The 144,179-nt window shown below is 39.4% G+C and overlaps 1 protein-coding gene across 3 annotated transcripts; it reads left to right on the top strand.

The window, feature by feature from the left end:
- The first annotated feature begins 23,035 nt into the window (after positions 1 to 23,035).
- Positions 23,036 to 133,354, top strand: UCH2 (Peptidase C12, ubiquitin carboxyl-terminal hydrolase 1). 3 transcript variants are annotated; one of them, XM_089435813.1, is made up of 7 exons: positions 23,036 to 23,194; positions 23,650 to 23,705; positions 25,445 to 25,491; positions 86,191 to 86,237; positions 86,327 to 86,429; positions 86,559 to 87,381; positions 132,971 to 133,354. In XM_089435813.1, exons 2-6 carry the CDS (start codon positions 23,675 to 23,677, stop codon positions 87,342 to 87,344), a joined length of 1,014 nt encoding a protein of 337 aa, XP_089291939.1. In that variant the 5' UTR covers positions 23,036 to 23,194; positions 23,650 to 23,674; the 3' UTR covers positions 87,345 to 87,381; positions 132,971 to 133,354. The 3 variants fall into 3 exon arrangements, with proteins under 3 accessions (XP_089291939.1, XP_089291941.1, XP_089291940.1); XM_089435815.1 differs by lacking the exon at positions 23,036 to 23,194 and adding an exon at positions 23,204 to 23,285; XM_089435814.1 differs by lacking the exon at positions 23,036 to 23,194 and adding an exon at positions 23,360 to 23,451.
- Positions 133,355 to 144,179: the final 10,825 nt, after the last annotated feature.

The raw sequence follows: 144,179 nt of genomic DNA, 5'->3' as shown, positions 1-144,179 counted from the left end.
TGCAGATCTAGATCTGAATGAAGGAGGAACCTGAGTGCAAGAAGGATAAGGTCTATTGATGGATCAAAATCTCAAGGCTTGAACATTGGTATTTCTGTATGATTTTGATCTGTTATATGTGGCGCACTCTTGATCTATAAATTTGGGTTAACTAATCACTGAATGTTTAAAAGAATGAATTATCCTTTATAGATCTGTACGCAGGTTCAGTGAAGTGCAGGTGCGTATACACGCTTTTTCTGTGAATGAAAGAAGCGTATACGCAGGTTGGTTGTGATACAGAAGCGTATACACGCAGGTTGCTGAATATTGAAGTAGCGTACAGTTCTAGCTGCTTCTGTTTTATTGTTGCAGTATTTTGGGTTCAGAATTGGTGTTTGATTACAGTTACTGTGTTCTGGGTACAGCGATTAGAGAAGTGTTTACTTGATTCAGCTTTTGCTTGGTGAAAATGAGTTTGGTTTATGCAAAATTATTGATATTTGATTGATGTTACTTGTGGATCCAGTCTGAAAATTAATGAAACGAGGTCCCTGAAAGAAAAGAGAAGGTTGCAGCCTTCTACAGGTAGGTGCCTGCGTACTAGTATCTCAAGCTAGTACAAGAACTCAGGGGGTTGGAGCTCCCTTCCAGGAAAGCTGGAGAATGAGAGAGAGTTGTAGCTCTTTGCAGGTTGCAGCCTGCGTACTGGTAAAGGCTGCACCAGTACAAAACATTGTAAAGAGAAGTTTCTAATTAAAGGAAAGATAGAGACGAATTGCAGCAGGGGGTTTTCACCCACATTGGGTTTCCTCCTTATATCTTGTGTTCTTGTGTGTGGTTGTCTTCTGCTCTGTTTCACTGTTTCTGGTACTGTTTATTTGCTTCTAATTCATAGATTAATAACTGACATCTGAAAGATAAATCAAATTATAAGTCTGCTTTATATACACGGGTTTCTTTATCTGTAGTTGCATATATACGCGGTTTTTATTAACTGAAGTAGCGTATATTATCTGGAGTTGAAAAAGGAAATATTTGACTTGATAATACTGATTCACCCCCCCTCTCAGTATTATTTCCAACATTTAAAGGTGTCGAACAACTTGAACTTCGAGTGGACCACGCTGCTCGACGCCCTCCATGGATTAGCACCCACGCGTTCGAGGAAGAGAGATGAGATGGGCTGGGGACCAAAAGGTAGAGGATATACAGTCGCACAGGGGTACGCTAAACTGGTTGAGAGACCTCATGTTCCTCTGAATCCAGCTCCTTGGCAAGGCGTCTGGCACCTGCCCTCATGGCCCAAGGTTGATTTCTTTGCCTGGGTTTACTGCCACGGAAAAATTTTAACTTATGATAACTTGCAAAAGAAAGGCTTCCACGGCCCATCCATCTGTCCTCTGTGCAATGAAAACGCTGAGACAGCAGTCCACCTAATTCTGGATTGCAGCTTCTCCAGGCAGATCTGGTCCTATTTTACTCATGATTTGGATCCTAACTTCACTGTTCCTTGCTCCACTTCTGAACTTTTCTCTGAATGGTCAAACAGATTTCCAGGTCCTCCTCCTAAAAATCTGATTATCAAAGCAACATGGGCTGTCCTCCCAAAAATTATCTGTTGGCAGTTATGGATAGAGCGTAATAAAAGAATTTTTAGAAACACAAAACAGAGTCACAAAGTCTTAGAAATCAAGATTAAAAGTCACATAAAGGAGTGCTTGATTGATATAAAAGACGACTCCAACCTCAGACAGCAGGATATAGCATGGGGATCAACGCTAGAACTTCAATTTCACCCAGCAGTCAAAAAAACCCCCACTATCAAAGAATGGCAAATAAGAAAACCCGAGAATGACTTCCAAGAGTGGCTTAAATCGCAAGCAAGGCACTTCCTTTTCTTTGATGGAGCAGCAAAGGGAAATCCGGGAAAAGTTGGTGCAGGAGGTGTTGTTCTAAATCAAACCGGGGAAAAAATTCACTCCTACGCCTGGGGACTAGGCTACACTACCAACATTCAAAGAACTGGACATAAATGAAGCATTTGTCATAGGAAACTCTCAAGTCATTATAAATGCAATGGTCTCCAACACACCAGTAGCGGACCTCAATCTAGCAAGGCTGATCACCAGGATCAAAGGTTTGGAAAACAACTTTCAGGATTTGAAGTACTACCACGTGTTGAGAATCCACAATAAAAAGGCAGACATCGAAGTCAATAAAGCTGTCCTTCTCTTTGCCAGGACCAAGCTGAAAGAGGAAGAAGAATCATGGGAACCCATTCCATAATTAGACTGCTGCCATGTTCTACTGTCTATTACTAAATCAATTTGTTTGTATTTTCAAGTGGGGGAAAATCTCTGAAATTAGCTCAGCGGGGGTCTATCCAAGGAAGAAACTTGTAAGCTTCAGCTACATTCTTAGCGAAGAAATGCATTAAGACAAAGAAGCTTATAATGTAATCAGATTTTGGCATTTTGCCCAAGATTAATATAAAAGCTCCATAACCGTTCCTGTAAAAAAAAAAAAAATAGTGGGTTTCTATGGGGCACAATAATAACAATATGGGGACTACATGGGCACAACAATATAATAAAGGGGTTATACTAATAACAATAAGGGGTTACATTAGTAGTATAGGGGCCTAACATGCCCCTCTCATTCAAAAAGTGTTTTCCTCAACGCTTGAGTAGTTCTTGATGCTTCTGTATAAAATGCTTATCCCCCCATGTGGAATCTTCAGCGGGTAAGCTGTTCCACTTGATGAGATACTTTGAAATTGATTGCTTTTGTAGCTGTCGGGTTCTTGTTTCTGTGACTGCTCCAGGCTCCAATATGATTTTTCATTCCTTGTCAAGTTCTGGAAATATTGTTTGAACTAGGATCTTCTGCAAGAATGAGTGGCCACACTTCTTCATCCTTCTTCCATTCATCCCTTTCTTCGTTTATCCAATCTGGTTGGATAATAGAAATAACACAAAACAATGCTTCCACATCCTCATCCTTTCTTGAGAGTGCATCTACAACAACATTTTTCTTCCCTTTTTTATAGATGATTTCAAAGTCATAACCCAACATGTTTGTGACCCATTTTTTCTATTCTTCCAAAGATAATATTTGTTCTAAAAAGTATTTAAGACTATTATTATCCATTTTTACCTTGAAGTGTCTTCCCATTAGGTAAGTTCGCCATTTCTTAAGTGCATGTAATATTGCCAACATTTCCTTCTCATAAATAGCTTGCTTGAGATGTAGTCATATAAATACCCAATCGCTTACATCAAAACTTCTTTCACTGCGATGTTAATCTGCTGTTGTTTCATTCGATTCTGCACCAAAGTGGCGTTATCCTTTAAAAGTTGGAGAACTTGTTGTTGATGCTCGATGTGATCTTCCACTGGTTGAATCTTTTTCTTCTTGATATGTCCTTCTATCTTGAGAGTTTGAGGAGTCGTAATTTATCCAATGCATTACAAGATATGATTGGATTCATTTCTTGATGCTCGATGTAATCTTTCACTTCTTGAACATTTTTCTTCTTCATATGTCCTTCTATCTTGATAATTTGAGGAGTGGTAATTCCAGCCAATGCATTACAAGATATGGTCAGATTCATTTCTTCTTTCTTGAGGGTTGGTTCTTGGTGTATATCCTCTTCTTTTGATGTTTCTTGATCCTTTTATTCCTCCTCTTCATAATCTATGTAAAATAATTTCTTCTTAGCACACTTATGACCTTTAGTGTATTTGCTATCACAATTGTAACAAAGCACTTTTTCTCTTTTTTCTTCCAATTGTTGTGGTGTCAACCTTGTAGGTTGTGGAAGGCTAGGAGAAACAACACTTCCATATTTATAGTTGTGAGGGGTAGACTTCCTTGTTGCCATAATTTGCTTTCCACTTTTCTTGCCAACCTGAATGCCTTCTCCAATGAATCAAGTTCCCAAAGACGAACCTCATGTTGAATGTTATCCTTTAAAGTCCCTATGAAGACATCAATCCTATGCTTCTCGGGAATATCGTTTTCCCTTATATTTAATTTTTGAAAGTCCTCAATGTGCTCTGCCATTAAACACTTTTGTTTGAAATTTATCAATTGGCTAAAGAAGGTGTTGCTCTTTTTATCCTCATAATGTGTTGTCATTTCCTCCGTGAAAATTGACCATGTAACATGTGGTTTACGAGGACAAAACCCTTTATACCATAAAAATTGATCCGGTTCTAAATATGAAGATGCAATATGTACCTTTTGTAATAGTTGCAACTCATGTAGATCAAAATATTGCTCCATCTGTAGTATCCAATTTATTGGATCCTTACCATCAAACTTCCTCATATCACCTTTTCTTGATTTTAGGAGCTCGATCTTGAAACGACTGTACCTCTATAATTTTAGATCTCCAAGTTCTTAAATTGCGTATTACAGTAACCCTATGGGTCCTCTTTCTAACCCCGCAAGTCTGATCAATATTGGATTCTACAAAAAAGAGTTAGGTAAAATCTCCCATGATGACCTGATTATAGACCTTTTCAGAAGAGCGAACTAATACGAAGTTCCACGTATCATTGTTTCAACCTTAGTACCTGAAACTGATATACATAAAACTACAGGTCGTCCTCTTTTTGAAACTTCTTACAAAATTTCAATCTGATGCTCAGAACAAAAGTTATGATGATTTTCCCAGGTCACCTATTTGGAATGTAATTTGAGAGTCTGCAAAAACCCTAACTTCCTCAGATCATATATCCGAAAATATAGCGAGACAACCTCTGAAATTTGGACTCGAAGTTCAGAACAATTGCAGCTCAAATGGGTTTTTTTAGCTTCTGCAACATCACAGAAACAACTTTATAACGAAAATGCCACGATGACCCGTTCGGAGCAGTGAAACCCTAGAATCCAAGGCTCTGATACCAAATGTTATGATACTAGCTCACAAAAAGATAGAAAATATAGATAAACACCTTAGAAATAAGCCTCTTCGAGGAGGCAACCTCCTTTACATTACACAAATGAACAATTCTTGGATGATACAAATGACAGGACCTCCTTGCTACATATAGGAGTCTAATGGGTCATAATATAATCAGAGCCGACATACCAATGATAATGTAAGGGCACAATAATAACAATAGTGGGCTTCTATGGGGCACAATAATAACAATATGGGGACTACATGGGCACAACAATATAATAAGGGGGTTGAACTAATAACAATAAGGGGTTACACTAGTAGTATAGGGACCTAACATTTACATTCATATATTTCAATGCTTTGTTGATCCATTAAATAGAGTAATTGGATAATGCTACACAGATGCTGTAGATCTTTGCCTTGTGTTAATTGTATGTGAAGATTCTAATTATAGCAATCAAAGCTACAATTGGAGCCTATAGGTCGAGAGGAGAGTAGAACTTGCGATGAATTCAAAGTAAGCCTCTTTCCATTCTTCAATTTCTCTAAGGGGAACTTTATATTCTTTGCTTTTTGTTGTTTTAGCCCAGTCCACTAGGTCTAGGGAAGATACTTCCGTCTGTAGTTGTAAATTCTGCATAACATATTCGTGACTCCATTGGGGATCATTTCATTCCCTTAGTGGTTTCCTTGTCCCTAGTACTTGTTTAACCTCTTAAACATACTTCCATTACCTCACTCAATCTAAATTAACCCTAGGAAGACCTTTCATTTAGCTTCATTTAATTTTTTTTTCAAAAATTAGCTTTACCTCGATCAACGCTCCCCCTGTCTATTGACAAAGTGTTGCAATGCTCCCTGGCCTTCTCTACACCTACGTTGTAGAGCACTGGTAGCATATCTGTAGCGTTGACCCCTGTTTCATGCAAAAAAAAATCCTTTTTATGATTTTTTCTCTAATTAACTTTGTTCCAATTGGTACTCCTTGTGTCCCTGAGTGTGTATTAGTCCCTTTGAAGCCTTCATCTTGTTTACTTTTTGTTTTGAGTTCCTTTGATAAGAATTTGTTTTGATTTTTCTTTGTTCTTTTCAATTAGGTCATTAACAAACTGATTGCTTGATCATTGATTGCTTGAAAGAATTGGTGTTCCAATCATCGTTCTGAATAGTTTCTTTTATCATTGATTAGACAAGCATCTTAGTTTTCATCTAAAAATTAAGTGGAATTGAAAAGAAAAATCGTATGCATCATGCATTGCATCTAGGGTTTTGTGTGTGAAATTGGAAATAGGAACAATTTCATTAGGGGGATTGATTAACAATATTGTTTGTTAGATCTTGTATGTTGCATATTCTTTGTTCTCTTCCCTCCCATACATAGATTTCATTGAAAAAATGTTTCATTTCATCATGCTAGATTGCAGTTTTAGGATATTCAGGTGAAATTCATGGTGAGCCTCGAAAACTAAAACTAACAAGATAATCTTTAAAATTTATTGAATCAATATTAAGGAGCATTTGAAACTTAATGACAAACATTTAGAGGTCTAGGCTAGAGACGTGTTCAACGTCTATAAACATGGGAGCTGCCATTTTTTTTTCCAGCGTTTCATTCTGGGGGTGATATCCCGTTCGACGTACGTAAGTGTATATGACCGTTCTCCACGTACCTCTGGGTATATTGGATGATGCTCCACGCATGAAAAGTATATGGGAATGCTCTCATCATGCGGTTACGAATTAGACAACACTAGCACAGATTGCACTTCCACATACCGTCGAGTATATTATGGAAGCCCACCTTAAGATGCTATCCTCACCATAGGTAACCGAGTTACTTGCCTTCTACATTGTGATACACCGAACACAACATTCGAGGAGATTGTCTACACGTACGTAAATCCTTGGTTCACCAACGTGGTATATTGGAGCTCACAGTGACTTGGCAAACCCTTTTGCCTAGCTACCCCTTTTTTATTTATTTTTGTTGTAAAATTATAAAATCAATTAATTGACTGTGAAACAACATCCTTACCGTGGAACAGATATTAGGTTGAGACTAATGGCAACAGTTCCTAACTCTACCAATCAAGTAAACCCCTCTGACGGGAATCCTAGTACTTTTCCTTCTTTTGGAAATATTGGTGCTCCTTATATGGAAATTTTGTCCCTCCCCCAATTTACTATTGGTTTTCCAGTTTGGTTGTTTTCAACCCCTATGGTTATGAATTTCCAATTTTCTCCTCAACCAAGTTCTCCTTCACCTGAACAATATCAACCTCAAGTTGATCCTAAAGTTGACCCTTTGCCTTCTTCACCTGTTGTTTCTTCATCCCTTTCTTCCTCCTCGCCTGGTGAAAGTCTTGATTCTAGTAACCAGGAAGCTAAGAAGAAGAAGAAAAGGATGAAAAATAAGAAGCAAAATAAGCAGGGGGGCAACCAAACAACCATTGCTACCAATGAACCTAGTATGGATAAATCAGTGTAAATTCAAACTGCTTATATAATTTTCTAAAACAAAAGACCTGAATCTACTCTACTCATCAACATAAACAATTAATCGATCGAGAAATAATGAAGCATACAAGAGAAAGAATTCAATCAACACATTACACAATGATTTCCTCAAGAAAGCCACAGCTAAAACCCCCTACTATCTATAGATTGCATTAGTCAGAAAATATGATAAGGTTACAATGCTTTGCTCAAGCATGAGAAACCTCTTCACTATCTCTATCTATCTCACATCTTCATAGACAAGCCAGGCCAATACGACCAAATTTCAGCTTGCCCAAGTCCCTATCTCCTTGCATTGTTTCCTTGGGAATTAGCCCCCTATTCATTAGGGAAATACCTCAATATGAATTGTGCAATCCTCATAGGCCTTCCTATGGTTGCATGCACCACCTATACAATTCATATGATTATACAACTAATAGTACATTGCCCCTAAACTCCAATCTTAATTGGGTAACTCTCAGATCTGACATGCATGAGTTATTTATGAGTGAATCATCAGTGAATTGGTTGAACACATGAAGCAACACCCCATTGTTTGACCTCCTACTAGTTCCTCCATAACTTTGAACTAGTTTAACTGACTTTGACTCAATTAAACTAAAGTAATTATTCACAACTCAAAATAAACTCAACGAGGGCTCCTATAATGTATGAGACACTCTACATGACTTTAGGTAGACCCTCAACTCGAATTAACTGAGCCAACTAAGTCAAATTAACTTAGTTAACTCGTGCAAGTTGTCTTGTGATGTGAAATTACAATTTTATTCCAAATTTAATTAAAAGACAAAATTAAATTAGGATTTTCTTATTGCATTTTCAACACTCCCTCGCAACAAGAAAGGGATTATAAGATACACCAATCCTACCTCTATGGAACTTGAATTTTCCTCTTGACAGTTCATTAGTCAAGATGTTTGCATCCTGATCCTTGATAGGAATGTACTCCAACAACATGATTCTCCTCTGCACACAATATCGTAGATGGTGATATTGGATGTCGATATGCTTGAACCGATCATGAAAAACTGGATTCTCAAAGAGTTTGATACAACTATGATTGTCAGAGTAAATCACTATAGGATCCATCTGATGACCAAATAACCCAACAAGGATCTTCCTCATCCAGATAGCTTCAAAATCTACTTGATTAGAAGCCATGTACTCTGCTTCTGCCAAACTGAGTGCAATTGATCTCTGCTTCTTGCTATACCAAGAAACTGTTGTTGATCCAATACTAAAGATACCCCCTAATGTGCTCTTCCAATCAGATGGACTCCCTGCCCAATCTGCATCTATGAAGCCTTGAAGATTCACTCCATTTGTTCGTATGTACCAAAGACCAAACTGAGTGGTGTCTCTGGGGTATCTCAACACATGTTTTAGCTTCCTTCCAATAGAGTTTGGTTGGATTAACCATTTCTTGACTAAGTTGGTTAATTTCAAAACATGTGTTCGGTCGTGTGTTCACCAAATACATAAGTGAACCCACAATCTGCCTATAAATAGTAGCCTCCACTACTTCACCTGCAGTAGCATCTTCCTTCCTCCAATTTCCTGCTAAAGGAGTCTCTAAGGGTTTGCTACTCTCCATGTGGAACTTCTTTAGTATCTCGTTGGAATACTTGCGGTGAGAGACAAATAGTTCCTCATCTCCTTACCATAATTCCATACCAAGGAAATAAATCATGAGCCCCAGGTCCTTCATCTTGAATTCTCTTGCAAGGTCCTATTTACAAGATTTTACTAGCTTCTCATCACCTGTTAGAATTAAATCATCGACATATAATACTATAATCAACAATTTACCTTCAACCACAATATAGTAAAGGTTCGCATCTGCTTCACTTTTGGTGAAGCCCAACCTAGTGAAATAGTTGTCAATCCTGGTATACCAAGCATGAGGTGCTTGTTTCAATCCATACAATGCTTGCTTGAGTTTACACACATGAGACTCTCTATTGAAGGTCTCAAATCCTTCCAATTGTTGAATGTACACCTCTTCCTTAATCACTCCAATGAGGAATGTTGTCTTCACATCCATCCGATGTATCTTCCATCCCATCTGCGCTGAAAGTGATACAACAGATCTAATTAAAGAGTACCTTGCTATTGGAGCAAAGGTATCCTTGTAATCGATTCCCTCCACCTAAGAGAACCCTCTGGCCACAAATCTAGCCTTATGTTTCTCCACACTCCCATATGTTGCTTTCTTTACCTTATAAAGTCATCTAGAACTCACCATTGACTTGTCTGCTGGTCTTGGTACCACTTCCCAAACATTTTTTCTGATAATGGAGTCATACTCCTCTACCATGGCATCAACCCATATTGGTTGCTACATTGCTTCCTCGAATGAGGATGGATAAATATCTACACTCTCGCTTAATGTAGCCAATGTACCGATATAGTGACCTCCTCTGCCTGTGTTGTGATGTGGGTGCTCCCACATTCTCTTTAGCATCATGTATCAATCTGTTAGCCTCTCTAGTGCGCTTCCTTCCATTTTTGGAAGTCTCTGCATGAGTGGATTCTTCCACTCTCTGCTCCTCTATATGTGTCTGCTCCACATTATCCTAAGGTTCTTCCTTTGGAGCTAAAAACTCCTCATTGCATGAAACCAAAGCTCCCTCTCAAGGGAACATCTCATGGCCTTCTCTTCATTGAACTTAACATCTCTATGAACCATTGTGATCCTGTGAGATGGTAGGTACACTCGATAGTTGTGAGGTGTATCAGTGTACCCCATAAATATGTCCAACTCAGTTGCTGGCTATAGCTTTTTCCTTGCTTCCTTGGTAACATGACAATAAACTAATGAACCAAAGATCCTAAAGTGTGCCACATTTGGTTTCTTACCTGAAAAAGCTTCTTCTAGTGTACTCATTCCGAGAATCCGATGAGGACTCTCGTTCTGCACATTTATAACTGTGTTGCATGCTTCAGCCCACAAGTGCAACGGTAGACCCTGATCATGTAACATTGCCTATATAGCTCCCACAATACTTATGTTCTTCCTTTTAGCCACCCCATTATGTTGTGGGTTATGGGGTGCTATTAATTCCTGTCAAATGCCTTCTAATGCACATAAGTTCTTGAATTCATTCGACACATATTCTCCATCATTATTGCTCCTAAGAGTCTTCACTTTCCTGCCAGTGTCTTTCTCAACAAGTGCTTTAAATTCACAAAATTTAGAGAACGTTTGATATTTCTTCTGCATGAAGAAAATCCAACACTTATGTGAGAAATCATCTACAAATATTACATAATACATGTGCTTGGTTGTGGAGGCTCGAGAATGGTCCACGCACATCTAACTGAACTCTTTCAAGTTTCTCTTGCGCTTGAATGTCCTTATCATGAAAGGTGGATTTGGTGTATTTCCCTAATGTACACCCTTTACATGTGTTTCTCTGCTCTAGTGCACCCTTGGGAAGTCTTGTAGAAATTTGTTGCATGATCTTCAAGGCTTTGTGGCACAAGTGACCCAATCTTCTATGCAACAATTCATCGATGTCTCGGCTCTACACCTTCTATGCTTTTGTGCTCAAAGCAACACAATCTTCTACATCCAATTTGTAGAGGTTCTTTGCCCAAACCCTGATCTGCTTCACTTGTCTTGAGGCTATGTGACGAAGTAAAGCCTTTCCTTTGCTAGATATCACATAGTAGCCATGGTCCTCTGACATAACAACTGGAACTAAATTCGTATTTAGACCTAGAACATACATGACATCTTTTAATGTGAGAGGATAACTAGACTTCCTCTAAAAAGTAACAGTACTGATGTCGGTCACGTTATACCTTCCATCATCTCCTATTTCGATGTGCATCTGGAGGTCCTTATCCTCCAAGTCACTAAAGAATTCTTTGTTTCCGGTCATATGGAATGAGGCTCCAATATCCAGACACCACACACTACCCATAATTAATGTCACCATGCAAGCAATGAGGATGAAATCCAACTCGAATTGTGAAGCAAGAGCTTCACCTTGCGCTCCTCTTGAGGGCCTCTTGTCAACCTTCTTGTGCGGACATTTCGTGGCATTGTGTCCCAACTCATGACAATGAAAACATTTAATCTCCGACAAGTGCTTATTCTTGCTGCCCTTACTGGAATCTGATTTGGAATGAGATGACTTCTCCTTTCCTTTCTTTGCCTTTCCAGCCAAGACACAGTTCTCCTCATCATCATGCTTGGATGAGGATCCATCTCCAGTGTTTCGCCGAATCTCTTCTTGGATGAAGTTCAACCACAAATGTTCGCACTCTTGTAGCTTCTCCCTCCCATTTATCAAATCTTAGTAGTTGTGCCAACTCTTGGGAAGGCCTAAAAGTGTTAGGTTGATGAGATCATCTTCAACATTTGTAACACCAACACTTTCAAGCTCATCCCAACATTGGGTGAACTTGGTCAAGTACTTTGGAATTGTGTCGCTCTTCTCCATCTTGATTTTCCTGAGCTTGTCCTTTAGTGCCAACTTCTTGTGGTCACTGTTGTTCTGAAATAGGTCTGTCAAGGCCTTCCACATTGCATATGGAGTCTCCTTCCCATGGAGGTTCAAGACAATATGATCTCAAACTCCTAGTATGATCCTTATTGCCTTTGCAAAACATCTCTTCCACTCTGCCAGATCTTGAGCATCTATTATTGGAGGCTTAGGAATATCAGTGTCTATGAATCCCTTCAGCTCGTTGTCTTCCAACACTGCCTCCATCCCATTCTTCCAACCAATATAATTCAAACTACCCTCAAGGGCATATTTGAGTCTCAATCCATAGAACAACATCTTGTTGGCTCTGAAGAATGATACTGCAAATTAGATTTCACCTACAAAAGAAAAACTCATATTCTCCTCTTCTAAAGTGACTTATGCTCTGGTACCATGTATAAATTCTTCGTAGATTCAAACTACTTATGTAATTCTCCAAAACAAAATACTTGAATCTACTCTACTCATTAGTGGAAACAATTAATCGATCGAGAAATCATGAAACATACAAGAGAAATAATTCAATCAACACATTACACAATGATTTCCTAGGGAAAGCCACACCTAAAAACCCCTGCTATCTATATATTGCATTATTCAGAAAAATATGAGAAGGTTACAACGCTTTGTTCAAGCTTGAGCAACCTCTGCACTATCTCTATCTGTCTCACAACTTCATAAACAAGCTCATGCCAACACTTAACCAAATTTATGCATGCCCAAGTCCCTATTTCCTTGCGTTGTTTCCTTAGGAAATAGCCCCCTATTAATTAGGGAAATTCCTCAATATGAATTGTGTAATCCTCACAGGCCTTCCTCTGACTGCATGCACGACCTGTACAATTTAGATGATTATACAATTGATAGTACATTGTTCCTGAAGTCCAATCTCAATTGGGTAACTCTCAGATCTGACATGCATGAGTTATTTATAAGTGAATCATCAGTTAACTGGTTGAACACATGAAGCAACACGCCATTGTCTGACCTCCTACTAGTTCCTCCATTAGTTGGAACTAGTTTAACTTACTTTAACTCAGTTAAAATAAATTAATTAATTACAACTCAAAATAAACTCAAATAGGGCTCCTATAATGTAGGAGACACTCTGCATGACTCTAGTTAGAACCTCAACTCGAATTAACTGAGCCAACTAAGTCAATTTAACTTGGTTAACTCGTACAAGTCTTGTGATGTGGAATTACAATCTTATTCCTAATTTAATTCAAGGAAAAAATTCAATTAGGATTTTCTTATTGCATTTTCAACAAAATCTTCCAATCAACCTCGCAAATTTAAATTCCCTTGCAATTTATGTAAGGGTGATCACCTTCTTAGAGATTTTCCTTGTATTCCCAATGTATTAGAAGTGTGGTCCACAGGCTCACATCAACCCTGGACATCAGCCTGTGGAGATCATGTTGGTGACAAACCTTCAACTAGTAATAGTAAGGTCCACATGAAGAAGGGTAAAGTTAAGTACCACCGTAAGTTATGTGAAGGGAATCATCCTATTAACCTTTGTCCTTATATGGACGAAGCATCAAAAGTAATGGAAAACCTTATAACTTCTCAACCTCATCTTATGGCTGGTTATTGAAAGCTTTCCCCTAATCCTCCAGTAGTTGTTGAAGTGATTGATCAAAATCCATCTCAAGTCAATCCCACTCTCTCTAAATGTGAATCCCATGAGTCCGTTGATGACCAACCATTGGTTGAGAAAATGGTTGACTCGATTCCACCTTCATTTGATCATACCTTTCCCTTAGAGAGTGAACTTCATACCACTCATAATCTCTTGGCTTTAAACTAAGGAACCAGTAAACTGTTAGGGATCCTTCCTCAGTTGCCTATTACTTTGGGAGGAAATGTTGTCTATATCAATGCGATGGTAGTCCAAGGACCTTTGGATTTTAATTTACTCCTTGGGCGTTACTATGTTTATGACATGGGAGCTCTTGTCCCTTCACTCTTTCGTGTGATGTGTTTCCCACATGAAGGAAGAATCGTGACCATTAACCAACTTTGATTCTTTGGTACTAATTTGACTCCCAATCAACCAGCTTCCCCAAATATTCCTTATATGCAAGTGGTATCTCCCCCACTACAGATTAATTATGTGGTAACCTGTTCCATGTCCGCATCTACTGATGATCTAGGAGGTGATGTAGTGCATCACTTATTGGGGGCATTGGAGTTTGATCTTTCCATTGGATCCTTTAATACCTTCCAAAGTGTTGTTCTCCCATCTAATGAGAACCTCTTGGAAGCCATGGCCTTTTGCAGGTCATGATTGAGAAACATGAGCAGAGTTCCTTTTCTTGTTTCAAAGCTCATTAAAAAATGAAACAAGGTCTTGGAGCACAATTCCTTTTCTTGTGTCAATCTCATTAAAAAATGAAACAAGTTCCCTTGAGCATAGTTCTTTTCCTATGTCAAGCTCGTTAAAAAATGAAACAAATATCCCTCCAATTCGATTCTTTGATTAGATCTCGTAAATTCCCAGTCGAGTCTTTCACTTGATCTCATAAATGAACCTTCATTCCATCCACCTGTTAGTAACCTATAGTTTACTTAGGTGAATGAAATGAAGCTTGGGGGGCATGTGCCTAAAATTGAGTCATTATGCTAGGGGCAAGAAAACTTATTTCAAGCATAGTTTTTCTCTGTTTTAATCTTGTGTAAAAATGAAACCACTCTCAAGCATAAATTTTCTCATGTTTCAAGCTTGTGAAAAAAATTAAACCATCTTCAAATATTTTCAAGCATAGTTCCACATGTTTCAAGCTTGTGTAAAAATGAAACCATTCCTATCCATTGTGATTGCCATTTTTATCAGCCTATTTATGGCAGATGAGCCTCTATTTTCTCTTTCCATCATCACCATCTGTTTGGCCGATCATACAATTTCACTTGGTTGTTTTACCCTTTCCTGAGGAACCGCTGCAATGAGTGGTATTATTAGCCAGTTTCTTAACTTCTACATGTTTTGAGCAGTCCCATCATTACCGAAACTAATTTTTTTTATTTTATTTTATTTTTTACCACTCGTTCCTCCCGGTGGAGTCCTCTTTTAGCTTTTTCAGACTCCCTAAATATGAAAAGATTGCTAAGCACTTGTCTTTTCGAACTCGTTCAAGTAAATTAAAAGACGTCTACTCAGTATAAGTTTAACCCTTTTTCTGCACTGAGCTAGACTATCTACGAAAAAGGAATACCTTAGTCGAACATGGCTAAGAGGTTCTCATGAGTATCATTTTCTGCCTTTTCGGACTCAAGAGACTATTTATGAAAATGAACCTTTGGGGTTTTTTCTTTTTGCCTCTTTTCAAACTCTCTAAACATGAAAAAGGAGTCGAGTTACATCTTTGTTGGACTCATAAAAACATCAAAAAATGATGGACTCGTCAAACATGATGGGACCAAACCACTCATTCTCAGGGTTCGTTAAAGATACTTAGATGGATTCATCTGAATGATGAACTTACATGTCAAGCATATGTTATCCTCCTCAAGCTTGTTAAAAAATAAAGAGGTACTGACCAGGAATGGTTGGGGAAATTGGGAGAACCGGATACTCCACCTATTAATGGCAGCAAGTCGCTCTTGAACACGACACTCTTCCACTTCATCTCCATGGTTGTTGGGGTGGGAAATTTGCCTGTCTTTTGGTTCATCACACCATTTCAAAGCCTCTGTTTTCAGTTTTGGGTCAATGTTGCCAACTCCATTCATTGTCGCTGATGTGTTCAAGAGAAGTCATTTAGTTGATATCTGCTACGATACTCTTAGGCCTTCATTCCATGACTATCATTCCTGAACTAGTTCCAAATCAACATCATTCTTCTCAAATCATGATACTTGTTTCATGTCGTTAATGGGGGATACATCAAGGCCCTTTTGCGACGAGTCGCTTCTTGTCAACATTAACTCACTATCCAGGAAGTTGACTTAGAATTTGTTTATTCAGTACCTTGGGGCTTACATACATCAATGACAAGTTTCCTCACTCTCAATGACATGTTTTCATCATTGGCCTTGGACTGACTGATTTTGTGTGGTGTTCGACTTCAACTCCTTCATCCACACCATACATATTGTATTGTTTTACTTTGAGAGCCATTAACATCATCAGTGGTTTCTCTTGCGTTTGTTAACGAATTACATCATTAGATGGTAATCAGATAGTGTCTACCATGTTCAACTCCAACTCCTTTATTTGCATGGTTAGATTCGTACATTTGGACAATCGAGTGAACGAGATAGAAGACCCCAGATTTAGTTCCATCCATCTGGGCTGCGCTTTCAGGATTAATGCAAGATTACAAAGCATGATGGCTATGATCATATAAACAGTCATCCAATCATGAATCCACACTTTGTCATTAGTGGACGTGACTTTTTGATCATTGTACATGTAATGTTAGCTTATGTGTTGAGCATGGGTATGCCTCCTTCAACAAAGGTATCATGATGAAATGTATTATAACAAATGATGATCTCAACCAATTGTTCTTGATCCAACCTTGTCACAAGGTAAAACACTTCAGTCATCGGACATTGTTTCTAACTTTGCGCTTTAGGGGGCAATCTGTTATAGGCCATTTTGTCGCAACTAGTCAACATGCCTACAAAATGGATCAATCCACATCCGTGAACACCTTGTCATCATCCCTACATAAATCCCTAAGCATGAATATTCCAAATCCCTGATTTTTTGGGCTTGACTACCTCAAATCAGTGCTTTTAAGGCCCGGCACACCCTGGCCCTTTAGGGACCCACGTTCAACAGTAGGTCCCTCAGTTCTGCACCAATGTTAATCAACAATAGGTTGTCCCTTGTTGGGGGTGCACTGATTCTAGAAATTCGGGAAAAAAATAAAAATTCCCAAAGCTTCCTCTTCCAGAAGCTTCCAGGAGTTGTTTCAACCATTTACCTTGGATAAGAACTTCGAATCCTATCTGATCCTACCTTGGAGATTTCACCTCTTATCCCTTGAGCTCATCCTCCCATCAAGAGTGGATCTCAAGCCTAGATTGGTAAATGGATAAGAATTCCTAAACTACCACACTCTCCTATAAATTTACAACCATCTACAACATTAAGGTTGGATTTTGGAGACTGATCATACCCTCATGTTGCTGCCTTGAATCTAAGAGAGTCATCATCTTCATGCATTAGGGTGACATTGAGGTGTGCTTTGTGATAAAGAAGGACAAGTCAACTTGGGGAGATCTCTACAAGATCAACTACTATTCTTGGTTGTAAACTCTCTCCTATTCATTTTAATACAAAGAGTATACCGTTTTCTTATATGTGTTATGTTATCTTTACATTCATATACTTCAATTCTCTGTTGATCCATTGAATAAAGTATTTGGATAATGTTACATAGATGTCGTAGATCTTTTCCTTGTGTTGATTGTATGTGCAGGTTCTAATTATAGCAATCAAAGCTACAATTGGAGCTTACAAGCCGAGAGGAGAGTAGAGCTTCCGACGAATTTCAAGTAAGCCTCTTTCCATTCTTCAATTTCTCTAAGGGGAACTTTATATTCTTTTCTTTTTGTTGTTCTAGACCAATCCACTAGGTCTAGGGAAGATACTTCTGTCCACAATTGTAAATTACGCATAACACATATGAAGGTCACTATGAGTTTTTGGTTATGATGTTTAGACTTACAAATGCACCTACAACATTTCAAAGTTTGATAAAAATTTGTCCTAGTATTTTTTAATGATATGATAATTTATAACGAATCTCGGGAGGCGCATGTACAACATGTTGATAAGGTCTTGACACTATTGGAAGAGCAACAACTATATGCAAAGTCTTCCAAGTATGATTTTGGGGTTCAAGAAGTGGAATACTTGGGCCCTATTGTATCACACGATGGTGTCAAGGTGGATCCTAAAAAAATCAAAGCTACGAGGGAATGGCCAATCCCAAATACCTTGAAGAAACTCAGAGGAATATTAGGATTAACAAGATATTACCAAAAATATTTCAAGAAATATGGTCAAGTAGCAGTACCTCTAACAAAATTATCAAAGAAGGAAGCATTTTCTTGGACCAAAGAAGTAACCAAACCATTTGAAGAACTTAAAGAGGCTATGTGTACAACTCTTGTCTTGGAAACACCTGACTTCACAAAAATATTTATTGTGGAGTGTAATGCCTTAAACCATGGTACTGGTACAGTTTTGATGCAAGAAGGAAGACCCCTTACCTTTGAAAGTTACAAACTTAAAGGAAAGAACTTACGAAGGCCAATATATGAAATATAAATGTTGGCCATACTACATGTAGTTAAGAAATCACATCCATACCTAATAGGAAGACACTTCAAAGCAAAAACATATCATGATATTCTGAAGTACTTCTTGGAACAAAGATTATCTTAACAAGAGCAACAAAACATGGTCACACATATATTAGGTTATGAATTTGAAATTATATACAAAAAAGGAAAACAAAATATTATGGCAAATGCATTCTCAAGGAAAGAGGAAGACACAAATGGTTTACTTTGTGCTATTCCCATTCCACAATCTGACAGGGTGGAAGAAGCAAGGATAAAATTGTAGCAATGTGTGAAGATATGCAAGATCATTCAACAACCCAAGGACCCTGATGTAGTAGACAAATTTACATGGAAAATTGTTTTGTTGTAGTATCAAGATTGCTTATACTTATATAAGAATTCTCAACTCAAACAAAGGGTCCTATTGGAATTGCACACTTCTCCTATAGGAGGACATTCAAGGCTCTTGAAGACATACCATATGATAAAGAAATGTATTTTTGGGAACGTATTAAAGCAAATGTGAGAAAATTTGTGGTGGAATGTATGGTATGCCAACAAAATAAAGGAGAGACTATCAAGACCCCATGGCCCCTTCAACCATTAGCCACACCAAGCTAGCATTGGGAAGAAGTTTCAATGGATTTTATTACAGTTTTATCCAAATATGAAGGAAAGAGTGTCATTATAGTAGTGGTAGATTGAATGACAAAGTATGCCCACTTTTGTTCTCTTTCTCATCCTCTTAAAGCAAATATTGTGGCAAAAGAATTCATGGAAACAGTCCAAAAGCTACATGGAATAAAAAATAATATTGTAAGTGATAGAGATCCTATTTTCATTCGGAAAATTTGGACGAAATTATTTTCTTCTTTGGGTACTCATTCGGTTCACAACTCATCTTACCATCCTCAATCTGACTGGAAAACTAAGATTGTGAATAAACATTTAGAAGGATATATACGTTGCTTTGCATCTGATAAACAAACAAAATGGGTCAAATCGTTTCCCTTGGTAGATGGTGGTACAACACATCCTTCCATACTTCATAAAGATGTCACCATTTATGGCACTTTATGGATATCATCTCCCATCCATCAAATCACCTTTGAAAGGGATTATAAAGGCAAAGCAGTAGAAGACCACATCCAACACGAACAAGAGGTTTTCAAATTATTGAAGGACAACTTGGCTATGACACAAAATATGATGAAACAACAAACATATCAACATCACAGGGAAATGGAATTTGAAGTGGGGGATTGCATATTTTTGAGACTACAACCATATAAACAGATGTTCCTCAAGTAGCAAAATAAGGACAATAAATTAGCTTCGAGATACTATGGCCCCTATAAGGTGTTGCAGAGGATTGGAAATATGGCCTACAAATTGAAGTTGCTTCCATATTCATGTGTAGATCCAGTCTTCCATGTTTCTTGCATAAAGAAGGTCATCAGTGATAAGATCTTAATCTAAAACTATTTTACTAGAGATCAACGAAGAAGGGGAAATAATACTTAAAGCAGAACAATTTTGGAAACAAGGACTAAGCAACAAAGAAATTGAGCAATTATTGAGTACCTCATCAAATGAAAGAACCTACCAATGGAAGAAGTAACATGGGAAGATGAATGTTTTAAGCATAAATACCTAGAAATAGTCAAGTGTTGAGGACACTACTTCTTTGAAGGAGAGGGGCATGTTAAGCCCCATATAAGCCTCATGTTAACCCAAAAACCCCTTATTAAGTCCCATATATTGAATGATTACATTTCTATTGTTATATTGTTATGTAGGATAGAAATCCCCATGGTCCCATTTTATTATAGTTGTATCCTTTGTTTTATATATATATATATATATATATATAGAGTCTTAGGATCATCAAATATTGCCTTGTTCATTATATTTATTTTATAAGAAGATTTCCCTCTCAAAGTTGACTATAATTATTTGTTTCTTATCATTTTTAAGGCACAAGGATCATAACATAATTCCCCTATAAAATGGTAAAAGTTGAATTAAGAAACATATCACTATCTTGAGTTTATGGAGAGACCAATTGTAGCTATACTCCCTTCTCTCCACAACTATGACAACTCAATGTTAAGGTAACCATGTAAACTCTAAGACTACTTTAAAAGTGACCTTATATAATTATTAAGGGTAAACCAACCTAGATCTATCTTAACCTCGGATCTATCAAGCACCGAGAGGGATCCAATCTCTCGAGGTGAAAACCTCTTTTTAGAGTGCAAAACTTGAGGAAAGGTTTGCACCTCGAGAGATTTGATCCCTCTCGAACCTTGATAGATCTAGGGTTAAGATGGATATAGGCTGGTTTTATAGTACTATATAGTATTTATATTTGTATCTATATGTCTCTTTCTTATTCCCTCTCTCTATGTCTCCCCCCAAACATACACACTCTCTCATCCTCCCTCTCTCTCTCTTCCCCCACCCCCCTCCCCCTCCCTCTCTCTCTTCCCCCACCCCCCTCCCTCTCTCTCTTGGTCCCCTCTATCCTCTCTCCCTCACTCTCTCTCTATCACTCCCTTGTCACTCCCTCTCTCTTGCCACCGTTCTCCCTTTATATCTTTTTTCTTCCTTCCCTCTCTCTCTCCCTCCAACTCCATCTCTCTCTCCTCCTCTCTCTCCCATTCTCTCCCACATTCCTCTATCTCTTCCCCCCATCTCTCTGTCTCTCTCTCTCTCTTCCCTCCAACTCTGTCATTATCTCTCTCCTTCTCCCTCTCCCCTTCTATCTCTTCCCTCCATCTCTCTCTCTCACCCTTCTCAACCTATCTCTCTCCCCTCCTCTCCTATCTCCATCACTCTCTCTCCATCTCTCCTTTGTTACTCCCCCCCTCTCTCTATGTATTTGTTCTTTCCTCTCTCTCTCTCTCTCTCTCCACCCTCTAGCTTTGTCACTATCTCCCTCCTCCCTCCCCCCACCGCCTTTAGATTTGATCCCATTGTATTGTGTTTAAGAAAGTATCTAAATTATAGAAACTCAATTGGTTGTAAAGTATCGAACCTATATTTTGGATCAATTAGGTCAAAGAAAATGAAATAATGAAAAACTTAAAAAAAACATGAACTATCTTTCCTATATCAATATTAGTTACTTTGCTTGCTCTTGTGGCCTGGATCCTTAGTTAAGAAGGATCTACGTTGGTTCTTAATAATACTATTTATATTATATACATTTCACAAGTTTAAATATAAAAAAGTACTCTTATTTTTTACTTTGTTAAAACCTTAATTTAATTTCTATAGGAATATTTTTTGTAGTCCTTAGAGGGTTTAGATATATCTCAAAAGTAATTATAACCATTAAAAAATTGTTATAAAATTAAATTAAAATAAAATATTTTTATTGTGAAATAAGTTAGGGGTTTTGGGCATGTGGTATTGATAGCCCATGGTATTGACCCATGGTATTGTAACAAAATCTATGTACAAGTTAATAATATCCATGGTAAAATGAGGTTGAATATCTATGGTTAAGAATCTTGTCATATTTTTATAAAATATTTTGATTCTGAAATAAGTTATGATTTTTTGGCATGTGGTATTGAAAAGCCATGGTATTGTAACAAAGTCTATTCACAAGTTCATAATATCGATGACAAAGTGGGGGTGAATATCCACGGTGTTGAATCTCTTTATATTGTTATAAAAGATTTTGATTGTGAAATAATTTACGTTTTTTTAGGCACATGTTATTGTAACAAAGCCTATTTATGAGTTAACAATATACATGGTAATGTGGGGGTGAATATCCATGGTTAAATATATTTTCATATTGTTATAAAAGTTTTGATTGTGAAACAAATTATGTTTTTTGGGCATGTGATATTGATAAGCCATCGTATTGGCCTATTGTATTGTGACAAAGCCTATTTTTTACAAGTTAATAAAATCCATAATAAAGTGGAGGTGAATATCCGTGGTTAAGAATCTTGTCATATTGTTATAAAATATTTTGGTTGTGAAATAAGTTATGGTTTTTGGGCACATGGTATTGGTCCATGGCATTTTAACAAAACCTATTCACAAGTTAATAACTAAATCAATGTAAGAAATTGAATTTTATATACTCATTCCTTTAACTTTTTTATTATTAATTGAGTCAACATTTAAAATTGGCGACATTTAAAATTGTGTATATACTTGCATTACACCTACATATCAACCCTATGCAGGGTATGCAGGGTTGTAAAGGGCCTCTTCCTCTTGACACAATAAAAAAAACTTATGATTCATTATAAAGATAAATATAAAAACTTATAATTTATTATAAGAAAAAATGAATTTCAATCCATAGTACCCAATAACATAGTTTAGTGTCTCACTATACAAATAAACCATCTAGAATAAAACTTTCTTTTGACATCCACTAAAACCAACTTAATTTTAAAATTAAAATTAAATTAAATTAATTTTTAAAAATTTAATTAAGAAAACCCTTATCTACAAAATAAACCATTTAACTATTTTTTTATAATAATACTTTACTTCGAAAATTTAAATTAAATTAAATATAAAAAAATTAATATATAAAACGAGTTTAGACCTACCAAAAAATTGACCATTAAATTAAAAATAGGAAAATCTTTATCTACAAATAAACCATTTGACTACTAATTTTTCTATAATAATTTAATTTGAAAATTTTAATCAAATTAAATATAAAAAAAATGAATATATAAAACCACGAGTTTAGATCACCCAAAAAAAAGTGAACATTAAATTAAAAAAAGCGGACATGCTTTACCTCTTTACACTTTACCCCTTCTACCTCCATTTATGCCTTGAATAAAGCGTTGGCCAAATATAAAAGCAAAAATTGTTGCTATAATAAAGCCAACGTCTGGCTATTGAGAGGAGTGAGGTTACAGAAGGATTCCAACCACGAGCATTGGGTAGTCAGTTAAATACAGCCTCCTGGTCCCGTGTTTATTCATTGCAGGTGATGTTTCCACTACCTTTCACTCCTATATACTATAAGGTTGTCAATTATTCATTCTATAAATCTCACAAGTCGTCTGGGAGTTACAGTGGTATTGTCTCTTATGTGCGAAACATCCTTGTGATTTTCTATAGGCTACTAGCTATTGAATTGGTTTTATATTTTTACACGCGACGGTTTTATTTCCAGCAATTTATTTCGAGTGTTTTTTGTGAGGGGCACACAGGGCTTCCTCTGCACCACTTTTAACCTACAAGGTCCTCTATTTCCCCTACCCATTACAGTCTCAGCCATATACATTGTTGTTTGTTCCAGTAGTTTCTCTGAATGTCAAGAACAGTGGTTATATCTCCTCTTCCATCGAAAATCCCCTCTTCCATTGAAATCTCTTTGCTTTTGATTAATTTTTAAATTTTTAATCGGTTTCTGATTGTTAATGTCCCTTTCTTTTGCAGGTTAGGACTCAAAACTAACGCCAGGATGTCTTGGTGTACTATTGAATCGGACCCTGGTAAGGTTTTACGTATTATTAATTGACTTTATTCATATAGGAGCCCTTCTGACCCCAATAGGAATCCTTGATATTTAACTTGGATACGAGTTTTTATTTATTTTTCACCACATTGAAGTCCAGAATGAATCTGCCCATGCTATTGGGGCCTCCTATGTTGTGTTGTACTTATTGATGTGATTTCATGTGATGTTGTCTCCTGCAAGTTTGACCGCAATGCGAATTAACTTATAAGCATAGAAAACTAAGCTTCTCTACCAAAAATACTCTCTGCTGTTCATTGTCAGGAATAATGCACAGTCAGATTTCGGGTCTATATGTTCTGTGCATGTGCTTCAAACTATTGGAATTTTCACAGCTTATTTGAATTCAAAACCTATTAACCTTTAAACAATTGATTTCGCTGCTTTACTTATTGAAGTTTTTTTTTCAATTGGCATTGGAGCTTTTAGTTGTTGTTCCACGTGACCACGCAACAGTGAGGATTAGGTACTTTGTGATTATTCGAGGCCTGTAACATAATTTAGGCGGCGAAGCTACATCTTCTTCCTTGCCATTGTTATCACGGAGTATTAGGCACTTTGTGATTGGTTGAGGCCCGTAACTTGATATGCTTTCTACAGTCAAGCTACAGTTTCATCGTTGTTCTCAGTTACAAAAGTGATTCAAACACACAACAAATTAATGAGAAAAAGAGAATGGCATCCTCAAGACTCTGCATGTATAACCCATGAAGATATATATATATATATATATATATATATATATAAAAGTTGTAATGAACTTGGAGATTGAAGATAAATATAGATCTTCACCTCATTATGGACTAGCCTGAAATGGACACGAAAAAGTGAATTGCAGTATCTGAGAGATTTGAGCCGGTTATGAACTCCAAACACTCAAACCTCCAGTTGATTTTAAGTGAATTTGTTGTAAAAATCTAAACTAAATTAAACTGTTTTCTAGAGTCATTCTTTAGACTCTCCTTAAGAAGTTCCAGAGATGGAGCCTGTATCTGTTATGGTTATGCTCATCTCGTCTTGCTTTAGCAGAGGAATTATTTTGGGCAGACTTGGGAATGTAATGGTCAAAGAATCAATTCCCTACAGTTTAATGTTAACTACCTACCTTTACATGAAGTTTTCTCAGGAAGCAACAAAGCACCTAAGCCAGTCTGTTCAAGAAAACTGGAAAACGCAACATGTACAAATAGCTGATAAGGAAACAAAATCAAACACAATACATAGGCAGGATGATGGATATCCTATGTTTATGGCTAAAAAGATATTGGTAATTGCAAACACAATATCGGGCCATTTATGTCATCGGCAAATGTGGTCATTCAATATAGGAAACTTGAAATCTATCATTTGACAAATGGAATGTCCTTCGTGTAACTATTTGACTGTTGTGATTTCTAAAAGGCTATTCAAATTTCAGTGAGTGGTACTTGGTGATTGCTTAAAGTTTCATTGAGGTTTGCTAGTGAGATATAAATGCCATCTTATTTCACTTTAGAAGCTAGAGGTTGTTGTTTGCTGTATATGAAATCTGCAACCATTTCCTTATTGTAAGTATATGTATATCTGATCATCTGAAAGGAAAATCAAAATACTAAAGAAAGGAGTGGCAGCATATATTACGACTTACAACTTACAAGTCAGGAAGTTGTTTCTTTTAAAGAAGTTGAAGCATTGCTTACGATGTCTGTTTTCCTTTTGGGTGCATGGCATATTCAGGTGTGTTCACAGAACTCATTCAACAGATGCAAGTTAGAGGAGTGCAGGTATTTATGATTTCACTTTCTTTTTACACTTGTTTTTTAGGTAAAATAAAAGTATGCATGTTTTATAAGCAAGTTTATGTTATTTTGGATAATTTAAATCAGTTTAGGAGATAGGAACAGTAGACATTTAAATTGTAGTAACCTTGCTTTCTTAAAACAAATAAACCTGTAATGACTATCTTTCACAGAAAATGTTGAAGATTATTTTGCAATTTCTGTTTATCACTCATGTAAAGCTTATTGACATGGACTGTTTATGAAGTTTAGTTTCTTTTTAGTTTTGTTCCACTGGATTTTGTACCATATAAGAGCTCCAATGCAAAACTCAGTGCATATTGACATCAGATGGTAAGATCCTGTGACAATAATACTTCAGAGCAAATGGGCAAGCTTAACTCCACTCCAGTTTAAGAATATCCTAACTTCTCATCTGGAGTTTCTTCTTACATTTTGGAAATGTCCTTCATCCTGCATGACTCTAGTATTCTCTGGAAAAGCAATGTGGTCGCTGTGATGATGGAGAAGTCATCCATAACTTACCTGCTCTATGGATCTAGATTTTCTTTGAGGAGCATCTCTGGGCATGTTTACAATTGTTTCTATACGGTATATCTACTCTGTGATTAAGGTATTATGTCACTTGTAGAGGCTTTACGTTCTACAGAGTTCTGTCACATGCCTAGTCTATTTGACTTCGTAGCTTGTGACCCTCAACTATATTTACAAATATGTGAGTAAAATCTTTTGAAAACAGAACTTATTTTTCCCTTTCTTTGATTCCCTATATCAACTCCCTTTCATTAAGTTGGCTTACTTCTTGAAGGATTTGGAGTAACCAAGTCTATCTACAAATGTTTCATCTGCATGTTATTAGTTGTGACATTGACTCACTCACAGATGTGAACAAATTTCATATTATTCATTTTGTAATTTTTATTTGTTGCATTCATGTGCTATCAATGGTTCATTGGGACTTTAGGGAGTCAAGAAAAGGTTTATTTCGGTTTATTCTTGGCAGGTTAGTTTTAGGTATTGTGGATGACCTCAAGTAGAATTTGAAGCAATCCCACATATTACTGTACATATTTATCTTCTGTACACCAGCTAATTCAGACCATGTTCTTTAAAATTAAGCAACATTTCACACCTTTCTGCACAATTCTTAATGTGGTGAATTGACTCATGGATGGTATGCATATATAGACTATGATCTTATCATCCCTGTTCAAGATGTATATCTATTTCTTGGATTGATGCCAACTACATGATGCATATTACCACTTGAAATTGTATGGCTTGTTTCACATTGTCATGGGCTTTCTTCTCCTACTAGGACAATAGGATATCCTTAAGGAGTTTGGTGACAATTATAGGTAGCGGGGAAAAATTCAGAGGCTATAGATAGATTGTATCTAGGGTCTTGATACTATATGTATGGATGATGTAAACTTGGATGCACTTGCTTGGGAGATGGCCTAAATATACTTTCTGGCAAGCAAAAGTCAAATGAACACATGAAATGATGAGGTATGTGTCAAACAAGGCCTAAAGGAGAAAACACCTTACCTTATTGGAGGCCTAGATCATGACATGTGGCAAGGAATGGGGTTAATTTGCACAAGGAGAAACATCCTACTTGGAAAGGTGCCATGCGTGTTAAGGTTTGCCATTACACCAAAACTTGCAGGCACTAGTAAAACTCCAAATCCTCACCACTAACTTGAGTGGGTGGTTAGTACCATGTTCCCAGGGCGCGGTTAGTCCATGTGATCGATTCCTAATAGGTGTAGTGGTTAGTCCAACACCCCCCTTTTTGACATAACTTGTGGGAATTGAACTTGGGCTAAGGCTCTAATACCTTGTTGAGGTTTTCTATCACACCAAAGTTACAAGCATTAGTGAACTTCCAAACCCTTACCATACCTTGTGTGGGTAGTTAGTCCTATCTTCCTAGGGTGATGATTAGCCCACGTGATCGATTCTTAGAGGTGCAGCGGTTAGTCCAACAATGTGACACTTAAATTGCACTTGGTATGGTCAAAGTGATAATTTTAGGTAACAATGGTATGTTCTATGCTCAAGAGCAAATTACTTCAATTTCTTTATTAGCCCAATATCAATATCCAGTTTAGCAATCACATCAACTTGATAGTAAAATGCAGATAAAACATAAATGTAAACAATAGAAGACAAACCAAGACAAGAGGACACAAGATGTGGCACCAGCCAGGGACAAACCCCAATGTGGGGAAACCCTTGATCAATTCTTCTTATATTCTTCAATAGTTCAGCAGATAGAGAGATAGTAAAAATTACGAATCTGATAATTTATGACAGCAGCAAGAAGCCCTAATGAGAAAAGTCAACTCTGGTTAAACAGGGCAGAATTCTTCCTTTAAACAACTTGGTCAAACCCAGTCAACTTCGGCCTCCAACAAGAAGCCCAATCAGCCCAGACCAGTCCGAAAAAGTCTAGTCAAAAGTTGGTCAACGAAAGTCAAACTGTGGCCAGCCCTAGGGCAGTCAACGCTAGTCAAATGAGAGGTCAGATCACCTCGATTTCAGTGCCCAGATCTGTGGCCTGCTAAGGAGAAGATACCTCACCCAATCTGCAGACAAAATTCGGTCAACGCTGGTCAATGCAGCCCAAGATACAACCTCTGAAATTTGGTCAACGCTGGTCAACACAGTCAAACAGTCAAACAAAAAAATCCTCCTTCCTTCGCATTTGTGAGGGAAAGTTGCCTAGATTAGCGTACCCAATCAAGTGAGGAGAGAGAGATGTGTGAAGATGAGATGACGATAAAATGACTTGAGGTTTCCTCCTTTTATATGCAACGTTGAGGATGAGCTGGGGGTTTGAATGCCTGTTTTGCTTGTTGGCCGACCTTGACAATTTGTCCATTATATAAATAAATTCATATCTTCATTTTTACATGTCGGAATTGGATGATCTTTAGATCAATCCTACACCTCTCGGAGAGAGGAATCCAAGAAAAATATCATCTGTCATAAATAAGATGACCCATGTGGAGTTTGGCCCTAGTTTCCAATTTTAACACAAAGACCCACTTAATGTTGAACATGCTTTTCAAGGAGGTGGTTAAGATATGTTGAAGGCAAGAAGCGGTTAGAAATAACATAATGGAAGAGCTTCAACATATTTCGATGTGTATTTCACCTTCAAAGAGGAATTTGGAGTAAAGACATCATTCAAGGTATGTTTGACACATTTGGAGACATATTTCACTCATTAGGTTCGTTGTGGTTGAGGACACATTGTTTGATTCACTTCTACATATTTGGACGTGTTTTTCAAATTTGAGGCGGGGATTGGGGTGAGAACACTTTGTTTTAGACATTTTCTAAATATTTGGAGGAAATCTCTTTTCATGAGTAGATGCCATGTGGTATTATTGACATGGTCTAACCCTCGAATGAAGAATAAATGCTTGTTTTAAGAGGATCCCATGTAACAAGTGGCAATGTGGGCCTACTCAAAGCATTTTATCCAATAAAAAGGCAAATCATAAAGGAGCACCCCACGTAACATTGAAGTGACGTCCTTTATGCTTATAATATATAATTGACCATTATAACCTGATAGTTATTTTAACACCCTCCCTTAGTGGTTAATATACTAACTACACCAAACCTATGTTAGGATTGTACATGTTTTTCAAGACCTAAAGACTTGGTGAAAATGTCTGTAATTTTGGTCCTTTGTGGGACAATACGATTGGTCAATAGATCCAACCTCCACAAGTTTTCTGATGAAGTGTTAATGTATCTCAAGGTACTTGGTATGATTATGCAAGAATGGATTCAATGTATTTCAACATGCTTGGTATGCTTATGGAAGATTGGATTCTAGGCTAGTTTGAGCACCCCTTGATTGTCTCAAAGTAGGGATGTTGACTTTTTCTTCTGCATCTTCATGTTTGAAAGCAACCTCCTAAACCGAATTGCCTCACACACTCCTTTCATTATTCCTTGATATTTTGCTTATATTGATGAAAGGGACATTGCATGTTGCTTGTTGTTGTTCCATGTGATTGTACTTGTGCCAAGGCTAAATACATATCTAGAAGTTAATTTTTTGTGAAACACACAACCTGCCCAATCTAAATTTGTATACCCACACAACCTAGTGTCTTTACTTTTGTTGTATAGAATGCCAAAGTCGAGTGTCACTTTCACATATCTCAAGTGTTGCTTTCACTTTCCGCACTAGTTGCCTATAGACTAACATGTTCACTGCCTTAGAGTTAGTCTTGGTTGAGAGCTTCAACCTTTTATCCATATGTGTAGATGAGATTTTGTAATTTGTTGTTTTGAACCTATCAAGAAAACTCTTAGCATATTTTGTTTGAGTGAAAAAAACTCTAACTGTTGACCAAGCATTTACACCTAGATAGTAAGCGTTTACACCTAGACAGTAATGTAGGAGGCCTAGAACAATCATGTCGAAAGCTTTACTCATTAGATTTGTTTTGTTCAATGACACTTGCCTCACTGCTTGTAATAATGATGCAATCTATATAAATGATTAGTGGAATGATTCGTTGCAAACGTGTTTGACGTAAATATTGGAATTTGAAGAATTCGGCTAGAAGCCTTGTCCATACAAGTACCTATTAATATAAATCTACCATTCTTGAGTGCCTGTTTCAACCCATATAGAGCCTTCTTCAGTATGCAAACTATTGATTTTTCAAGTGCAATAAATACAAGCACAAATTTCTAAATTAGTGATAATTGCTTCGAATGATGTAGATCTTCTTTTAACAACTTCAGTTTATCATTAAGCAATTACACTTAAAAAATTCAACCATAAATTCGTAAGGACAATAGAGATCACAATGCACAAAGAGAACACAAGATTTACCCTAGGAAAACTCACTTGGGGGAAATCCCAACAATCTTTTCCTTAGATAAATTCTTTAGTTCAACAAGAGATACATCTAATGCTGCTAGTCAACTATGAGATCAGACTGATAAACAAGCTATGGTCAAACCTGGTCAAACAACCCTCTAGTCAAGTCAAGTCAAGTTAAACTTATGCCCTTCAAAATTTGACCATCTCTTATTTTCCCTAGGCTAAATTTCAACTTCCAGAATATGCCTAGAAAATTCAGCTTGCCCATAATATGTTGCCCAAAAATTGCCCAGAAACACATGCGATGTAGAAGAGAGAGAAAAGCAAGTGAGAGAGAGAGTGAAATGATCTTTTTCCTAGTTCGTCCTTCTTGTCCTTCACGTGGATGCCCAAAAACCGTGTTGCTTGTGTGACATCGAATGGTGCCTTTGAGGAGGAGGTCAAATGCCTTTATATAGTGTTCTGTGTTAAAATTGGTAACTAGGGCCAAACTCCATGTGGGTCACCTCATTTATGGCAGTTGATATTTTTCCTAGATTCCTCTTGTCGAGAGGTGTAGGATTGATCTAAAGATCATTCGATTCCGACAAGTATTTATGGAGATATGAATTTATTTATATTTACTTGAGAAATTGTCAAGGTCGGCCAACAACTAAATGTGTGGCATAAATCATATAAATACAAGTGAGGTTGATTCATTTCAACTCATCTCATCATCTCTCATTCTTTTGTTTCTCCTTGTATGATTGGGTATACTCAAGGAAGAGGATCTCTCACACGTGGGAAGCAAGAAGACACAGGCTGAAAGAGGACGCGGGAAAGAGGACGCAGAAATTGTTGACTGCATTGACTGAGGCAGCAAAAGGCATCTTTGACCTGCGTTGACCAAGCGTTGACTCATCAAGGGTGCGGTTTTGCTGTGGCTGCCTCTCCTAGATAGGCCGCAGATTTTGGCGCAGAAACTAAGGCAATCTGACCTTTGGTTTGACCAGCATTGACTGCCCTAGTTTTGGGCAGCAGGTTGACTTCAGTCAACAGCAGTTTGACTGTGTTTTTGGGGCTGTTCAAGGCTATTTATTCAGGCTGTTCAAGGGCTAGTTGACTGGAAATTGACCAAGCATATTGGAGGTCAATTTCACCTCGTTTGACCAAGTTTGACTTTGCTGATCTAGGGTTTGCTGCTGCTGATATAAAATTACAGAATTCTGATTTTGTACTATTTCTCTCTGCTGAACTATTGAAGATATTGATCGAAGGGTTCCCCCGCATTGGGGTTTGTCCCTGGCTAGCCGCCACATCTTGTGTCTCTTGTCTTGGCTTGTTTTCTATTGATCGTTCAATGTTCTATCTGCACTTTACTTAATGTATATTTGATTGCTAATCTGTGGCTAATAAGAAGAAAAGAAGTAAATTGCTCTAAGCATAGAACATACCATAATTTAACATGGTATCAGGGGTGAGGTGAAGGCAAAGCCCAAGAGCAATCACCGAAGAGATGGTTGGCAAGGCTATCCCAAAAACTTCATGGGGTCCTCAACACTCTTCCCCGCCGAAGACAAGCTCCGTGAGAAGTCTGACTATCACGGATGGAAGATGTCTCTCGATCCGACTTTAGAAGATCAGGAAGTGTTGGACCATGTGAGAGGCAATATTGTTGTGCCTCCATCAAATGCATCCGCTGTTGCCAAAAGCAAATTGTCCAAGGGAGAAGTCAAAGCAAGGAAGATCTCTGGGACTCTATCGACAAGCGCTTGGTGGCCTATGTTTCCGAGCTGACAACCTCTAAGGAAATCTACGATAGATTGGTGAGTTTATTTAAAGTTTATGATGCAAATCAAGTTCTGTTCCTTAGAAATAAGATGAAGGAAATTAAGAAGGGCAAAGATGATAGTATGCAAGCATATTTCTTAAGGATCACTGAGATCAAGAATGATCTCCTATCTATTGGGCAAGTAGTTCTTGACAGGGAAATGACCATCACAACTCTTGGAGGATTGCCACTTGAATGGTATATATTTAGAACTACTCTTCCCAACAATAATTTCATCCTAGGATTTGAGGAATTGATGGCTAGTATTCAAGAAGAGACAAGGATGGAAGAGCAAGAAATGCCCACACTTAAAGGCCATCCCTCTGCCTTTTCTTCTCATGCTAAAAGAAGAAACAATTCTGGGGCTAAATCTAAAGGAAAGGCTGGACCAAAGGGTGGAAGAAAAGGTCGATGTTACAATTGCAACAAAATGGGCCACTATGCGAGGGAGTGCCCTGATAAAAGGGACTCACACCATGACGATGACCAAAATCACTTTCAAGGCGATCAAAGGAATGGCAAGTCCAATGGCAGAGGTGAAAGAAATGCCAGAAATCAAGGAAGAGGACAACCTTTCAAGAAGGCAAGAAACTCCAGGTATGAATCTAATGTTGTTAACAATAAGCAAGATGAATATTGTCTACCAGCGACCCTCTCTACTACTGCTCCCCCGGACTCGCTGGGAAATTGGCTTATTGATAGTGGTGCCTCAAGGCACTTCACTGGTTACAAAGAAGCTCTCTCCAATCTGATAGAAAAGGAGACCAACCTGGAAATTGTTCTTGGGGACAACGCAAAATATCCTGTGAAAGGCGTAGGGAATGTCACTCTTCAATTGAATCAGGGTAATACAATTCATTTGCAAGAAGTCCTATATGTATCTAATCTCAAAAAGAACTTGGTGACTGTTTCGGCAATGGAGAACAAAGGCCACAAGGTAACCTTCATCGATGGCAAGGTACGTGTATGGAAAAAGAATTTTAAGGAAGCTTTCCCTCTTGGGTTTCGAGTCGATTCATTATATTAGGGCAGAGGAAGTCCGTTGGGTGTCATGTCTTGTGACACATCACTTCAGTTCGAACTATGGCATCGGAGGTTTGCTCACTTTCATTATAAAGCTCTACCCAATGCAAGACAAATGGTGACAGGGATGCTCGAGTTCCGAGTAGAGCAAGAAGGTGTATGTCCTGGATGTGCTGAAGGAAAGCTTAAAAGGGGACCATTCCCCTCAAGCCAAAGCAAGACCTTTGATTCATTGCAGTTGATTCACTCAGACATATCTTGTATGATGCCTGTGAACTCTTTGGGAGGATATTTATATTACCTCATTTTTACAGATGATTATCCTCACAAGACTTGGATATACTTCTTGAAAAAGAAGGATGAAGTGTTCACTTGGTTTCGTCACTTCAAAGCCTTGATTAAGAATCAAACTGAAAAGAAGATCAAGATCTTAAGGACTGATAATGGGACTGAGTATGAATCCAATGAGTTCCATGACTTTTGCAAAGAGGCTGGCATTAAGAGGGAAACTACAACACCATATACTCCTGAGCGGAATGGTGTGGCAGAAAGGAAGAATCGTACGATTATGGAAGCTGTCCGTGCTATGCTTCTCGATCAAAGACTTCCGAAGTTTCTATGGGCCGAAGCTGCCAATACTGTCGTATATGTACAAAACCGATGCCCTCATCAAGCATTGGGTTCCAAGACTCCCGAAGAGATGTTCATTGGTAGGAAACCTGACGTATCTTATTTTAGAATTTTTGGAAGTTCGGTATATTTTCATGTGCTGAAGGAGAAGAGGAATAAATTGGGTGCATCTGGCAAGAAAGGAATCTTTGTGGGCTATAACAAAAACACTAAGGGCTATAGAATCTATGTGGCTGGTCAAAGGGAAATCGAGATTAGCCATGATGTCACCTTTGATGAAGATATGGCTCTTAGCAAAGTTGACAGTCTTCCTACTCAAAAGCGATCTAAAGAAGCTGACACCAGGGAACCAAAGGAAAAGGAAGATGAGATGATGCCCGATGCGGAAGAATATATGGATCTTATTGATCCCCCTTCGCAAGAGCCTTCCTCTTTTAGGAAGAGGCCTTCATGGCTTAGGGGGACACTTGATGCTGAAGGGCACGTTGCACCCAGGGGAACCTTCTGGGAAAGTAAGAAGCTGACCAGGTATCAGGGATACTTGACCATCATGAGCACGATCATCCAAAATGGGCCTTCATCATTCGCAGAAGCTGTCAAGCATCAAGTATGGAAGGATGCTATGATTGAGGAATATGAGTCCATCATGAAAAACGATGTCTGGGATGTGGTCCCCAGACCCAGGACAAAGCAGTTGTCACTTTGAAATGGCTTTATAAGATAAAGCATGCAATTGATGGAAGTGCGAAAAAGTATAAGGCTCGTTTTGTTGCTCGTGGCTTCTCTTAGAAGGAAGGTATAGACTATGACGAGATATTTGCACTTGTTGCCCGATATACCACCATTTGCTCGATCATAGCCCTTGCTGCTTCGCAAGGATGGAACCTACATCAGATGGATGTCATGACCGCGTTCTTGCATGGTTCGATCAAAGAAGAGGTCTATGTGGAGCAACTCGAAGGATTTGAGATTCATGATTGAGAATCTCATGTGTGTAGGTTGAAGAAGGCCCTCTATGCGCTGAAGCAAGCACCCCGAGCGTGGTATGAGAGGATCGATAGCTACTTGATGAAGCTAGGATTCACTAGGAGTGAAGCCGACCCTACCTTTACTTTAAGGTTGAAGATGTTAATCCTCTCATATTGGTGCTGTACGTTGATGACCTCTTTCTAATAGGTGCAGACCCTCTCATTCACAAATGTAAGAGGGAGTTGGCTTCTGAATTTGAGATGAAGGACCTAGGACTGATGCACCATTTCTAGGACTAGAAGTTTGGCAGAAGCCAAGGGAGATTTTCCTATCTCAAGGAAAATATGTGGTGAAGATATTGGAGAAATTTGGTATGGTGGACTGCAAGCCCGTGACTACCCCGATGGAGCTTGACTTCAAGAAGTTAAGCGGTAGTGCTGTTGGACCCGTTTTACGAAATGCTATTGAGTATTGTCAACTCATCGGAGCATTGATGTTCTTGGTGAACTCTTGTCCGGATGTATGTTTTGCAGTCAACACGTTGAGTCAACATATGGTTGAGCCTCATCCTCACATTGGATTGGTGCCAAGAATTTGTTGAGATATCTTCGTGGCACAATCACTCATGGGTTGAGATACACTGTCGGAGATGTGAGACTACATGGATATACCGATGCTGATTGGACAGGCAGTGTGGTGGATCGAAAGAGCACTTCTAGGTGCTGTTTCTTTATGGGATCTACCTCGATATCCTGGATGAGCAGGAAGTAGAAGTCGGTGGCTTTGAGCACCGCCGAGGCAGAGTATATTGCTGCTAGTATGGCCTCTTGTGAGGTGGTTTGGTTGTGAAAGCTCTTCAGTACGCTGTTTGGATTTACATTGGATACCACCGTGATCCTATGTGACAACCAGAGCGGGATTCGTTTATCAGAGAATCTCGTATTTCATGATCGCTCCAAGCATATCGATATCAGGTACCACTATATTCGGGATATGGTGTAGCGGGGGGCAATAAGGCTCCAACATATCGGTACAGGTGAATAGGTCGCCGACATTTTGATGAAGCCCCTGGGAAAGGTCAAATTCTTGACTTTCCAAGAACGAATTGGTGTCGTTTAGAGACCCTCTTATGAGGGTCGAGTATGATGTATTGAGCTCTGGAAGCTCCAGGGTGGCGCGGGGTACTTCTTGGAGCGACATGCGACCACAGGGCGACTCACCATCCCCTAGTGGTGCACTATGTACAGGGTGAAAGGTTCGACCTTCCCTTGTGACACCCCGTGGTCACTGTAGGACAGGATGATTAGTTCTCCTGTGGGCCAGGATGATTAGTTCTCCGTGGCGATTGTGGAACAAGATGATTAGTTCTCCTATGGTGTTGGATAGGATGATTCGTTCTCTTGTGGATAGGATGATTAGTTCTCTTGTTGAGGCATCCTACCCATGCAGTTTGGGACTCATGGGAAGTACCTCTCATCTGATCAATGAGTAGGGAAATGAGGTTAGGGACCATTAGTAGTACTATCGATGGATGCATCATTGTATCTACCATACTCCCTATGCTAGGATGACCTCCATTGATTTGGGATCAATGATACTAATCTGGGATCAGTGAGAGTGGTATGACACACTCTGAGGTTGACTTCGGGTTAGTGGAGGATAGTATGATACATCCTCGATCATTTCTTCTTCTTCATAGTTCGAGCAGAGCAGGGCCAAGTAGTGCAGGGCTGTGCATTTGATGGCTGAGATAGTAGCGATGGTCAGACGGATTGCAGATGGAGTTCTCCCTAGTTGAGAGGGAGTGTTAAAATTGCAACTAGGGCCAAACTCCATGTGGGTCACCTCATTTATGGCAGCTGATATTTTTCCTAGATTCCTCTTGTCGAGAGGTGTAGGATTGATCTAAAAATCCTCTGATTCCGACAAGTATTTATGGAGATATGAATTTATTTATAATTACTTGACAAATTGTCAAGGTCGGCCAACAACTAAATGTGTGGCACAAATCACATAAATAGAAGTGAGGTTGATTCATTTCAACTCATCTCATCATCTCTCATTCTTCTCTCTCTCCTTATATGATTGGGTATACACAAGGAAGAGGATTTCTCACACGTGGGAAGCAAGAAGACGCTGGCTGAAAGAGGATGCAGGAAAGAGGACGCAGAAATTGTTTACTGCATTGATTGAGTTTGACTGAGGCAGTAGAAGGTATCTTTGACCTGCGTTGACTCATCAAGGGTGCGGTTTTGGTGTGGCTGCATCTCCTAGACAGGCTGCAGATTTTGGCATAGTGTAACGAATAAATATATATAAATAATATAAATATAATGTAAATGATAATAAATCATAAATAATAATTAGTTAAGCTAGTAATTAGGCTGAAGAGGCATGTCTAATAAGACATGACTTTTCATGAAGAGACATTTGCGTGGTATATAAGCAAGCCTTTCGTTCTCATTGTAAATCATCATTCTTATTCTCATATTTAATATAATATTTATATCCTTAATGGATAATTTGATATTCCAAGTCTTTTGGAGTAATTAATCTTAAGAAGGAACTTTGTTTCGCTTCATTTGGTATTTGGTATCAGAGCAGTTCGGTCCTCTAGGTTGCTTAACTGGTGCATAGAGCTCATTCTCCGATCCAAGTCTTTGGCTATCGACTCTTCGTCAAATTTATTGTTGTTGCAGTTCAAGCTTTTCGCTAAATATTTGGGAGTTTCTCCTTTTTTCCGTTTTTCTAGGCCTTTGGCTATAAAAAAAAAAATTAACCCCAAAAAAAAATATAAGTAAATAAATTAATAAAAGAAGAAGAAAAAAAGTAAAAGAAAAAACAAAACGGATACAAAATCTCATACCAAGTATATTTAAAACTTTTTAGGTGGAGAAGCCCGTGGTTTTAAAAACAACCCATGGTAATTGCCCATGGTATTTTAAAAAGTTAAAAAAAAAAAAACAAAAAAACAAAAGGAATACGTTTTACTTTTTACGTGGAGAACATTTTAACGGAGGTTTTAAAAACAACCCATGGTATTTTAAAAAGTTAAAAAAAAACAATTTACTTTTTACGTGGAGAACATTTTAACAGAGGTTTTAAAAACAACCCATGGTAATAGCCCATGGTATTTTAACATTGTGACCATGTCATATGAAAAGAAGTGACCTTTATATTTATTAAGTGGGGTGACATTAAAAATTTATCAAGGAAGTAATTAAGTATATAAAAAAAGGGGACCAATTTATTATTAAAAAAAGAAGTGAAACTATTATTATTATAAGATAATAAAGTTATTTTGAAAAGGGGTCTTAATATAAAGAAATACATACATATATAGAGGGCAACAATATAAAGGAGTATTTTTTTAAATAAAAGGGTATTCAAGTTTTAACAATCCACATTGAAGGAGAATATTTGGAAAATATATATAGAAAAAAAAGATTTATAAAAAAAAAGAGTAATTTAAAAAATATTTAATATTCAAGAAGCAAAAATGGAGTCTAATACAAAAATGAAGGCCATAAGATTCCCAAAAACCGTACCCAGAGATGGTAAAGCGTTATTTAACATTAAAGGAACTCTCGCAGGAAAATATGTTATTATTTCTATTTCTTCGACAGAAAATGCAAATTATATAACACCTAAAATCGCAAACCAACTAGTGATTCCAAAGTCAAATATAACTGAAAAATTAGAATTAGACCTTTTCCGCAATAAAATATATGACATAGCCAATTTACAGTTAAACATTGAAGATTATACATTTGTATCACAATTCTCAGTTCAGATCCTATGGAATAATCAAGGTGACATTATTTTGGATTTACCTTGGATGGAAACTCTAGGTTTCTTTATTCTAAATACAAAGAATAAGTTTTTAACATTTTCTTACAAGAAGAAGAAAATAACGCTCCAAGATTTTACACTAAAACCAAATTTAGTAACACTAGAAGATATCTCAGATATTTAAAAAATAATGTCTCAAGAAGGTAAAAAGGTATTACAAAATATGCAAAAAGAAATTGACAAAATCAATGTTGACAAAAATGAAGAAGTTTCTCGATTTAAAAACCATAGCGAAAAATTACTGTTGCAAATTAAGAAACTTAAGAAGGATAAGAAGTCATTAGAAAACAAGGTACAACAACTTATCGAGAAAGAAGCATCAAATGTAGGAATTCAAGTTGATGACAAAACAACAAATACCGATCGAGTGAATATGACAACTCAAGAAGACAAGTCAGTTAAAGAAATGACACACTTAGATGTTGCAGTTCAGACAATGAACATCCCAAGTGAATGTTCCATAACCATCTCAACAACATCTTTGCCAGAAGAAAATATAAAAATTGGCACATGCCCAGTAAGGAGAAATCAAACCAAAAAAGTTCCATATCGGCATCCGAATCATGAGAACAGACGAATCAACCATGCTACATATTTGAACCAGTCAGAACCAAGACAACAAATTAATGTTTCAGAGAATAATGACGTAACATCAATTCCGTCTTATGCTGACAAGTCGTTACAAAATTTTAGTGATCAAAATGCTATACAGAAGATTAATCTGGGATGGTCTGATCCCTTCTCAGTGCGACAATTTTGTTTGTCACTAAGAAGATCATATTAGCTTGTATCGACGAAGATGACTGTTCCAAGAGAGAAAGACTTTCAAAGCCGAAAAAGAGATCAAGCCTTTTTTCATCGACAAGCTTTGAGGACAAAGCTCTTTGAGGACAAAGCTCTTTGAGGAAGGAGGCAATGTAATGAATAAAATATATATAAATAATATAAATATAATGTAAATGATAATAAATCATAAATAATAATTAGTTAAGCTAGTAATTAGGCTGAAGAGGCATGTCTAATAAGACATGACTCTTCATGAAGAGACATTTGCGTGGTATATAAGCAAGCCTCTCATTCTCATTGTAAATCATCATTCTTATTCTTATTCTCATATTTAATATAATATTTATATCCTTAATGGATAATTTGATATTCCAAGTCTTTTGGAGTAATTAATCTTAAGAAGGAACTTTGTTTCGCTTCACACAGAAACTGAGGCAATCTGACCTCTGGTTTGACCAGCATTGACTGACCTAGTTTTGGGCAGCAGGTTGACTTCAGTCAACAACAGTTTGACTGTGTTTTTGGGGATGTTCAAGGCTATTTCTTTAGGCTGTTCGAGGGCTAGTTGACCAGAAATTGATCAAGCATATTGGAGGTCAATTTTACCTCGTTTGACCAAGTTTGACTTTGCTGATCTAGGGTTTGCTACTGTTGATATAAAATTACAGAATTTTGATTTTGTACTATTTCTCTCTACTGAACTATTGAAGATAAAAGAAGATTTGATCAAAGGGTTTCCCCGCATTGGGGTTTGTCCTTGGCTAGCCGCCACATCTTGTGTCTCTTGTCTTCGCTTGTTTTCTGTTGATCGTTTAATGTTCTATCTACACTTTACTTAATGTATATTTGATTGCTAATCTGTGGCTAATAAGAAGAAAAGAAGTAAACTACTCTAAGCATAGAACATACTATAATTTAACATGTCTTCACGAATGGGTGTGTCTCTTCACTGGAGTTGACTTGACTTGAGGGAGGGACTACTTGATTAGTTTGGAGCCAAAAATTCAAAATTCAAATTTCAATTTTTTTCTTTTAAATTCGACATGAAGAACATGTCTTATAATAATTCTTTTAAGGGCTAAACAATGAAAATGACATGAAGAACATGTTTTACATTTACATTATACATTACAAGGGCTAAAATATAAATTATGAAGACCGACCATAGCTACAAAATTCAACACTCCCTCTTAGCTAGGGAGGTATTCATAATGACTAGACAAATGTTCTTCATGTTGACAAATTTCTCTAAGAAAAGGTTATAACAAATCATCAATAGTATCAACATCATTCAACTACCATAATTTTGGCTAAATAACTTTGACACATGGTAGATCAACAACATCAACAAGCTACCATAATTTTGGTTGGTACCTCTAACACATGGTGCATTCTCACCATAATTCTGGTCAGTACTCCTGACACATGGTAGATTAGCCATGATTTTGGTTGGTACCTTTGACACATGGTACATCATTAGCGTCAACTAGTCACAACAATTTTGGTCTATCTGTCACGTAATACACAGACTAGTCTTGGTTCACCATCATTTTGGTTTGTACCTGACACATGGTGAATCCTCTTCAAACTTTGATTGTCTCTTATTTGCCCTAGGCTGAATTTTGACTTCCAGAATATGCCAAGAAAATTTGGCCTGCCCACAATATGTTGCCCAGAAACACATGCGATCTAGAAGAGAGAGAAAAGCAAGTGTGAGAGAGAGTGAAATGATCTTTGTCCTACTTCGTCCTTCTTGTCCTTCACTTGGATGCCCATAAACTGTCTTGCTTGTGTGAGATCGAATGGTGTCTTTGAGGAGGAGGTCGAATGCCTTTATATAGTGTTCTGTCTTCACGAATGGGTGTGTCTCTTCACTGGAGTTGACTTGACTTGAGGGAGGGACGACTTGATTAGTTTGGAGCCAAAAATTCGAAATTCAAATTTCAAAATTTTTTCTTTTAAATTCGACATGAAGAACATGTCTTATAATAATTCTTTCAGGGGCTAAACGATGAAAATGATATGAAGAACACGTTTTACATTTACATTATACATTACAAGGGCTAAAATATAAATTATGAAGACCGACCATAGCTACAAAATTCAACACTCCCTCTTAGCTAGGGAGGTATTCATAATGACTAGACAAATGTTCTTCATGTTGACAAATTTCTCTAGGAAAAGGTTATAATAAATCATTCAACTACCATAATTTTGGGTAAATAACTTTGACACATGGTAGATCAACAACATCAACATGCTACCATAATTTTGGTTGGTACCTTTAACACATGGTGCATTCTCACCATAATTCTGGTCTGTACTTCTGACACATGGTAGATTAGCCATGATTTTGGTTGGTACCTTTGACACATGTTACATCATTAACATCAACTAGTCACAACAATTTTGGTCTATCTGTCACATAATACATAGACTAGTCTTGGTTCACCATCATTTTGGTTGGTACTTGACACATGGTGAATCCCCAAAGGCCACACTCTATTTGAGTAATTTTGGGCCTGATGCTAATGAACTTGATGTTGAAAGGCCACACTCTATCTGAGTAATTTTGGGCCTCTAGGACCATTCTTCCTAATTTTGGTCAATATACTTGACACAGGAAGAATGTTTGTCCTTTGCTGGACCATTCTCCCTAATTCTAGTCATATATGACACAGGGAGAATGTCAGCCTATGATGCTATCTCATCAACACTCCCTCTCAATGACGCAGGCATTCTCAACAAGTCAAAGCTTGCCCCTGAAGTATACAAACTTCGCTCTAGACAAAGGCTTTGTAAGAATATCAATAATCTGCCCATCAGTAGAGACATATTGGAGCTTCATTGCTCCTTTCTGCACCATATCATGGATGTAGTGGTACTTGATCTCGATGTGCTTCGACATGTCATGAAAAATTGAATTCTCTGTCACCTTCACATAGCTTTGATTATCACAATTTATCACGGTTAGCTCTAGCACATGATCAAACAGCCCTGCGAGTAACTTCCAAAGCCATACTGCTTCACAACTCGCTAAGCTAGCTACAATATATTCTGCCTCGGCAATACTGAGTGCAATAGATATTTGCTTCCTGCTCATCCACAAAATCATAGCGGAGCCCAAACTGAAGCAACCTTCGAAGGTACTATTTTTGCCTTCAACACTCTCTGCCCAATTTGGATCTATATATCCCCGTAACTGTATATCACTGGTTGAGACATATCTCAAACTATAATCAACTGTACCATGCAAATATCTCAATACGTGCTTTGCTGCAATCCAATGATCATGTCTCAATTCCACCTTGAACTGAATCAATTTGTTTACTGCAAAGCAAATGTCCGTCTTGGTATCAACCAAATACATCAACAAGCTAATCAACTTCTGGTACATGGATGGATCTACCAAATCAGACTCAGATTTGTCACCATGGGAGTTGACATCGACTTGCGGTCCATGATTCCAAACTTTTGCAGGATCTTGATAATATATTTTCCTTGACCAAGAAAAACTTCATTGGGCTTCTGCCATACTTCTACCCCCAAATAGTAGTGCATTTACCCAAGATCCTTCTCATCAAATTCAGAAGTCAACTCCCTCACCGAATAATGAGATGCTCCACACTTGTCAGAAATAAGTCATCAAAATACAAAGTAGGATCACAGGGTATATAAAGTATGATCACAGGTTCATTCTTCTCAACCTTGAAGTACAAGTTTGGATCAACATCACTTTTGGAGAAGCCAAGTTTTGTTAGATAACTGTCAATTTGTGAATACCAAGCTCTCGGTGCTTGCTTAAGTTCATACAAGGCTTTCTTCAATGTATAGACGTGAGACTCTCTTCCATGAACCTCAAAACCTTGAGGTTGTTCAATGTACACCTCTTCTTCATCTGATGTAAATCCCAACCGATAGAAGAAGCAATAGAAATAATAGATCTAATGGTAGTGTACTTGGATACCGAAGCAAATGTCTCATCATAATCTTCTTCCCCTTTCTGGGAGAACCATCTAGCCTTGTATTTGTCAATACGACCCTCCAATGCATGCTTGATCTTGTATACCCATTTGGAGGTCACCACTGATTTTCCTTCATGTCTCGACACAATCTCCCATAGATCATTCTCCATGATCGATTGGTATTCTTCCAACATCGCATCCTTCCAAACTTGCTGGCTAGCTGCTTCTTCATAGGTGGAAGGTTCAAAATCAATAAGATTAGTCATTAAAGCTGCATATCTAGAATACCTCTTTAGTATCTTACTTTCCCTGAAGATGCCACGTGGTGCTGCATGTCCTTTTGCTTCTTGCAAAGTGGATCTCAGCTAGGCTAGCCTCTTCCTGATTGCAGGAACAACAACTGGGTCCACTAGATTGCTAGGCCCTTTTGCCTCTTCTTGATGATCAATGGGATGTTCTAAAGAATTTGATGGACCAGAACCTTTTTCCTTGGGAGCTTCATGTTCTTTGTCCTCATTATAGTCCATGGGAACTTTTTTGGATTTCCAATAGGTCACATTCTCATCAAAGATCACATCCTTGCTAACATCAATCTATTTTTGTCTTGGAACATAGATTCTATAGGCCTTTGAAGACTCACTATATCCAACAAATATCCCTTTCTTTTTTGAAGGCTCTAGCTTCCTTCTTTTATCTTTAGGTACATGAATATAAACAAGACAACCAAATATTCTCAAATGACCAACCTGAGGTTTTTGTCTGGTGAAAGCTTCTTCAGGAGTCTTGTCTTCCAAAATTCAATGAGGACTTCTATTTTGAATGTAGACAACTGTCATAGATGCTTCACTTCATAGAAACATAAGCAAGTATTGATTGTGCATCATTGCCTTCTCAAATGCTTTGATGGTTTTTTTCTTTCTTTCAATAACTCCATTTTGTTGTGGATTGTAAGGGACTATCATCTATCTCCTAATCCCAACCTTTACAAAAGGAAATGAGCTCCTTGGAGGTATATTCTCCTCCATTATTAGATCTCAGAATCTTGATTTTCTTTCCCTTCAAGTTTTCTACTTTAGCCTTAAATTCCTGGAATTTGTCAAAGACTTCATCTTTCATCTTCATGAAGTAAATCCACGTCTTGCAAGAGAAATCATCAATAAAAGTTACATAATACAAAGAGCCTCCAAGAGATTTTACTGGCATCAGACCACATACATCAAAATGGACTAGATCTAGGATTTCCTTAGATATACTTTTGTTGCTTGTAAAAAGTTTCTTGACATTCTTCCCAAGCGCACATCCTTTACAAACTTCTTCATGTTCTACCTATAAATCTGGAATGCCTGAAACCATTTGTTTTAAAGTAGGCAAAGCTCTATAGTGAAGATGTGCATATCTCCTATGTCAAAGCTCACACGGATTAATGTCATTATGTACAAGTGCTTGAGCAAGTTGATTCAAAAGTCTATACAACCTTCCTTCACGAACTCCAATTACTCTAGCAAAATCTATACTGGAGCCCTTGGGCCATACAAGAACTTTTCCATCAACAAATGCTACTTTATCTCCCTTATCTTCCAAGCGTGTAATGGAAACCAAATTCTTTTTCAAACCTGGTACATATAGTATGTTGTCGAGATGAAAATTTTCATTTGATTCTAGCTCAATAAAAGTCTTCCCAATTCCTTTTATTGCATAATTGTTAGTCTTCAAGTTCTACCTTTTGGGATAGTTTTCCTTCAATTAGGCTTGTGAGGTTGTCATGATCTCCTGTGATGTGCCTTGAGGCACCACTATCTACTAGCCACAATTCATCGTTGTCTGCAATAGAACATATAAGAGTAGAGAAATAAAATAAATCTTGGTACCCAGATCTCCAGTCTTAGGTTTCTTTGGAAGTTCATCCATGTCTGCCGTGGTAGGATGCTACTTTCCCTTTCTTTTTCTATCATTCGATCTTTTAGGACAATTGCTTCTATAATGACCAAATCTATGACAATTATTGCATTGAACTTTTGACATTTCTCTCTTTCCTTGAGGAGCGGATCTTCTTCCTTCATTTATTCTATGGAATCCAAACTTCTTTCTTCCTCCAACCTTCTTGAAATGTGCTACATAAGCTTGAGAGTCACCTTTGTCGGATCTCTGAATCTTTCCTTTAAACATGAGCCTTGATTCTTCTTGAGTACATGCAATCCATAGTTCATCAAACTTTGGAGCTTCTTTTCTAGCACATATCCTTGACGCAAATAAGTCCCATCATTCAGGTAAACCATTAAGTGCTGTAGTCACTAGTTCCTTTTCAGAGATGATTTCATCAATTGCTTGAAGTTGATTTCTAAATTGAGAAATCCTCATGAAATATGAGGCTAGAGTGTCATTTCTTATCATTATAATATCACAAAGCTCATTCTTCAAACTCATTGCTTGACCAATATTGTTGATAGTGTATAATCCAATTAGGGCATCATACATCTTTTTTGAAGAGTTAAGATTTGCTACATATGGGATCAGATGATCTCTAATAGAATCTGCAATGATACTTCTAGCTGTAATATCGTCTTTCTCAAATTTTATTTTCACTTCATCTTTTTTGGGTTCAGTGATCTTGCCCTTGCAAGGATAAGATCAATCCTTATCTTCCAATCCCTGAAATTTGCAACTCCTTTCAATTTGTTATCAGACTTCATAGAGGAACCCATGATCACAGATAAGCAAGTAGATTGTAGATATAGGTCTTCTTCAAGAGTGATCTCTTACCAAAGATTCTTCAAGAGTGATCTCAATGTCCTTTTCATCACCAAAGCTTTGATACCATGTTGATTTTTCAAGTGCAATAGATACAAGCACAAATTTCTGAAATACTGATAATTACTTCTAATGATATAGATCTTCTTTTAACAATTCTAGTTTATCATTAAGCAATTACACTACAAAAATTCAACCATAAATCCATAAGGACAATAAAGATCACAATGCACAAAGAGAACACAAGATTTACCTTGGGAAAACCCACTTGGGGGAAAAACCCAACAACCTTTTCCTTAGAGAAATTCTTTAGTTCAACAAGAGATACATCTAATGCTGCTAGTCAACTATGAGATCAAACTGATCAACAAGTTATGGTCAAACCTGGTCAAGCAGCTCTCCAGTCAAGTCAAGTCAAGTTAAACTTCTGCCCTTCAAACTTTGGCCCTCTTTGATCTACCCTAGGCTGAATTTTGGCCTCCAAAATTTGCACAGAAGACTTGGCCTGCCTAGAAACTGCCCAGAAACACATGTGCGAGCTAGAAGAGAGAGAAAGCGAGTTAGAGAGAGAGAAATGATCTTCGTCCTTCTTGTCCTTCGCTTGGATGCCCAGAAACTATCTTGCTTGTGTGAGATCGAATGGTGCCTTTGAAGAGGAGGTTGAAGGGCTTTATATAGTGTTCTGTCTTCATGAATGGGTGTGTCTCTTCATTGGAGCCGACTTGACTTGAGGGGGGCTGACTTGACTAGTTTGGAGCCAAAAAATCAAAATTCAAATTCCAAAATTCTCTTTTAAATTCGACATGAAGAACATGTCTTATAATAATTATTTCAAGGGATAAATAATGAGAATGACATGAAGAACATGTCTTACATTTACATTATACATTACAAGGGCTAAAATATAAATTATGAAGACCGACTATAGCTACAAAATTCATGTCCCTTTTCTAGAACTTGAAACCCCTATGTTTGATACATGTCGACCTCTTCCCGCAAATCTCCATTGAGGACGGAACTCTTCATGTCCATCTTATGAATCTTTGCACCAAATTATGCTGCCATGGCTAGAACTAATTGGATGGTTCCCATCTCTGTTGTAGGAGCAACTATTTCCTCATAGTTGATGCCCTCTTACCAAGAGAATCCTTTTGCAACTGCCTGTGCTTTGAACTTGTCAAGTGTGCAACCTACCTTGTACTTGACCTTGTATGCCCATTTGTAGCCAATGGGTTTCTTCCCTGGTGGAAGAGTTATGAGATCCCAAGTTTGCTTACCCTTTCACATGGCCTTCTCCCATATAGGTTTCCCTTTTTCCTTGTCGAACACCTATGGCCCATATACTTCCTGAACATTGACCATCAGAGCAAACTTATTTGTGTTTGGTTCTATTTTCTCTTACCTCTCGATTATCATCTCTTGTTCAATTCACCCATTCGAACATCTCCAATGGTGCTACATTACCACTTTGTTCTCTTCTTAAGGTCTTCCCCTTCGCAGCTATCAGCATGATTTGGGCTGCCTATACCTGTATCGGTATCATCGAAATCAGATCTTGGAAACTTGTCATGCTCAGAATCCTTGACCCTTTTAGGTGGAGTTGCCTGAGACTGATCCCTAAATCCTTAGCTATTGCAGGTGGTTGTCCTATGATTTGGAGAAGAAGGTTGGAAAGGTCCAGCTTCCTCATCAATTAGAACATCTCTAATAAATCTCATATGATTGTGTAGTGATCTAGGATAATTTTGCCCCAGGTTTTCTATTCGAGCAAGGGTTTTTCAAATCAATCTTTACAGTAGCACATATTCATGAACAATAATGGATCTATAAGAATTTCAACAAGCATATAATTTATACAGGCCTGAATATAAGCTTTCCACAGTAATTCACATACTTCAGTCAGAGCACAACTTAAACTGACTGTCTAATAAACACCAATTTAACCATCCAATAATCCAGTAATATATGACTGATTTCTAATGCCGGTAATTCATCGTTCAATTGCAACTGGTGCCAACATTAACTACCATAATACACTAGTTAAATTTCTCTGCATTTCTGAGTTTACATACACAGAATTTTGTGCCTTGTCTTTAACCGATACGTCAACCCTAGCTAGCTTAATCCAAGTCTCATATGGACAAAACTTCGCTGGCCTGTATAGTTTCTGTAGTTGGTGTTGTGGAATAAACCGTCCCTTCCCTTCAACAGATCGGATTGTACTGTTTTGGTGCACCTGCAGAGTAGTTGTTGATCTGCTTGTAATGAACAGATTCCCCTTGCACATATCAATAGCGAATTATGGGTATTTCTGGGCCAAATTGCTGTAAAACTATTCTTGCTTTAGTAAGGAGGTCCACTACTTAGGAAAAGTCCTCTGTAATCTTCTGTAATGGACCGTTCAAGTCCCTGGCATCAACCTCAAACAGGAATCCTTCCTCGCTTAACCAGGAAAGAACCTCGCTGGCTAGCCTACAGAATCCTCAAAGAATACACTGCCTCAGTTTGAGCTGCCCGCTGCCTCATACAGGCCGTAGAGTCGATTTTCTTAATCAACAGACCAACCCGAGTTGCTCAAGAAAGGTGGCTCCACTGATGACCCTATACGACTTCTTTGAATCATGATTGTAACCACTATGATGAGAACTTCGCTGGCTGGTTACAGAGATGGTTGTTCAATCAATCACAGAGATTCCCTCTTACAAACAGGGCAGAGCTGAATTGCCCCAAATCTGCCACTGAATTGCCCCAGGCTGTCTTTCAACATGACCCAGGTCAGATTGTCTTAGCTGAACATAAAATGTCTTAGTGCCAAATAGATATGTTTCAATGACCTGCGCCAGAACAAGGAAAAATAGTGACTAGGTAGGGTGGGATCACCTCCACCGAAACTAGTCAAAGAAGAGAAGGGGTCTTAAAACCATCAGAGCCTCAGGCTCAAAGAAAAACAGAGACAAATTGATCCAATCCAATGATGATCAAATGATTCTAACTCTCTTGTATTTATAGATTTCCTTGTGGGGGTTTCTCCTCCTTAATTGAGTGGGGTTCATAGCAAACCCCAACTTTCGGCTTTTTTGCCCTAGCTGCCCCAAAACTTGCCCTCAGCTGCCGAAACATTGGGTATTTTGGGGGTTTTCCCCTTTATCAAAGACTAGCCTACGGGGATTGATGGCTACTTTGTCCCTTGGGGAAATTAATCCCTCAGGGACATTACAGATTGTTGTCAACATCAACCATTTTGTAGGCTTTATGACTATTGTTGTACCTTGTGATCATTAGTTTCTTGCTCTTAGGGTCTAACTTGGTTCTTTTCTCATTTGGAATCCAAGCATAGGCAGTAGAACCAAAGACCTTGAGATGAATAACTACTTAGGAGGCCCACTACTTAGGAAAAGTCCTCCGTAATCTTCTGTAATGGACCATTCAAGTCCCTGGCATCAACCTCAAACAGTAATCCTTCATCGCTTAACCAAGAAAGAACCTCGATGGCTAGCCTACAGAATCCTCAAAGAATACACTGCCTCAGTTTGAGCTGCCCGCTGTCTCATACAGGCCGTAGAGTCGATTTGCTTAATCAACAGACCAACCCAAGTCGCTCAAGAAAGGTGGCTCCACTGATGACCCTATATGACTTCTTTGAATCATGATTGTTGTTGAAGTTTCTAAGTTTACTTAGTTTAGAAACCCTTCATGCACTTTTTCTGATTTATTTCTAACTACTTGTTATTTTCCTTTAACAAGTTATTTACGAAGTAAATACTGAAAATAAACACCAGTGCATGCTCAACATATTACAGATCAACAACTAAAAGAAACAAGGACAAATACACCACATGACACCATTATTTTTGGACCAATGTCCCCGGAAAAACCCAATGCGGGAAAACCGGTGCAGCTACCTGAGGGTTTTCTTATTAAGCAATATCAGAGTACAATCTGGGCCAAAACTGGTCTACCCAACAGAGAATTTGCTTAGCAGTTGTACCTCACAATTTGAGAGAAATCTCTTGCCTGAAACTCCGGAAAATCCTTCCGGCAGCTTCTGAGCACAAAACTGCTCTGCAACCCCAGCGTCTGCCCAATCTGGACTGCATCAACCCCTCTCTATCTCACGCTGGTCCTGCGTCAGCCTTTCTTGGCCTGTGTCAGCCCCAGAGCCCCTGCGTCAGCTTTCTGGGCCTCTGCGTCAGACACGCTGGCCTCTCTAGTGCTCTGGGTAGCACTTGGCTACCTCTGCGTGGCCCTGCGTCACTCTCCTTGGCTGCTGTGCTGCTCTCCCGACACAATCTCTACCTTCTTTGTTTCTTTGTATTCAATGCCCCTCTGCTGCTCTCCTGATCACTGATTCTATCTCTCTTAGCAAACCCCGCTCTAGAGAATAGAGTGACTGATCACTCTGCTGTATTCTCCAAGTGACCCTCAAGCCTCCTCTTATACTTTTCCCGTTGACATCTCAACGGCCGAGATTAAGTCCCTAATCAATGGCTAAGATTAGATCTGGCTTGATCCATGTCTTTTGGACCATTCTAACACAGATTCATATTAATACACATTAATATTTTATTTTCTCTAAGTTTAGACTTAGGGACTCCATTAAAAATATTAATTATTTTAATATCTCCTGATTTGTTTAGAATCTGCCCAAACCCTTTCTGGGTATTGGAGATTTCATGTGCCCCAACCTCTCCACCAAATTTCGTGGCTGGAGTACATCCGATGCTACCCCAAATCAACAATTGTAACCGCTATGATCAGAACTTCGCTAGTTGGTTACAGAGATGGTTGTTCAATCAATCACAAAGATTCCCTCTTACAAACAGGGCAAAGTTGAATTGCCTCAAATTTTCCACTGAATTGCCCCAAGTTGTCCTTCAACAAGACCCAGGTCAGATTGTCTTAGATGAATATAAAATGTCTTAGTGCCAAATAGATATGTTTCAATGACTTGTGCCAGAACAAGGAAAAATAGTGACTAGGTAGGGTGGGATCACCTCCACCGAAACTAGTCAAAGAAGAGAAGGGGTCTTAACACCATCAGAGCCTCAGGCTCAAAGAAAAACATAGACAAATTGATCCAATCCAAAGATGATCAAATGATTCTAACTCTCCTGAATTTATAGATTTCCTTGTGGGGGTTTCTCCTCCTTAATTGAGTGGGGTTCATAGCAAACCCCAACTTTCGGCTTTTTTGCCCTAGCTGCCCCAAAACTTTCCCTCCGCTGCCGAAACATTGGGTAGTTTGGGGGTTTTCTTCTTTATCAAAGACTAGCCTTCGGGGATTGATAGGCTACTTCGTCCCTTGGTGAAATTAATCCCTCGGGGACATTACAGATTGTTGTCAACATCAACCATTCTGTAGGCTTTATGACTATTGTTGTACCTTGTGATCATTAGTTTCTTGCTCTTAGGGTCTAACTTGGTTCTTTTCTCATTTGGAATCCAAGCATAGGCAATAGAACCAAAGACCTTGAGATGAATAACTCCAGGCTTCCTTTGAGAGCACACTTTCTTTTTCTTTGGGTTTTTCTGCTTCACCACCACCATGGCAGACCTATTGAGGAGATGCACTGGTGTGAATGCTGCCTTAGCCCAAAACTTGTTGGGAACGCACCTGTTCTCCATCATACATGAGACCATCTTTGTGATAGTGTGGTTTCGCCTTTCAAACACTCTATTCTATTGTGGAGTGTAGGGTGTAATGAACTCTTTCTTGATTCCATGTTTAGCACAAAAGTTATTGAATTCCACTGAACAAAATTCCCTATTTTTATAAGTTTTAAGAGTGGTAATGTGACAACTTAACTCTTTTTCTACTAATGCTTGGAACTTTTGAAATTCATTAAATACTTTTGATTTCAATTTCAAAAAATATACCCTCATCTTCCTACTATAGTCATCAACAATAGAAAGAAATACATGGCTTCAGTGACTGATGCTGTGTTCATTGGTTTACAAATGTTGACATGAATCAGCTAAATGACACTGTTCTCCAAGCTTGTCCTTCATTAGATGACACTAGTGCTTCTTCCTTGCCTTGCAAGCTCTACACACACTCTAAATCTACTGATGGGTGTTAGGAAGTCCATCTACCAGATTCTCTTTAGCTAACTGAGAGAGGTAGGTGAAGTTAAGATGCCCATACTGCTTCTGCCAAAGTGTAGTGATGTCTGACACACTCTTGGTTACCAAAACATGCTCTCAATTGTGTCCAATGTCAAGTAGTTTGAACAGTCCATGGTCCCCCATGCCAAGATCAATAGCCTTCTTGGTCTCCTTGTCAGTTATGTTGCATTTATGATTTACTAAAATTGACATCTAGCTGGGGGCAGTGTCTCATAAGTTTGACTAGCTAATAGTAGATTAAGCTCCATCCTTGGCACATAGTACACATCACGAATAATCAACACGTTCCTTCCAAAGGAAATCTACATATTACCTTTTCCCACTAGTGTGTACTCTTCCCAACCATTGAAGATCACTAAATCTGTATAGGAACAAGCTGTGTACCATGTGAACCAGTCTTACCTATTGGTGAAGTGTTGTGAGGCATCTGAATCAATGTACCAAACGGATGACTTGAGATGATCTGCTAGTCGCTTGGTCATGGGTGTATGGAGGGTTGACCCCTCCTTTGTATGCTCTGTAACATGAGCCTTCTATTGAGGCCCTCCTTGATTGGTTTTCTGGTTAGCCAACCGCTTTCTACAGTGTTTCTTCATATGGCCCATCTTGCCACAATGGCGACATGTGATGTTCTTTTGACTCTTGGTTGCATCTTCACCACTACTTTGATCTTTCTTCTTTGCCCACTTGCCTTTGTGCTTGACATTGGCTGCAAAGGCTTGAATATAACTCTTTGTCTCTCTACTGCTACCAAACTCTTTCTTTTGTTTTTCCTGCTGGAAGAGCTTATTGCATAGCTCATCAAACTTCAGACCAACATTTATAGTGGTGATGTTTAGTGTCTTAGTAAAATGCTTGTAATCACGTGGTAAACTTTTCAACATGATTACCACAATGTTCTTTTCTTCCATCTTTCAATGAATGGCAGACAACTATTCTTAAATATCCTTGATTTTGAGTAAATAATCCTGCAATGATGCACTCTCATCCATTGTGATCAAGAACAACGTATTCTCCAGAAAGAAGGCTCTACCCTTGTTCAAAGTCTCATGGAACTCTTTCAAATGTTTCCAAGTATTTGATGAAGTCTTCCTTGTGTAGACCTGGGGAAACGTTTCATCTGTCACCAGCATCTTAAGCAGCAGTATTGCTTCTTTGTCTTGTTCATCAACTTGTCCTGGTCTCTACACATAACTTGTTGTTGGGTATTTTTATCTAGGATGATAGTAGTCAAACACCTGTACTCAAATATGGCCAACATATGTTGCTTCCATGTGTTGTAGTTCTTCCCAAAGAATTGTTTGCTGAGTTTGAGCATGATGTTGGGTAAAGAGGCCATTGATACAACTCATAAATGCAGTCATATACATTGAAACATAATAAAAGGCTGCAAACACATGTTTTTCCCTACATCAATTTGCAATCCAGGAGTAAGAACACTTAGACATTGGTGCTAAACATCTTATACAATGACGTATCATTGAAAGACAGAGCTTTTTGATAAATTTGCCCGAAAACAGCCCAGAATCCCACAGATTTTGATAAATCTGCTTAAAGTCAGCAGCAAAACACACAGATCTGCTAAAAAATAGTGCCACAGCATGCAGATTTTGACCATCTACTAATAAACAACAAATAATGCAGATCTGCAAGCAACCAGCATTAACATAGTAACTTTCTCAAACAACAAATCAACAGTTAAATCCTCTGGATATGCAAATCTGGGCAACAATACAAACAAGAAGAGATCCAATCTACTCTGAAAGCATCTCAACTGTAAAAAAATCCTGAGAAATTTCACTGTTTTGACTATTAGACAAGCTGTGCAGTCCAAAATTTGGTTGAAGAATCCATTGGCAGCATCTGTACAGGTTCACACAAGCCTGATTTAGATCTTTACAAGTCAGATTTAGTGCTATACAGATCTGATTTAAGCTAATGGCATCTAGATATGTGTACCACAGCTCAAATTCTCTCAGCAGCTTGATTTTGGTGGCTGCACAATAAATTCAGTACGTTTTTTCCTTAGTTGTTGTACAAATGTTCTTGGTGCTCACATGTACAACTGATTTCTGTTGGAAATAATACTGAGAGGGGGGGGGGGGGGGGGGTGAATCAGTATTATTAAGTCAAATATTCCCTTTTCAAAATCCAGATAATATACGCTACTTCAGTTAATTAAACCCGCGTATATACGCAACTATGTAGAAGGAAACCCGCGTATACAATGCAAACTTATAATTTACTTTATCTTTCAGATGTTGATTGTTAATCTGTGTATCAGAATTAAATAACCAGTAACCAGAAACAGTAAAACAGAGCAGAAGACAGTCACACACAAGAACACAAGATATAAGGTGGAAACCCAATGTGGGTGAAAACCACCTGCTGCAATTTGTCTCTATCTTCTTTTAATTAGAAACTTCTTTTCACAATGTACTGGTGCAGTGCTTTACCAGTACGCAGGCTGCAACCTGCAGAGAGCTACAACCCTCTCTCGTTCTCCAGCTTCTCCTAGAAGGGAGCTACAACCCCCTTAGCTCTTGCACTCGCCAAGATACTAGTACGTAGGTGCTGGCCTACAGAAGGCTACAACCTTCTCTTTCTTCCAGGGACCACGTTTCATAAATTTTCAGACTGGATCCATGAACATCAATCAATCATCAAGGATTTCTGCATCAAACAATCTCCTTTTCACCAATTAGAATTGAATCAAGTAGATACTTCTCTGACAGCTGTACCCAAAACACAGTAACAGTAACAACACACCAAATTCTGAACCCTGACCACTGCAGCAATAAACAGAAGCAGCTAGAACATAAATTAAGAGATGTACGCTACTTCACTGTTCAGAAATCTGCGTGTGTACGCTTCTGTGTCAAAGCCAACCTGCATATACGCTCCTTTCCCTTACCAAAACGGCGTGTATACGCGCATTCGCTTCACTGAACCTGCGTATAGATCTATAAAGGATAATTCACTCTTTCAAAGATTCAGACACTGATTAGCCCCGAGTATTAGATTTATAGATCAAGCATGCGCCACATATAACAGATCAAAATCATACAAAGATACTATCATTCAAGCCTTAAGACTATGACCCATCAATAGAACTTATCTTTCTTTTTGTGCTAAGGTTCCTCCTTCATTCAGATTCAGATCTGCACCATAACCCCAATCACCAATATTTCAGATCTAGCACATATTAGATATTTAATTAATTCAGATGATCCTTTGCCAAATGATCTCCTTCCTCTTTTATAGTCTTAGGCCTTTCACAATACCACGGTCCAAAACCATAATAAAACAATACCATGGACCCAATACTTGGGATCAACACTTCTGACGAGATACCATGGTCCAAAACCATAGGTTCAAATACCAAGGACTAACTACCACGTACCAAAAGTAAATTCTCCAACATATACGCGCTTTTCCTTGCGTGAAAGTGCGTGTATACTCATACGCGCCTTTGAAACGTCTAACCCGCGTGTATACGCGCCTTTGTCTAGGTGAACCTGCGTATATGTCTTTTCCTTCATTCTGAAAGCCTAAACTGAGATCTGTTACCAGAGAGAGTTGCCATCAAGGACAACACCTGTGCCATAGCTCCAAATCTGTGCCAATGCCAACAATTTCTTCTTGGTGGTTGAGATGGGATGTTTGAATGGTTGTACAGTTGTATGGCTTGGGCCATATGGCTGTTCCTTTAATTTTTTTTCCCTTTTCGAACCTGAAAGCAAGATTCCATTTGAAAAATTGCTCCAGTTGAAAATTAAATTGATACCTAGTTTCGATGAAACCCTATTGGCTCTTTGATGTTCTATGCTAGTAATCCTTTGATCCATCTTTGCTGGTAGCAGTCCCTTGGTCTTAATGCTCGCACAAACTTTGTGGCATCTAGATTGTTGAAGTCACAAGAGTGGAAATTTTGTATTTCAAATGCCTGAGATTCTTAATACATCTTTGGACTTCTAGGCTCTAATACCATATCACAATAACACAAACACATCAAGAAAACCAAGATTGTATTAGTAAATGAGAAAGTGAAAGCTTTCTTATAAAAGATTACAAGCTAGTTGAGGCAATCCACTTATCAATGTGGGATAAATCGAGAAACACACCAAAGGGAAAAAAAGTGTGAAAGTCGAAGAGACTTTGCTAGTGCCTATGCCTAATATCTATTTGACCATTATAATCTGTGACATTTACTTTAACACCACAAAAGTCCTAATCTCTGATCTTTTTAACAACATACAACAAACATTGGCATCCTTATGTTACTTTTTGATATTGGTTACACATTCACTTTTGATCTTATGTTAGTAAAGAAGTTCAGGGATTTCAAGAAAATATCAAAGAGTTGGAATTAGAAGAAGACAAATGTAATGTTAATTTTAGGGTTAGATTGTTCTCTGTTGTAGATAATTGCATTCTTAAACTTTTTCAATTATCATGTTCATCCCATATCATCATATCATCATTAGAAATTATGTAGAGAGAACAATAACATAAAAAATGCTGCAGAACAATAAGGAAGAACAAAAGAAAAACATACACAATAGAGACACCAAGATTTAGGTCAGAGACCAGGGAAAAACCCCACAAGGAGGAAAACCCAACCAAATTATTTTTCTTAGATATATTCATCAAATGTTCAATTGGAATACAAAATATAAATATCATGAGACATAAGTCTTACATCACATTAGGCCACCGAGGGCCAAACCTGGATCATACATGATCCTGATAAGTCAAGCAAAGAGATCTTTGAAAGGTCTGTCTCCAAATCACTGTAGATAGCATATATCTTTGTTGAAATTCTAAAGTTCTATGTTGTAACAATTACTTGATCCAATAACTTCTTTATTATGCAATAATAGTTAAGCAATTGTAGATAGAACATAAACCATATACACAATAGAAGACAACAAAGAACTCAATAAGGTAGAGTGAGTTTAGGTCCAATGACTAGGGCAAAACCCACAAGGGGAAAGTCCAACTAGATTCTTCTTCTATTAGAAATCAAATGTTCAACAAAGATACAAAATACAATGAGAGAAAGAAAAAGTTCACCCAAATTTGAAGAAGGTCTCTGATAATAGTAACTGATGCAAACACTGAATTACTTTGGCTCACCAAGTTATACTCTTACTCTTCAAGACTCCCTCTCTCTCTCAATTCTTTTCTAGTCTCTCTAGTTCTCTCTTTCTCAAGTTTGTATTCTCCTTTCAATAATTCACAAGTGAGTAGAGAGGATGAGAGGCACAAATATATAGGAAGACCAAAGTGGGCGAATTCATGAAGGAGTAACTCCCATGCCCCGAGGAGAAGTTACATATGCCAAAATAGGAGTGTAACTTATGTCGTAAAGAAGGTATGCTTGCCTTAGTAACCCATGCCATCAAGAGGGAGTACACATGCCTTAGTGACTTGTGCCATAAAGAAGGATAACACATGCCTTAGTAATTCGAGCCATTAAGGAGAAGTGTAACATATGCATTAAAGAGGTGTAAGAGGAATCTTTTTATGATGAGTAATTAAAGTGTATAAGAGAGTGTAAGAGGTGCGTAAGAGAATTAAAGAGAGAGAGCAATGAATCCTTTAAGAGAGAGTAATGTATCATTGAATGAGAGTTCGATTTGCCATCAAGGAGAGAGATTTGAAGTGGCATGATTGAATACCAAGTAGGAGAGGTGACATGCAATTCCTCTTTAGATAATATTATAGTACCATAAGTGTAATAATAGTAATATTAATAATATTGATGATTAAATTAAAAAATTAAACAATTTAGATTGATTAAGGGCAAGTTAAGTGATTCTCGATTAAGAGCAAGTTAAGTGATTTTCCATCATCTATACATGATTACTAATTGAAGCAAGGTGGCTTACTATTTTTGGAAAGTCATAGTTGCAATGGTAGACATGACTTTCTATATTTAGAAAGTCACTCTAGAATAGTCAAAATGAAATTTCATTCAAGGAAATTCAACCCTTGGCTACCAATTTTCAACACTCCCTCTAAACTAGGGAGGAATTTCTTTCTAACACAAGGATCTCTGTAATCTCTGCTTTGAAACAATGATGTTACAATCTAATGAAGAAGAATCATCATAGGGGAAATTCATCCATCACCCTATATTCAATCGAGGGATTTCCACTTGCCAACATATGACAAGGATCTCGCACAACCAAGTCTCATCTTTGCTTGGGGGGATAACACACTTGACAAGGATCTCACACAACCAAGTCACATGTCTGCTTGGGGGATAACCCACTTGTCAAGGATCTCGCACAACCAAGTCACACCTCTGCTTGGTGGGATAACCCACTTGAAAAGGATCTCACACAATTGAGTCTCATCTCTACTTGGGGGATCCTCTTGTCATCACATGACAAGGATCTCATACAACCAAGTCTCATCATCCATGACCACTCTCTAGGAATGGTTACAGCTGTTAGTCCAAGTTGCTCTCTGAAAACCAAGAACTTCCCTTTCGATAAAGGCTTGGTAAGAATGTCGGTGATGTGGTCATCAGTCACTATATGATGGAGTCTTACTGCTCCCTTTTGCACCATATCCTGGATATAGTGATATTTGATCTCAATATGCTTGGACTTGTCATGGAACACGAGATTTTTTGCAAGTCGAATCCTACTCTTATTGTCATAGTAAATTACTGTTGTGTCCAGAACATGCTCAAACAACTCTCCAAAGAGCTTCCTTGACCATACTGCCTCACAACTAGCTATGGTAGCAGTTATGTATTCTGCTTCAGCGGTGCTAAGGGATACAGACTTTTGGCTGAAGCAGCACCCAAATGTGCTTTTTCTGTCAGTAGAGTTACTAGCCCAATCAACATCAAAGTACCCAAGTAATCTTACATCTCTGATAATATATTTCAATCCAAAATTGATGGTCCCATGCAGGTATCTCAACACATTTGCAGCAATCCAGTGTGCATGAGATGGTTTAATCATATATTGGCTCAACGTATTGACCGCAAAACATATGTCTGGTCTAGTGTTCACTAAGAACAATAGTGCCCCCATTAGTTGTCGATACTTAGAAGGATTTTCCAAATCAGGACCTGCAGCTTCACCACATAACTTCTTGAAGTTCATATCCATTGGAGTATTCATGGATTTACATTCTGTCATACCAAATCTCTAGCAGTTTGGCAAAGTATTTTCCTTGAGAAAGGAACATTTCACTAGGTTTTTGCCATACTTCAAGACTTATATAGTAGTGCATCAAATGAATATCTTTCATTTCAAATTTGGAAGCTAACTCTTTCACTGGAGGATAAAAGGTTCATCACCGGCCAGAAATAAATCATCAACATATTGTTATCACCTGGATTGAACCTCAGATTGAAGGAAGGCAATGCCAAGATAACCACAAACCACGCTTAGCCAAATAGCTAGCCCTACTAGGCCAGGTGAGGGCTCTCTTCGTAAGGATCTCAGCCAAGATGATTGGATCAGGAAAATGATATTAGGTTAGGTATAGTAGCACAAGGTTTGATTTGATTTGAAGGGGTTTTGCTGGATCAGGAGGAGCCAGACAGTTTGGGCAAGGAAATTAGGTCAAAATTGCAGGGTTTCAATGGGGCAAGGTAGGCACAAGGCTCAACACTCTAGGGTTTGATGGGTGAGGTGATTCAAGACAGGTGAGGAGCTAGAAAGAGCATGTGAGCAACATGGATTCTTCCTAAACTGAAGAAAACATAGACTGTGAAATGTCTACCCAAAACAGAGCATAAAGATATGGATTCTGCCTCTCAGACTTGTATACATTCACATAAAGACAATGAAATGATGAAATGGAGTCAACAATACATTCTAACACATGAAAACATAAGAAAAACTGAACTGAACATCATACCACATGGATCCCAAAGAAATAGCTGCAACTTTTCATTAATCTCTTGCTAAAACTGATACAAAATGATGTCTCTTCAAAGCATAAGCATCCCACTAAGTCCAACCCATACAATGACTGAGGAAAAACATCATATAGACCCCAAACAACTCATCCTAAGCTCAAGGGGTCGAATCCATGAGAAGAGGAGCTGTTTCTAACAAGATCTGAACTGCAAACAAGAAAATAGGGTGGTCAAAGTGACTCATCCCTAACCCAAACAAACTGATACATTACACCTCATGAACTTGTTTTACCTGATGAATCTACCCTAGTAAGCTCTAGAAGCATCATAATTACATTTAACTGATCAATTACAAAGATAAAATCATGATTTTCCATGGTGAAAGTGAAAACTGGGACAAAACAGTGAAAAACTGGACAATTTGTCAAACGCGCAGCGACCCTGGTAAACACGTAGTGACCCTGGTCAAACGCGCAACGTCCTCTTCAAGATGACTTTTGACCACCTTCCTGATGTCCAAATCTAGCCCAGGATAGCTCATTGGAAAGCTTATCCTGTCTAGTTTCCAAAACTGCCCTTGGTTTTCAAAATGGGCTTCATTTACCCCTCCAAAATTGCAATCTCCCAAGACTGCTCAAACGCGCAGCGACCAGGCTAGAAAAGAGGCAGAAAGGTGATTTTTTGGTAGTTTTTGACCCTTTTGGCTGACCATTTTTGCTCCAAATTCTTAGAAAAAGTACAGGGTGCATGTCCTCATCATTCTGAATCCAAAAATGCTGACCATTTGCTCATTGGATGCCCCAAACAAAAGCACAGTGTCCTAGGTGCTGCGCGTTTGACCATGCTAATTGTGCCAAAATTTCTTCAAAAAACACAGCAAAACCTATGAAACCGGATTCGCTGGAAATGGCCTGCGTGTCCGAATCCCATGAATCGGACACGATTCATTGGGGATTCGAATTCCAGAATGGGACACGTCGTGTCCTAATGGGACACGTACGAATCCCGATTTATCTTACTATCTTGTTCCGTTACTTAGCATTGGCTCTGTCCAATATATCATGGACCTGTTGGCGAATGTGTTGAATGCACTCAATGAAACGCTGTTAGCCTTGTCGGCTTCGGATTGGACGTAAGCCGAATCTGCCTGAGTAGCTGCAAATGGTATGGCCACATCAATGGGACATAATGGCTGAAATCTCAGCCCTACCTGAAAAGGGCTATGGCTCGTTGAGCTATGGAGAGCTCTGTTGTAGATGTGTTGGACATAGGGCAGGCTTTCATCCCATGTGTGTGGATGCTTCGAGTTGCACATGCGTAGAATGTGTACGATCATCCTGTTGACGACCTCTGTTTGGCCATCAGTTTGGGGATGGAACGCCGTGGACTTAGTAAGTTTGGTATCCAGCATTGACCAAAGACTTGACCAAAATGACTTAGGGAGCTGCTGTCCCAATTTGAGATAATGAACTGTGGGATCCCAAAGTGTACCCATACTCGCTTAAAGAAGAGCTTAGTAGTGGCCTTTGTTGTGATACTCTTCTTGCAGGCCGCCATGATAGCCATCTTAGAGAATTTGTCGACGACCAAGAAAACGCAATTGTTGTCGTGCTTAGTAGAAGGAAGGCCCGACATGTAATCCATGGAGATAGATTCCCAAGGTCGACTAGGAGTAGGTAGAGGAGTATATAGGCCTTGCTTTTTGATGGTTGGTTTGACAATGGCGTAAGCGGTGCAAGATTTAATGTACTTCCCAACATCCTGACAAAGTTTCGACCAATAAAAATACTTCTGCAGTACTGATACTGTTTTCTCTACTCCGCAATGTCCAGGGACCCGACTATAGTGCGCCTCCCAAATCATCTCGGCACGCTCGCTTGAAGGAACACAAATGTGTCTTAGGTGGCATAACTGTGCACCCTAAAGATGAAAATTTCGAACTTGTTTCCCTTCCAAGAGTGTTTGGTATGTGCTGCTGAATTTTAAATCTCTCTAATAAAGATGTGGCCACCTCGAAGTCTCGTGCCCACAGGAGTGGAGTATAGTGATTAGCGCCATGACTGGTGGTCGGCTGAGGTAGTCTACCACATTATTGGTGCTGCCCTTCTTGTACTTAATGTTCAAATGGAGCTGTTGCAGGTAGGTGGACCATTTCTAATGGCGATCGTTCTACAACTTCCCTTGTGTCTATATGAATTGCAGGGGTTCTACAACATGCATATACATGCAATAAGCAAAACCACAAGTACACAGTGATTTCTAAGGGAACCCAACTGGGAAAAACCCCTCAAGCCTGTTTGCATTAATCAATGAATTGAGAAACTATTACAATTGCTAGCTCTAGCTCTGAGCTCAACCTGCAAAAGAATAATTGTTCTCCTGCTCAATGAACAAGCTCTGGCCAACACTTAGCCAAATATTTGCTCACTAAGGCCCCTATTTCCTTGCGCAAATCCTGAGGAAATTAGCCCCTATTCTTTAGGAATTTCCTCCAAAATGATTGCGTAATTCCCAAGGATTGATCATTGATTGCATGCAACACTTGTACACTCAACACTAGTTTACAACTAATGTTACACTGCCTTGGAATCTCCACCACAACTGAGCAATTCAAATTCCTTGCATGCATGAGTTATTTTTGGTTGATTGATTAGTTAACTAGATGATCTTTGAGTTAGACTGCTGTCCCACTGCACAACTGACCTCCAACTAGTTCTATTAACTGTTAGAACTAGTTTAATTGAGTACAACTGGAAATAACTGAACTGGATTGCTATAAATTAGCAATCACACATGCATAACTGAACTCCAAGCCCTCTAACTCGAATTTACTGAGCTAACTGAGTGACAAGAGCCATGTCACCTCAGTTAATTGCCTCCAAGTTGTCTGTTGATGTGGAAATTTTGAATTTTCTCAATTTGACCAAGGCTAAGCCAAATTAAGTCTTTCTTGCTACACTTCTCAACACTCCCTCTTAGCAAGAAAGGGATTATCAACCACCCCTATCCTGCACTTGTGGAATTCGAACTTCCCTCTTGACAAAGCCTTTGTCAAGATGTCAACATCTTGTTCCTCAGTCGAAATGTATTGTAGCAACATTATCCTCCTCTGCACACAGTCTTGTAAATGATGATACCAGATATCTATATGCTCGGATCGATCGTGAAATACTTGATTCTCAAAGAGCTTAATGCAACTCTGGTTATCACAATAGATCACAGTTGAATCCATCTCTTGACCAAACAGTGCCACATGTATCTTTCTCATCCAGATTGCCTCACATGCGGCTTGACTTGCAGCCATGTATTCAACTTCTGCTGAGCTGAGTGCCACCAGTGTCACAGGGTTCGTCGAACCTAAACATTGCGGTCCGAAATTCGGCAAATTTCAAAAAAAAATTTAAAGTTCGTTTAGGTTCGAGAAGGTTCGACTTTATATTAGTTCCTGTTGCGTTGAGGTTACGGATAGCGTTCCCGTGGCTCCACAATTTCTAAGAAAAAATTTAATAGATAGCAGACGCGAAGGAGCAGGGAGATTGCTGCTTGAAGTATGGAGGAGACTCCGAATTTTGTGGTGAAGATCGAAGAGGGAAAGAAAGTGCAGATCGGCGAGCCTTTTGTCTGCCCTGTTTACCGAAACATTTTAACGAAGGATGGCTTCGCACCTCTGCCGCAAGGGATCGAGTCCTGCTGGGACATTTCTCACCTGACATTTTTTTTAGAAGTTAAATTCTGGGCGTTTAAGTCCGTCATCGCCTTGATATGCCGATTCTTTATTTAGTTGATTCAGTTCTTGAGAGAAATTATAACAAAATGTATGTGTCCATGGAAGCTTTCCTTTCAAGAAAAAGAAAGAACGTAAACCAATTCTTCACTGTATGAATCTTAAGCGCGATAAGATAAAACGGCTGAACCAAAATTTGTAGTAGAATTTAGCATTAATTAGACCATACGTTATTCCACAATGCGTGCTTTTCCGAATCAGTTTTGTTAGTTATGATTTTAAGCCTACTTATAGGTTTAATGACGCAGCGCGTTGGAATTTGAAAATTATAAATTTATTGATATAGTATACGATTAAAATTATAAATATATATTAATTATAAATGAATATAAAATATTTATGTAATTTTAATTATATATATATATATATATATATATATGAACAAACTTAATGGCGAACCTCATACGAATCTCATCTAAATATTCGAACTCGAATCGAACTTAATTGTAATCGAATTCGAATTCGAACCCGAACCATGTGACATTGAGTGCCACATACCTCTACTTCTTGTTGTACCAAGAATTACTATGGACCCAACATTGAAAATTGCACTTGATGTACTCTTTCGGTCGGATGGACTCCCTGCCCAATTTGCACTTGTGAAGCCATGCAACTTCACTCCCTCTGTCTGTCTGTACAATAATCCATACTGGGTAGTGCCTTTGAGGTACCATAAAACATGCTTTGCTGCCTTCCAATACAATTTGGTTGACCTAACCATAGTTTGTCATAGTTGGTTAACTGCATAGCACATATTTGGTCGTGTGTTCACAAGATACATTAGTGAACCCACTAACTGCTGGTAAATGGTAGCATCAACCTCTTCACCTGAAGTGGCATTCTCCTTCCTCCAGTTGGTTGCTAGAGGTGTTTCCATGGGCTTACAACTCTCCATGCGAAATCTTTGCAGTATCTCGGTGGCATACTTGCCTTGAGACACAAACAATTCCCCATCACCTTGCCATACTTCCAACCCGAGGAGGTAGTGCATGAGACACATGTCTTTCATCTCAAATTCCCTTGCAAGAGCTAATTAGCTGCTCATCACCTGTCAATAGTAAATCATCAACATATAAAATAGTGATAAGCAATTTACCTTCTACCAAAATATGATAGAGGTTCGCATCTGCTTCACTTTTGGTGAAGCCCAATTCGGTGAGATAACTATCAATTTGAGTGTACCAAGCTCGGGGTGTTGGTTTGAGACCGTACAATGCTCGCCTTAGTCTGCACACATGAGACTACCGATCATGTTATCACTTAGAGGAAACCTGACTGCGAGAAATCTCCATGGTAACCTCAAACCTCTTTTAGGTTGAAAGTTGACCCTTCAACCCAGAGAGGGATCTCTCCCTAAACTCAACTACTCTAGGTCACTATAGTAGTAGGTTTTGCAATTGAGTTCTGTGGCCAGATTTAGTTTGTAGGATGAAAATTTGGTTGGGCTGTATCGAAATCACACCATTGGGCATGCTACAAATCTTAATGAGTAGAAAATAAAAAGCAGGGTAGCAATAACTCCTTTGACAAATTGAGAAATTTGGAAGAAACCAAGCTGAAGAAAACAATATTATAACTGATAGAAGCAACAAGTACTAATGACTGAGAAATAACAAAACTAGAGCATAAAGAATCCCAATTTCATATACTAACATTTTCCAGATATGAAGAAGAGTTTTCATAACAGAGAAATAACGAACAGGGAACTACAACACATGAATTTTCTGCAAATGCTCATCAAATTGTAATATTCTAAGATCTGCTCAAATACACCACAATGCTAATGTTTTTACAATAAAAGCCAACCTTTTTTCCTTCTTTAGAAATTGTCTTTATAGAAAAGGCTACAAACTAAAACAAGTTTCTAGCAAAACATAATTACAAAATCTAAAAATAATAATGTACTTTATCAAATACATGCATATATAAAACTTCCTAATCCTATCTACATCTAAAGATCATGATGTTGCTAGAGTCATGGCTGGAGATAAGGATCAACAAGTCGAATTTGGTGAGGTGGCATCCAAGTCAACAATTGTCCATGAGCTTTTTCCTCACGAAATCCTAAAAAATAGGGTCTAGTGATCCCTTCGAAAATCCAAAACCGTGATAGCTGTTAGAAAATCGAGAGAGGTTTTTCTAAATGGGTTTGTTGTGGACAAAAACCTCTTTTGATTTTGAAATATTCATTCTCATTTGTTCGGGATATGATTTTGAAAACAATTACTAAAACAGGATTGCAAAATCCTGAAAAACAACCTTTCAAATATCCCTTCGAATAAACACCTGTTAGAAAACCGAGAGAGGTTTTTCTAAATGGGTCTGTTGTGGACAAAAACCTCTTTCAATTTCGTAAAATTCGTTCTCATTTGTCTGGAAAGCATGCCTGAAATCACTGTGTTGTAAAAGAAAAATAGAGTTTTAACTGGCCATTTTTATCGAAAACGTTGATAAGCTCATTCTGTTGTCAACGATTTTCATTAGAAAACATTATCGGAACATTAAAGCATTGATAGCCCCGCTATCGATGATTTCCCTGTTTATTACAACTAAAATGTTGGCACTGAAACTGTCAACATTTTCTGAATTTAAAAAAAAACAGAGCTAATGTGATAACATATCAAATGTCTCAAAACCTTATGGTTGCTCTATGTGCACTTCCTCCTCAATAACACCATTGATAAATGTTGTTTTTACATCCATCTAGTGGATCTTCCACCCCATTTGCACAACCAGTGCAATAATTGATCTAATGGATGAATACCTTGCTACAGGAGCAAAGGTTTCCTCATAGTCAATTCCCTCAACTTGAGAGAATCCTTTGGCCACAAATTTGGCCTTATAATTCTCTATGCTTCCATCTCCTGCATGCTTAACTTTGAAGATTCATTTCGAACCAACCACTGATTTCCCTTCTAGTCTCGACACCACCTCCCATACACTATTCTTCATGATGGATTTGTATTCTTCCACCATGGAATCAACCCAAACTGGTTGCTCAACTGCTTCCTCAAAAGAGGATGGCTCAGTATCTACAAGGTCAGTCATTAGAGCCATGTAGCCAATGTACCTCTCAGGTGACCTCCTTTGCCTGCGCAAATTTGAAGGAGCTCCCACATTCTCCCTCGCATCGTGCACTAGTCTTTCAACTTTCTTGGTTCTTTTTCTACATTCTTTGGATGGTTCTGCTTGAATGGATGTCTCCACTTTGCCTCCTCTCTGCTCCTTCATTTGTGGCTGTGCCACAACTTCTTGAGGCTACTCCTTTAAAGCTAAAAGCTACTCTTCTGGTGGGATTTGAAACTCCCTCTCAAGGGAGCATCTCATTGCTTTCTCCTCATCAAACTTTACATCCCTTCACACAATTGTCATTCTCAGGGAAGGTAAGTACACCCGGTAATTATGTGGAGTTTTGTTGTAACCCACAAAAACTCCCATCTCTACATGGCAGTAAACAAAGGCTCCAAATTTTTTGAAATGTGACACATCTGACTTTCTCCCCAAGAATGTCTCCTCCGGTGTAATCATACCATGGAAAAAGGCATTCAACATCCGAGACCAAGAAGATTTGACTAGGAGATCTCCCGGAAAGATAAGAAGACTCTGATGGAAGTCTGAAAAAGATAGAGACCCTTGACAATGGATATCTGTGGGAGATATGTCAACATGTATGCAGGATGTTGATACCTATGGGAAGATGTAATGATGAATGACCATCATAAAGGTAAGTCTGGTTTAAGTGTTCATTTCTTATTTTGAACAAATATTTGGATGGGCTTATGCAGGACTGCGAATGTCTTCACTAACGACCATGTAGAAGGATGTAAGGTCCTTTTGAAGAAGATGGTATGAAGAAGGCAGCATGGCATGAAGCAAGGCCAGATGTAGATTGATGGATCACTTTTTGAAGAAAGGAATGATGACATGACTGACTCGTGGATGAAAGTGATGGATGGTCTGTGCCCTATTAAGAAGTCCCAAAAGATGAAGACTCCATGACAAAGAAATTCATGACATCAAAGGAAGGAGTTCTTCAAGCCACTGGTTGTCTCATCATCTCCACCTGAAGAGCTATTGTAGGTCCCTAATTAAGAGGGAGCCTGGAAACAAGTTTCTTACTTGGAAGGAACTTGGAAATTCGTAAGCCAAGAGGGAGCTTAAGTACATTCCTTATGTAAGAATCAATACATTCCTTTATTGGAATAGATATGTCCTCCCTAATTGAGAGGGAGAGATAGACACATCATTCTAGTCTTCACTTGGAAAGACAGAATGAGAGGATTGGGTAATCATTTGGCATCTGATGCTCTTTGAGGATGAGACAGGGCATCCAAGATAAGAGTAGGCGTGCAGGACCGATATTCTTTGAGGATTGGGGAGTCCAAGATAAGAATAGTCCTCATGGAACACACCCTGAGAACTCGGGTGGGGTATGTTCCGAGAGAGACAAGGATGAGAGTGTTTATAAATCATTGGTCTCACCAGCATTGAGTTCAGATCTTGTGCAGAGATAGAGCTGTTAGTCAAGGCCTTGCTTTGTAACAATGCTGGTTGATATGATGCTATACAAATGGGTTACCAATTCGACTCTTCTTATGAGAAATTCTTCAGATTGAGAATGACCAAGTACCATTATGAATACCTCCCTAGTTAAGAGGGAGTATTGAAAAGTTTAACTAGGTTCAATCTTCATAATGACATGTAATTGTGATATTTGTAAATGATGAATAAGAAGAAAAATAAAATTATTATAATGCCTTGCTTCATGGGTTTCATGAGCAAAAGGTTTTATTTTAGATGGCTTCCATTGAGAGCCTCTAGGATCAGTCATAAAAGTCAAAGAGTCAATGTCATGTATGGAGAGCCCTTCTTGGGCATGTTACAATTTTTTATAAGCCAATAGGATTGTCTAGAAGCCCTCCAAAGACAAGCACAAGCTCTCCTCTTCAAGTCGGCTTCAAAATGAAGTAAGAATGTCATGTCGGCTCACCTATTTGGAGAGACACTGGTTCGAGATCACATGTTTGCTTATTTATATGGATCAACAACTTTATATACACAACTGGGGTCTTCGCATTTCCACAGTGAAGACAGTTCAGATATCTCTGTAATTTCGGATGATAATTACAGTGAGAAGTTCAGAGACAACGAGGATGTGTTTAGGGATGATCACAGTCAAGAGAAGCTTAGATCTCTCCCAAATTCGGATCACAGAACAAAAGACAAGTTTGGATGTATCTCTGAAATTTGGGTGTATGATTACAGTGACTGGTTCAGATATCTTTACAGTGAAGTCATGTCATTACATTCATGAAGTTCAGATCTCTGTGAGAGAGTCTCGGTGCTATGAAGAAGTCTCATATCAGTGTTATAATAAAGCCACAAAGATTCGGTGCTATCTTGGCTTCAGTGCTGCTACAATGATCACAGTTCGGTGACATAACACCGATGAGTTTATATGGCACTTCAAATGTGTCTACAATTTGTTGCTATGATAGGAGATGATCTTAGTTCATGTTAATGCTATGTCTCGAAGCTAAGAAGGTTGAAGTGGAAGAGGAGCAACAAGAAGGTTGACTGTCAAGAGAGCTTGTGTCTTGGTCTTGGACTGGCTAATAGGTCAAGGGTCTTGGTCTTGGTATTCGTCAATTGGAATTTCTATAAGAAGAATTTGTGTGGGTTTTCCTCTCAAAGTGTGGGAGGTTTTGGCCCTGGCTCATAGCCTACATTTTGTGTCTCTCGTCTATTTATGTTCATACATTGGTTGCTGTTTGATGAAGAACACTAATAAATTAAGCAAATAGAAGATCCTAATCTAATGATGCAAAAGACACTCACAAGCAGTTACAAATCAAGAGAAATCATCTAATGCGAATGCCCTAGATTTATCAACACCTCTTCCACTCATAGATGTGGTGAAGGGGACTTTGCTACATTTGATTGTTGATAGCAATAGCTAGAAGGACGTTCTCTTAGTAGAGGTCATCAAGAGGTTGAAGCTATTGGTAGTGCCACACCCCCAATCATAGACTTTTCAGTGCTTGAGCCAGGGATGAAACATATGTGCTAGTGAGCAATGCCACTTGCACTATGACATCAAGCCCTTCAAAGATTGGGAGGTTAGCTCTACAACATGCTAGAAGTAGTTCCAACTATCGTAGTGTCCTTGATCTCAACGAAGTTGTGTAGGTAGGTAATCTCTCATATTAAGAGATTTCCCCCCTTCATGATTTGGTCGAAAGATGAATGGAATATCATTTGTGATTGCCATGGCCTTTTCACGAAGTCTCTCTACTCAACAAAAGAAGGTATACAAGATAGTGGAAGAATATAAAGATATACTTTCTTCACCTGCAATGGTGTCTCCACATTGTCATGTCAAGCATTCAATTGATTTCATACTTGATGCTCTTATACTTGATTCCCTAGTATACATATGGTCCCATGTGGAGAATGTTATGAATATAATTCATAACAATTAAATAAATAAAATAAATAAAAATATTAAATAATCAAATATTTTTATATTTATTTTTATTTAATAAATAAATAAATATAAATTATTATTTATATTTTTATAAATAAATATAAATTATTATTATTTATATATTTATTTAATAAATAAATAATTTATTATTACTTTATTTATATATTTATTTAGTTATCTCACACCTAATTTAACTAAGTTTATATATATTTATTTATTTTTGATTTATTTATTATTATATTATAATTTTATCATTGATATATTTATTTATTTCTTACCTAATATAACTAAATTTGACCTTGCTCCTTAAGTCAACCTTTGGCCAGGTTACCGTTGGTGTCTCTGCTCTAGCTATTTAAACAGGCTAAGCTGGTTCTGTTCTTCAACTTGTCCTGACGATGAACCACACTGGTTGGTTCGAAACGCGTCGACAAAAGATTGGTTATGTGATTTTGCCGAAGATTATCTAAACAATCAAATATTAGTTAGGTTAAATGGTCATTAAGTGAAAAGGCATGTCTAAAATACATGCCCATTCACGAAAGGTCACCTGCTGAGGTATAAACGCAGGGACTCATTGTAACATTCAAAGCATCTTATATCACTTGTACAATTATATATATAATAAATTATTATTTTAAATACCTGTGTGTATTTTTACATTACAGTTTCCAAGCTATCAGTTTTCTTGCTTCTGCCATAGTTTTTATGCTACAGTGGTATCAGAGCCATGGCACACGATATAATCGTGCGGGTCTTTGAACGTTGTTTGCCGCACAATGTGCCATTATGTTCACATCCTGATTACATTGAATAGTTTAGTAAAATTCAAGAAGCATTTCAGCGTTTAGAAAAATCATATGCAGAAGTTAAAGCATGTCGAAAGGAAATCGATAATAAGGAAAATGATCTAGATAATGATTCCGATGACGCTGATATAGATCAAGAAGATTTTGATAAGAATGATGATAATGTTGAAGATGAAGGTGTTGTAGAAAATAAAAAAGATGATGATCCAAAAGGAAATGATAGAGATGATATTCCAAGCTTAGGAGCAATTGTTAAAAAAAGATGGCAGACACTTCAATAGAGGTTGATATGCCAGACAAAATCCAAGACACGCCAGGAAGCATCTTAAAGAGTTCTGATATAAGCAGTGGTAAGAAGGTACCTAGAGACAAGCTAAATACTGTGGTTAAGAAGGATATGGATGATAACAATAAAGGACATATGAGTCAATGTCAGAATCCAGAAGCTTCTATAGAATATCAACATACACCGTTGAAGCCTTCTTTTTTTATTATGCAAAGAGGAAACACAACCAGGAAACCTGCTACATCTTTAAGACATAAATTGTATCTTAAGGAGAGCATTGGTGATATAACCACAATAGCAGAACCTAAAGACATGACTGAGGCAGTGACTTCAATGCAACTTTCATTAGAGAGGCATAGTCTATCTGGAGAAAATGTAAACAACAATCATCTGCCAACAATTTTGTTCCACATAGAAGACAAAGCCCCTCTTGTTCCTTCCCTGAGAGTTGAAAATGAAGTTTGGTTGGAGCAGGAAAACGAGTTATCTCCAAAAGTGAGCACTTGTAAGCCTACATGCATGGAAATCTCTCCAAAAGAGATTACAAATCAAGCAATGCCGGATCGAGGAGATTTGTTGGGAAATTGTGAAGAAGCAATGCCAGATAAGGCATATTTGCTGGAAAAGTGTGAAGGGATCAAAATTACGGTTCCCAAAGTGGATAAGACAGTCCATTCTCATTGTGCAGGTAAAGGGTTGTTACCTGGTAATTCAGAGAAGATGTCTTATGGGGATAGGAAGCACGTTAAAACAAGTGATTTGGAGGGTGTTAGCTCAGCTGTTGAATATTCTGCAGTCCTTGAAAGGGGTAACTCAGAGAATAGTGCATCTATCCCCTCATCCAAAAGCAAAGAAAAAACTTTGGCTGTTGAAGTTGATGGTGACCTTGATTGCATTGAAATTTTAAGAAAGTCTGTGCATAAAAGACAATTCATTCTGACATATGTTGCGAATCAGATGAAGGAGATCGAATTTATAGGTGCATTTAACTCGACAATTCTGTTAGGGGATTACGTCGTCGTGCTTCCACCCTCAGCGCCCGTTGTCCAGACAGCCGCCGTTCCAACAAAGACCTCCGCCATCAATTCTATGTCTGCCGCATACCATTGTCCCACAGAAATCCGGCAAGTCCCCGTTGCTTGGTATTCTGGAAAATGCTATCGTTTACACAGGTTGCTGTACCGCTGTGACTCCATATCACCACTATTACGACAACCCTCCCGTCGCTGCACTGATACCACACTGTCTACCTGCGTTTGCGTGGGTTATCTGCTGCTACCCTCTGTGATGACATTCCGACACCCTCTGACAACAAACCCGTCCGGATGTTTTTTCATTGCAGTTAAAGTATGTCTATTTTCGTCAAATGTTCCAGCCCAATCAAAGTTCTGGCTGCCGTCAAACGCTGTGACGTTCGAGTTGACGTTTCGGGTATATATAATAACTATATATTATATATAGTATATGATAATATTTCAAAAATTAAATCAATCATATGATTAAATTATAATATATATATTAAAAAAATTAAATTAATAATAATAATAATAATAATAATAATAATAAAATTATTAAAAATAAATAAAATTATAATAGTAATGATAATAAATTATTAAAAAAATTATTATTATTAAAAAGAACCTTGAACTCAAAATAGAGTTACTAGCAAGCCACCAGTGACAGAGACCTTCCACCTTCCATATGCTGAGACGACAACATCAAAGACAATTGCCAGCAATATAACTTTGAGGACAAAGCTTCTAAAGGAAGAGGCTATGTTATGAATATAATTCATAACGATTAAATAAATAAAATAAATATAAATATTAAATAATCAAATATTAGTTAGGTTAAATAGTCATTAAGTTAAGTGAAAAAACATGTCTAAAAGACATGCCCATTCACGAAAGCTCACCTGCTGAGGTATAAAAGCAGGGCCTCATTGTAACATTCAAAGCATCTTATATCACTTGTACAATTATATATATAAATTATTATTTTAAATACCTGTGTGTATTTTTACATTAAAGTTTCCAAGCTATCAGTTTTCTTGCTTCTGCCATAGTTGTTATGCTACAGAGAATGAAGAGATCAAATGTTGGATTCGAAGAGCTCATAGAAAAGTGTCGCATTTGACTAAAGCTCCTCACCTTGTGGTGGCCCAATTATGTTGGTTCAAACAAAGGATGGGGCATGACGACTCCGTATTGATTATAAACCTCTTAACAAAATCATAGTCAAGAATCGATATAAGATTGATGATCTTCTAAATCAATTCAAGAGTGCCAAGTTACTTAGTAAGATTGTTGAGCCAGGCTATCAAGAGGAACCAATTGAGCAAAACATCATTGGAAGACCACCATCATGTCTAAGGAAGGCTTTTTTGAATTGTTGGTCGTACCTTTTGGCTTGACTAATGCTTTGACAATGTTGATGAGAATGATGGATGATATCTTGCGTCTGTTTACAAATTCTTTTGAGGTTGTATATTTGGATGATATCCTCGTCTTCAACAAAACTTGGGCAAAACATTTGGTACACATTTAGCAAGTCTTGAGCATCCTGTGACATTACAAGTTATATGCCAACATGGAGAAATGGTCATTCGATATGCAAGGAATTCAATGTCTGGGATTGATGGTGGATGAACATGGTGTGAATATAGATCTAGCCAAGATTCAAGTCATTTGAAATAAGCTAGCCTTATTGACTCTAATAAAGCTCCAAAGTTTTTCGAGCCTTGCCATCTTCTATCGCAATTTTGTGTTAGGGTTCTTTCATATCTCTTGTGCCCCAAGCCACGTGACCAAGGGTGGGGCCAAGACAATTTTATTTGGATGGAATCACAGTCTAAATCATTTGAGGATTTGAAACATCACCTTTGCTCGACATCGATATTCGCTCTACTGTGCCTACTACAACCCTTTGAGCTTGAGGTAGATGCTTTAGACTATGTTGTCGATGCAATCCTTACTGAATATGGACATTTGGTGGCTTTGAGATTGAGATAGATTCTTTACAATATATTGTTGACGTAGTCCTTACTCAACATGGACATATGGTGGCATATCATAACGAGACACATTATGATGTGGTTTGCAAATAACCCACCTATGACAAGGAGAAGATGTACTCCATTATGTAGGTCTATCACCATTGGAGGCCTTATAGTTTGGGGAAGGCAGTGATCATCCCCACTAATCTTAAGCCCCTACTATTCATGTAAACACAGTGAAGTTACAAAACGACCATTATCAAAAGTGGTCCACATACTTGTAGTAGTTCCACCTAAACATTAATTACAGAAAGGGAAACACAAATTGAGTTGTAAATTGCCCATAATGTTCAACTCTTGTTGACACAACTCCTCTGGAGGGTCCCAATTATATTACAGGGATGGTGAATTTGCTTCTACACATCAAATTTTGGACACAAGTAAACTAGTCTTAGGATTTCATCTCTAAGTGTAAAAATTTCTGTTTTTCCACCCCGGTTTTCAGTTTCACCTTATTTCTCCCGTATAGTTAAATGCCCTTTCCCATATCCATACATTCAACAACTGAAAAAATAAATTTTTGCTGAAAACACAAATTCTGGAAATTTTACAGAATGTTGGAAACTGCAGAAATAAAAATCAGCAGGTACAAACAGCCATTTAAAGCATTTAAACACAGTGATTTTTGGTCAATGTGACCCTGGAAAAACTCCCTACAACTCTTGGGGAAAACCAGTTCGAGAGCTCTTTCTTATTTCTGGAAAAAATGCCTTTTACAGTGAGAAAAATCTTCAGCGAAAATTTCAGCAAGCAAACTTTACAACTTATCTCATTTTCGTGCCTCACAGTCAAGCTGGAAAACTGCTGTACGGATGTACGGACTGTATGGACGGCCGTACGGACTGTACGGACAGACCTCGATTTTTGTGCAGAAAATCGCCTCTTTGAAAATCGTGCCCAAAAAAATCTGCCTTTTACTGTTTGCTCATTCAGCTGTACGGATTTTTTGAAATGCTGCCTTGGAATGTGTGCCAAGCTGCTGTCTTCTTCTCCTTCCTGTCTAGAAATCTCCCTTGCTCTCTTGCTCTCTCTCTCTCAATCTGCTCATGAAAGAATGAATGATCTTTTTTCCTTTTCCTCCCTTAATCCAACGCTAAGTGACTTTTGGGTGATTCCTAAATCCAATGGCTGAAATAGATTGAGATCTAGGGCTGATATTAAATGCTCATTTAAATCTCACTTTCTATTTTTTAATTCACCCCACTTAAATAAAGACCCACTTAGTCATTTATTTCCAAAGTCACTTTTCTTTTCTAATTTTTCATTGACTTTATAAAAGTCACTTTAAAATTAGACTTTAGTAACTTTATCACTTAAAGTCACTTTTAAATTAGATTTGACTTTATAAAAATTATAAAGTCACTTTAGGAGAAAAATTAAATTCTTTTGGAAACTTTTCCCTAGGCCAAAGATCAAAGCCTTAGGGAACCATTTGTCCTCCGATACCAAATTTCAACACTCCCTCTTACCGAGGAAGGTGTTCCTCACCACACCCATTTTGTCTTTGAAGTAGTCATGTTTGCCCCGTGGTAAGGCTTTGGTAAGAATATCTGCAACCTGCTCATCAGTGGGAATATACTGAAGCTTCACAACGCCCTTCTGAACACAGTCTCTGATGAAATGATATTTGATCCCGATATGCTTTGACCTGTCATGAAATACTGGATTCTCTGTGAGTTTAATGCAACTCTGATTATCATAGTAAATCACTGAAGGTCTCAACGGCTGACCAAATAAGCCAAACAACATCTTGCGAAGCCAGATGGCCTCACAACTAGCTAGACTGGCTGCCATATACTTTGCTTCCGTTGAACTCAATGCTACTGACTGCTGCTTTCGGCTGAACCATGACACTACTGCCGAACCCAACCCAAAACAGCACCCTGAAGTGCTCTTCCTATCAGAAGCACAACCTGCCCAATCAGAGTCAGTGTAACCTGCCAATCTCACTCCATCCCCTTGCCTGTAGTCCATAACATAATCCATTGTCCCCTGCAAGTACCGCAAAATGGGTTTTGCAGCCACCCAGTGAACCTTCCTAGGCTCACACATAAACTGACTCATCGTGTTGACTGCAAAACAAATATCTGGTCTAGTGTTGACCAAATACATCAAGGAACCAATCAGCTGCCTGTACAATGTGGGATCCACCAACTCAGAATCCGAAGCATGAAGCTTCTTCCAATTGGTGATCATCGGTGTCGACATGGGTCTACAATCCTCCATGTGGAATTTGCCAAGGACGTCCACAATATACTTACCCTGCCCCAGGAAGAAATGCCCCTCCTCCTGCCACACCTCCAAACCCAAAAAGTAATGCATCAAGACGATGTCCTTCATCTCAAACTCCGCCGCAAGATCTCTCTTGCAGTGCTCTATGAGTCTCTCTGCACCTGTAATGACCAAGTCATCCACATACAACACCAGAATGAGAGGCTCCTCACCTATCACAATAAGGTAAAGGTTTGGATCTGCCTCACTCTTTGTGAAACTCAACCCCTGCAAGTATGTATCTATCCTGGAGTACCAAGCTCTGGGAGCTTGCTTCAGGCCATAAAGGGCCTTCTTCAGTCTGCACACATGGGACTCCTTCCCATGCACCTCAAAACCTTGTGGCTACTCAATGTACATCTCCTCCTGTATGAATCCATTGAGAAATGCAGTCTTCACATCCATTTGGTGGATCTTCCAAACCATCTTTGCTGTTATCGATATAATGGAGCGGATCAAAGTATATCGAGCCACGGGAGCGAAGGTCTCCTCATAATCAACTCCCTCCACCTGGGAGAATCCTCTAGCCACAAAGCTCGCTTTGAATTCTCAATGCTGCCATCTGCAGCATGCTTTACTTTGTAAAGCCATCTGGAAGTAACCACAGATTTGCCTTCAGGCCTCGGCACCACCTCTCAAACATCATTCTTCATGATAGAAGAATACTCCTCCTGCATGGCCTCTCTCCAGACCTGTTGGCTAGCTGCCTCCTCATAGCTAGAAGGCTCAGAGTCAAGGATGTTGGTAACCATTGCCATATAGCTACAAAACCTCTCAGGTGGTCTACTCTCTCTGACCGGCTTCTTAGGCTCAGCAACAGATGTGGCATCTCTCAAGGTGTCCTGAAGCGACTTGGGCTTCCTCTTCCCTGAGTGCACTTCTCCCATAGGAGAATGAAACTCTTCCTCCCCATCATCATCAGGAGCCTGAACTCCTGACTGTCTGTCTGCTGTCCTCCTGCCTGCACCTGAACCTGTAGAACCTGAGGTACCGTGTGAACTGTCCATCAGTGGACTCCCTAGTGAACTGCTCTGTGAATTGCTCTGCATGTTGCCCGGAGCACCACCCCTCTGGCTCGGTGAGCCACTCCTCATTGACGGACCTGACATCCTCATAGATGTACCTCCAGATCCTCCTGATCCCTGCCGATTGGATCCCTGCAACTGACTCAACTGCTGCTAAGGGTCTGGCTGATCCAGATACTCTAACTCCCGTGATCTCCTAAAGTCCCTGTCCTCCTCGAACTTCACATCCTGCCTAACAACAACTCTCCTTTGTGCAGGAATGTAAATCCGAAAGGCCTTTGAGGTCTCATTGTAGCCCACAAAGATACCCTTCTCTGCGGTGGGCTCTAGTTTGGTCCTCTTCTCCTTGGGTATGTAGGAGTATGTGATGCACCCAAAGATACGAATATGACCAATATCAAGCTTCTTCCCAGAAAAAGCCTCCTCTGGAGTCATGTGCCCCAAGGCACGATGTGGACTCCTGTTCTGCAAATAAATAGCAGTGTTGCAGGCCTCTGCCCACAAGAACAATGGCAACCCCTGATCATGTAACATGGCTTTGGCAGCCCCTACGATGGATCTGTTCTTCCTCTCCGCAACCCCGTTCTGCTGGGGGTTGTAAGGAACAGTGAACTCCCTCCTAATGCCTGCCTCTGCACAATAGTCAACAAACTCTCCAAGGGTGTACTCTCCTCCTTTGTTCGACCTCAGGGACTTGATCTTCCGACCTGTCTGTGTCTCCACAAGAGCTCTAAACTCCTGAAACCGCTTGAAGACCTCATTCTTGGTCTTCAAGAAATAAATCCAGGTCCTCCTGGAGTGATCATCAATGAATAAAACATAGTACTCATATCCACTCAAGGAAACATGAGACATCCGACCGCTCACATCGGAATGAATCAAATCAAGTATCCCAGTCGCTCTGCTGTCACTGCTGGGAAAAGGGGATTTGGAAAACTTGCCCATCGCACATCCTCTACAAGTATCAAAGTGATCAGTACTGAAATTTGGCACACCTGTAGTGATCTCCCGCAATGTGCTCAAGGCTCCATGATACATATGTCCCATCCTGCGGTGCCAAATCTCATACAGCTCAGGACTGCTAGCTCTGCTGTCGGTACTACTGCTCAATGCCACAAGGGACTGGAATGCAAACTTGTACACCTTTGCATGGCGTACACCTATCACTCTAGTTGAATCAGCTGGAGTGCCCTTGGGATACATCAACACTTGTCCTCCCCTGAACAGTACCTCATATCCTTTGTCCTCCAAAGCTGAGACGGATATGAGGTTCTTCCTCATGCCTGGCACATAAAGAACATCTGACACCTTTAAGGGAGGTTTGGACTCCCTCTGAAATGTCAGTGTCCCCACCCCGATTGCTCTGACAACTCTGTCATCACTGAGTACTACCTCAATATCAGTGCCACTCTTTGAAAGCTCTGAGAAGTACTCACGGACTCCTGTCATGTGACGTGAAGCCCCACTGTCCACATACCAAATACCCGAAGATGCTCCGCTAATCGAGGGAAAAGCATGCTCCCTCTGAACCTATGTGGCAGGTGATCCTGCACTAGAGGACTCATACGTAGTGAACCCAAACTCTCGGTCAAAACGAACTGCAAAGTCCTCAACCTCTGCTGAAGTTGCCACGTTTTGGTTCTTCCCCTTCTTCTTCTTCTTCTCCGGACACACAACTACATAGTGTCCCATCTTTTGACAATTCCAACACTTCACCTTGGAATAGTCCTTCTGTGTGTTATCCTGTTTACCTTTACCTTTGCCTTTGCCCCCACCATTGCTTGTGGAAGCCTGCTTCTTCTCTTTGCCTTTCTTGCCTCCTGCTGACAGTGCTACATCCTCATCCTGCTCAACTGGCTTGGCTGCCCCAAGCTGACCTTTCCTGATCTCTTGTCTGAATGCAATCATCCCAAAACCTCTCCCATGTGGGAAGGGTCTCACGTGCACAAACCCCATCAACAAAGTTCATCCATGAACGGGGGAGGCCATTCACTGCAATCCACACCAACTCAGTGGGTTGAATGGCCTCTCCAATTGCTGCCAACTCATCTCTCGCATTAGTAATCTTTGTGAGATATCCAGTTGCACTATCATTATCCATCTTAATGTTCTTCAGCTTCTCCTTCAAGACCATTTTCCGGTTTTCATTGGTACTCTGGTAGAGATTGGACAATGCTGTCCGCATCTCATGGGCATTGCTCTTTCCTCTCACATGAGGAATGCAATGGTCTTTGATTCCGTCTAGAATCAGTCTCTTACCCTTGTTGTTCTTTTTATTATAAACAACCAATTGAGTAGCATCATTAGGCACAACAACAGGGTTCTGTGTGGTATGCACCACGATATCCCAGACTTCTGCCTCCTCAAAGATACTTTGCATTCTCTCCTTCCAAACGCTGTAATTTGTATGCCCATCCAACCAATCCTCCACCCTCAATCCCAATGACATCCTGCTGTCTTAAAACTGAAAAATAACACTGCAGTAGTAAAGATAAAAACTGCTGTTTGTGAAAAATCAGCTTGCTGGAATTTTTTGAGTGCAAAATCAGCAGGCTGTAATTTTCTTCCTTGCTGTCCCAAACTGCAATTCAGCACTCAAGCTCTGATACCATGTAAAAATTTCTGTTTTCCCACCCCGGTTTTCAGTTTCACCTTATTTCTCCCATATAGTTAAATGCCCTTTCCCATATCCATACATTCAACAACTGAAAAAATAAATTTTTGCTGAAAACACAAATTCTGGAAATTTTACAGAATGCTGGAAAGTGCATAAATAAAAATCAGCAGGTACAAACAACCATTTAAAACATTTAAACACAGTGATTTTTGGTCAATGTGACCCTGGAAAAACCCCCTACAACTCTTGGGGAAAACTTGTTCGAGAGCTCTTTCTTATTTCTGGAAAAAATGCCTTTTACAGTGAGAAAAATCTTCAGCGAAAATTTCAGCAAGCAAACTTTACAACTTATCTCATTTTCGTGCTTCACAGTCAAGTTGGAAAACTGCTTTACGGATGTACGGACTGTACAGATGTATGGAATGTACGGATGTACGGACGACCGTACGGACTGTACGGATAGACCTCAATTTTTGTGCAGAAAATCGCCTCCTTGAAAATCGTGCCCAAAAAAATCTGCCTTTTATTGTTTGCTCATTCAGCTGTACGGATTTGTTGAAATGCTGCCTTGGAATGTGTGCCAAGCTGCTGCCTCCTTCTCCTTCCTGTCCAGAAATCTCCCTTGCTCTCTTGCTCTCTCTCTCTCAATCTGCTCATGAAAGAATGAATGATCTTTTTCTCCTTTTCCTCCCTTAATCCAACCCTAAATGACTTTTGGGTGATCCCTAAATCCAATGGCTGAAATAGATTGAGATCTAGGGTTGAGATTAAATGCTCATTTAAATCTCACTTTCTATTTTTTAATTCACCCCACTTTAATAAAGACCCACTTAGTCATTTATTTCCAAAGTCACTTTTCCTTTCTAATTTTTCATTGACTTTATAAAAGTCACTTTAAAATTAGACTTTAGTAACTTTATCACTTAAAATCATTTTTAAATTAGATTTGACTTTATAAAAATTATAAAGTCACTTTAGGAGAAAAATTAAATTCTTTTGGACACTTTTCCCTAGGCCAAAGATCAAAGCCTTAGGGAACCACCTGTCCTACGGTACCAAATTTCAACACTAGGATGCTTCTATGCCATTTGGGCTATCTCTATGTCTTCAAGCGAGCATGATAAGTTGATTTGGGAGGTGCATTATAATGTGACGACAAGGCACTTCGACTTGGAGAGGATAGTGGAAATACTATAAAAGTGCTTCTACTAGTCGAAGCACCAACAATATGTTAGTAGGTAGATTAGATCATACATTGCATGTGCCATCACCTACCCTTAAGAAGTAAGGGTTGTACACTTCTTTGCCTACCTTGGATAGGCTCGGGGAGTTTGCTTCCATGGGCCTTCAACCAAACATGACAATGATTGTGCATTTGTGGTTGTTGATTGACAATAATATGATTGTTTTGACACACTGCAAGAAGCATATCATAGGAGAGGCAATTGCTAAGCTCTTCTTTGAGTGTGTTTTGATTCATTCATGGCTTCCATGGACCATTATTTTAGATTGGAGTAGTAGGTGCTTGAGTATTTTCTGGTCTAATTTGTTGTCAATGATGGATGCCAAACTAACCAAATCAATGCCCTTTCACTCTCAAACGATGGATAAACAGAGTTTGTCATTAGGACAAATGTGCATATCTTGAAACTGTTCAATTTTAAACATCTGTGCACATGGGATGAGAGCCTTCCTTATGTTCAATATAACTACAAAAATTCCCCTCAAAACTCTATTGGCCACAACCCTTCTTAAGTGTGCTTTGGGTTTCATCCATTGGACCCAATTAACATGGTTTCTACCCATTGCATTTACATAGGAAAAATCCTCCCATGTTGAAGTTGAGACTGATAAAGCAATCAAATTTGTTGAACATAATGAGGACATCCAACAACAAGTTCATGATATTCTCTAGAAAGCTAATGCCAATTATAAGTAGTGTCATCATTGGCTTTGTGCTCCACATGAGTTTCAGGTGGGAGATAGGGTATGGTTGCATTTGTAGAAAAGAGGGCCTCTCAAGACCTCATTAGAAGCTTTGCCCTTTTTGATATAGGCTTTACACTGCGCCATGGTTGTGGATGGGAATGCTTTTGAATCAAGCATCCCCTCTTTCCTTGTCTTTCACCTTGTATTTAATTCAATGTTGGTTTGACCCTATTTTCCACCATTCTTTGACACCTAGGAGATGGATGAGTGTTTGGATACATAACTCAATCCTAACTACGTTGAGTTAGGATTTAGAATGGTTCCAAAAATATTGGCAATTCTACTATTGTTTTTCTATTCCTTAACGTTTGGTGGCTTTTGGGCATTTCCTTTCTGATTTTGATAGTTGACATTGACCACACATTTTCCATTGCATGGCCTATCAAACACATAAATGGATTAAGCTCACAATGATCCAAGAAACATCCTAAATAGAGTTTGGATGCAAAATTTGTGCCCTAGGAAGTTGATGTATCAACTAGCCCCTTGGGGGCTTGTGTTCCTTTTACCACATCATGTCCTAGGATTAGGGTTTTGGACCTGTAGGGTTTTTCCTCTGAGGCCTTCATACTTATGTTAAAAAGTTGTCTTGGCCTCTTATAATGTTTCTTGCGATTGAGCATAGTCGACACATCTCTTTTCAGATACAGGCTACCGCCATTCTAGCTAATTTGTATTGCTTTGCATTTTATATCGTTTTCTATTCATTCATTGATATAATTTGCATTTCACTATATTAATGTTGTCTTTGCAATATCTTTCTGTGTTTACAATGTACATTTATATGTTTGCCTTCATTTTGTTTTCTATATAATCCATATCAATAATTAAAATATAATTTTAAGTTATGAACAGGTTGGTTTTGACCCAATGAAGAAAATTAAGTATAAGTTGAAATTCAATGAAAAAATCGAATCATTAACGGAGTGCTTGGATCAGGGAAAGGGGGGTGCGCTAGGGCTGTTTAGAGACTTCGGTAGGTGCAGCCTAGGTCCCTAGCCTTAAGAGGCAGCTACATGGCTCTTATTGTGCTAATTGAAGGATATTTGTTTATGCAATTTCCTGATTATGATGCTTTTCATGCTATTAATATAATGCCAGTTCCATACTCTCATACATGACAGAGGCCAATGGAAACATTGCAATCCCACAAATCCAGAAATCCTAAAAACTATTAAGTCTAAGGAATTTTGAATTGGATCTAAATTCTACCTTCTCCTTATGAAATCCAATGAGGTTGGAATCACTATCACACATCGTTAAACAATTAACGATAATGTTAAAAATTTAAGGACGAAAATGAAAGAATTTACTATTACCATTAATTACTAAGGTAAGTGTAATGGAGGGAGGAGGGTCTCTATAAATAATGTTAGTAGGGCCCTAGAGTTAGATATTGTGCTTGCAACTTTTCATGGTCCCTATCTGGATGATATGACACTGTACATAACTGGCCAGTTCGGTACAAGATTGGCTGGTTCAGTGAAAAGAGGCCAGTTCAGTAACAAACCAGTCTAAAACGGTCCAGAGCATTGATTCAAATTTCAAACTGATTTCACCTCCAAACCTCAAAACTGATAAAGTGCCAAGATGATTTCACTTCCACCTGTTCTGGTCTGGTTCCAATAACACTAGCCTAACCATGCCTCTTGATAAGATATTAATTGCTATTAGCTGAGATTGTATTTCACCATTAAATGTAATTAACATGGTATTTACAACAATTCACAATATATTTTCTAGTTAATTGCAACATATATCTATTATATTTCTCCGATCATATTTAACCATTAAATAGAGTTAGCATGGTAGATGCAATATTGAGACATTATGTTTGCGAAGGTAATTGTAATGTTTAGCAATTGTGTGCCAAAAGCAAAGTTTTTTTAAATATATCTATATATGATTTGAACCCTCTTGATTGCTGATCATGGCTCCATTGGCCAATTGGATAGATACTAGTCTTGGCAATCTAGTCACTGGGTTCGGCGAATTTGAACTTTCAAGTTGGATTTTTTTTGAACTTCAAGCCATTTTGAATGAATTCGTTCAAGTTCACCATTAAATTCACTTATGATAAAGCTTGATTGTTTAGAGGTTAAAAGTTAAAAGCGTTCTTCCTCCACTGACCTCTCTCGAATTGGACAACAATAGTTAAAAGCGTTCTTCCTCCACTGACCTCTCTCGAATTGGACAACAATCATTTGTCGCATGGGCATGATGCCGACCCCTTCAGATTCCCCTTTCTCACAGCTTTGACATTGGGTTATAGCGTACATGATTTAGGGTTTGACAGTAGTGTACAGGGCACTTCAACGATGATAGGATAGGAATGAATGGCTGGAGCTGTGAAGGCTACATACATGACACGATAGCTACACAAGTGTGACTAGATGAAGGTGGAGACAACAAGGTTTAAACCATTTGAATTAAAATTTTTATGTGAAATTAAAATTTTCAAAATTTAAATGATTACAGCAACTTGTGCATGGGTCAGACTTACCTTCCTGTTTGTTGTGTGGGGATTAAAATGGTCCCACCTACCAGCTTAAATTTTTTGATTTAAATTAAAAATTTCAAGATATGTATTGAATATAGAAAAATTCCATATATTCGAAATATAAGTTATAAGATAATATAAATATAACATTTTAAATTTTGAATAAGTGTACAAGTTTATTTCTTTGTTTTTCTTCGTAATCAATTAATGAGTATATTAAAATTTATTGTATATATTTTTAATTTTGAAATTTTATGGTTTCTCGAGTTTAATGTTGAATTTTATCATCGAAATTTTCATGGTTGAATTTTATCAAATTTCAAGGTCCTCAAATTCGAACATGAACTTGAACCAGGTGACTTAGTTGGCAATCCACCATCCCTTTATTTCTAGAGAATTTAATAGACTATCTTTTTAAGGATGCCGTGGTTGTTGGAAAAGAACTTCCTAAAATGAGAGGAAGAGTTATTGTGGTGATGGTAGGTGACCTTCCTAATTGTTTCTTGGGTTCCATTTCATTCAAGGACTTAAATATCTTTGAGTTTAAGTCTGGGAGGTAACATGGTTACATGACAGACAAGTCCCTTCCCAATCTGTGGGAATTTACAGACTTATAGTGGACTGTAGTCAGCTTACAATACTCTTGAAAGATTTCCTTGTCTAAGATGTGGGGGGTATCTATTCCACCAAATTTGCCCAATACTTGCACTTGACACTGCCCTTGCTTAGCCATTGAGCCCAGACTTTGTTGACTCCCCCAAACTCTCTTTGGTGATTGCATTGTGGACGGTGAATGAAAAGGAGTGAAGACTGGCCTACCATAGGAAATTGGATAAAATTCATATTTGGTAGCAACATTAGAAAGGGTGTAATAATAAGGGATAAGTTGGGAAAGACATATTGTAAGCAGGAGTGTACCCAGCATCAAAGTGGATAGTGGTATGGGGGCAAGTGTATCCTTGTATATTTCAGCTGTTCAAAACAGGTTGAATAACATCCCACTTTTGCAAATAAATTCTAGGAATTATTGTTACTTTAACTAATCTGGATTCTGTAATGATTATAATGAATGAAGGGGAATGCGCAGTATCAAATTTTAGATGATATCTGATAACGTAGTATGCCCAGTGACGTTTGGATGAACTAGAACCATTAATAATTGAAAAAACTGATGTTTATTATTTCATTGTGTCTCAGGTTGAAGAGTTGTATACTCTGGATATGGAATCTCTAAACAATCTTTGGTAAGCTCTTTTGGTCATCTTTTACTTGTTCTATTCACTTGAAAAAGATTGCAATATGTTCTTTTGACACTCATCATATTTCATTGCAGCCCTGTTTATGGCCTAATATTCCTTTTCAAGTGGAGGCCTGGAGAGAAGGATGATCGACCTGTTTTGAAGGAATATAGCCCAAATCTCTTCTTTGCAAGCCAGGTTTGGTCCTTTATTAGACATTCAAGAGGATCTGTTGAAGTTTGTTCCTTGTTCTTAACAAATCTGTATGGCACATTTCTTTGAAGTCTTAGAGAGCATTGATTTGAGATGTCATTTGATTTGCTGCAGGTGATCAACAATGCTTGTGCAACTCAAGCAATTCTTTCTATTCTTATGAATTGCCCTGAAATTGATATTGGCCCTGAATTGTCAAATCTCAAAGAATTTACCAAGAATTTTCCTCCTGAACTCAAAGGGCTTGCTATCAATAATAGTGAACCCATTCGTGCAGCTCACAACAGCTTTGCTAGACCAGAGCCTTTTGTCTCCGATGAACAGAAAGTGGCGGATAAAGAGGATGATGTATACCATTTCATAAGCTATATACCAGTTGATGGCACTCTATATGAGTTAGATGGGTTGAAAGAAGGGCCCATCAGTCTTGGACAGTATAATGGTAGTAAAGATAGCCTGGAGTGGTTAAAGTTGGTACAACCAGTGATCCAAGAAAGGATTGAAAAATATTCGAAAAGTGAGATAAGGTTCAATCTCATGGCCATCATAAAAAACAGATTTGATATCTATAAAGCTGAACAGAGGGACCTTGAAAATAGGAAAAAGCAGATTCAACAACAGTTGGATGCATCCAAATGTAACGGAGATGATAGGATGGATGTCGATAATGGTTCAGGAAGGTCCATTGAAGGTCTGAACAAGTCTCTCGTGGAGATAGAATATGAGCTTTCGAATGTTGAGGAGAAATTATCGATGGAGAAAGATAAGTTCAAAAAGTGGAAGACAGAGAATATACGCAGGAAGCACAATTATATACCATTTTTGTTCAATTTTCTTAAAATCTTGGCTGAAAAGAACCAACTCAAGCCTTTGATTGAAAAGGCCAGGCACAGGACATAATGAATCTATCTGAGATGAAGGCAAACTTTTGAGGGAGGTAAGCCTTGTGTGGTCTTCTTAGTAATCTATGTTTGGTATTCTAATTTGTAAGTATTTGAGAAATATAGAGAAGTAATTCATAAGGAATGTTTTAACTTTATTGCCATTAAGGATTTACTGATCACATGTTCATTAGCCTGTCAAAACTTGTGCAAGCACATGGTTGGTTTTGTCATGGCAGTGCAATTGGCTGTAGTATCATGTCAGTTGTAGAAAATGAGATGTGACATTGTTTTACGTTCTAGAGATACATTTCTCATTATGTCCTTTGGAAATAAAGCAGTTATTTAGAATCATAATTAAAGATTGTCTGCTCTGAAAAGCTTCTTTTAGGGTTTGGATTAGCATTTCTATCCATGTTTCCTTAGATGTTTTGTCACTTTTTGGTATTTTACTCTTATCTTGTTTTGATATCTTTATGAGTCTTATTGCTACTCTTTCACCCATAGATTGGATGGCTTCTTTTCTTATGTTTGTGATGGTGGAGTGTTTGAAAAGTATTTTGTTTCTAGCTTTCCGAGTTCTTCAAACTGTTACTTTGGTCTGCATTTGATAGAAATATTCCATTAGTGGGGTCACATTATTTTATGGCCTTTCACAAGAAGATCAGTATAAGCAGCACAATGCACCTTAAATAAATCAAAATATTCTGACAATTGTTTCTGATTTGTATGTAACATCTACTATAATGATTTGGCTTAAGCACTTTGTTGTCAATTTCCATTTCCAATGCTTTGGTTTCAAGGTACCCATGATCTGACTGTACATTTACTCATATGGATAGCTATGTTATTGGATCTGAATCCTGTGGTAGCTGTTCTGTCTTTGCCATGTATTTGTTTCTGGTTTTGGAAATACTGGAGGATCCATCTGGGATCCAATTCTGGCATGTCAGAAACACTTGAGACTCTAAAACCTAACTTTTTCCTATATGATAGCCCCTACCCCCATTTTAAACATCACAAATTTGGGTTTTTTTCATAGCAATTTGAATTTTTGAGTTTGTGAGAGTGATTTTGGGCAATATAATTGGATATCTGATTTTTCATTGTTTGTGGTTTGTAATAATTAAAAAAATAATAAAAGAATAGTGAGAATAAATGAAGTGACACATCCTAACCATAGGACATGACCTAATCAAGGGTCATGACCCTATCAACCATTGTGACTAGTCAATGCTATACATACAGATAAAAATCAGACTTGAATTAAAAGGAGTTGCAGCTCATAGGTGAGTACGGCACCTGGAGACTGCACTCAAACAAAGAAGAGACTCTCTCTCCGTTCACTCTACATTACATCAAATGAATGATTACAATATTAAGTACATCACTAGAAATCAGGTAGTTGTAAACAAACTCCTAAACTCTAGGAACAAATCCTAAACTAAGGAGATACGTTACAACTATGTAACCATTTCTCCATTAATACAAAATAATATTGATTATTTTTAACTCCCCCCTTAATGGAGAAAGGGTTATCCTGAACTCCTAGCATCCCTCTAAATAATTCAAACTTTACACGCCCTAGAGGCTTAGTAAAAATATCAGCTAAGTTATCACAAGTTTTACAATACTCCACACATATTTCTTTTGACTGTATCTTTTCTCGAACAAAATGAAACTGAGTGTCAATATGCTTGGTATTTTTATGAAAAACTGGATTGTATGCAAGCTTGATGGTACTCTGGTTGTCAGTTTTGATACTAGTTGATTCTTTCTGTCCTTCTCCTGCATCGTTGAGAAGTCTTCTCAACCAGATAGCTTCACATGTGGCTGCACACAATGCTTGGTACTCAGCTTCACATGAAGATAGAGCTACAGTACTTTGCTTTTTACTGCTCCACGCTATAACCCCGGATCCAATACTAAATGCGTAACCTGTGATAGATCTTCGATCATCCAGGTTACTTGCCCAATCGGAATCTGAATAACCTGCTAGAATAACATCAGAAATGTCAGTGTACAAAATGCCATAATTACAAGTACCACTAAGATACCTCAACACACATTTTGCTGCAATCCAGTGACTTTCGAGTGGTTTTGACATGAACTGGCTCAACACACTAACAGAATATGCCAGATCTGGTCTAGTTGTTGTCAGATATATCAAACTGCCAACTAGCTGTCTATACATAGTGGCATCCACCTGTTTAGTGCCATCGTCACTGCTTAACTTTAAATGCTGCTGTAATGGTGTTGCTGCTGATTTGCACTGCTCCATTCTGAACCTTTCCAGCAAGCTTCTGGCATACTTTCCTTGAGTGAGAAAAGTTTGTCCAGAATCTTTCCATACCTCCAATCCCAAGCAATAATGAAGGTCTCCAAGGTCTTTCATTTCAAACACTTGTGACATTTGCTGCTTGATTTCTTTGATCAGATTGTCAGCATTTCCTGTTATGATCATGTCATCCACATACAAAGAAATCAAAATAATTTGCATCTGTCTATTTAACTTGGTATACAAATTTGGATCGTTCAAGCTCCTATGAAAGCCATGCTGTATAAAAAATGAGTCAATTTTCTCATACCACGACCTGGGTGCTTGTTTTAAACCATAAAGTGCCTTATTCAATTTACACACTAAATGTTCCTGCCCCTTTTTCACAAAACCTTGAGGCTGTACTAAATAGATTTCTTCCTTTAAGTCACCATTCAGAAATGCATACTTAACATCTCGCTGGTGTAGCTGCCATTTATGTTTTGTTGCTAATGAAATTAGCATTCTAATTGTGTTTAATTTGGCTACAGGAGCAAAGGTGTCATCGAAATCTATTCCTTCTTGCTGTGAGTAACCCTCTGCTACCAGTCTAGCTTTAAATTTCTCTATACTCCCATCTGCATTTATTTTTGGTTTATACAGCCATTTACATCCTATGGGGGTTTTACCTTCAGGCAACTCAACTAAATCCCAAGTTCGGTTTCTATATATTGATTCAATTTCCTCATGCATTGCAGCGCTCCATGCATCTGATTTACTTGCTTCCTCATAATTTGCAGGTTCTACAATGTTTAATATTTTAGACATAAAGCATAGTCTCTCAATTTAGCAGGTAGTCGAGTTTTCCTACCTGATCTCCTAGGTAGGGGACTTACCTCAACTCTGTCTATTTCAGCGCTTTCCAGGCTTGCATCATCATTTATTACATTATCTGCTACTTCTTCTTCTTGTTTCTGCTCCTGCTCTTCATCTTCCTCACTGTTTACTTCTATTAGCAATGGAATGTGGCTATCACTGTTAGAATCCTCCTTTCCTTCTTCAACCTGTTCATGAAAAATAACATCTCTGCTTGCAAAAACCTTGTGAGTCACAGGATTATATAACTTATATGCCTTATACTCAGTGCCATATCCAACAAATATACATTTCAGGGCTTTGGGGTCTAACTTTTTCCTATCTGCCTTAGGTATATGAGCATAAGCTTTTGACCCAAATATTCTTAAATGACTAACTGCTGGCTTGAGTCCAAACAATGCTTCGAAAGGGGTTAATCCTAGACATTTAGTAGGACTCCTATTCTTTAAATATACAACAGTGTTAATAGCTTCTGCCCAAAGACCATTTGATAGACCCTTACCTTGAAGCATACTTCTTGCGCACTCCACAAGAGTTCTGTTCTTTCGTTCTGCCACTCCATTCTGCTGTGGAGTGTGTGGCACTGTAAATTGCTGCACAATCCCATGATGCTTGCAGAAATTCATGAACTCTCCCAACCTGTATTCTCCCCCTTGTTCCGAGCGGAGAATCTTTATCCTTTTTCCTGTCTGGTTCTCTATCATAGATTTAAACTCTTTAAAGTACAGGAAGGCTCGACTCTTTTTACTTAGAAAGTACACCCATGAAAATCTAGTGCAATCATCTGTAAATAACAGATAGTAATATGCTCCTCCTAAAGACCTAGTTTGCATAGGTCCACAAATATCTGTATGCACCAGTTCTAAAATGTCTCTTTCTTTTCTGTTAACATGCAAAGGGAACTCTTCTCTATGCATTTTCCCTAATGCACATCCATCACATTCCAGCTTAACATTATGAAAAACAGGGAGTCCATCGACCATACCTTTCCTCTGAAGTAGGATGAGGTCTTGCAAATTGAGATGGCCGAATCTCTGATGCCAGAGATTTTCGACTGTTGATCCAACTACAACCATTGCTCGCTGTGGCATACTTTTTGAATCTAATCTGTACAAGCTCCCCACACGCACTCCTGTTGCAACTGTTTCCGTCTGGCTATCCTTAATTACACAATTATTCTTAAAGAATTGAACTTGCATGTCCTGGTCAGTAATCATTAAGACAGAGACCAAATTTTTCTTAATTCCTGGAACATATAATACATTTTTAAGGTGTCTAATGTCACCACTAGGTAGCTTAGGTAGCTTCACAGGAATGTCACCATATCCTTTGATCTCATACCCACTATCATCTCCTAGATAAATTTTCGATCCACATGCAGTTTCTTCAAGAAATTCAAAGCAGTCCTTCTTACCAGTCATATGTGAGGATGCGCCAGAGTCGACATACCATATGTCGTCCTCATCTCCCTTTGAAGCTGAAAGAGCACAATCGACTGTAAATAGTCGAAGTTCGTGGTTGTGGTCCTCCTCTTCCCCAGCAAAACAACCCTGATGTTTTCTCTGTTTGCTTCTTCGTTCGTCTGCCTGCCTCTTATAGCATTCTTTAATCTGATGACCAGGTTTTCCACAGTAAAAACATTTCTTAACATAATTATCAGCCATACCTTTAAATGATCTCTTTTGAAATGTGTTGGCTCCTTTCTGCTGCTGCTGCTGCGGTTGCTGGTGCTGGTGTTGGTGCTGCTTCCCTCTGTACTGTCTCCTTTTTGCCATCAGAGCAAGGTCATTGCTCTGAGTTTTTAAATTCTGTCGTCGCTCCTCTTCCTGGAGCAGAATCGTTGTCAGCTCATCAAATGAAGGGGCTTTTTCTCTTGCTGACAGCCCTGTGATGAACGTCTGGTATTCATCAGTCATTCTGTTCAATGTGAGTGTGACCAGATCTGAGTCGGATACCTTCTCTCCGATAGCTCCCAATTTGTCACTCAGGTCCTTAACTCTGGCCATGAATCCAACAACGGACTCATTCTCCTCCATCTTCAATGCAAACAGCTTGCCTTTGAGTGCCAGAACACGATTTGTATTCTGTGTCTCGTACAAGTTCTTGATCGTTGTCCATATATCAGCGGCCGACTTGCAATCTCTGATATGTGGGATAATATTGTCCTTAACGGACATCTTCAGTATAACTTTTGCTTTCGTTTCTCTTTTATCCCAGTCTTGTTCTTGGGTCACTGTTCCAGATCTTCGCTCATCTCTCATGACAATCGACCATGCATTCACACTTTCCAGCAAAGTTTGCATTTTGAACTTCCAGTTGGAGAAATTCGTTCCATCGAGTTTGCCAGACTCGTGGAGATATGTTTCTATACTGTTATTCATTTCTATCCAACTGAACACTTCAATCGGCCACCACCGGGCAAGTCCGATCTGCTGCCACCGAACAGATCAGGAACTTCAATGTGCCACCACCGGGCAAGTCCGATCTGCTGCCACCGAACAGATCAGGAACTTCACTGTGCCACCACCGGGCAAATCCGATCTGCTACCACCGAACAGATCAAAAACAACTCCAATGCGCCACCACCGGGCAAATCCGATCTGCTGCCACCGAACAGATCATAGAGCTCTAATTCGCCACCACTGGGCAGGTCCGATCTGCTACCACCGAGCGGATCAAGGAACCCCAATTCGCCACCACCGGGCAAATCAAATCTGCTGCCACCGAGCAGAAATCTCCACGTGCCACCACCGGGCAAGACCGATCTGCAAAAAATTGCAGATTTCTCAAAGAGAAAGAGGTTGGTGCTTCTTTCTAGTCAAAGGCGCTACTCAACAGCTAAGAATCCGTGCCAGGAAAAAATCCATGCGTGTCACGTTTTCTGGCGCGATTATCAGCTAAAAATCCGCGCCAATGGCGCGACTATTCCTTAAAATCCCGTGCCAGCTTGTGCTTCTGCTCTTTTATGGCGCGACTGTGCGCGAGAAATCCGTGCCAACTCCTGCTTCTGCTAAAAAAAATATGCGCATCGACCTTTTCTTCGGCTCAGAGATGATCAATCATCTGAGACCCTTCGCTCTAGGTGTTATTGCAGTCCACCTGATCTTACAGATACTCCTACATGCTCTACTGCCACTTCAGCTATGTAATCAATGATGCATTCCTAAGAGAAAAAAAAATAATGCTATCTCTACCCTAAGCTCTGATACCAAGATAAAAATCAGACTTGAATTAAAAGGAGTTGTAGCTCACAGGTGAGTACTGCACCTGGAGACTGCACTCAAACAAAGAAGAGACTCTCTCTTCGTTCACTCTACATTACATCAAATGAATGATTACAATATTAAGTACATCACTAGAAATCAGGTAGTTGTAAACAAACTCCTAAACTCTAGGAACAAATCCTAAACTAAGGAGATACGTTACAACTATGTAACCATTTCTCCATTAATACAAAATAATATTGATTATTTTTAACTCATACACTGCCATTTGGCAGTGTGTCAATATCATTTATCATGGCATTGTATCAATATCATCTATCTCACATTATATTTAATACATTATTGTAATCCATATGGGTACTTTTATGTTATTCTCTCTATTTTGGATATTCATTTTATGAACCAAGTTGTTCAGCAGGTTTTAAAAAACGACCGAGTCGACTCCAACTCCACTGAGTCAGACCGAGCTAATGCCTGTCCGGGGTCGGCTCAGTGGCCGAATCGGAATGGCTGGCCGGGTTGTTACTGAGCCAGTCATTGACTCGGTCGACTTGGTAACAACTCAGCTGACTCGGTAATGACTCGGCCGGCTCGGTAACAACTCGGCCTACTCGGCTCTCTGACAAAAATCCTGAAGCACATCTGTCAAAAGTTGTTTCGCCTCCTACATATCAATGGTTGGGTTGTTGTTTATTGCATATTTATAGCCCTAAAGTAATCTATCACTGTGAGAAAGTTTTGAAAAGTACAAGGCCGAAGTATGGTTATCCTAGTGGCATGAATTAGAAAACTGAAACAATGCATTGAGCCATACAATGTTTTTAAAAAGGTAAATGTTCTGGCAATGGACTAATTAATACATATTTACCTCTGATTATTCTGGAGTTTGACCAGAATTAAATCAGGGGTTTTGAGACTCCATTAGGGGCAGAGAATTGGTATTATTGTTGTTGTAGTCTAGTGATTGTCCTTAGGCTGAGGCAGAAAAGAATCCTGGCATTGGTGGCTAAATATGAACTTTGTATTGGACAGTGCACTGGGTGACATTTTGATATAACAGATATATTCATGAGCCTATTTTGATCATATGTTGTCTTCTCTCTATATTTTAAAGCGTTGTGTTTGGAAACATGAATGAAAATCTTTAAAATTATGTTTTTTATAAAAAAAAATACTTAATGTATTTTTTACAATGACCGAGTCATTGAAATCAAACCGGCCGAGTTGATACCGAGTCGGAGCCAACCCTTGGCCATTTCTGAACCGGAGTCGGAGTTTTAAAACAACTTCAGCCAGCTCATATTTAATAAATGAATTTTGTTCACTTCATTTGGTATTAGAGTTACGTTTTTTATTTGACTTTTGGCCACACGAAAATTTGTATCAAAGTTTCTTTGATTACCAGGTCTTTGACTACAATTGGCTTTTGGCCATTTTAAATTCAGATTTTTCATTGAAGAAATCATTCTCTTGCAAGGTAGAAGAATCAAAACAATAAGACAACCTTATGGACTAAAATGCTGTTTCTCCTGTGAAGTAATACAGTATAAGTCTGAAAATTATCAAGATTCAGAGTGCCCATCAAAACAATTCCTCTGCTCATTGTTTAAAGAGAAACACAAAAGATATTTAATACTATAGTCGCAGTGCAGAGGCCAGAAATTATGGAATTGAACTTGGGTGTAAACATAAGTCTACCAGTTAAGGGCATTAATGACTCAATATTGAGCTGTCACAAATCGACATATACTTGTATGGCAACTGCTGTTGGAGGTGAGTATCCATGATCACAGGCATCCGTAGTATAATCTCTAGAATTATGCCACCACCAAGGGTAGCACCTGCTTCTATCCCTGTTTTTGTCAACTCCAGGAAACAAACCAAAATTCGTTGCAGCTGGAAATGTGGAAGAATCTTCCCTATTTTTCACATTCAGAGAGACACACTGAAAAAATGTTGTTGGTTGAATCGAGCTACTAGCTGCTACCTATCCTTATTAATGCAAAGTGTGGCATTGGCTCATGAGAGAAATTTTGGGTTTTACGTGGTTAATTGGTGGAGGTATTTCAAATTACATCCTAAGGTCCCACTGAATATATTTTAGTTGTGGAAAAGTCAAGCGTGACTATCCAAGCTAAAGTCGTGCTGTTCCAACTTCCAACAACCAGTGAAGGATAAGTTAAATTGACCTCCATCAGTATATATATAAGAATGTTTAATATTGTTTGCAGAGTTTAGTTTCCATCCGACATAAAGTGGAGAGATTATTTGATTCTTTGAAAAGGAATATAAAGGAGTATTATATATCATGTTAGATTCCGGAGGAGTATGGGAACATTTGAAATATTACTTGAGTTTCAACAAAGGCTATTAGTATGGTCTAGTTGGACAGTGGACCTCGGTCCTCAGGTAATATTATGACGAGATTATAAAGGTAATCCTTAAGTTCTAATTTTAAAGTTATAAAGGGGTTAATCAATTTAATACCTATTCCTATGTTTAGGGAAGGAAGATTACCAAGGTTCCAAGTCAAAACTCCAAAAAGATATATTCAGGGTTCTATTAAAGGAGTATTTGAAGTTTTTGAGTATTTACTTGCCCAATGAAGTTAAAAGAGATCTGAAAAATGGATTTTAATAAGAAGAAGGAAGGTTTTCTTATAAGTTCAACTTTGTATCTTGGATTATTAACATTCAAAGGGAGTATTCAACATCATTATTTCTTTGCACTGGAAGGGAAATTATATTAACATTGACTTGGAAAATCATTTATTAATTCCATATCCAAGTATAATCTGCACCTATTAGTATGAAATTAAAGACTTGCAAGGAACAATTGATAATTATAAAATTATAAATTCATATCCCAATTCAACGTTACAACTATGTATAAAAAACCATGTTGACACAATTCATGGTTCAACCTTGTTGTATATGCTAGGTACCTTCACCTCAAATATGGGGAACATGTTTTTGATGTTCTCCTATACAAAGAAGAAGAAAACTGCAATGTTCCAAACTAGGAAAAATAGTGCTATGCAAAGAAAACAATAAAAACAACACCATAAAATTGAAACATTCAATGCACACCCATCAAAAGTCCAGGAATAACCAACAGCTGAGCCATTTTATTATAATATGGGAGAAAAGTACAATAATGTGGAAGTGGTGCACTTGGGCTTGCCTCAATGGCAATCATGATCAAACCCAAGTGGTAATATGTCAAGCCCAGATGGCACAAATAACTGCTGCAATGATGCCCTGTGATGCCCTTGTGAAACTATGTCGTCTGCTGCAAAGATGCTGCTGGAAACTCCACCTCTGTTGCTCAAAAAATTATGGGAAATTAACCCTGGCACCAAATACCCAGAATAACCCACGAAGGGATTGGCCAAATGTTGACTTCGGAATTTTGGCCCAAATTCCCCTTAGCTCATCTAGCTGTTGGCTGAGTTGGGACCCTTGTTTGACCTCTTATATCTACCCAGAAAATTCTATAAAATTAGGAATGTGATCCTTGCCCAAAACCCAGAAAACCCAGAAAGGGTTTCCCTTGCTTCCAACCTTCAAAAATTGATGAGTGTGATCCTTGCCCAAAACTTAGAAAAACCCAGAAAGAGTTTCCCTTGGTTCCAACCTTCAAAAATTGACCCTTCACAACTTGGCCCTCCTCCAATTTCGAATTCTGTTGCTGTCACTGATCCTGTCAATCTCTGCTCTCCCAACTCCAACAATCCTCCTCAAATGGCCCTCCAAATGATCTCCCTACTTCTCCTGGCCAACTCCAACGCTACAATTTCTTCCTCCAACTCCCACATGAGCCCAGTGATGGCTCTTTACGCTGGCCCAGGTGAATGTAAATCAAACTGTTCCAATGCAGCCACCTCTTGCTCCAAAACTCTCCCAAAAGGCTGATCCTCCACTGAAGCTTCAATGCCCAAACTCCGTCGGCAATTGCTACCCGGATGAACCCACAAGCAACACCTGCGTGTTCCTCTTTACGTCCTCCAGAAACACGCACTGGTTGAGACAAACGCTGAATGATATGACTGTGAAACTCCATAGACTTTCCTCCAAGGTAGTACGAATTGCCCTCCTAGGGTGGCACTCGAAGTCCACCAAAGCAAGGGTTGAGATCTCCGCTCGGAGACACTCGTGTGCTAAACAACACAGTAACCCGGCTAAGTAGCTCGAGCAACTAAGATTGAGTTCAATATGTCAAAAGATACCAAATGAGGCTGAGCCTCCTCTATTTATAATTCGTGGGCCTCTTTTCCCATGTGGGCCCCCTCCAACTAGCAATTCGACTTTCCCTCCTTAGTCATTCAAACTTCCCTCTAAGGTGGTGCATATTTCCTCATGTGGGTGGCCCCCACACTATGCCAACAAAACATTTCGGCCCCTTTTTCCTTCCTAAGTCTTTTCCAAAATCCCATGGGTCCCATGGCCTCCAAAATTGTCAAAATTGTAGAATAAATAAACCCGCAACAATTTAATTTCGGAAGGGACATTACGGTCCTCCCTTCCCAAATGTTGCTTGTCCCCAAGCAACTTCAGCACCGGATGCTCACATATGTGTTCACCCTCCCAGGTGGCATCTTCATCCGGCAAGTTCGTCCAATGCACGAAAAAATCGCTTGTCCTCCAACAATGCTTGAACTAGTGCCTCCTCTATCTGCGGATCACCCTTATAACCATCAGTAATACCGGGATCCCAAACGTGCCGCTGAGTCATCCTAGGTCCCTGCACTATCCTGGCATGAAAGAATCCCTCAATACCAGGATCCCAATCCATCCTGTCCCACCTGAAGCTCCCCTCATTCCACTCACTATCATGTCCGGTATAAATACCAAAAGTGCCCTGTTCCATCGGTGACGTGCTAAAGCCCAATGGAAGATCTGTATGATCTCCCCCTATAGTAGCCGGCACATCCCTAAAGGTTATTGAGCTGTGAAGAGTTGTGATGCCCCATCTCCCTGCTAGTCCCAGAGTGGTGTCACCATGCTGACGCTGCACTACTCTGACTATGTCATACTCCCCATCATGTGCAAACAATATCCTCCTCTCTTGGAACTCAATGGTATCCTCCTCTCCTAGAACTCGATGATAGAATATTGAAAGAGGTGAGACACATCTTGCCTAGGGATGACGGGGTTTCAAGGATTGCAAGACAAGGCAAGCCTCTAGGAACATTCATTCACATTCCCCTAATTAGTAATGTATGCAATGCTTCAATAACCAAGTGCTTTCAATAATTTGCATTAAATCAGGGCATAAACAAGATTATGACAAGACATTCCATACATTAGACATCCAATGATATAGAGATACAACATCAAAATACACTTACGAGGAAATGCGAGTATATCCATCCATATTAATTGCAATATAGAAGCTCCGAGATAAGATAGCGAAGATCCAAACATCAAAATGCATCAGAAACTACCAATTTCGTCCATCAATTGCAAGTCCGAATCCTTTTACAAGAGGAAATCCCAATCCAAATGATGACAATTCACAAATGAGGCTCTTCTTTTATTTATATGAGCCTTTAAGAGTTTGATTTTGTCTAATTAGCCTAATAAGCCCCTAAAATGGCTTTAATGTGAAAAATAACAACCCTATTGGTGACAAGCCCTCCAAATAACTCAAAAGTGTAGAACAAGCCTTCCTAATGAGGTCGAAATGATAAAATAATTGTGTAAAAGGGCTGTTGGAAGGCCAAGATAAGTCCTCCATGTGCCAAGATGAAGAGTAGGGCTCCCAAAATGATGACCAAGGGGTTGGCCCCTTAGTTTCCAAGCAAAACATCTGTGGTGCTCCAAGTGGTTGTGGGGCACAATGAATGGTCTCATGGGTCTCCAACTGGATCAAACATGTCGATGCTCCATCAATAAGGGCTAGAATGATGATACAAGCCCTCTCATGTCTCTCCAGATGAGACAACACCCCATCTGGGCCTTGGATCAGTGACCAAGTGTCATGTGCAAATGTGTGGCCATCTGGGCAACATGGTCCAAGTGCATCATCATCTCTGTATGGATGGGGCACGAACAAGCAATGTTTGGTGCTGAGGATGCCCATGACATGACAATAAATGTTTTGCTGTGGTGGAGGCCCATGGCTCGCAACGCTCATCCTACAAGTGCCATTATGACCCTCTGGAGGGCTTGGATCCCGAATAGGGAGGCCAAGCCTAAGATGAAGACCCACTTGTAATCCTGTAAAAGATCCAATGCATCTCCTCACCTTCCAGTACAACAATTCATTAGTGCAATTCAGTAAATAAGCTTGCAAATCAGGGGCAAAAGTGGACACTTCATAGTGGCATGCCCTTCCAAATGGGCTTTAGAGTGTATAGGTGTCACCAAGTTCAAAATAGAGGTTAATAAAGGACCCTATTAGGTGGTTTCAACCTCTAAGGGAGTAACAGGTCCATGGTACATCCGTCAAATGGCAAGTGTCATGTGAAATGATGGTGGAATGGAGTGGGGCAACAAGGAAGGCTCCAAGCCACATGCCATGGTACAAGGGTAGCTATGATAAGGGAAGCCCACACATTGGGTGTATAGATGTAGGAGGGAGAAATCGCAGTACATGAGTTACCCCAACCTTTGTTTTTCCACCCTTCTTCATATGCCTTTTGACTTTTATTGAATTTTCTTTCTTTTAACTGCTCGAGGCTCCAGGAGATGAGAGCATGATGTGTATGATAAAGCAGTGACTACCCCCTTAAGGTTGGGCAGTTCATCACCTGCTAGGGGTTGGGACAATCATGGGTTACTTAATGATACAGGGGGCACACATGGGGGCCCTAGGAACCAAGGTGATGGCCATAATGATAGGGGGTAGAGCTCATGCTTGGTTTTTGCTCACGTGCTAAATTCTTATGTCCTGGCCATATTTTGCATTTTGTGGTACATTTCCCCTTGTAAATGGCCAAATTATGCTTTTAATTTTCTTTTTAGCTGCATCAACCTCTAGGGCATCGTTCTAGGCTCGACCCAAGGTGTGGGCAAGGGGAGGGGGTGGCTAACTCCCTGTGGATCCAATGGAAAAACGTGGACCTGAAATCTTGCCTCACTTGAGAAAGGGTTGGGATTAAAACATACTCATCAAAGTAAATATTTCACTTTTCCTAAGTTTATTTTAGCTCAATTAGCCAACATCATAATTATGTGTTTTCCTAAATCAAAACCTAGGCTAGGTTGCAAAAACAACTTTCTCAAACTAGATCAAGTGTCCTAAACAGATTCTTGGGTGACTTCTGAATGACTAGAAGTACCTACCCGAGCTACAAACGTCACACTCACTCTTAACGAGGAAGGTACTTTTGCCCCCTAGAACTGCATTGTTGCTTTGGCTGCTTCCTCTGAATTTGAAGCCTTCCTTTCCCCTTGGTTTGGAAACATTCACGAAGTCTTGCTCCCCTTGGATTAGTTCCTAGAAGCCTCCTGCTCATGAACATATTGTAAGGTTATCTCATACCAAGAAACATTCCTAATAAAATTGGAGGAATATGTCGATTTCTCCTCTCCACATGAACCTAAAGTTTGACTCCCTCCAAGGCGCTCAACCTTTAGAGCTTCTTGTTCTTGCCATTACTCGAATAGGCTAGCCCTTTAACCTATACAGGTTGCTCTCTCTAAATCGTATGACATATCCCTCGTTAGGGCAAGATCCCTTGGGTCTGATCAGTGCCTGTCAATCCTTGAACGCTACACAAAACCAATGTTGCAAACATTGGGATTAGGATAAAGTCAACAAGGGTCAAGAAAACCAAAAAACCATAAAAATCAAGAAAATATCGGTAAAAATTGGCAAATGTTGGCAAAATTAAGATACCACCAAAATATCGGTAAAATAAGAAAACATCGGCTAAGCCAAAAAATCGCAATTTCACAAATTTTTTGTGATAAAATCGAGATGTTTGCAACATTAACAGAAGCCCTTCTTCTCTATCATAGAGACTGAGAGCAAAATCCACCTGAGTTTTAGCACCCATAGCACGTCCGTCACTTCCAACTTGCCACTTGACTCAAGTTGGAATATCACTGTTCCAACCCTCTTCTTTGCCTGTTTGAATTCAACTGCAAGCTCTACATCTGATTTTGAGTCCCACTCGGTTAGGCTGTCTCGTGCCCCTCTCCGTGTGGCTGTTGTGCTAAGTCCTTTTAATTACTGTTATTAGAACTGAATAGGTGATCGAACTGGAAAACCCTTTGAATTGGGAACCGGTTGGAATCGAACCGAAATTGATAAAACTATTGGACCAAAAAAATGGTTGACCAAAAACCCATAAAATATTGAAAATTTAAGGAAAAGCATATATATTCATGTGCATCCATATGAAACCAAACCATTTATACACAAATATCGAAAGTTCTCATTTATATAGCATGTAGGGGTTCACATAAACAAAATGACGCTGAGTGCAATCCATCTTTGAACCCAAAATACATCAAAAAATAGGCCCTAGATGGTCTCTAACTGTTATGAAACCAGCGCACAAAAAGATAGAAAAGATAGATCAACGCCTCAGAGTTCAGCCTCTTCAAGGGGGCAACCTCCTTTACATTACACAAATGAATGATTCTTTGATGATTCAAATGACAAAACCTCCTTTCTATATATAGGAGTTTAAGGAGTCACAATATAACCCAGCCGACCTAACAATAATAATATAAAGGCACAAAAATAACAATAGAGGGATTCTATGGGGCGCAGTAATAACAATATGGGGACAATAGGGGCACAACAATATTAATAAAGGTTACAACTACAATAGTAATGGGGTAATCACTAGTATTATAGGGACCTAACATGCCCCTCTCCAAAAAAGTGTTGTCCTCAACGCTTGAGTAGTTCTGGATGCTTCTGTATAAAATTCTCATCCTCCCATGTGGAATCTTCAGCGGATGAGTTCTTCCACTTGATGAGATACTCCGAAATTGATCGATTTCGTAGCTGTCGAGTTCTTGTTTCTGTGACTGCTTCCGGTTCCAATATAATTTTTCCTTCCTCGTCAAGTTCTGGTGATATTGTTTGAACTGAGAGTTTGTCGCCTATAACCTTCTTTAAACATGAAACATGGAAAATTGGGTGCACTCGAGAAGCTGCAGGAAGCTCCAATTTGTATGCCATAGTACCAATCTTTTGCAACACCTTGTACGGACCATAATACTTTGGTGATAATTTATTATCCTTCTTAGCTTGCTTGAGGGACATTTGTTTATATGGTTGTAGCCGTAGGAATACCCAATCACCTACATCAAAACTTCTTTCGCTGCGATGTTGATCTGCCTGTTGTTTCATTCTATTCTGCGCCAACACGAGGTTATCCTTTAAGAGTTGGAGGACTTGTTGTTGATGCTCGATGTGATGTTCCACTGCTTGAACCGTAGAATTTTCTCTTAAATATGATGTGATGGATGGTCGTTGATATCCATAAAGTGCCATAAATGGAGTCATTTTTGTTGCTGTATGGAAGGAAGTGTTATACCACCATTCAGCCAGAGGCAACCATTTGACCCATTGTGTCTGTTTATCAGATACAAAGCAGCGAAGATATCCTTCCAAACATTTGTTTACCATCTCAATTTGCCCATTAGATTGAGGATGATAAGATGAGCTATGAGCTAACCGAGTACCAAGACAAGAAAATAATTTTGTCCAAAAATTTCCAGTGAAAATGGGATCTCTGTCACTTACAATAATCTTTGGGTTTCCATGTAGCTTTTGAATTGTTTCCATAAATGCAGTAGAAACTGTACTGGCTTTAAATGGATGTGATAATGCACATTTGTGTGCATACTTGGTAAGTCTGTCAACTACCACCATGATGACACTCTTTCCCTCAGACTTGGGTAAACCTATGATAAAATCCATTGAAACCTCCTCCCAACGTTGGCTTGGAATGGATAAAGGTTGTAATAGACTCGGGGTCTTAATTGTTTCAACTTTATTTTGTTGGAAAACCAAACATTCTGCTACAAACTTTTGAATATCCGATTTAAGGCTGTCCCAAAAAAATTGCTTCTTAACCCTGTGGTAAGTTTTTAAAAATCCCGAGTGCCCTCTTAAGGGAGAAGTGTGCAATTCCATAAGAATCTTTTGTTTGAGTTGGGAATTCTTACAGAGGCATAAGCGATCTTTGTACGATAACGAATCATTTTGCCAGTTAAATGTATCAGATGTACTGGAATCTTGTTGTAACTTTCGAATAAGTACCCACACTTCTTCATCATTCTTCCATTCCTTTCTTGCTTCGTTTATCCAATCTGGTTGGATATTAGAAATGGCGCACAACAATGCTTCCACACCCTCATCCTTTCTTGAGAGTGCATCTGCCACCACATTTTGCTTCCTTTTTTTGTAGATAATTTCAAAGTCATAACCCAACATCTTTGTGACCCACTTTTGTTGCTCTTCAGAGGATAATCTTTGTTCTAAAAAGTATTTAAGGCTATCATGATCCGTTTTTACCTTGAAGTGTCTTCCCATTAGGTAGGGTCACCATTTCTTAATTGCATGTAGTATTGCCAACATTTCCTTCTCATAAATAGCTTTGTGTAAAAACTTTCCCTTGATTGGACGACTTTCAAAAGCAATGGGTCTTTCATCTTGCATTAAAACAACACCAGTTCCATTTCCTGAAGCATCACATCCCACAATAAAGGTTTTTGTGAAGTCCAGTGTAGCTAAGACCGGTGCTTGGCACATTGCCTCTTTAAGATGTTCGAAGGCCTTTGTTGCTTCTGGAGTCCATGAAAATGCATCTTTCTTCAATAATGTTGTTAGAGGTGCTGCTATTCTCCCATAATTCTTAACAAACTTGCGATAATACCCTGTCAACTCGAGAAATCATCGCAGATGCTTTATGGATGTGGGGATTTTCCATTCCTTAATGGCTTTAATTTTGCGAGGGTCTACCTTAACTCCTTCATGAGATACAATATGACCCAGATATTCCACCTCTTGTACTCCAAAAAAACATTTGGATCTTTTTGCATATAATTGTTTCTCCTCCAATAGTTGTAGCACCCTATCAACATGTTCAACATTATCCTTCCAAGACTTGTTGTAGATTAGTATATCATCAAAAAATACTAACACAAATTTTCTAAGGAAGGGTTTGAAAATGGAATTCATCAAACCTTGAAATGTAGAAAGTGCATTGGTAAGGCCAAAAGGCATGACCAAAAATTCATAATGACCCTCATGAGTTCTAAATGCTGTTTTTGGAATGTCTTCAGTCTTCATTCTGATTTGATGATATCCTGAACAAAGATCCAACTTGGTGAAGTAGAATGATCCATGCAATTCATCTAGTAATTCATCAATGACATGAATGGGAAACTTATCTTTAATAGTGAGCTTGTTGAGCTCCCTATAATCCGGACACATGCTCCATGATCCATCCTTCTTGTGCACCAATACTACTGGAGCAGAGAAAGAACTTTGACTAGGTTGAATTATACCAGCCTCTAGCATTTCTGCAACCATACGTTCAATTTCACTCTTTTGGGCATAGGGATCTGTACGGCTTGATGTTTGGAGGAACACTTCCTGGAATCAGATGAATAGCATGATCATGATCACGAATAGGTGGGAGACCTTTGGGAGTTTCAAATACCTTGGAATGATAGTCCAAGACTTTTTGGAGATCTGGAGAAATAGATGATTTCGATGTGGAAACATCTAGCGAACATAATTGTGCAATTACACCTCTTTGTTCCTTTTTTAGAAGCTTTGTCATACCGTTAGAGCTGATTATCTTTCTCGGTTTCCCTGCTTCCTTTCCTTCTGTTGAAATTTGGTACCAGAGGACAGGTGGTTCCTTAAGGCTTTGATCTTTGGCCTAGGGAAAAGTGTCCAAAAGAATTTAATTTCTCTCCTAAAGTGACTTTATAATTTTTATAAAGTCAAATCTAATTTAAAAGTGACTTTAAGTGATAAAGTTACAAAAGTCTAATTTAAAGTGACTTTTATGAAGTCAATGAAAAATTAGAAAGGAAAAGTGACTTTGGAAATAAATTACTAAGTGGGTCTTTATTAAAGTGGGGTGAATTAAAAAATAGAAAGTGAGATTTAAATGAGCATTTAATCTTAGCCCTAGATCTCAATCTATTTCAGCCATTGGATTTAGGGATCACTCAAAAGTCACTTAGGGTTGGATTAAGAGAGGAAAATGAGAAAAAGATCATTCATTCTTTCATGAGCAGATTGAGAGAGAGAGAGAGCAAGGGAGATTTCTGGACAAGGAGAAGGAGGCAGCAGCTTGGCACACATTCCAAGGCAGCATTTTAGCAAATCCGTACAGCTGAATGAACAAACAGTAAAAGGCAGATTTTTTGGGCACGATTTTCATGGAGTCGATTTTCTGCACAAAAATCGAGGTCTGTTCGTACGGTCGTCCATACAGGCCATATATCCGTATAGTCCGTACAACAGTTTTCCAGCTTGACTGTGAGGCACGAAAATGAGATAAGTTGTAAAGTTTGCTCGCTGAAATTTTTGCTGAAGATTTTTCTCACTGTAAGAGGCATTTTTTCCAGAAATAAGAAAGAGCTCTCGAACTGGTTTTCCCCAAGAGTTGTAGGGGGTTTTTCCAAGGTCACATTGACCAAAAATCACTGTGTTTAAATGTTTTAAATGGCTGTTTGTACCTGCTGATTTTTATTTCTGCAGTTTCCAGCATTCTGTAAAATTTCCAGAATTTGTGTTGTCAGCAATTTTTTTTTTTTTTTTTGTTCAGTTGTTGAATGTATGGATATGGGAAAGAGCATTTAACTATATGGGAGAAATAAGGTGAAACTAAAAACCGGGGTGGGAAAACAGAAATTTTTATATGGTATCAGAGCTTGAGTGCTGAAGTGCAGTTTGGGACAACAAGGAAGAAAATTACAGCGTGCTGATTTTTCACTCAGAAAATTCTAGCAAGCTGATTTTTCACAAACAACAGCTTTTATCTTTACTACAACAGTGCTATTTTTCAGTTTTAAGATAGCAGGATGTCATTGGGATTGAGGGTGGAGGATAGGTTGGATGGACATACAAATTACAACGTTTGGAAGGAGAGAATGCAGAGTATCTTTGAGGAGGCAGAAGTCTGAGATATCATGGTGCATACCACACAGAACCCTGTTGTTGTGCCTACTGATGCTACTCAGTTGGCTGCTTATAATAAAAATAACAACAAGGGTAAGACACTGATTCTAGACGGAATCAAAGACCATTGCATTCCTCATGTGAGAGGAAAAAACAATGCCCATGAGATGTGGACAACATTGTCCAATCTCTACCAGAGTACCAATGAGAATCGGAAAATGGTCCTGAAGGAGAAGCTGAAGAACATTAAGATGGGTAATGATAGTGCAGCTGGATATCTCACAAAGATTACTAATGTGAGAGATGAGTTGGCAGCAATTGGAGAGGCCATTCAACCCACTGAGTTGGTGCGGATTGTAGTGAATGGCCTCCCCCGTTCATGGATGAACTTTGCTGATGGGGTTTGTGCACGTGAGACCCTTCCCACATGGGAGAGGTTTTGGGATGATTGCATTCAGACAAAGATTAGGAAAGGTCAGCTTGGGGCAGCCAAGCTAGTTGAGCATGATGAGGATGTAGCACTGTCAGCAGGAGGCAAGAAAGGCAAAGAGAAGAAGCAGGCTTCCACAAGCAATGGTGGGGGCAAAGGCAAAGGTAAGGGTAAACAGGGTAACGCACAGAGGGACTATTCCAAGGTGAAGTGTTGGAATTGTCAAAAGATGTGACACTATGTAGTTGTGTGTCCGGAGAAGAAGAAGAAGAAGGGGAAGAACCAAAACGTGGCAGCTTCAACAGAGGTTGAGGACTTTGCAGTTCGTTTTGACCGAGAGTTTGGGTTCACTGCGTATGAGTCTTCTAGTGCAGGATCACCTGCCACACAGGTTCAGAGGGAGCATGCTTTTCCCTCGATTAGCGGAACATCTTCGGGTATCTGGTATGTGGACAGTGGGGCTTCACGTCACATGACAGGAGTTCGTGAGTACTTCTCAGAGCTTTCAGAGAGTGGCACTGATATTGAGGTAGTACTCGGTGATGACAGAGTTGTCAGAGCAGTCAGGGTGGGGACACTGACATTTCAGAGGGAGTCCAAACCTCCCTTGAAGGTGTCAGATGTTCTTTATGTGCCAGGGATGAGGAAGAACCTCATATCCGTCTCAGCTTTGGAGGATAGAGGATATGAGGTACTGTTCAGGGGAGGACAGGTGTTGATGTATCCTAGGGGCACTCCAGCTGATTCAACCTGAGTGATAGGTGTACGCCATGCAAAGGTGTACAAGTTTGCATTCCAGTCCCTTGTGGCATTGAGCAGTAGTACTGACAGCAGAGCTAGCAGTTCTGAGTTGTGTGAGATTTGGCACCGCAGGATGGGACATATGTATCATGGAGCCTTGAGCACATTGCGGGAGATCACTACAGGTGTGCCAAATTTTAGTACTGATCTTTTTGATACTTGTAGAGGATGTGCGATGGGCAAGCTTTCCAAATCCCCTTTTCCTAGCAGTGACAGCAGAGCGACTGGGATACTTGATTTGATTCATTCCGATGTGAGCGGTCGGACGTCTCATGTTTCCTTGAGTGGATATGAGTACTATGTTTTATTCATTGATGATCACTTCAGGAGGACCTGGATTTATTTCTTGAAGACCAAGAGTGAGGTCTTCAAGCGGTTTCACGAGTTTAGAGCTCTTGTGGAGACACAGACAGGTCAGAAGATCAAGTCCCTAAGGTCGGACAATGGAGGAGAGTACACCATTGGAGAGTTTGTTGACTATTGTGCGGAGGTAGGCATTAGGAGGGAGTTCACTGTTCCTTACAAGCCCCAGCAGAACGGGGTTGCGGAGAGGAAGAACAGATCCATCGTAGGGGCTGCCAAAGCCATGTTACATGATCAGGGGTTGCCAAAGCCATGTTACATGATCAGGGGTTGCCATTGTTCTTGTGGGCAGAGGCCTGCAACACTGCTGTTTATTTGCAGAACAGGAGTCCGCATCGTGCCTTGTGGCACATGACTCCGAAGGAGGCTTTTTCTGGGAAGAAGCCTGATATTGGTCATCTTCGTATCTTTGGGTGCATCACATACTCCTACATACCCAAGGAGAAGAGGACCAAACTAGAGCCCACCATTGAGAAGGGTATCTTTGTGGGCTATAGAGAGACTTCAAAGGCCTTTCGGATTTACATTCCTGCACAGAGGAGAGTTGTTGTTAGGCGGGATGTGAAGTTCGAGGAGGACAAGGCCTTTAGGAGATCACGGGAGTTAGAGTATCTGGATCAGCCAGACCCTCAGCAGCAGTTGAGTCAGTCGCAGGGATCCAGTGGGCAGGGATCAGGAGGATCTGGAGGTACATCTATGAGGATGTCAGGTCTGTCAGTGAGCAGTGGCTCACCGAGCCAGAGGGGTGGTGCTCCGGGCAGCATGCAGAGCAGTTCACATAGCAGTTCACTAGGGAGTCCACTGATGGACAGTTCAGACGGTACCTCAGGTTATACAGGTTCAGGGGCAGGCAGGAGGACAGCAGACAGACAATCAGGAGTTCAGGCTCCTGATGATGATGGGGAGGAGTTTCATTCTCCTATGGGAGAAGTGCACTCAGGGAAGAGGAAGCCCAAGTGGCTTCAGGACACCTTGAGAGATGCCACATCTGTTGCTGAGCCTAAGAGGCCGGTCAGAGAGAGTAGACCACCTGAGAGGTTTTGTAGCTATATGGCAATGGTTACCAACATCCTTGACTCTGATCCTTCTAGCTATGAGGAGGCAGCTAGCCAGCAGGTCTGGAGAGAGGCCATGTAGGAGGAGTATTCTTCTATCATGAAGAATGATGTTTGGGAGGTGGTGCCGAGGCCTCATGGCAAATCCGTGGTTACTTCCAGATGGCTTTACAAGGTAAAGCATGTTGCAGATGGCAGCATTAAGAAATTCAAAGCGAGGTTTGTGGCTAGAGGATTCTCCCAAGTAGAGGGAGTTGATTATGAGGAGACCTTCGCTCCCGTGGCTTGATATACTTCGATCCGCTCCATTATATCGATAGCAGCAGAGATGGGTTGGAAGATCCACCGGATGGATGTGAAGACTGCATTTCTCAATGGCTTCATACAAGAGGAGGTGTACATTGAGTAGCCACAGGGCTTTGAGGTGCATGGGAAGGAGTCCCATGTGTGCAGACTGAAGAAGGCCCTTTATGGCCTGAAGCAAGCTCCCAGAGCTTGGTACTCCAGGATAGATACATACTTGCAGGGGTTGGGTTTCACACAGAGTGAGGCAGATCTGAACCTTTACCTTATTGTGATAGGTGAGGAGCCTCTCATTCTGGTGCTGTATGTGGATGACTTGGTCATTACAGGTGCAAAGAGACTCATAGAGCACTGCAAGAGATATCTTGCGGCGGAGTTTGAGATGGACATCGGCTTGATGCATTACTTTTTGGGTTTGGAGGTGTGGCAGGAGGAGGGGCATTTCTTCCTGGGGCAGGGGAAGTATATTGTGGACATCCTTGGCAGATTCCACATGGAGGATTGTAGACCCAGGTCAACACCGATGATCACCAACTGGAAGAAGCTTCAGATTTTGAGTTGGTGGATCCCACATTGTACAGGCAGCTGATTGGTTCCTTGATGTATTTGGTCAACACTAGACCAGATATTTGTTTTGCAGTCAACACGATGAGTCAGTTTATGTGTGAGCCTAGGAAGGTTCACTAGGTGGCTGCAAAACACATTTTGTGGTACTTGTAGGGGACAGTGGATTATGGTCTGGAATACAGGCAGGGGGGTGGAGTGAGATTGGCAGGTTACACTGATTCTGATTGGGCAAGTTGTGCTTCTGATAGGAAGAGCACTTCAGGGTGCTGTTTTGGGTTGGGTTCGGCAGTAGTGTCATGGTTCAGTCGGAAGCAGCAGTCAGTAGCATTGAGTTCAGCGGAAGCAGAGTATATGGCAACCAGTGTAGCTAGTTGTGAGGCCATCTGGCTTCGCAAGATGTTGTTTGGCTTATTTGGTCAGCCATTGAGATCTTCAGTGATTTACTGTGATAATCAGAGTTGCATTAAACTCACGAAGAATCCAGTATTTCATGACAGGTCAAAGCATATCGGGATCAAATATCATTTCATCAGAGACTGTGTTCAGAAGGGCGCTGTGAAGCTTGAGTATATTCCCACTGATGAGCATGTTGCATATATTCTCTACCAAAGCCTTACCACGGGGCAAGCATGACTACTTCAGAGACAAGATGGGTGTGGTGAGGAACACCTTCCTTCGTAAGAGGGAGTGTTGAAATTTGGTACCGGAGGAGAGGTGGTTCCCTAAGGCTTTGATCTTTGGCCTAGGGAAAAGTGTCCAAAAGAATTTAATTTTTCTCCTAGAGTGACTTTATAATTTTTATAAAGTCAAATCTAATTTAAAAGTGGCTTTAAGTGATAAAGTTACTAAAGTCTAATTTTAAAGTGACTTTTATAAAGTCAATGAAAAATTAGAAAGGAAAAGTGACTTTGGAAATAAATGACTATGTGGGTCTTTATTAAAGTGGGGTGAATTAAAAAATAGAAAGTGAGATTTAAATGAGCATTTAATCTTAGCCCTAGATCTCAATCTATTTCAGCCATTGGATTTAGGGATCACCCAAAAGTCACTTAGGGTTGGATTAAGGGAGGAAAAGGAGAAAAAGATCATTCATTCTTTCATGAGCAGATTGAGAGAGAGAGAGCAAGAAAGCAAGGGAGATTTCTCGAATTGGTTTTTCCCAAGAGTTGTAGGAGGTTTTTTCAGGGTCACATTGACCAAAAATCACTGTGTTTAAATGTTTTAAATAGCTGTTTGTACCTGCTGATTTTTATTTCTACACTTTCCAGCATTCTGTAAAATTTCCAGAATTTGTGTTTTCAACAAAAATTTATTTTTTCAGTTGTTGAATGTATGGATATGGGAAAGGGCATTTAACTATATGGGAGAAATAAGGTGAAACTGAAAACCTGGGTGGGAAAACATAAAATTTACACCTTCCGCAGAAAATTTCATGAAAAGTTTTTGAAAATTAAAAGCTATTGTACCCAAAGATTGTAGCCATTGGACTCCTAGTACAACATCAACACCTCCCATTGGAATGGAAAGCATTGGGTTAGTCAATATATATTCTCCCATGGATAGCTTGATATTATGGCACTTTCCAGAGCAATTTATCGTTCCTCCATTTGCAACCATCACTTGACACTCTGGTGTTGGATATAGGAAGCAGTTCAATTCTTTTGCTATCTTGCAATGAATAAAATTGTGGGTACTTCCTGAATCAATCAACACTTTAACTTTTTCTTCTTGATTTGTCCTTCTATCTTGATGGTTTGAGGAGTGGTAATTCCAGCCAATGCATTACAAGATATGGTCGGATTCATTTCTTCTTTATCTAGACTTTGTTCTTGGAGTATATTCTCTTCTTTTGACCTTTCTTGCTCTTTTTCTTCTTCCTCTTTACAGTCTGTAGAATAATTTCTTCTCAGCACACTTATGACCTTTAGTGTATTTCCTATCACAACTGTAACAAAGCCCTTTTGCTCTTTTTTCTTCCAATTGTTGTGGTGTCAACCTTATAGGTTGTGGAAGACTAGGGGCAACAACACTTCCATCTTTATAGTTGTGAGTGGTATGCTTCCTGGTTGCCATAATTTTGCTTTCTATTTTTTTTGCTAACCTGAATGTCTTCTTTAATGAATCTGGTTTGCAATGACGAACATCATGTTGGATATTATCTTTTAAAGTCCCTATGAACACATCAATCCTATGCTTCTCTGGAATATTTTTTACCTTTATGTTCAATTTTTGGAACTCTTCAATGTGCTCCATTATTGAACCCTTTTGTTTGAGACTTATCAATTGTGTTAAGATATGGTATGTTCTATGCTTATAACAATTTACTTCCTTTTCTTATTATCCACAGATTAGCAATCACATGTACATAAGGTAAAGTGCAGATAGAACATTAAATGATCGACAGAAAATGAGCCAAGACAAGAGACACAAGATGTGGCGGCTAGCCAGGGACAAACCCCACAATGTGTGGGGAACCCTTTGATCAAATCTTCTTTTATCTTCAATCATTCAGCAGAGAGAAATAGTACAATAAATCTAATTTATATCAGTAGTAGCAAACCCTAGATCAGCGGCATCAACATGAGCGACTTCATCATCAAACTAGGGCAGAGGATATCTCACAAATCGACCGTCGGATCGGCATGATTCCACCATCAGAAGTTGCGGCTTCCAGAGGAGGTTTAGATGAACCTATAGCGCAGTTCAGATGAGGAGATCTTCTAGTCCACGTAGGTCAAACTTTACTTCTGCAGTTGCAGCTTCAGTTTCAGCAGCTTCCTTCAAACTAGGGCAGTCAATATCTTGCAAACCGTCCGTCAGATTGACTTGATTCCACCACCAAAAGTTGCGGCTTTCAGAGGAGGTTTAGATGAACCTACAACGCAGTTCAGATGAGGAGATCTTCTAGTCCACGTTGGTCAAACTTTACTTCTGCAGTTGCAGCTTCCTTCAAACTAGGGTAGTCGATATCTTGCAAATCGTCTGTCGGATTGACTTGATTCCACCACCAAAAGTTGCGGCTTTCAGAGGAGATCCAGATGGACCTACAACGCAGTTCTAAGGAGGAGATCTGGTGGTCAACGCTAGTCAAACTTTGGATCTGCAGTTGCAGCTTCAGGTTCAACAGCTTCTGGCTTCACATGTGTGAGAGAGAGACCCTTTTCTGCACCGTAGAGAAGAGACTCTTTTCTGTGCAATAGAGAGAGAGAGATGTGATGAGATGAGTGAGTCCAAATGAGAAAAAGTCCTCCTATATTTATACACAACGTTGGTGTTTAAATAGATGCCACTGTTGGACTTCTAAGCCTATATGAGTTGTAGGTTGGCTTGATAATAATTCCACAATCAAAATAAATTCATATCTCCATGAATACTTATCGGAATTGGATGATCTTTATATCAATCCTACACCTCTCGACGAGAAGAATCTAACAAAAATATTATCAACCATGAATAAGATGACCCACATGAAGTTTTGCCCTGGTTGCCAATTTTAACACTCCCTCTCAACTAGGGGGAACTTCATCTGCAATCTGTCTATTGGTTGCTATTATTCATCCATCAAATGCACTGCCCTGTACAACTTGACCCTTGCCCTGCTTTGCTCTATTCTGCCTGTTCTGCTTTGTCTTGTTTTGCCCTGTACTAATCTGCTATGTTATGGTCTACTATTGTTCTGTTATGCTCTGCTTTTGTCCAAATTATGAAGAAGAAGAAATGATCGAGGATGTATCATACTGACTTAAAGTTAGTCTCAGAGTATGTACCACTGGTCGCAGACCAGTTTCAACCAACCCGAAGTCAGCGTCATAGTGAGTACAACTCCACTAGTCCCAGACCAGTATCATCCTCCACTGACTCAAAGTCAGTCTCAGAGTGCATACCACTGGTCCCAGACCAGTCTCAACCGACCCGAAGTCAGTTTCATAGTAAGTACCACTCCTACCATTGGTCCCTGACCAGTATCGCAGTCTCAGAGAGTGTACCACTGGTCCCAAACCAGTCTCAACCGACCCGAAGTTAGCGTCATAGTATGTACCGCTCTCACTGGTCCCAAACCAGTACTGCATTAACACGAAGTCAGTCTCAGAGCATGTACCACTGGTCCCAGACCAGTGTCAACTGACCCGAAGTCAGTGTCATAGTATGGTACAACTCCTACCACTGGTCCCAGGCCAGTATCATTGATCCCAGATCAATGGAGGTCATCCTAGCGTAGGGAGTACGGTAGATACAACGATGCGTCCATTGGTACTACTATGGTCCCTAACTTCATTTCCTTGCTCATTGATCAGATGAGAGGTACTTCCCATGAGTCCCAGACTGCATGGGTAGGATGCCTCGACAGGAGAACTAATCAATCCTGTCCTCACAGGAGAACACATAAATCCTGCTACAATCGCCATGGAGAACACATCAATCCAGGCCGCCATGGAGAACACATCAATCCAGGCCTCACAGGAGAACACATCAATCCAGGCCTCACAAGAGAGCACATCAATCCTACTACAGTTGCCATGGAGAACACATCAATCCAGGCCTCACAGGAGAACACACCAATCCTGCTATAGTCGCCATGGAGAACACATCAATCCAAGCCTCACAGGAGAACACATCAATCCTGCTACAGTCGCCATGGAGAACACATCAATCCAGGCCTCACATGAGAACACATCATCCTACTACACAGGAGAGCAAATCATCCTATTCCACAAGAGAGCGAATCATCTTGTCCCACAAGAGAGCGAATCATCTTGTTCCAGTGCGCACCAGCAGGGGAGGGTGAGTCACCTTGTGGTCGTATGTTGCTCCAGTAAGAACCGCAAGTCCTCAGAGCTCCCAGAGCTCAATGTATGCAACATGCAGGACCCTTGTACAAGGGTTTCTTGACGACTCCAAGTCGTTTGGGAAAATCACAGATTAGATCTTTCCTTGGGGCTTTGACAAGGTGTATCAACTTGTACATCATTTTAATGCGATGGAGCCTCCTTGCTCATCGACTTACCGTATCCCAGATGATGTCTATCTGCTGGAGCAATCGACGAATACGGGATTCCTCAGTAATCGAATCCCACCTCTGGTTGTTACAGAGAATCACAATGGTATGTGTTCAAACAACTCATTGAAGAGCTTACCCAACCAGGCAGCTTCATACGAGATCATACTCGTAGATATGTATCTGGTCTCGATGATGCTTATGGCAACCAACTTTTGCTTCCTGCTCATCCATTATATCGAAGCAGAATCCAAAGAGAAACATCACTATATGTGCTCCAGTGATCCTCCACACTACTTGCCTAATCAGCATTCGAATAATCATGCAATTTCATATTTCCGGCAGTGTATCTCAATCCATGAGAGATTGTGTCCTAAAGACATCTCAGAAGATTCTTGGCACCAATCTAGTGAAGCTCAACCAAATATGAGCTCACAATGCTAACTACAAAACATATGTTCGGACGGAGGGTCACCAAGAACATCAACACGAATGAGTTTTTTTGAAACTCAGAGGCATTTCCCAAATCTGGTTTGACATCACTACCATATAACTTCTGAAAGTTAAGATCCTCGAGGTAGTCACAAGCTTGCAGTCCATCATATCAAATCTTTTCAGAATCTTCACCACATATTTTACTTGAGATAGGAAAATTTCCCTTGGCTTCTGCCACACTTCAAGTCCTTGGTTCTTCATTTCAAATTCAGAAGCCAACTCCCTCTTACATTTGCGAATGAGAGGGTATGCACCTGTTAGAAAGAGGTCATCCACGTACAACACCAGTTTGAGAGGTTTGTCATCTTCAACCTTAAAGTAAAGGTTGGGATCGGCTTCACTCCTAGTGAATCCCAGCTTCATCAGGTAGCTATCGATCCTCTCATACCATGCTCGGGGTGCTTGCTTCATCCCATAGAGAGCCTTCCTCAACCTGCATACATGAGATTTTCAATCATAAATCTCAAATCCTTCAGGTTGCTCCACATAGACCTCTTCTTTGATCGAACCGTGCAAGAACACGGTCTATCCATCTAATGTAGGTTCCATCCTTGTGAAGCCACAAGGGCTATGGTCAAGCGGATGATCGTATATCTGGCAACAGGTGCAAATATCATAGTCTATACCTTCCTTCTGGGAGAAACCACGAGCAACAAAACGAACCTTATACTTTTCCGTTCTTCCATCTGCTGCATGCTTTATCTTGTAAAGCCTTTTGGAAGTAACAACTGTCTTGTCCTGGGGTCTGGGAACTACTTCCCAGACATCATTCTTCATAATAGACTCATATTCTTCGGTCATAGCATCCTTCCATACTTGATGCTTGATGGCATCCGAGAATGATGAAGGCTCATTTTGTATGATCGTGCTCATGATGGTCAGGTATCCCTGATACTTGTTAGGTTTCTTACTTTCACGAAAGGTTCCTTGGGGTGCAGCATGTCCTTCAGCATCATCAAGTATCCCCCTAAGCCATGAAGACCTCTTCCTAGAAGAGGAAGGCTCATGTGGATGAGGATCAATCGGATCCATGGGTTCTTCTACATCAGGCATTGATTCATCATCCTTTTCTTTCGGTTTCCTAGTGTTGGCTTCTTGAGAGCTCCTTAAAGTCGGAAGATTGTCCACCTTGCTGAGAGCCATATCTTCGTCAAAGGTGACATCATGACTAATCACGACTTCCCTTTGATCGACGATGAACATTTCTTCAGGCGTCTTGGAACCCAATGCTTGATGAGGGCATCGATTTTGTACATATATGGCAGTGTTTGTAGTTTCAGCCCATAGAAACTTCGGAAGTCTTTGATCATGTAGCATGGCCCGGACAACTTTCATAATCGTACAGTTCTTCCTTCCCGCCACACCATTCTGCTCAAGAGTACGTGGTGTAGTAGTCTCCCTCTTAATGACAACCTCAGATATGTCTGAGTGAACCAACTATAATATATCAGAGGTCTTGCTTTGGCTTGAGGGGAATGGTCCCCTTTTCAGCTTTCCTTCGGCACATCCTGGACATACACCTTCTTTCTCTACTCGGAATTCGGGCATCCCTTTCACCATTTGTCTTACACCGAGTATAGCTTTATAATGAAGGGGGGCAAACCTCCGATGCCAAAGTTCGGACTGAAGAGATGTGTCATAAGACATGATACCTAGCAGACTTCCATCGACCTGATATAATGAATCAACATGAAACCCAAGAGTAAAGGCATCTTTAACATTATTTTTCGATACATGTACCTTTCCATTGTTGAAGGTTACCTTGTAGCCTTTGTCTTCCATTGCCGAGATGGACACTAGGTTCTTTTTGAGGTCAGGTGCATTGAATACATCTTGGAATTTCTAGCCTTCTTGAATGGTTGTCCTCTTCCTTGATTCCCAGCTCTCCTCTTACCTTTGCTATTGAATTTGTCATTCCTTTGATTGCCATCAGAGGGATTTTGATCATCGTCCCGGTGTGAGTCCTTTCTATCAGGGCACTCCCTTGCATAGTGACCTGCGTTATCGCAGATGTAACATCATCATTTTCTTCCACCCTTAGGTCCAGCCTTTCCTTTTGATTTAGTCCCGAAATTATTTCTTTTCTAAGCATGAGAAGAAAAGGCAGTAGGAGGACCTTTAGGCATGGGCATTTCTTGCTCTTCTTCCCTTGTTTCTTCTTGAATGCATCTAGCCATTAATTCCTCGAAACCAAGAATTATATTATTGTTTAGAAGAGGAGTCCTGAATATGTACCATTCGGATGGTAATCCTCCAAGAGTTGTGGGTGCCATTTCCCTGTCAGTAATAGCCAGTCTATCGTAGATTTCCTTGGAGGTGTTCAAGTCAGAGATGTAGACCACCAAGTGCTTGTCAATAGAGTCTCGGATGATCTTTTGTTTTGACTTCTCTAGTTTTCCATTTGTTCCATGCAGCAGTGGATGCATTTGATGGAGGCTCAACAATATTGCCTTTTACATGGTCCAGCACTCCTTGATCTTCTAGGGTTAGATCGATAGACATCTTCCATTCGTGATAGTCAGCTTTCTCACGAAGCTTGCCTTCGGCAGAGTGTTGAGGACCCCATAATTCTTTTAGGATAGCCCTGCCAATCTTCTCTTTGGTGATTGCTCTTGCTCTTGCTCGGGCTTTGTCTTTACCTCAGCTCTGATTCCATGTTAAGATATGGTATGTTCTATGCTTATAACAATTTACTTCTTTTTCTTATTATATTCCACAGATTAGCAATCACATGTACATAAAGTAAAGTGCAGATAGAACATTAAACGATTGACAGAAAACAAGCCAAGATAAGAGACACAAGATGTGGCAGCGAGCCAGGGACAAATCCCACAATGTGTGGGGAAACCCTTTGATCAAATCTTCTTTTATCTTCAATAATTCAGCAGAGAGAAATAGTACAATAAATCTAATTTATATCAGCAGTAGCAAACCCTAGATTAGCAGCATCAACATGAGCGACTTCATCATCAAACTAAGGCAGACGATATCTCACAAACTGACCGTTGGATCGGCATGATTCCACCACCAGAAGTTGCGGCTTTCAGAGGAGGTTCAGATGAACCTATAACGCAGTTCATATGAGGAGATCTTCTAGTCCACGCAGGTCAAACTTTACTTCTGCAGTTGTAGTTTCAGTTTTAGCAACTTCCTTCAAACTAGGGCAGTCAATATCTTGCAAACCGTCCGTCAGATTGACTTGATTCCACCACCAAAAGTTGCGGCTTTCAGAAGAGGTTCAGATGAACCTACAACGCAGTTCAGATGAGGAGATCTTCTAGTCCACGCTGGTCAAACTTTACTTCTGCAGTTGCAGCTTCAATTTCAGCAGCTTCCTTCAAACTAGGGTAGTCGATATCTTGCAAACCGTCTGTCGGATTGACTTGATTCCACCACCAAAAGTTGCGGCTTTCAGAGGAGATCCATATGGACCTACAACGCAGTTCTAAGGAGGAGATCTGATGGTCAACGCTAGTCAAACTCAGTTGCAGCTTGAGGTTCAACAACTTTCGGCTTCACATGTGTGAGAGAGAGACCCTTTTCTGCGTAGTAGAGAAGAGACTTTTTTCTGCGCAATAGAGAGAGAGAGAGAGAGAGAGAGAGAGAGAGAGATGTGATGAGATGAGTGAGTCCAAATGAAGAAAAATCCTCCTATATTTATACACAATGTTGGTGTTTGAATAGATGCGACTATTGGACTTATGAGCCTCTACATGAGTTGTAGGTCGGCTTGATAATAATTCCACAATCAAAATAAATTCATATCTCCATGAATACTTATTGGAATCGGATGATCTTTATATCAATCCTACACCTTTCGATGAGAGGAATCTAATAAAAATATTATCAACCATGAATAAGATGACCCACATGAAGTTTTGCCCTGCTTGCCAATTTTAACAAATTGGCTAAAAATAATGTTGCTTTTTGTATCCTCATAATGTGCTGTCAATTCTTTCGTAAAAATTGCACAAGTGATAATTTGTTTATGAGAGCAAAGCCATTGATACCATACAAACTGATTTGGTTCCAAATATAAAGTTGCAATACGTATCTTTTGTGTGTTTTGCACATTATTGAGATCGAAAAATTGCTCCATCTATAATATCCATGTTGCGGGATCCTTGCCACCAAACTTCCTCATATGGATTTTTGGAATATGGTGGGTCTTTGATCCAACATTAGAGTCTATGAAATCATGATTAACATTTCTTTTGTTCTCATCATGAGTTTCCTTTACTACCCTTTCACCATTAGTAGATATTTCTTGTAGAAAATTTGTCAAATCTGTCTTCAAATCTGCCATGCTTGTCTTCAAATCTGTCTTCAAATCTATCTTCAAATCGTCCATCTTACCTTCCACGTCATTCATCTTAGCTTCTACATCTTTCTTTAAACGATCCATCTTAGATTCTGTTACTTTTTGTGCGAGTGACATTTGTTGCACTTGGTCTCGTAATTTTGATATATCATGTTGCATTTATTTCTCTTCTTCATAAGTCATGGTAGAGCTTTCAGGTTGCTTACTAGGTGTTTGTATTTTCTTTCCTCGGGGCATCAGTTATCGATAATAATGCTCTCCTATGCCTTTTGAATTCCTTCAGAATAATTTTTCAAACCAAGCTTAAACAAAAATTAAAAAAAATCTACACACCTTTTTTCACTTTGTAGGAGCTCGATATTGCCTTTGATGTATCTCTGTAATTTCGGATCATCCAGTTCTGAAATTGCGACCTGCAGTAGCCCTCTGTGTCCTCTTTCCAATGCCACCAGTCTGATCGAATTTAGATTCTCCAAGGCAAAGTTATGCACAATCTCCCAAGATGACCTGATTATAGACCTTTTCAGAAGAGCGAACTTGTAGGAAGTGCCACGTGTCACTGTTTCGACCTTAGGATCTGAAAAATATACACAGGAAACTATAGTCCGTCCTCTTTCTGTAACTTCTTACGAAATTTCAATCTGATGCTCAAAACAAAAGTTATGACTATTTTCCCCAGGTCACCTGTTTGGAATGTAATTCGGGAGTCTGCAAAAATGCCAACTTCCTCAGATCATATCTCCGCAAATATAGCGCAAAAAGCTCTGAAATTCGGACCTGTGGTTCAGAACGATTTCGGCCCAAATGGGTTTTTTTTTAGCATCTGAAACGTCGCAGAAAAAAAGTTATAGCGCAAATGCCACGATGACCTGTTTGGAGTAGCGAAACCCTAGAATTCAAAGCTCTGATACCAAATGTTATGAAACTAGCTCACAAAAAGATAGAAAAGATAGATCAATGCCTTAGAATTCAACCTCTTCTAGGGGGCAACCTCCTCTACATTACAAAAATGAATGATTCTTTGATGATTCAAATTACAAAACCTCCTTTCTATATATAGGAGTCTAAGGAGTCACAATATAACCCAGCCGACCTAAGAATAATAATATAAAGGCACAAAAATAACAATAGAGAGATTCTATGGGGCACGATAATAACAATATGGGGACAATAGGGGCACAACAATATTATTAACGGATACAACTACAATAGTAATGGGGTAATCACTAGTATTATAGGGACCTAACACTAGCGCCCAAAAAAATCACGCTACAACAAATAACAAATGCCTACATATCATCAAAATCATTGCCAATATTGGAACCTTTGTCATCAATATCACCCTGTAAGCGTTAAAATAAGATAGAAAAACCATAACATGTCAAGTCAAAATTTTGTTTATATCATGGGTACATTTTTAGTAAGGACATGATAGAGGAGTTCAACAACCAATGCTACTAACATCAAGGTACATAGAGGGTTTGGTGCTCTTGATTAAATACTAGTTCCATACCCTCATACATGACAAAATCCAATGGAAACGTTGCAATTGTGAAAATTCGTTGCCTCAAATTTTACTGTAGTAACTGATATTATTTCTTCTATTTGTTAAATTGATTAACCAAATTATTTGCAATTTTCTACGACAAATATCGAAACATATACATTGCAGCCTACACAAATAAAATTCTGCTGAAAATAACTACAACGAAAAATACTAGCACATATATAACCACAATGACAATTATATTTGGACAATTGTCCCCGGAAAAACCCAATGTGGGAAAACCGGTGCAACAGATGAGGGTTTCTCGTATTAATCTTCAGCAAGAATTTCTGTACAAGTTACAGATAGCCAAAATTGAGGAAGAGTCATTGAGAGAAATTTAATGATGGATTTGTCACACTCCACAAGGTTTTTTTGGTCCCGAAGAGGACCTTCTGCCCTTTCGCTGGCCTTACTACATTATCCTGTGCGCAGTGACTGCGTAGTGCCCGCGTCACTCCTCTGCGTTGATGAACTGCGTCCCTCCTCTGTGCTGCCCCTTTTAGATTTGTCCTGCACTCTCAGACTATTGCTGCTGCCCTCTCTCTCTCAACTCAACTCTCGGACTCTATTTTCTCTTGCCAAACTTTAGCCACTGAGAAAATCGATCTGCTTGAGCAACTGAGTATTTGCTTTGGCGCATTTTTCCATCTACCCTTTGACTTCTTCTTATAATCTTTTGTTGGAGCACCAATGACCAAGATTAAATGATAAGCGATGCCCCAAATTAATTCCCCGTTGATCCCTGCGAGTTTATAGATGATTCTCACGACATCTTCATTAATATTGTTTAATTAACTATATTCCCCAAGTTTAGGCTTAGGAAATAATTAAAAAATTGGTTAATAATCTAATTAAAACACTTTTAGGTGGAATTTCCAGAAACAATTTCTGGGTTTTGGAGAATACATGTATTCTAGCGTCTCCAGCAAATTTTGTGGCTAGAGCACATCTGATGCTAACAAAAACTAACACTCCCTCTTAGCGAGAAATGTGTTCTAGTGCTGCAACCCACTGAAGCAACACTCTGTCTTTGCACCATCTCTTGTCACGCTGTTGATGTCTGGTTGCTACTACCCACCGACTACTGTGCAACTTTGATATGCACTGCATCTGCTGCTGGCGAGAATCCATCAATTTCTGCTACTGAAACAGGTTCTCCACAATACCCATATGTTCTCTGAACTGGAGGAACTTAGCTCTCCCTAGCGCTTTTGTGAGTATGTTTGCTACCTGATTTCTTGTGGGGACATACTATAGCTAGACCGCCCCATGTTGAACACAACCTCTGATGAAATGACATCTGATATCAATGTGCTTCAACCTGTCATGAAATACTGGATTCTCAGAGAGTTTTATGCAACTCTGATTATCATAGTAAACACTGGTCACACCCATTTTCTTCCTGAACAAGCTCACTAGCAGTTTCCTAAGCCATATGGGTTCACACGTAGCCGTGCTGGCCACCATATGTTTTGCCTCTGTTGAGCTCAATGCTACGGACTTCTGCTTCCTGCTGCACCAAGAGACCATCCTTGATTCAACGCTGAAGAAGTACCCAAAGGTACTTTTCCTGTCCACTGAACTACCTGCCCAATTTGCATCTGTGAATCCACTCAATCTAACATTATCTCCTCGAGTATACTTCAACCCGAGTCCGACTATTCCACGCACATATCTGAGAATGTGCCTAGCTACCGCCCAATGTACCCTTTTCGGTGCCACCATGAATTGACTAAGGGTATTGACAACGAATCAAATGTCTGGCCTGGTGTTGACCAATTACATGAGTGACCCAATTAGTTGTTTGTATAAGGTGGGGTCGACTTCCTTGTCCCCTGATGCATCTATCTTTTTCCAGTTGGTAATCATTGGTGTTGCCATGGGTTTGCAATCCTGCATTCTGAATCTCTTCAGAATTTCTGTAGCATATCTCCCTTGCCCAAGGAAGATCTCCCCATTCTTCTGCCATACTTCCAACCCTAGAAAATAGTGCATCAACCCCATATCCTTCATGTCGAATTTTGCTGCAAGGTTCCTTTTGCAGTCCTTTATGAGTCCCGATGATCCTGTCAAAAATAGATCATCTACATATAAAACCAAAATGAGAGGCTTATTCTCCACCATCAGATAGTAGAGATTGGGATCTGCAACACTCTTGATGAATCCCAATTGTTGCAAGTAACTGTCAATCCGAACGTACCATGCCCTGGGTACCTGCTTGAGCTCGTATAAGGCTTTCTTTAACTTGCATACATGAGTTCTCTTCTCATGAGTCTCGAAGCCTTCCAGTTGTTCTATATACACCTCTTCTTCTATCACCCTGTTCAAGAATGTTGTCTTGACATCCATATGGCGAATCTCCCATCCCATCTGTGCTGCTAGGGATATGACAGATTTGATAGAGGTATATCTAGCAACTGGGGCAAAGGTCTCCTCATAGTCTATCCCTTCTTTTTGTGCATACCTCTTTGCCACAAATCTAGCCTTGTACTTCCCTACACTGCCATTTGCAGTGTACTTGATCTTGTAGATCCATCTGGAACCCACAACTGATCTATCTTCTGGTCTAGGCACCACCTCCCAAACATCATTTGTCATGATAGAACTATACTCTTCTACCATGGCATCCACCCACACCTGATGTTGTGCGGCTTCCTGAAAACTGGAGGGTTTTGCAACCTGAGCCACTAAGGCCTAGTATCTGTCAGGCTGCCTGCGCTGCCTCTTGTCGGTTCTAGGAGCTCCGACAAATTCCTCTGCATCCTTCAAGGTCTGACGCACTTCCCTATTGGTCCTAGCACTGGTGGTGGGAGGTTCATTCTGTTCCTCTACCTGTTCCTGCTGCTTTGATTGCTGAGAACTTCTTGGATCTCCTTTTGCTGAGGGGATGCTAGTACTAGTCACTGTACTCAAATCTTGTGATTGTCCCCATGCTTGTTCTACTTGCTGTCCCTGCTGCTGTTGGACTAACATAACATCTGATGATCGATCTCCAACAGGTATCTCTCGAGATCTTATGAAGGTTCTGTCTTCCATGAACTTTACATCTCGCCTCACTACAATATTCCTGCTGCTAGGAATGTGGATTCTGTATGCCTTTGAGGTCTTGCTATATCCTACGAGATACCCCTTTTCTGCAGCTTAACTTACAACGCTTCTCATCTGGAATGTGACAGTAGGCCACACTCCCAAATACCCTCAAATGACTTACCTTAGGTTTCTTCTCGATGAAGACTCCCTTTGGCGTTTTCTTCCCCATGCTTTGTGAGGTGTCCTATTTTGAATGTACATTGTTGTGTTGCATGCCTCTACCCATAGAAATCTAGGCAAATCCTGATCATACAACATGGCCTTTGCTGCGTCGACTATAGTTCTGTTCTTCCGTTCCGCTACTCCATTCTGTTGTGTATTGTAGGGAGTTGTCCACTCTCTTTTGATACCTTTCCTTGTGCAGAAACCTGTGAAGGCTTTATCCGTGTATGCTTCACCGTTATCTAATCGTAGTACCTTGATTTTTTTCCTAGTCATGTTTTCTATGAGAGCCTTGAACTCTCGAAACCGATCAAAGACCTCATCCTTGGTCTTTAAGAAGTATATCTGGGTTTTTCTGGAATGATCATCAATAAAGGTGACAAAATACTGGCCACCGCTAAGAGCTCTAGTGGACATAGGGCCGCAAATATCTAAGTGTATCAATCCCAACACGCCATTAGCTCTGTTATCACTACTGGGAAATGCTGCTTTTGCGTACTTCCCATGTACACATCCTCGACATACATCATCGTACTCGATGCTGAGACGTGGAACTCCTATTATGGTCTCTCTGAGCATCCCAAGTGCTCCATGGTACAAGTGTCCCATCCTCTTGTGCCATAGTTCGTTCAGCTCCTTGTCACTATTGTTATCACTGCCTATCAGTGCCATTGGAGAATCGATCTGCAATCTATATAGCTTGTTGCTTCGAGCTCCAATTTGTCTCACCTTCTTCCAACTGGGAATCAGGATGCTTGACATATACTTTCTTTCCTACAAAGTATACATTGTACCCCTTGTCTTGCAACTGGGATACTGAAATTAGCTTCATACCCAATCTTGGCACATGCAGTACATTAGTGGCGCTAGTGCTAGTTTCTGCTTTCGTCTGAAAATCTATGGTGCCTCTCCCTACTGGCGTACACTTAGTTTTGTTGCCCATAGTGATCTAGAAGTCCATTTGCTTCTCTTGATAGCTCGAGAAATATTCCCTTACTCCAGTCATGTGAGCTGAAGCTCCATTATCAATGTACCAGAAACCAGCTGATTCTGAACTTGACAGACATGCAAATTCATCTGCCAATTTGGAAGATAATTTTGAGGCCTTTTGACTATCCATAATTTGCTGTGCTATTTTTCCTTCCCAACACTGAATTTCAACTACAAAATACGCGTCCTACTCTGCATGGAAACTGCTACGCTGCTACCTCTGCTTCTGACAAATCTTGATTTGGAAAAAATTGTTCTCTGTCAACTCACTTAGAATTAATTTTCCACGAAAAATTTGGTCACCTAGCCAATGGACTGCGCAGCCTCTCTGGGGTTTCTAACTGCTGCCTATGTAGTGCTTTCGAAATCCTTCTTCCGTCTGCAACTGAGCTCTTCCTACTTCACCTGTGCTCTGATACCATGTGAAAATTCATTGTCTCGAATTTTACTGCAACAAATGATATTATTTCTTCTATTTGTTAAATTGATTAACCAAATTATTTGCAGTTTTCTGTGACAAATATTGAAACATATACACTGCAGCCTACACAAATAAAATTTTGCGGAAAATAACTGCAAGGAAAAATACTAGCACATGTATAACCACAATGACAATTATTTTCGGACAATCGTCCCCGGAAAAACCCAATGTGGGAAAACCAGTGCAACAGATGAGGGTTTCTTTTATTAATCTTTAGCAATAATTTCTATACAAGATACATATAACCAAAATTGAGGAAGAGTCATTGAGAGAAATTTAATGACGAATTTCTCACACTCCATAGTGTTTTTAGGACCCCGAAGAGGACCTTCTGCACTTTCACTGGCCTTACTGCATCATCCTCTGCACAGTGACCGAGTAGTCCTGTGTCACTCCTCTGCGCTGATGAACTAAGTCCCTCCTATGTGCTACTCCTTCCAGATTTGTCCTGCACTCTCAGACTATTGCTGATGCCCTCTCTCTCCCACTTGCAACTCACTCTCGGACTCGATTTTCTCTTGTTGAACTTTAGCCACTGAGAAAATCAATCTGCTTGAGCAATTGAGTATCTGCTCTGGTGCATTTTTCCACCTACCCATCGACTTCTTATAATCTTCTGTTGGAGCACCAACGGCCAAGATTAAATCATAATTGATGTCCCAGATTAATTCCCTGTTGATCCGTGTGAGTTTCTAGATGATTCTCACCACATCTTAATTAACACTGATTACTTAACCATATTCCCTAAGTTCAGACTTAGGAAATAATGAAAAAATTGGTTAATAATCTAATTAAGACACTTCTGGGTGGAATTTCCAGAAACAATTTCTGGGTTTTGGAGAATACATGTATTCTAGCCTCTCCACCAAATTTCGTGGCTAGAGCACATTTGATGCTACAAAAACTAACATAAACCCCCCCCAATCCTAAAAACCTGAAAAACTGTTAAATTTGTTAGATTTTGAGTGAGATGTAAAATTCTACTTTCTCCATATGAAATCCAGTGAGGTCATAACCACTCTCAAACATCCTAGGTCAATTCATGGTAATGTTAAAAATTTAAGTAAAAGGATGAATTGGGGTCATAACCACTCTCAAACATCCTGAGTCAAATTCATGGTAATATTAAAAATTTAAGTAAAAGGAGAATGTCATTTTTACTTTAAGAATTTAAGATTACCATGAATTGCATATTAATAGTAGGGCCATAGGCTTGAATATTAAGCTGCCCCACTCAAAAATTCTTGTTTAAAAAAAAATGTGTTTGGAATGTCTTTGGTCACATTGTATGGAACTGGCTAGTTCGGTACAAAAATGATTGGTTCAATGAAAGAAGGCCGGTTTGGTATCGAACTAGCCATTTCTGATACCAGACCTCAAACCAGAATGGTTTGACCCCCAAACTGGTCAAACCAACTGATGCAGGTGCATCTAACCTAGGGTTACATGTTTAACAAGAGAGTTAGTTTACCAAGTTAGAATTTAATTATTTAATGTATTTTCCTATAGTTTTAGGGGAGAATGAGAATTATTGTATATAGGAGAAGGTTCGAGAGTATTTTGGAAGAATTGAGAGATTTGAGGGTTAGTTAGCTCTTATCTAGGGATAAAGGATTATGTGAGAGATTTTATGGATCATGAGAGATATTTTGGAAGTTTGTTAAGGATCTAGAACCTACTTTTGGTTCAGATCCACTTGTATAATTCTAGGTGAGCCCATGAGACATGTAGAAGTGTGTAAGTAGGAGTGAGAGTGAGGAATGAGAGGCCAATGAATAAGCCAAGAGTTCTCTTGTAAATATTTTATTTATTAATTAATTATTTCTGAGATTCTTTATGCATATGTATGGCGTGGATTTCAGTTTTGTTGTTGTGTGTGAATTATTAATTTGCAGGCCCCTATGTTTTGCTGCATCACCAACCAGCTCCATTGATTCTGGTCTATTTTCGATAACACTGCTTCTAACACCCACAAGAAAACTGCTGGTTTATGATTTGCTAGGATCTCTGTTGTGGATTTGTCTTGGTCCTTTGAGATACCCACAAAATATGCTGCCAAGCCTCCCATTGGTATGACCTCCCTCCTGAGAGCTGACCTCTGCAAATCCTGTTGGAAAACTTGGTACTTTCTTTCGTACCCTGTTGCTATAATTGCCAATTTGTGCCTGTTGCGGCAGATCCCTTGCCCAATGACTTTGCACCATGTTTAGTAACTTTGTCCGCGAACCCTTGTTGGCCACTGCATCTTGCAATTGCTTGACCATGCCCAACATGTCATTTTATGTATGGCATGATCCTCTGTGCTGTCTCTACATTGCGACACCACTTGCACTGGACTCTATTGCTCCATTTGTGATTGGCACGTCCATAGCGCGAATCTTGCTCTAACGCACCCGGCTGCTTTCTTTTGCAGTGCATGCGGCCCTGTCTTGAAGCAATTCCTTGTGCTCTATCCGACTATTGTGGGCTCGACCTCTGCCTGGTCCGTTGTGTTGCCTTTCTCCGTCACCTGCAAAACTGTGACTGTACACAACATCGTAATGCAAGCCACAGCCAGTCCCAATGCCACCCTATTCATAACGCCTTCAGAGGCCAATCTTGTATCTCCATGGCCATCCAACTGTCTCAAATGATGCAAAGGAGTGGAGCATCCCTTCCTCGGAATCTCGTAGATTGCCCACCACACGGTTCCTCTTGACCCTCTCCTCATTCGCCTCGTGTGCCAGCTCCTCCCTAGGGCCAAACCCAATGACTATTGTGACTTCTACTTGGCTGGTCGACCTGCAGCCCTGTTCTGCCTCTGCAACTCTCTGCGTCGCTAGTTAGGTTGGCTTGTGGCTAGTGGTTGGCCTGTTGGCCTCACAACTACCAGCCCCACGGTTTATTATTCTTCCCCCTCCCCCCCCCACCACGCAGTGCTTTCTTTTCTTGTTAGCTGGCAGTCTCGGCCGGTTTACTTTTGCGCAATGGGTTCCCTCACACCTATCCGTCTATTCCCTTGGCTTGCTGTCTCTGTGCCGATGGGTTTCTCCTGTGTTGCTGCTCCGATCTCTAACCTGCAATCAGCCAACTTTCTCTTCCACCTTTGACTGCACTACTTGCTGCACCGTCCTAATCTTTGCATGCATGATGACTACTACCATGATGGTGCTGAGGCTTCTCGGCTCCTCGGCCCCACTGTTTACTTCAATTGTTTCTCGACGACTGGTCGGGTGGGTCTGATGGCTTACTGAGGGTTGTCAGTCCTCTACCTCCTTTTTTCTTTTAAAATACTCAGCAATTTTTTCTCGAATTCTGCCCTTCCTGTGCAGAATTTGTGTCCATACCACTATATTGTATGGCTGATTTCCTTAGGCCCTAAAAAGATTTCCGCCTTACACGATTGTGGCCAAACCTTGCTCCGACAATACCTGTACAAACTTGGCTTTTGCGTCATTCAGAGATTGGTTTCAAAGCTAAGTTGCACGAAACGGGGAAACGGAAACGAGTTTCCGAAACGGGAAGCGATACGAAACGCGACCTCCCCAAATTTTGGAAACGGGGAAACGCGATATATATATATATATATATATATATATATATATATATATATTAAAAATATTTAAAAATTATTATTAGATATATGTGCAATCATAAAGCATTAATGATACATTTACATTATATGATTATAATTTATTACATTTAAACATTAAGATTAAATTTACATCACATTTACTCATGAAATCTACTTTGCTCACTGCTCAAAACACCCTAGCTGAAACAACTGCCAGTCTCTAAGAGAAACGACTTGCTGAATAGTGTGATGAGAGAATGAGACAAACTGCTCTTTTATAACTTTAGAATAGGCTTCTAGAATTTACCGGAAACCTAAAAAAAATTTAAAAAAAAATTAAAAAACAACACATTACCACTGGGAAACGTGTTTCCATGCCGTACCGTACACGTTTCCCAGTTTCGTTTCCGTTTCCTGCGTGAAACGACCCCTCCCCCCACGTTTCCTGCAACTTAGTTTCAAAGATTCCAGCTCTGAATTAGCATGGTATCAGAGCTGGAAACTTGGTGCATATGGGACAAAAAAAGCATCAATTAAGCTAAGGGAAAGTGTCAGACCTCATGTCTTAGCCAAAAGCAAGTACCAACATCTCTTTTCCTCAAGGACTAGGCAAAGGTGGCTACAAGGTGATAAATAAAACAATTCTCATGAAAGGGACCGCAAGGTGATTGTATCAAGATTTGCCTGCTTAATTTGTTGAGAATAAGTGACATTATAGAAACAATCATATAATATACATGATATTATTCTAAAGGATTCCATATGTAGAACCACAGTAACAGTGCCCTAAAAAAATTCAGGCAATCAGATCATATCCAATTTTGTTGCATTAGAGCTGGGTTATAAATCTTATCTTGTTAGTACTGTATGCTTGTTCATATTCCAAATGAATCCATATGTAGAACCAAAGTGATAATATTCTGAAGGAATCCATCTGTAGAACCACAGTGATAATATTCTGAAGGAATCCATCTGTAGAACCACAGTGATAATATTCCAAAGGAATCCATATGTAGAACCAACAGTTCCTGAAAGACAATCAGCGATCAGATCATATCCAATGTTATTGCTTTAAAACTAGGGACTAAAACTTACCTTGCTAATAATATTCCAAAGAATTCCATATGTAAGACTGCAGTAACAGTTCCCTAAAAAATTCAACAATCAGAGCATATTCATTGTTATAGCTTTAGAATTGGTGTCTAAAACTTATCTTGCTGGATATTTGATGCTGTCTTGAAGACATAGATCCTTTCACCTTCTAACTGAAAGTTCTGGCACTGTACTCTATCAATCCTTTCAAGTCTCAAAGAGTAATGTCAAATGTAGTTATGATTGCCTATAAGGTGCCCTTCCAAAAGAATACAGTATACTGGAATATAGTTATGAATTCAACTCTAACTTCTGATTCACAGGGTCCAAATGTTAAGCGCGTAAATAGGGTACAACTTCCCTCCAATGAATACGGATCTTATTTTTCACCTTTGTTGTTTGAAGAGCCCAGTATCATATTTTGATAACCATCAGGAAGCACATGTTGATATACAAGAAAGGAACCTTTCATTGGAGACAAAGATCATATGTACTTAACAGGAAAGCTTTGGAAGCCAGAAATATGAGCATATTTACCGTGTTGGATAAATCTAGCAGTCAAAGGAACAGTTTGGAGGCTTTGAAACTAACTACTAAGTATACTGTCCAAAGGAATATTTGCTAATATCTGACTTTCCCTGAGATACAAAAACATAGGTAGATGTATCTCGTCTCTATTTTGTATAGATGGCCTTCTTTAGGTAGTTTCTGGCCTCTAGCAACTACCATATCCCTGAACTTAAAAATCCACAGTGCATCGGAATCAATGTCTTGCTTTGGAATTGATAAATCTTACTATAACTGGTACCAGAGGCAATATCTTGCCTTGGATTTGATAAATGGATAACCGACTGGCTTATAATAAATGTGATATGTTTGCAGTTTGATTTCAATTTTTATATTTTTACATGATTTCACAGGACTTAGTCTTGGCAAGTTCATCCCTGGATTTGTGAAACTCCCGCATTGACATGCATGCCAAAGTTTTCAATGAAAATCTTATCTAGTTTCATTTGAAACACAATAATTTTTATAACAACGTTTGAGATGAAAGGTACCAAGCCAAACAGCAGTCGCAGAATCAAAGAATCACAGAGTGGACCTACAATTTTCCCCTCAAGACTAGGTTTGACTGTTCTTGTAGCCATCAGGGGCCATGAGAATCATGAGCAATGCTTGCTTCCTTACACAAAATATTATATGACAAGGGGGAATCACCCGAAAGGGAAAGTCAAAATGTAGGTAAGCATATTATAGGTGGTAGTATTAAGGCACTTTATGGTTATAAGGACATTCTTTAGTTCAACATTTTATCAGAAGTTGCGGTTATAGAAGTGCTATGCATCCTTTTAGGGTATGACTAAAGAAACAGCAATGGAGACTGACTGGTCAGTTGTTGGTTAGGTTCTATTGTGCAAATACAGTTCAGTTATTAGAGTTGAGAGAAGCCATAACCTTGGCCTTTTCTGGTTCAGTTTGTTGCACAGATCTCGGTTTGTGGCAATTTACATAAACCACTTAATGCAATGGTCATTATGTTGGAATGCAAATGACCTGCAATTTAATAAGATGTAAAAGCTACGATTAATAAAATATCTATTTTAAAGATTTGGTCTTTAGTGGTTGTAACAAATAAATCAGCCCAAACCTTGCTGTCAATTGGCATTTGAAAAAGGTGAATGCAAAATTTGAACTGCATATTGGGCCTTGAATAGATTCAATGGAAGCTTACAAAGCATTAAATTTATTATTTTTTGTTAAAAGTAATTATTTATTTATGCCTTATTGACGAACAGTTATGCATGTGCCACTTACATTTATTTGTCTTTTGAAATGGATGAAAGGAAACAAGAAATTTGGGTGCTGTTAGAGTGATGGCATGAATCATGATAAAAACCTAGCTAATGCTCATTTTAAATTTATTATGCAGGTGGATGATAGTTGGGTTGATGATAACTGCTTGTCTTATTCTTTCCAGCCCAAGTGGTCAACTGGCATTTTATAGATGAGTAAAATATGAAATAATATTTGGGGTTATCATAAAGCTCGAACCACCGAGTCTCTAATTTGGCAAGAAAAACCATCTTTGGCAAATGCTTGAAATGCGGCCTCTAATATATTTGGTGTCAAATTATTGCAAAATTGTTGGTCATGGATTTTATTCTTTCATTTGCATACCTTGAAGAAAGTGATAGCTAATGGTTGGACATTATAAAATTGGTGCTCTTTGCCATCCACACAGTATTTTACTATCCCTTGTATATTATATTGTGTGTATTTAACAGGTATTAGACAACAGCACATTGGTTGCTTATGCTTAGGGCTGCAAATCATTTTCTTCGTTGTGATATCCCTGATTTTTTTTTCTTTCTAGATTCTCCTCTTGAAAGAACAGGGGAATATTATGATGTGCCATAATCCATTTACCAAGTTTGACATGCTATTTTTTTTCTTGGAAAAAATCGTAATTTTTCATTAGCAAAATGAACAATTACATTCTGTAGATGCATACTGTGTATGCCTTCCTTGCCTCGTGGGGCTGACCAACTGAGAAAATAGAAGTTTCTTCTCTGAAATAGAGCATCCTATACTTGTCTACTCTATAACTAAACATCAGAAGCTCTCCCCTTTTGAGGGGTCGATACATCACACAAGTTTCCAGTATTTTCCAAAATTTTCATTTCATATGCTGTAGCCTGTAATTGCAAAAATTTATGGAGCTGTAGTGGTGCGGTGACTGAAATGCTGCAAAGCCTGCTGAAACATAATGCCTCATCTGTGAGGAGAGCCCGGGAGGTCACCATCAATAAAAGGCCTATGATAAGCTTGCTTGAATACCCTCCTTAGACAAGGCATCCAAAGATTTGTTCCGCTCCCTGGATATGTGACATACAGAACAAAGGTCAAATGTATCTTTTATTCGGATAACGTCTTCCAGAAAAGGCAACAAAATTTAATGGTGGCATCGGGACTCCTTTGACCAATGTTCCACCAAGACTCCGGGATGGGGAGACGTGGGTGCGGGGAGTCGCACAAAGAGGACGTGTGGGAGTACCCTCAAATTTTAGGGAAATTTAGGGGGGACGGGGGGATGTCGGGGTATATAATTTTTTTCCTTTTTAATATATATATATATATATATATATATATATATATATATATATATATCAAATTCATATTCTATAATGAAAGCATAAATACAATAATACATACATATTTGAATTAAATAATTAAATACATTGATCCATACTCATCATCCTTACTAGTACATACATGATTCATCCATAGACCACGAGATTCAATAATGAAATACTCTGATCCATATTCATTATTCACCATTCTATAATCTAAATTGATTAAAAAATTAAATTCATCATTCTAGATTCTAAATTGATTTAAAATTTAAATTCATCATTCATCATTCTAGAATCTAATTAATACTAAGAAAAATAGACTATAATAAGTACTGAAATCTAAAGTCTGGAATAGTAAATTGATATAGCTAAAACTCAAAAACAGTGGAGTGATGAGTCTAAAAGTCACTCTAAAATACATAGAGGGCTTGGTGCTCTTGATTAAATACTAATTCCATACCCTTGTACATGAAAAAATGCAATGGGAACATTGCAATCCATAGAATCTTGAATTCTTGAAAAACTGTTAAGTCTGCTGGATTTTGAGTGAGATCTAAAATTCTACTTTATCCATATGAAATCCAATGAGGTCGGAACCACTCTCAAACATCCTGAGTCATTTCGTGGTAATGTTAAAAATTTAAGTAAAAAGATGAAAATGAAGGATAAAGGATAATGTCACTTTTACTAGGTTTTCCCTGTCATAAATCATTGTTTACAAGCAAATTCAAGGGGGGACACACAGCCCATTTTGAGGGGGGACGCCCAGGCATCCCCCTTTTGGGGAGTCACGTCCCTCACATTGGGGAAACGTCCCCCCTTGCGTCTCCTCGCGTCTCCCCAAAAGGGGGAGGTAGGGAAACGTTTCCCCAGACGTCCCCCTATCCCAAGTGTGTGGGGTGCGAAAGGTCCGTGCACCCGACCCTGGGGGACGCGTCCCTGTGGAACACTGCCTTTTACCCAATTGATGACCAAAAGGGAGTCACCAAATATTTGTAGGCTGCAACATCCTTTTTCAATTGCAAATAATAGTGGCAGTTTCAGAGACATAAGCTCGGCATAGTTATTGGTGCCCTTCCCTAGGTCCATTTGTAAAGAAAATCTGTGAGAATCTGTGAGGTGCAGAACAGCATACCCCTGCATTCTCTACCCCGGGATGCTCCGTCAAAGAAAACCTATGGCTTTGAGCAGTCAATTTCTTCAGCATTAATGATCTTAGGAGTGAGGATCCTCCCTTTTTGTGGCAAGAGCTGGAAAATGGCTAAAGATTGCGCGGCTGTCCTATCTGAGGAAGAAAGCACTTCATGTAAAATTATCTTGTTCTGGCCCCTGGGCTAGCCACACACCCAGTAAATGAGCAATGGAAGTGGCCTGAACTTACGAACCTCATTGTTATTCAACCAGCCATGCCATTCCACCTCTCATTCACCCGGGAAATTCAGTTGGGTCTTACAAACAGCCCAGACAAACTGTTTGAATGAGCATTGAATGAAAAGATGACTGGTGGTATCTTCCTAAGATTTGCATAAGCTGCACCAGCTTGGACCTTGAATCTGGCGCTTTCAGATTATGTCCCGACTCAGGTTGGAGCTTTGTTTTCTATTATGCACCACATAAATAGCCTAGCCTTTACCGGGCATTTTATCTTCCACAAAGGCTTCGACGACCAGGCGAATGCCATTTAGTCAATCAGCAATGAGGTGCTGGTATCCTAGCTTTGTGGCGTAGTCACCAAAAGGGGAAAAGGTCCATAACAGTTCATCTTCCCTTGTCGTAAACCTTATATGAGAATCACCATCAATAAAAGGCCTATGATAAGCTTGCCGAATACCCTCCTTAGACAAGGCATCCAAAGATTTGTTCCACTCCCTGAATATGTGACATACAGAACAAAGGTCAAATGAATCTTTTATTCGGATAACCTCTTCCAGAAAAGGTAGCAAAACTTAATGGTGGCATCGGGACTCCTTTTACCCAATTGATGACCAAAAGGGAGTCACCAAATATTTGTAGGCTGCAACATCCTTTTTCAATTGCAAATAATAGTAGCAGTTTCAGAGACATAAACTTGGCATAGTTATTGGTGCGCTTCCCCAGGTCCATTTGTAAAGAAAATCTGTGAGAATCTGTGAGGTGCAGAACAGCACACCCCTGCATTCTCTACCCTGGGATGCCCCGTCAAAGAAAGCCTGTGGCTTTGAGCAGTCAATTTCTTCAGCATTAATGATCTTAGGAGTGAGGATCCTCCCTTTTTGTGGCAAGAGCTGGAAAATGGCTAAAGATTGCACGGCTGTCCTATCTGGGGAAGAAAGCACTTCATGTAAAATTGTCTTGTTCTGGCCCCTGGGCTAGCCACACACCCCAGTAAATGAGCAATGGAAGTGGCCTGAACTTACGAACCTCATTGTTATTCCACCAGGCATTCCATTCCACCTCTCCATTCACCCGGGAAATTCAGTTGGGTCTTACAAACAGCCCAGACAAACTGTGTGAATGAGCATTAAATGAAAAGATGACTGGTGGTCTCTTCCTAAGATTTGCATAAGCTGCACCAGCTTGGACCTTCAATCTGGTGCTTTCAGATTATGTCCCGACTTCCAGGTTGGAGCTTTGTTTTCTATTATGCACCAAATAATTAGCCTAGCCTTTGCCGGGCATTTTCTCTTCCACAAAGGCTTCGACCACCAGGCTTGAATACCATTTAGTCAATCAGCAATGAGGTGCTGGTATCCTAGCTTTGTGGCATAGTCACCAAAAGGGGAAAAGGTCCATAACAGTTCATCTTCCCTTGTCGTAAACCTTATACGAGAATTTTGAAGAGCTGCCGTATATCTTTCCCATTGGCCAATTTTTTTTTCCGGTATGTCCAATTGCCTAGCAAATAACCAGCCTTCGGCCCAGATGGTTGTTTGTGTATTGTCCACTACTTGGGATAGCCTAAAGTAGCCATTGCAGTTTAATATGGCTACCAACTTAGGAGCGAGATGAAAGTCCACAGTGCACCCAACCCAAGGGTAGACTCCAATTCTCATCCTCTGACCATTTCCAACTCTCCAAGTGAGCCCATCCTTGATAAGCTGAAAAGATGCTGTAACTGCATTCCAGATGACCGAGACATTGGCCTTACTAGAAGCCTGACCCATTCTTCTATGGATAAAGGATGAATTTACTTTTAATGGACCACCGATGTCCAAAGGCTTTGAGCAGACAAGAGCCTCCAACCCACCTTTTCGCAAGAGCTTTAGCAATAACGGGGATGTTTTTTAGCTACCAACCACCCCATGCTTTTGGGACTACAATCCTTTCCCATTTTACCTATGGCATAACAAATTGATACCTGGAACCTGCCCACAGAAATCTGAGACATATCTTCAAAAGCTTTTCCAGAATGGCCTTGGGGATCTAGGATAGGGACATACAATTAACTGGGATTGCTTCGAGAACAGATTTGATCAGCACTAGCCTCCCTGCTCTAGATAACCATCTAAAACTCCGCTGTTTTAACCTTTTTCCAATTTTGCTCCCAACCAAGACCAATCAACTTTCCTGTAGCTGTTTGGCTTCAAGTGGAATCCCATATATTTTAAACCCTCATCCAACAGAACGGGAGAGTAAGGGAGCATAGTATGCAAATGAAATAATTCATCGTCATCAAGACAATTTGTGGAAAGAGTGTTGCTCTCCCAAACAGACTTTAAGACTTTTGAAGAAAGGCTGCATCCTGCCTTGAACTATCCCCGTATTAGAATGCCATCTACAAATAGTAGGGTTGTGATAGAAAGATTGTCGACTACCGTTATACCCTTGAATTCCCCCCTGTGCTTTGCCTCCCCAAACATCCTTCTTAAGCATTGTGCTACTAGGAGGAAGAGTACAAGTGACAGGGGACAACCCTGCCTCAGACCTCTTTGTGCCCGAAGAAGGGTGATGCTGAACCATTGCCGAGCCCAACAAAAGAGATTGTAGATAGACAGCTCATTACCCAGGAGATGAAATGAACTTCAAAACCCAAGTGAGTCAGCAGAAGCTGAATGTATAACCTGTTTATTCTGTCATAGGCCTTGGAGAGGTCGATCTTAAGGACCACACCTTTCAAATTCTGAGTTTTCAGACTATGTAAACCTTCCTGTGCCACCCCTATAGGTTTGTGGATCTGATGACCTTCCAAAAAATCACCCCTATAACTTTGTGGATCTGATAACCTTCCAAAAAATCAAACTGCTCCAGGGAGATTGCTCTCGAGAGGATAGGCTTGATTCTTATGGCAATTAGCTTTGCAATTATTTTATATATGGAGTTGCATAACAATATCAGCCTGAAGTCATTAAAAGTACGAGGATGATCCACTTTGGGGATCAAGGCTATGAACGTGGAGTTGTAAGCAGCCAGAAGTCTTCCTTCCATTCTTGATTCCTCTACCACCCCGAGGAGGTCTTCTCCAAGAACTTGAAACAATACTAAAAAGAATTCCACCGTCTAGCTATCTGGCCTTGGGCTCTTATCCTTCTGGTAATTGTGTAGGACCACTTTGAGCTCTTCTATAGATATCTCTTCCATAAGCTGCTAGTTATCCTCCTTGTTCACAAAACATGGGAATTTTTTTTTCCAATCGTACAATCTCTGCTATTGAAGTTCCCTCTTTTTCTTGGAAGAGATTGTTGAAATGCCTTTTCCCCATGAGAGTCAAATCCTTAAAAGAGGAGGCTTGGTTCCCTTCTTGATCCTCCAATGTACATATTATGTTGGACATTTTCTTGCCCTTGGTGTCATTTTGGAAAAAATTGGTTTTCTCATCCCCACACTCCAGCCAAACAACCTTGCTCTTTAGCCTCCAAGTAGCCTCCTTTTCCTCCAGAAGTCTTCTCGTAGTAGCTTCCCACTGAACCAACGTACCCTTTGATTCTTTAGTGGAACCCCTCCCCCCCCCCCTCCGAGCCACTTATGGCAGCTAGTTCCTCTTCCACATTCCTGAGAGCTTGTTCATCCATCTCTCTTTTCTGAGCTGCCTAGTGGAGGGTGGCTTGTTTGATTTTTGGACAAGTTTGAAGCAATCTGAGTCGCTGTTGAAGTCCCTAGATGATGGTTGTAAGGAGTCCATGCAACCCACACCATTTCCAGGAAATCTTCGTCATTCAACCAAGATGAGTTAAATTTGAAAGAACTTGCTAGTTTTTTACTTACTCCTCTAATTTCCAGGGATCAGATTCCCCCCCCCCCGCCACTTCCTACCCATTGAAGAATTAGCAGCAGTGCCTCCATCGAACTCTCCACTTAAAGAAAGTGGTCCAATCTCTTAGCCGCTCTTGCCTCCCCAACCTGCTTATTTCTCCAAGTCGACACTGCCTTAACCATCTCCACATCTACTAGGTGATGGTCCATCAAGGAGTGTGCAAAGGAATCAGAGAGTGGATCTGGCTTGGCATTTGGCCCCCACACTTCATCTGTACCTAGAGAGTAATTTAGATCCCCTCCCAGAATTAACATATATGAGCTTATAATTTCCTTCTAGAGTAGAGCTTCCCAGAATTGCACTCTTTCCACGTAGGCCCATATACATTTACAATCAAAAGTTCCTTCCCCAACTCTGCCGAGAAGAATTCCATTCCTAATATTGGTTCAAAGCCCTAGTAGTAGAGAGAGATTATGTTTCGAGGGTTCTATCCTATTGCTAATCCCCTCGATCATCCCCGGGCGTCAAAGCAAAAAAATTCCAACCATGAAATAGGGCTTCTAATAGACTTGTTAGTGCATTTCCCTCACACAAGGTCTCCTGAAGGAGAATGATATTAGGATTGGTTGAGTTAACCAACCTACAAAGGGTTAATTTTTTGGAAGGGCTAGCTAGACCCTTGCAATTAAAGGATCATATTATCACAAGAAACCCCCCTCCCCCAGGGCATTCACTGTTCTAAGCACCTCATCAATGGATTGTTGTTTACCCGTTGCCACATCAAGGCCAGTTTTAGCCTAGGCTTGGCCATAAAGATTTTCTTCCACGATCCTTTCCATCACACAAGCCTATTGGAACTTGTCGCAAGCCCCTGAAACAAATTGAGGATACACCCTGGGAAAGCCTAGGCCTTAAGTTATATTGGGAACCTGACTCAGTAGAGTCTCCTGAGCACAACTCCTCTGCTAACATAATTGGGGGAGGACACTCAGGGCCAATGATAGGGCAAGTGCACATTGCAGAGGAAGGCTTGGGAATGGGAGGGACAAGGGAAAAACGAGAGCCAGAGACTGATCCACTAGAGCATCCTAACTTCAAATTGGAAAAAGAACTAACCATACTTGAAGGAGGGAGAGGAGGAGAGAATTTACCCTGTGGAAGGTCCTATTGTTGCACTGACGCCTTTTGAGTCGAATCCTTTACTCCTTTCTCTGCTACTGTGGATGTTTCCTTCTCTATACCAACAAACTCCCCCCCTTGAGGCAACTTTGAGACAGGGGGTAGCACTTCATTCATCTGGACATTGTCGCCGAGGACCATTTGAATTTCCTTTGCTTTCCTCATTGCACACTTAACCTTCCCCTTCTTGGAGCCTGAGATGCCCTCAAGACCTGCTGTGGATACCAAAACCAGGCTCTTCCCAGATTGTCTGCGCTTTCCCTAACTTCCTCGGCCCTCCTTGTGGTAACTCACTTCCTGCTGGGCTTCTTTATGTAGAGCTTTTGCCACCAGACTTTCGTTGCTGAGGAGAAAGCCCTCTCCTCCTCCTAACAATGCCCCTGTTATGGCCCAAGGAAAAACCTTTCTTTGGAAAGAGCCCTCTGCCCCCGAATAAGTTGTAGACCTTGAAACCACTGGGACTGGAATCTCGTCCTTCGCATAAATCACCTTTCCACCACCTGCTTCTGCATTGCTGGGGCTTTGCTGCCGCCCATGACTAGGGGTATTTTCCCCACTTTGCTAGCAGGGGGGTTCGGATAAACCCCAGGTGACCTCGATGCCTTGCCCCACCAGACCACGAAGCGACCTGTTTGCTCTGGCTTCCACTTCGTGAAGCTGTGTCTGCTCAGATGGCCCCATCCAAGCCTAAAGGAACCCCTTGCAAGTAAGGAAATGAAGCTACCTTAGTACTTAGTAGCAATGGACCCCCATTCTTGGGCCAAACCTCCATCCCTAGGACCCTCTAAGCCTACTGAAGAAATCTGTCTCCCATATCTGGCAGAATTCATGAGGGTTTGAGGAATAATCTACCTGGATCTCCTCCATGGATGCCGGCTCAACACCCAACATCACTCCTTCCTCTTCTTTTGCCGGTGATGCCTCATGGATGTGACTGGGACTGGTTTCAAAGCTGTGAGCGCCAATCAGCCTTAGCTATATTGACCTCTTGCATCTTAAGAACCATCAAAAGTGGCCAGCTTGAAGAAAGAAATTCCAGTTGATCTTTAACATGGTTGGATATTTTGTTTTTGTGTTTTTTAGGTGTCTCCTTCCTACTACCAGTCAAGTTTGATATGCTATTGAATTGACTATGCCCTAATTCCCTCTTCTGATATTTGTCTGCATCACGAGAAAATGTTTTGGGGAGTCTACTAGAAGTGCACATCTGCAGAGAATAGATTTTGTCATTTGAGTTAAATGATGCTTGTATGCTGTTGGACGAGATCCACAGCTACTCATCTATGCTTTGTCACATTAGCAGCCCTCATCCAATTCTTAAAGTTGGAGGTCATGATTTTTTGAATGATACTGTTCATGATTAACATTGGCAAGTTTACAACATTTTCTTGGAAATGAATTTGGTGCAGTTGTTGAACACGCTCTCTTGGACCATGTTTTTTATAGTGTCAATTTGCCAAACAAAAACACAGGATTTTTTCTTGGTTAGTTGAGCAAAAAAATAGGTTTTCTTCCTGATTAGTTGGACAAAACCACAGGGTTTTTTGTTGGTCAATTGACTATCTTTTAATATGACTGTGTATCTAAGTCTGTATTGGGTAAAAACTGTTCTGAAGCATCAGCATCTGTATGGGCTAAGCTACTATTTTATTTGATCTTTATTTTGTGATTTACAATGGATACACATAACATTCTTCTTTGAACCTGGTTACACAGTTTTGGCTGACTGCATGCTTGCCTCTATTGTTTTTGATATGCTAAGAACAGATTTTTGATATCTTTGTCAGGATTTATTTTTTAACTTATTATGTGATGGAATAAGCTGTTCAATGGCAGGGCAAGTTATGTTTTTGCATTCTAGCTTGTGGTTAAGGATATAGAACTTCATATGAGGGATAGAACAAGCCTTGATAAGTCAGTACTATTCAACAGGGTTGTAATAACATAAATGTTTGAATTCGTTAAGGTAGTTTCTTCGTTGCAGCATTCTATATACACCGGAAAATTCTGCTGAGAATCTTGAAGTGACCATTTGGCAGGTCGGGACATAAATTTCATGGTTCCAAACCACCATAAGTTACTTCATGGATCTCGGCAGAGTTTTATCAGTTGAATAATTTTTTTCTCTTCTTTGCAGCGATGCATGTGATACATTAAGAAATATACTTTTATGTTGGGGTATTACGGAAGGGTGTGGGTATAAAGGACCGAGATGAAGATATATACAACTATAAAGCATTTGTGAAAGTAGCGTACAAATACAAATTAGCTGAATACAGGTAAAGATAAAAGTAATTGAATGCAGCCCAAAGTTGCATGGTTTTTGTGCATTGCATGTACAGATAACTGTGCAGGAATGTATGAAACTGCTAGAGTAGCAAGGTTGATCGAGGCACACTGTACGATTGAGTTTGCAAATAAATGGGGAGTTGTTGATCTGTAGTGCAGGTAGGGGTGATGTGGCAGGTGTTGCTGTCGTGGCAGTGGTAAGCTTCAGATTGCATTTGGCTATCCTTGACAAATAACTCCTTACCCTTAATAAGTAATTCCTATTTATTAGTAATTCCTTACCATTGACAAGTTATATAATAAGTAATTTCTATATTTTAGTTTTATTAATTAATATATTTAGTTATGTAGTATGTATTATGACTCTCAACCAATACTGGGAATTATTTATGCTGTAAGCAATAATTAGCGGATAGCGTTGAATGAGATACACCACGTTGGACAGATATATCACTTATTCTGGAGATTTGACTCGTAATGGAAATTGAATATGTCGCTTATTTAGGAGATTTAGAGTTTGGCATGTACTATTTTATTTTCGGAATAGGGACTCTAGAAGTTTTAGGCATTGTGCATTGTTCTAATGAAAGGATGCCACACATGCCTTCAATGTTAAATTGAGATTTCACATTAGTGTCAATTCTTTTGCTATGGTTGCTCAAATTAGAAAGCATGAAATTCAGTTTATGCCTATATTATGTATAGAAATTTGGTTTTCGATGTTTCTAAATTAGGGGTGTAAAATTAGCAGTAATTCTTAGGGAATTTTATATTTTCGTCTTTTTAAAAAGTTTTATTTATGTTATAATTTTTGCCTAAATTATAACATTTACGGTGCTATTTTGGTGTAGAACTTTGAGAGCTATGCTCAAATGAAACAAAATACAAAAATGAGAAAGAATACGTAGGCTTTTAAAACCACTGATACATAAAACTGCTTTATTTTTTATTTTTTAACCAGAATGACAATTTATTTGTATTAAAATATGCATCGGAAACGCAGTAGTTTCACCTGGGAGTACAATGCTTTGCTTTCTTTTTTACAATCAGATCCCCCTGTACTATCCAAACGGTCACGATTCCGATAGAGACTTCATAGATCACTTGGGACAAGGGTGCTTTGTAGGTGTAAACCTTACAAGGCAGCCCCCCCAAAAAACAAACTTTACATTCCACTGTTCATTTGTTCAAAAATAAAATGAGGCTGCCCATATATTGAGCAACCTCATTTCAATCAAAAGACTTAGCTTGCAAAGGAACACTGGAACTGGGCAGTCTTCCAAACTGCTCATTTGTGTCTTGAGCTCCTTGATTTTCAGCTTCAATTTCTCATTTTGTTGACATAAGACATCCATTTCGCCATCTTG

The sequence above is a fragment of the Pinus tabuliformis genome, chromosome 5_2 (assembly GCF_031772625.1).
Source record: "Pinus tabuliformis cultivar Carrire ecotype Pingquan chromosome 5_2, CPIR1, whole genome shotgun sequence".
Lineage (NCBI taxonomy): Eukaryota > Viridiplantae > Streptophyta > Pinopsida > Pinales > Pinaceae > Pinus > Pinus tabuliformis.
The sequence above is the reverse complement of the archived record's forward strand: the minus strand, read 5'-3'. Positions and strand labels throughout refer to the sequence as shown.

Bases quoted from the DNA above. Each gene is read 5' to 3' on its own strand.
- UCH2 (XM_089435813.1), top strand. From the start codon at position 23,675: ATGTCTTGGTGTACTATTGAATCGGACCCTG. The intron at 23,706-25,444 runs GTAAGGTTTTAC...TGGCATATTCAG, and splicing joins TACTATTGAATCGGACCCTG to GTGTGTTCACAGAACTCATT. The intron at 25,492-86,190 runs GTATTTATGATT...ATTGTGTCTCAG, and splicing joins TGCAAGTTAGAGGAGTGCAG to GTTGAAGAGTTGTATACTCT.